At 46.1% G+C, this 141,453-nt stretch overlaps 2 protein-coding genes across 5 annotated transcripts; one reads left to right on the top strand and one right to left on the bottom strand.

The window, feature by feature from the left end:
* Nucleotides 1–1,721: 1,721 nt before the first annotated feature.
* Mrpl19 (mitochondrial ribosomal protein L19) lies at nt 1,722–6,041 on the bottom strand. The gene is made up of 5 exons (XM_021165175.2): nt 5,802–6,041; nt 4,306–4,424; nt 3,997–4,131; nt 2,373–2,554; nt 1,722–2,242 (listed from the first exon to the last, which is right to left on the bottom strand). Exons 1-5 carry the CDS (start codon nt 6,020–6,022, stop codon nt 2,021–2,023), a joined length of 879 nt encoding a protein of 292 aa, XP_021020834.1. The 5' UTR covers nt 6,023–6,041; the 3' UTR covers nt 1,722–2,020.
* A 62,087-nt stretch (nt 6,042–68,128) lies between these two features.
* Nucleotides 68,129–120,600, top strand: Eva1a (eva-1 homolog A, regulator of programmed cell death). 4 transcript variants are annotated; one of them, XM_021164917.3, is made up of 3 exons: nt 68,129–68,383; nt 97,031–97,194; nt 119,300–120,600. In XM_021164917.3, exons 2-3 carry the CDS (start codon nt 97,095–97,097, stop codon nt 119,668–119,670), a joined length of 471 nt encoding a protein of 156 aa, XP_021020576.1. In that variant the 5' UTR covers nt 68,129–68,383; nt 97,031–97,094; the 3' UTR covers nt 119,671–120,600. The 4 variants fall into 4 exon arrangements, with proteins under 4 accessions (XP_021020576.1, XP_021020577.1, XP_029334337.1 ...); XM_021164918.3 differs by lacking the exon at nt 68,129–68,383 and adding an exon at nt 78,473–78,756; XM_029478477.2 differs by lacking the exon at nt 68,129–68,383 and adding an exon at nt 78,750–78,823.
* Nucleotides 120,601–141,453: the final 20,853 nt, after the last annotated feature.

The following is a 141,453-nucleotide window of genomic DNA, read 5'->3' as shown; positions in this document are numbered from 1 at the left end:
TAGGGCCCTTTGTACCCACCCACACAGACAGGTCTAACGGGAGACCTGTGTGTGTCTCAGAGGCAGAGACTGGAGAGACTCAGTGGCATTCGTTTCCCAGGACCCACACCAGGTGGCTCACAACCACCTGTAACTCCAGCTCCAGGGGGTCTGATGCAGTCACACAAGCATACACTTAAATAGAAAAGAGGTACTCAGTATCTAAACTCCAAATAATGGTTCCAGGAAGACAGAAGCAAAGGAGAGAAACTCAGCAACAAGAGCCAAGTCTCCCAGAACTCGAGTCAGAGCACTGAGAGGCTTACCCACAGCCCTAACCTAGGTAGATAAATGTACCTGCACATGCACCAAGCACAGCACAGATTCTCTGCTGTCCAATCATGCCCAAGGAGCAGAAACCAGATGACGCTGGGTTTCTCAACGCAGCATGGAAACTTCAGAGAAGAGAGACAGTACAGGCCAGATAGTACAGTCTCTCTCAAGAGTAAAACGTGGCCAACGTGACTGAAAGGACTCCTGAGCCTGACCATGAGGTATATGTATGCCCATGGAGGTCCACACACATGCACATCTCTGGAAGCTAGAATAATTAAGGAGTTAGCAGCCAGGAAAATGAAGACACGGAATGCAGAGCAGCTCACCGGAAAAATAGTCCTGAGATCCAGGCTGGCACTGTGATGTTACAAATGGGTTAGCCTTTACTCTGTGAGGCATCCCAGCTTCCCATCCCATGTTCAGCTGCACTCTGCCCCACTAGAGGGAGTGTTGACCCCCAAGAGCTGAAGCTTGACTCAGGGAAGATAACACTCTCTGACCACCTCCCTGCTGGACATTCATCACCCAGTCCACACAGGCCCTGCCAGGTACCCTGAGGTGTCTTCTGTTTAGCAGACTTCACTTGGAATTTTACCCATGGAATTCCTCACAAGTGGCTTTTGTAAATTTGGGGGAAATGAAGCCAGATGGATAACAACTCAGATTCCCACATTCTTCTTAAAACTGCCATGTAGCAAAACAGGACCCTTTTCTACCAGCTATGAGCCTGTCAAAACTAGACGTTTAACACTGGAGAGATTGTCAGGTGGGTGTGTTAGCTGGGGTTCCATTGCTGTGAAGAGACGCCACGACTAAGGCAAGTCTCATAAGGGACAACATTGAATTAGGGCTGGCTTACAGGTTCAGGGCTTCAGTCCATTAACATCATGGAAGTGTCCAGGCAGACACAGCTGAGAGTTCTGCATCTTGATCCAACTACAGCTAGCAGAGTCTGACCACACTTGAACATGAGACCTCAAAGCCCGCCCCACAGTGACATACTTCATCCAATACGGCCACACTTCCTAACAGCACCACTCCATATGGGCCAAGTATATTCAAACGACCGCCTGTGTCATAAGCAGCTGTAACTCCAGTTCCAGGCAGTCTGATACTCTCTGGTCTCTGGAACCATGTGCACACATACAGGCCTGGGTGCTAGGAACTAAACGCAGGGCCTCTGCAAGAGTAGCAAGTGCTCTGCACTACTGAGCCACCTCTCCAGCTCCTAGCCTTACATTTTACCTTGCACTGTCGTGTGTTTATGGTTTTTTCCCTACTCCTCTTGCTCAGATCCCAGGTCCTCTTATTCTGGTGACGCTAACTTCCCTGGCTACAGAAAGGGATGAGTGCCAGGTGCTTTCTCCTTTTAGAGGAATAAACTGACATGCAGACTTTATGCTAGGTACCGAAAGGTGAGGAATGCTCGTTTAATCACTATGTTCTTACAAAGCAAACGTAATGGCTTTCAAACCAAATCCTGAGAGCTAATACGTTAGCCAAAGGCATTCTCAGAACAAGGGCTTAAAAGAAAGGTACTTTTAAGTGTGTGTGTAATTGCGGACCACATACGCAAGTAAAAGTGCCAATGGGCAACTTTTAGGAGGTGGTGCTCGCCTTCCGCCTGGGATCCAGAGTCAAGTTCAGGACATCAGGCCTGAGCAACAGGCGCGTTTACCTGCTGAGCCATTCACTAGTCCCAGGATCAAGACTTCTTCGATGCTTCTATTTCTTCCCACAATGCAGCTTCAATTTTTGAAGTGTCATATTCTCTCATCATATCAAACTCAATCCATGGCTTGTTCCACTTCTGGGCTTCTTTCATTTGCTCTTCAGTTAAAGCAAGATCAAATCTGATTCCTTTAATGTTGAACTTTGGACGTTCCCAGCGTTTGGACCACGGCTTTGGCTTCATTTTAACTTTCAGCTTAGCAAAACAAAAACAGGAATTGTGGGTTGGTGAGGTGCACACAAAAGTCTTCCCCCCCACCCCCACCCCCAGGTCTTCTGCAGGCTTTTCTCTCTTACTTGCCCCTGAACAAATGCACAGCATCTACCTTGTTAACAGGCACTTCCTGGCAGGCCTCCTGTGGGACCGGCTTCATATTCACGTCAAAGGTGCTGTACTCGGGAAGGGCGTCCCGTAAGTACAGCAGGTTGTCATCCAGCCGCTTCTCTAACTTCACCACCTGGATCTCCTGGATTCGAGGATTATACAGTTCAAAGCAAATCTCCACACCTAAAAAGGGAACAGGCTGCTTCAAGCCATGGACTCACCACATTAAGTCCAGACTCCTGCAGTACTTTACCGTACAGTGTAAAGAAGCCAGCAAGTGGGGACTGAGCAAACACATGCCATTTTTAAAGATCAAGATTATCAAAGCAAAACAAACTAAATCCCATTTGAATTGAAAAATAAGAAATTGAATGACGTGCTGTAAGACGTCTATAAATACATCACCCCATCACCCCCACCTCTTCAACATACATTACCCTGGGAAGAGAAAGCCTCAGCTGGAGAACTGTGTAGACCAGACTGGCCTGTGGGTATGTCTGTAGGGCCAATTGATATAAAGGGCCCAGTCCCTTGTGGGAGGTACCATCCCTGGGCAGGTGGTCCGAGGCTGGATGAGGAGTTGGCTGACAAAGAGCCCACGAGTGAACCAGCAAGCGGCACTCTGCCACGGTTTCTGTCTCTCTTAAGACTGACCTGAAGATGTGTAAGCTGAAATAAACTCTAACTGCATTGGCTACAGAAAGGGAATGAGTGTCAGGTGACTTCTCTTTTTAGAGCAATAAACTGACATGCAGACTCTCACCCTCGAAGTTGCTTTTGGACATAGTGTTTCATCACAACAACAAAGATTGCACTAGTGTGCCAGGGAGAGGCCCTCCTGGCACAAACAGTAGCGTGGTAAGCAAGGTGCCTTTATGAATGTGAACCTCCAAGGTTCACCTTCAAGACCTGCTCTCATGGTAGCTCACTGGTGAGTACCCCAAAGTGCACCCGGAAGAATAAACACTCTTACTTGCTGTTTCAATTCTCCTTTCTAGAACTTTACCATTTGTTCTGCTGGGTCAGTCACGGCATGTGAGACTGCTTCTGACACCATAACCTGTCATGACAGGTTATAACATAACTATGTCACAACATAAAGCAAAGTAGGGACCTTCATTTTAGGAGTCCCAGTGGACTTCGGGGTGTCTGCTCAGAAAGGGGTGAACCTGCTAAATGTGACAGCTCACATCTCTAATCCTCTAATCCCTGTCCTCAGGAGGCAGAGATTTGAGGATACTTCAAGTTTGAGGTCAGTCAGCTCTATATAGCAAGTTCCTGGCCACCCATGGCCTATATGGACCATCCCGTTTTAAACACACTGCTAGCAAAAACAAAAGGAATCTCTCTTCACTGCTTTATACAATGTCTCCATACTTGAAAATAACCATGTTTGTTTAGGCAAGGTCTCACTAGGTAGTTTCTGCCTCAGCACATCCCTGTGCTAGGATGGCAGACATGTCACCATGCCCAGCCCAGTCTAGTCCTAATGGGTGTTGCCCTATAATAAAAGCCCTCAAAAGAAACTAAACAGTGCACGTTAAACAGTGAATGCAAGGCAAAGCACACATTATCTCTTGGGGAAATCCCAGTTTCACTCTCTGGATGCTCAAGAAGAAACATACCTTGTCCTTCAATCGTGTTCCTGAGGGTGAAAGTAGCCCCGAGCCCATTCCCTGATCGCTTGATGCAAATCCCCAGGAACTGGCTGGTTTTTCCACTGGCATAGGGGTCAGCTGTGGTGACACGAAGTATGCTTCCTACAGAGTCAGAAGAGAAGCAAGCTCTGACACAGATGCAGGAATGAACAAATAAGGCTTATATCTTAGTATGTCAGAAATAAATAACAGCAAAACCCAGACATCTGAAGAATAATCTGAAGGCAATGAAAACTCGCGCCCAACACCTGCTGCCAGACGCCTGCCGTTACTCACCAACATAGAACTCTGGAATGGGAAGCACCTTTCTCCTGTCTAGCATATCTTTTCTTTCTATCTTAAATTTCAGAGGGCTTGTTCTCCCCCTTGGAGGGATGAATTCAGGACTCAGGAACCTATAAAAAAAAATTAAAAATGAAAGGTGATTTAGGCCAGCATAAGAAAAATCAAGGGTATAATGTAGATGTATTTAATTCTTTCAATTTGGATTGCAATGTTATTTCTAAAACCATGGTTTCCAAAACCATTGTTAATGCTCACTCCTGAGAACGCACCAGGCATTGTGTTTAAATGGTTATCATACATCAAGTAGCCCTCAAGGTCTGGCATTTGTGCTAAGGGTTTGTTTAGCTGTCATCCTGAGCAGCTACTGGGGCTTAGGAAGCTTTAAAGAGTTTCAGCCCGGTACAGGAAACATGTCACTGGGCATCTACCCTTGAAGGCAAGGCAGAGACCCTGGCCCCTTTCTGTTTCTCCTTTTGCTTTTACCTAGCTAATGCTTCCTGTCGTGCTGTACTGTGTCACTGCAGGGCCCAAGTGACAGGGCCAGGACCAAGCAGAATTAACTACAACTGTCCAAACCCTGAGCCAAACGAATTTGTTCCCTTTAGGCTGGCTGTCTCTGGTGTTTGTCACCACACAGGCAAGCTGACCCATAGTAGCATAAGTTAATCCTGAGACCAGTTAGATGTTTTATTGTCATCTTACTTAAAAAAACACAAAGCACAACTGGAGCTTAAAGGTGATGAACCGCTGACATAATTACTATTTGTTACAATTTTGTCAACAGTTAATACGCTGCATTTCTCTCAGTCTGCAAAGCTGATAAGCACAAGTCTCCCCCTGAGCTATAAATATGGAGAAAATATATACAAATCACCAGCTGCAAACTGACTTTAGAAGAAATCTTCCATCGAGCATAGGGATACCCACCTTTGATCCTAACATTTAGGAGGCAAAAGCAGACAGATCTCTTTTGAGTTCAAGGCCAGCCTGATACACACCCACAAATTATTGTGTATTGTGGTTGGAGCGCCCAGCATAACATCTACGTAGGGATTTGAAGGCAAACTTTGGAGTACGGTCTCGCTTTCCTCTATGGGTTCTAGGCATGGATTTGGGTGGACAGGTTTGCACAAGAGACAACTTTCACAACCGAACTACCCTGCTGGTCCATACTGTTAAGCTTTTGAACATGCATTTATGTAGGTACGACGGAAAAGAGTGTGCTGGATCCACGTGCCTGAGCCGATCTGACCTCCCCAAACCCTTCCTCCTGGATAGAATCTGTTGGCCAAGGCTCACCGTGGTGGATTTTAGGACAAACTGAGGGAAGGGAGTTCAAGCCTGCGTCTTTCGGGATCTAGAGAGGGGCAGACCCGGAACCCGATTTCGTGCAGCCCGGCTACAAAGCGGGTATCAAAGTGTGCGCACGCCCACGCAGCAAGAGCTGCTGGCACCCGCGCACTCCCACGCGGCCTCGGCCGCCTCACCTTCTCTCGTCTTCCGGGACTCGGCGCCGGTCCACGATGACAGGTTTCGGCGGTGGCTTGAACCCACCGGGCTCGGAAGGCCCGGTGCTCTGAAATCGGCTTGGGTCCGTGCGGACACGGCAGGCATCAGATGCGAAGGCAGCAAGCCGTGGTCTGGCCATTCGGACGCTCCGAGCCAGGTACAGGGACGCCCTACAACTTTCTGCCATGGAGGCCGCCATGTTTACACCCGCAATGAAGGGCCACAACTCCCAGAAGTCAGTGCGACTAGGTGTGGCCGGACGGTGGCTCCTATAGGACTAAACTTGCTTCCCGGTGTACCACCGCTTGTTTGAGAGAGTTATACCTGTAAATGTATATAATTTTCCTCTTCTCCATAATTTGCAAAGTTACACTTCTCTACAGGGTTAGCAAGTTTGTACATTTCACTAAGTACTGTGATCTCATTTGCATTTAATGAGTGACTATGAAGTGCATGGAGTGTGAGTGTGTGTGTGTGTGTGAGTGATTGCAGGTGCCCATGGAGGACATATGATCCCCTGGAGCTGGAATTACAGGCAGTGGCAAGGGACCCTATGTGGATGCTGGAAATTGCACATGGGTCCTCTGAAAAATTACGTGTTCCTAACTGCAGAGCCACCCTCTCCAGCCTCCTCGGTTCCACCTTTTATTTGCTTGTGCCTACATGAAAAACACAACTGTCACCTAAAGGGCAAAAGAGATAGTTTATTCTAGAGTCAAGAATTAATGAGGGGCTCAGAACACAAGATTTGGGTCACCACAAATCCATGTTCCAATAGAGTAACAATTCCATGGCATTTTCATAGTATCAGAGCCAAGAAAGCCATTCCTTAAACGCATTGGCAGGTACACCAATTTAGGAATGCTATATCAAAGTGGAGACGTCTCTGCTGTCTGCCTCAGTTGTGCTGATGGCCTTCTTAGCCTTCAGGTTGATGGAAGTGAGGAGGTTGCTGAATGAATTCCCTTAATAATAACAAGGCTGTTGGTTCACAAGCGAGTTGGTAATAAATTACCAATTGAGGGACTAATGGGCCAAGAGAGTTGGGCTCTGGATCTGCAGCACCACAATGCTTCAAGTCACTCACGTTTTAATTAGTTAATCAGCCTTGTAGAACGTTGCTTCTTTTAGGAAATTTTCGTTTGCCTCTTGTTTGATTATTGGTATTTAGTTCCTTGTTATGAATTCCGTGGGGAGCAATGAGTATCTTCTTTTGCTTAACTTCTGTCTTACTACCCAGCACTACCTGGCTCTCACAGGCTCCAAACAGAATAATAAATGCTAGCTGTTTTGTCAACCTGACAAAAGTTAGAGTCATCAAAGAGGAGAGTACCCCCAACTGAGAAAATGCCTCCATAAGATAGGTCTGTAGGTGGCCTGTAGGACTTTTTTTAAGTTAGTGCTTGATGGGGGAGGGCCCAGCCCATTGTGGGTGGTGCCATCCCTGGACTGGTGATTCTGGATTCTATAAGAAAGCAGGCTGAGCAAGCAATGAGGAGCAAGCCAGTAAGCAGCATTTCTCCACAGCCTCTGCATCAGCTCCTACCTCCATGTTCCTTCCTTGCTTGAGCTTCTGTTCTGACTTCCATCAGTGATGTCCACTGTTATGAAAGTGTAAACCAAATGCAAACTTTCTTCCTCACCTTGCTTTGGCCATGATATCTCATTTCATCAATAGAAACCTTAGCTAGGACAAAGCATAAAGAGAAAACCACCACTCTTAACAAATAGCCCCCATGGAGTCCTTGAGCTCACTGAGAACATTCCCTTTTCCAGAACTAAAACTGAGTTTGCCTCAGGCAGTTGGGAGGCATACAAGCTAAAAGGGATCCATTTCAAATCTTCTTGAATTGAGAGAGGCTTGGGAGACAGCTCCATGTAAGAACACTTACAGCTCTTGTAACAGTTCCCAGCACCCACACCAGGCGGCTCCCAGCTGTTTGTAGTTCGAGGTCCAGGGAAGCTAATGTACACTGGGTGTCCTTGGGCAACAGGACATATGTCCTGCACATAGACTCCTACAAGCACAGACACACACACACAGAGAGAGAGAGAGAGACAGAGAGAGTCAGAGAGAGACAGAGAGAGACAGAGAGAGAGAAAAATTGTTTGAAAAAAATTAAATAATTTGAGATTTGAGGGCAGCTATTGCTGGAGGTGAGGCTTAGTGGTACAGCACATGTCTGACATGTACAAAGATTGTGGATTTGAGTACATCATCACCAATACCAAAAAGAAAAGGAAGGAAGGAAAGGAGGGAGGGAGGCAGGCAGGCTGGCTGGCTCATACTCTCAGAGACGGTGAGTTGCTAGAACTATTTAATGCATGTGCGGTGTGATCATCAGTCTGGATTAACGCGCCACGGCTACCTCAGAGTCAGCATGAACATACAGAACTCATCCATCTTAGGCACCTCCAGCTTCTCCAGCGTGGGCTGTTCCAGGGACCTCCGTGGCCATCCCCGTAGCTCCAGCCCAACTCTCAGTGCCAGGACTGTTTCCTCCCGGCCTCTGGGTAAAGTGTTCTTAAAGCTAACCTAGAGCTGTCCAACAGCACACGAATCCTTGTGCTTCATCCTCTTCCTCTCTGACTCTGCTCCAGGCCTCCCTCCTCTTCTCTAGATCACTGCAGTTTATGACACCGGCTTGGCATTGGTCATGCTGTATTTAGTTACCTCCAGCTCTCCTCACTGCAAACACCAGCAGAAGAGAGAATTCAAAACTACTTACCTCAGGAACCAGCGAGACCGCTAAATGATTAAGAACACTGACTGTTCTTGCAGAGGACATAGGTTCAGTTCCCAGAACTGAATGTGGTGGCCTAACAGAGGGTCTGACATCCTCTTCTGGCTTCCTCCAACACATACACATAAATACGTTTTAAAAGACCTTTATTTCATTCTATTCAACTACTTCCCAAATTTCTGCCAACCAAATGCTGCCAGGCCACTTTACCCTCATTTTCGTATTAAAAGTTAGTTGTCGTTTTAATTATTGCACTAAACAACTTCATGGAGGAAAAATCAAAGAACACTTCTCACCCTGCCCCCTACCCTAAACCTCTGCAGCCCAGCAACTGGGATTCCATTCATGCAGCCGCTGGACCCTACCTTAGCCACTGCTTCTCTCCTGGCTCCTGGCTGGCTCTGCTCCTGGGCCTCTTTTGGTCCACTCGTCCACATCTCTTCTCTCTTGATCCCCGACCCCTCCTCTCAGGGCCTGGTTCAGTCTGCTGACCTTGTTCAGCCTGGACTCTTCCAGATGCCTCTGGCTGCGCTCTCCCTCACGTCTACAGTAAACCTCAGCCACACCTAGGAGCGTCATGTCCTCATTTTCCATTGCTTCTCATGTCCTGTTAGTGTGGCCCCACGAGTTCTGTCTGCTTGTGAGATTACATCTTCCACATTCACGATGGTATCAGGAAGCTTGGTAAAATGTCCAGATAGAGTTGAGGTGAGACATTAGTTAATGTGTGGGTCAGAGTTGATTCTTTGCCTCTAGCTTGTGGAGGTGAGGTGGAAAAATACAAAGTTTATATATTTGTTTAAAGGCTACAATGAAGTCGCAGCACATACCTTTAATCCAAGTGTTTGTGAGCCAGAAGCAGGCATATCTCTGAGAGTTCCAGGCCTGCTGGGACTACATAGTGAGACCTTGTCTCACAAAACCTAGGGGTAGAGGAGTCCAAGCGGAGAAAGGGCTCAGAGAATAAGAGGATTACTGCTCTTGCAGAGGACTTAGTTTCAGTTCCCATAAACTCTGTCGAGTGGCTTACAACAGCCTGTAACTACTGCTCCAGGGGATCTACCGCCTTCTTTTGGCCTCTGTGGGCATCTGCACACATGGGCTTATACATATACAGAGCCATATAAATAAAAATAAAATAAATCTATAGAAAGAAGTTATGAGCCTATTTGTGATGGTCACCTTTGATTGTTGATTGTCTCAGTCAGGGTTTCTATTCCTGCACAAACATCACGACCAAGAAGCAGTTGAGAAGGAAAGGGTTTATTCAGTTTACCCTTCCACATTGCCATTCATCACCAAAGGAAGTCAGGACTGGAACTCAAGCAGGTCAGGAAGCAGGAGCTGATGCAGAGGCCATGGAGGGATGTTACTTACCAGCTTGCTTCCCCTGGCTTGCTCAGCTTGCTCTCTTATAGAACCCAAGACTACCAGTCCAGGAATGGCATCATCCACAAGGGGCCCTTCCCCCTTGATCACTAATTGAGAAAATGCCCCACAGCTAGATCTCATGGAGGTAGTCCCCCAACTGAAGCTCCTTTCTCTGTGCTTACTCCAGCTTGTGTCAAGTTGACACACAAAACCAGCCATTGCATTGATTTAACTAAAACTTCAACTGAGAGACACACTACTGGGTGGACCTGTAGTTCCAGGAAGAATTAACTTCAAGGAGAAGCCCCTCTCTGAGAGTAGGGAGTGCTTTCATGTGTGTGTGTGTGTGTGTGAATTATGGATATAGATATGTGTGTATTATATATACATTTATACACATTCTATCAGTTCTCTTCTTCTAAAGAACCCTGACTAATACATGAGCCAGGGCTTAACCCATTGACGAAGCCATGACTCCCATACCCCAAACTCTCCCCCCAGACCCTCAGCCAGCAACCAAGCCCTCAACACATAGCTTTGGGAATATTTTTAAGGTTTATATATTTCATATGTGTGAATGTTTCACCTGCATGTATATCTGTATACCCTGTGCATGCCTGGTGACCTTGGGAGCCACAAGTCAGCACTGGATCAACTGGAACAGGAGTTACTATGGTAATGTACAGCTCAACTTTACAAGTCCCCAGTGTCATTTAAAAATCTAACACTTGGGTCTAGAGAAATGACTCCACGGTTAAGAGTATGTAAGAGGACCTCAGTTTGGATCCTAGCACACGTATTAGTTTACTACTGTCTGTAACTCCATCCCCAGGGGATATCCAACACTCCCTTCTAGACTCTATAGGCAACCACCCACACATACACACTCACAGACACATGTACATCACTGAAAATAAAATAGGACCCCCGACCCCAACAGTTTAAACGTCCAAAGTTTCTTCACTGTGAGCTCATATAAATGGTCTTCTGAGGCCGGGGTTCTCTCTCAACCCCCACATATGTACAAATGTGCCTACACCCAAACACATGTTCAAAGACAAAAAATTAAAAATACATAAAACTCATCTCTCACCAAGAGGTCACATGGTGCCTTTGTTGAGTGTTTCAACAGTCCAGCAGATAAATACCACGTGCCTACTCTGGTCACTGAGGAGGACTTTCAAAAAGTGACCTATTCTGACGAAGTCATTGTGGTACGGAAGGACCGTGGGCTGGGAAGGGCATGTGGGAATGCATTATCCCCAACAGGCACCACCAAGAAAGCTTCCAAAAGAAAGGAGACCTGAGGTGGACCTCAAAGATCTGCCTAGCGAGGCTAGTCTGAAGCAATTAGGCTTAACCAGACGAGAGCAGACAGTGCTAATCTCCTGTCTCGGTTAAGCTTGATTGTCAGCTTGATGGGAGCTGAAATCACCAAAGAGACAAGCCTGTGGGCATGTCTGCGAGGGATTATCTCAATTAGATTAATTGCGGTGGTGTATTAGGATTCTATAAAAGAAAGCAAGCGATGGAATGAGTATGTATATAAGTGTCGATTATATATACACATATGTATTATATATACATATATACACAGTGTCTATGTGTTTACACGTACTAAAAGGGGATTTATTAGGCTGGGGTACATGTAGTACGACAATGGTTGTCTCAAAATTGAAAGGCTGATAACATGGTCGTTGTTCACCCTATGAGACTAGATGTCTCAGCATTCCCAATTTGGTGCTGGGGTCCCAGGGGGTTCTTGGGGGAGCTGCCCTTCTTTAGCTTCCTTGGAATCCTGAAGAAGCTGACTTAATATAGGCCGCTGCAGCAGCCTAGGCAACACATGCCAGTGAGACGAAGGGGAAGCAGGCAAAAAGTAAAGCCTCCTTCTTCCATGGCGTTCTCTGTCTTGGCATCACCAAATTTAAAGTGGGTCTTCCTGCTTCAAACAATTCCATTAAGAAAATTCCTCACAGGAGTTCCCAACAGCTTGGGTTTTAGTTGATTGCATGGCGTCGAGTCCACAACAGATGGGAAGACGCACCCTGAATGTAAGCAGTGCCTCCCGTGGGCTGGGGTCCCACACCAAGCCATAGGAGGGAGATTAAGCTGAGCATTAGCAGTCACCTCTTTGCTGCTCCACTGTGGCTGTAATGTGACAATCCGCTTCAAGCATCTGCTGTCATGATGGAGTATATCCCCGAACGGCGAACCATCATGAAGCCTTCCTTCAAGTTGCCTTTGTCAAGTATTTTGTTGGAGAGATAAGAAAGGTAATTAATTAATTTACTCCCCAAACCTAACCCAGGAGATCATGCTTGCAAGCCAGAAATTACACCAAGCCTTTGTCAACTCCGGACTCCTTATTATACTAGGACTTACGGCTTACTGCTTGGAGCAGTATATTTAAAAACAGCAACAAATACTTGAAAATGCGTTCCAGAAAGACTTGACCCCCAGTAGATCCTCCTGCTCTGTCCTGGGTGGTTCTCAGTCTCAGAACTAGCACAGCCCCCAAGACCACCTCCCTCCTGGTGTCTCCAGTCATTCCCTCTTTTTCTGGAAGCTCCCAGGGTGAGTGATGGTATCCGGGGCATGCAGGATCTTTTTATTATCCTCGTCTTCTTTACTGTGTCCTGTATCCTGAAACCAGGCGCTGGCTTCTCCATTTATAGTCTCCCATAACAGAAAGTGAATGGGAGGACGGCTAGTGTCATGGAGCACTGTCCTCAGTGCATCGCACAGCCAACAGCCCATTGAACTCTCAGTAGCTGTGACGGCCCACAGGAAACCTGCACAGAATCAGGCCCATTAACTTTCAGTCATGGCTGGGTACATGGGACCCTCATATGGCCCTGCCTCTCCCTAAGGATTTAGATAGTTAACAGTTGCTGGGAGAGAGATTTTTCTTCAGCAGTGTAGCCGTAGGTTGTTGTGATAAATCTCTCCAACCCAGATATGCCCCGGCAATGAAAACACAACACAGTTAATATGATTACATGCTGTGTGCTTAGATTGGGCAGATCTACCGCTACACTTCCATCTTCCACAGCTTATGAGACCCCTTAGAACTTGTGGTTTCTCCAGGCCATGTGCTTCTGCTCTGTTTTTCTTCTTCCTCCTCCTCTGCAACCTCTCCCTCTTTCATTTTCTCCTTCTTCTCACCACCCCCCCTCCACCTTCCCTTTTATCTGCCCAATCATCAGCTCTCCTTTATTTTACAAATTAAGGTGGGAAGCAGGTTTACAGGAACCCACCTGAGTGCTGACTCATTCCTCTTTGAGGTCAATCCCCCACAGGAGAACTGATTTAACATCAAATATAATTAGCCCCAGGACTATCCACAATATTGTCCATGTTTCTCAAGGAACCTGCCACCCATGTTCTTATGAGAAACTCCAATTATGCTCACTGGCTGGCCAAGCTGCACTTGGCTAGAAATCCAAGAAGAAGTTGACTTAGGTTGTGTTCTGTGCCTGTCATTTGTCCAAAGTCTACAGGGAATAGTTAATCAGGAGACAGCCCAGCAGGTGTGTTCGATGTTAAAGAGAGGGATGGTGGGAAAGATGGATGTGGAAGAATAATCTTTTAAATGGCAGGAAACTAAAGAGCAAACTAAACTCAGGTATCGTGAGGTTGCATTAAGTATGGCCAGGTGTTAATATTCGTTACCAACGACTTCGTGATGCGGCCCTCAAATCTCAAGCGCTTCAGAATCACTTGATTCTGTCCAGTGTTGGCTCAACCTGGACAGTCCTAAGGGGTCAGACCCAATGACTCTGGAGTGAAGAGCATGGATTTGCGGTTTTAACTCCGTGCCCAGGAACACCGGTGGCTGAGGAAGAAACAGAGAACAGGCATGCTGAAAAGTAAAAGCAGCAGGCAGCGGCCTAGCATAACTCGTTCCTCATAAATGTAGTCCCCAAGTTTAAAAACCTTTCCTGGTGGATCCAGCTGAGTTGTTTGTCTCAAATTGTGGATCTCTTCTTTGTTTTGAGGTTCAAGAGAGTCGTTCCTGCCAGGGGCAGGAGATGAGACCCAGGACTCCATGCCAGACTTTATACAGGTGGCTTTCATGGAGGGGACTCCAGGGAAGCAAAGAGAACATGACTTAACACCAGCAGAGAGGAACCTGGAATCAGAAGCAGTGAGCAGAAACCTGAAGAAACAGGCAGAGGGTCAGCCCTCCAGAGTGACAAGGAGGCTCTCAGGACCCATGGTTACCATGGGTAACATTGTCAATTCAACAGGGTCTGGAATCATAAAGGAGACAGGACTCTGAACCCATCTCTGAGGAAGTTTCTAGACTGTCTTAATTAAGGAAGAAGGCACATCTTAAATGTGGGTGGCATCATTCCATGGGCTAGGGGCCCAAACTGAACATAGAGGAGAAAGTGAAAAAAAAAAATCAAATGGAGGCATCAAAGTGCAGTGTGACCAGCAACCGTCCCCACCAGGAGGGACGTCATCCTTGGACTTTGAGCTAAAACAAGATGACCCCTCGGATGTACGCTGCTGGTTGTCGGGCAGTTTTGTCACAGTGGTGAAGAAAGTAACTCATAACCAGATGTAGGGTGACTTTTATCTATAAGATGGAGCCTGGCTTCCAGCCTGTCACAGGATTTCTGTGCTCCTGCCCAGGGTCCTCTGTCCCTTTCATCTGAAGGCAAGGTTCTGACCATACTCTGTTACACTCACTGACAATGCACCTGAAAAGTGGCAGGGACCCTCGGCCTAGAGGGTGGGACGAATGAGCTTCTGATCTTTGAAGTGAGAGACTGGGGTTCAGCAATCCACAGGAAAGGGGACCCCAACTGGGCTTTGCATGCCATTGATGCAAAATGTAGCCCACATCCATTCTAATCCTGCAATGGGGATAAAAGAGCAGCTCCTGAGGACTGGGTAACCTGCTACAGAACTATGCAGCTCCACATCAGGGGAGGGCTACAGGGAGCCTGAGAGATGCCCACAGGGTCTCAAGGTCAGCCCCATACCCTGTGCACTGTGTACCCTCAAGATCTCCGGCAGGCTTCATAGGGGAGCTGTAGTTGGTTTAAGATGACCAATGATCTATATGGGTTTCCAGGATGTCTCCCTTTTGTGCTGCTAAGCTTCATGGTCATGGAGTGCTCCCTACCTGGCTGTTCTCAGCCTGTTGTCCTCCATGCCTGTTTCCTGCATGACAATGATTCCCGTCTTGCTGCACAGCCCCACAATATCCCACAGGGTCCCCCAGCTCTCTGTGTCCTAAACTGAGTTACTGGAGTAACCTCAGCTACACAGACCTCGCTCTGTACTTCTCTATTTTACCATCTAGGGGTCTGGGCTGGTTCATTATAGCTGTCATTTAAGGAATTAAAATCTCTAGGGAAAGGGGTGAAGAGATGGCTCAGAGGTTAAGAGCACTGACTGCTCTTCCAGAGGTCCTGAGTTCAATTCCCAGCAATCACATGGTGGCTCACACCCATCTGTAATGGGATCTGATGCCCTCTTCTGGTGTGTCTGAAGACAGCTACAGTGTATTCATTTACATAAAAGAAGTATTTTTTTAAAAAAATCTCCAGGGAAACAGGAAGCTGCAGGAAAAATTCTCAGGATAAGAGCAGAGTCAACCAGTGACATTTTTACCTAAGGTCTGTGTATCCCTGTAAGTTTTCACACACAGACACTGTCTAACACACAGTCACACGCATATGTGCAAATACATACACACTCACACATACATATATATACACAACACACTCACTCATGCACACACACAGACTCACAGAGGCACACACACACACACACACACTCTCACACAGAGTCACACTCACACACTCTCACACACTCATACACAGTCACACAAATACACACACGAAGTCACCCACATTCTCACATACACTCACACATACACAGAGTTTCATACACATACACATACTCACACACACTCCTTCATACACACAGAGACACACATACTAACTCTCTCATACACAGTCACACACAAACTTACACACACATACCCACACCTCAGAGACAGTCAAAGAAGCCAAGAGCGGTCAACTTTGGATAAACTTGTCCTGGTCCAGCCTTGAGCTTGCCTGACTGTCTGCTGGCAGGGGGCCCTAACTGGTGGGACAAAATCTCAGAAAGGACTTTGTCTCACGTCAGCATGGTGAGGAAGAAGCCAGAAGTTTGCCATCCTCATTATCTACCTTCGAGCTCTCCCTGCCTGTCTGTCTGGGATTTGCCTAATTGCTAGTCCCTTGCTCAACTTTTGATAGGTAGAAAGAACCTTCCAGTTGCCTAACCCACAACATTGACTTCTCCCTCTTCCTCATCCTGGACGATCTGCTGGAAGCTGACCCTGCTGGAGCATCTCTTCTGCCCAGCCTTCTTGGTGGGGCTTTTTCTATTGCTTTAGTTCAATCTTGATCACTCCCCCAAGAGATTTGCTATAGCTTCCTGCTGGCTTCTCCAGTTCCTTATTCTTCCTTTTAAAAGATTTAGTTTAATTTTAAGTGTGTGTGTGTGTGTGTGTGTGTGTGTGTGTGTGTGTGTGTGTGGTGAAGGTGCCCTTGGAAGCCAGAAGCTTTGGATCTCCTGAAGCTGCAGTTACAGGTGGGTTTGAGCTGGCCACAAATGCTAGGAGTGGAGGCAGGAGGGTAGCTGTGTGGAGCCAGTTCTCCGAGACCTTTACACAGGTTTGGGGGATGGAGTTTAGGTCCTCAGGCTCGCATAGCAAGTGATTTTACCTTCTGAAACATCTATCCAGTCCTTTCCCACAGTTTTTTACAAGAGCCTGGGGATGGGGGATAGTTTAGTCAGTGATGGGCTTGCAATTATGAGGGCCCAGAGGACAATCCCCAGAAACCACATTCACAACAAAACAAAACAAAACAAAACAAAACAAAACAAAACAAAACAAACAAAAAGAACATTACAGACAAAACAATGCCAGGCATGGTGGTGCATATTTGTAATCCCAGAGCGCAGGGGCAGAGAGGGGAAGATTGTTAAAGCTTGTTAGAGAGCTAGTATAGTCTATCTGGATAGTTCCCTGCCAGTGACAGACTTTCCCAAACTTTTAAAAAGAAAGAGACAGACCGTCCCTGAAGAACATTCAACGATGCCCTCTGAACACCACACATCCATGTTCATACACACACACACACACACACACAATGTTATTGGCATGTTGAGAAAAAATGACAATTGTACATTTTCACTAAATAGTTCTGAATTCTCTTCCTGAGGCAGTGGGTCGGGTTGAGGCAGAGTGCTATAATCTCAGCCCTTGAGAGGCCAAAGCAAGAGGATCATGGGTTCAAAGTCAGCTACACAGTAAGACTATATCTTGACAGAACAAAGGGGAAAAACAAAAAATGTGGTGGTTGAAGAAATTAATATAAGAATTATGAAGAAAGGCCTTATCTCAAAGAATCAACCAAGCAGCGGAAAAAGAGTAATCACCAACAGTTTTCAGAGATGACCAGCAGGTGGCACCACCTACCCACAGGGATTTCTGCAGCTCCCGGAGCGCCCTTGCTCACCTCCTCACCAAGTGAAGCTTTAAACGAAGCACCCTGCCTCTGCTAGAACTAAGGATTCTATTTCTGTTTTCCGGATGGAGAGCTACTTCTTGTTTCCATGCCTACTACCACTAAGGATAAAGTTTTGTCATAACTATACCTCACAAACTTAACAAAATGTTATCGTTTAAGAAAGTGTATCAACAATGTCCTAAGCCTACTGCCATCAGAAGCCGCAGCTGCGCCCTGGTAAGTGGCAAGTCCGTCAGAGGCCCTCGCTCTGCAGCTGAGCCCTTAGACCAGCATCCTCATTGGTAGGAAGTCTTCTCTGAGATACTGGAAAGCTTCAGGATGTGGAGTCTTTCAACGCAGCCCTGGGGATAGTAATACATTTTAAACTTAGCATGCAAAATCATGAGTTTTGTTATGGTATTTTGTAATGCATTTGTAATATATGTCGTTATACTCTATTTTTATTCATCCTCTCTCTCACGGGGATCATCCCCACTCTATCTTGCTCCTTCCTTCCTTCCTTCCTTCCTTCCTTCCTTCCTCCCTCTCACTCCCCTCCTCCCCTCTTCTGGCTTTATGCCACACACCTTTCCATTACCTTCAGTCTGCTGGTTAGTTCTTGTCACCTTAACACAGATGACATTTATGTGGGAGGAGGGAAGCTCAGTTGAGAAAATGCCCGCAGCAGACTGACCATGTCATTTTCTTGATTGTTGTTTGATGTGGAAAGTGTCCAGCCCATTGTGGGATGCCATCCCCGGGCGGGGGGTCCTGGGTAGTGTAAGAAAGGCAGATGAATGTGAGTCTGGAGTAAGACAGCGAGAATCTTTTCTCTGTGGTTCCTGCTTCTGCCCCGCTTGAGTACATGCCTTGACTTCCCAACGTTATTGTCTTAGGCAGGGCTGGCTTACAGTTTCAGAGGTTTACTCCATTATCATCATGGTGGGGAACATGCAGCATGCAGGCAGACATGGTGCTGGAGAAAGAGCTGAGAGTTCTACATCCTGATCTGTAGGGAGAGAGAGAGAGAGAGAGAGAGAGACAGAGACAGAGACAGAGACAGAGACAGAGACAGAGAGACAGAGGCACAGACACAGACACAGACTCAGACATGACTCTGGATTTCGAGTGTGCTTTTGAAACCATAAGGCGCATCCCCAGTGACACACTTCCTCCAACAAGGCACACCTCCTATTCCTTTCAGATAGTTCCACTCCCTGCTGACAAAGCATTCAAATCTATGAGCTTATGGGGGCGGGCCGTTCTCATTCAAACCATCACAGTGAAGGACTATAAATATCGAAGCCAAATAAATCTTCTCCTCTCTCAGTTGTGTTAAGTCATGATGTTTACCAGAGCAATAAAAAAGCACACTAAAATATTTTTGTACCCAGGTAAGGTCTATTCATTCTCTCTTATGGATCCCCCTCTAGTTTCATGACCTACACATGTACACACACACACACACATCCTTACACACACTACTAATACATACACATGCAAATTTAAACTGATTCCATCTGTAAGCAGAACCACTCCTGCGTGCTCTCCAGCTCTATCCATTTTCCTGTAAATTGTCATGTTTTCATTTTTCTTTATGGCTGAATAAAGCCCCATTGTGTTTACGAACCATATTTCTCCACTCAGTCATCTGTTGGTGTCTGTCTAGGCTACTTCCATTTCTCAGTGACTGTGAATATGGTAAGCATGGGCACACAGGTTCCTGGGCACTTTGCCGACTCGGAGTCGTTTGGGTACACACTCAAGACTAAGACCCTTTCTTTTTTCTTTTCTTTTTCCTTTTACTGAAAATGTTTTTTTTTTTTTTTTTTTTTTTTGTCATATAATATGTCGCAATGGCTTCCCCTCCCTCTCCTCCTCCCAGTTCTTCCTACCTCCACTCTCATTAGGGTCCACTCCCTTTCATGTCTCTTACTAGAATAACAAGCAGGCCTTGGAATAATACTATTATGGTATGATGTGATATGATATGGTATGATATGATATAACAGATACTAATACATCTGAATAAGACAAAACAAACAGAAAGAATGGACCTTCCCCCACCCCACCCCCTGCAAAGACCCATGAAACAGAAATAAATAAGTACAGTTACCCACTTGTTTGCACAGTCAGAAATCCTATTAAAACATTACCCTGGAATCCATAATATATATGTAAAGGACCTGTAAGGTTAAAAGGGAGAGAAAAGTATACATATGATTTTTTTAAGTCCTGGCACTATGTTATGAGACAAAGGACTTCAACTGATGCCAGTGAGTTCATTTTCTGTTGGCCATCTACTTCCTAGCACACAGCCTGCCCTTAAGAGTAGTGAAATAAACTACTTGGAGAAAACTAAATTTTTATTTGCAAGTGATTACCAGTTGGAGATAGCTTGTGAGTTACAGATGGGAGCACATGTCCACTTCTTTCAACTCTGGGACCCTCCCTGTCTTAGTTAGGGTTTCATTGCTGTGAAGAGACACCATGACCAAGGCAACTCTTATAAAGAAAAACATTTCATTGGGGCTGGCTAACTGTTTCAGAGGTTTAGTCCAGCTGCATCATGACAGAGAGCATGGCAGCAGTCAGGCAGCTATGGTGCTGGAGGAGCCAAGAGGAGCCAAGAGTTCTACATCTTGATCCTTAGGCAGCAGCAGGAGACTGCATACCACACTGGGTGTAGCTTGAGCAAATATGACTTCAAAGCCCACCTCCACAGTGGCACACTTCCTCCAACAAGGTCATACCTACTCCAACAAGGCCACACCTCCTAAAAGTCCCCCTCTCTATGGCGTGAGTCTATGAGGGGCGTGCCTATTCAAACCACCACCGATTCTATCTAGTGCAGACCCTTGCAGGCCCTGTGCATGCTGCCTCAGTCTCTGTGAGCTCACATGTGCATCAATCCTGATTTTGAGGGCCTGGTTTTCTTGGTGTCCTCTATCCACTCAGGCTCTAGCACTCTTTTTGCCTCCCCTTCATTAGGGTCTTTTGAACACTGAGGGATGGGATTTGGTGGGACATCCTATTTAGAACCAAGTGTTCCAAGGCCTCTCATTCTCTGCATAATGTCTGGCTGTGGATCTCTGTATGTGTTGCCATCTGCTGCAGGAGGAATCTTCCCTGGTGATGGCTGAGCAAGGCACTGATCTGTGAGTTTAGCAGAATGTTATTAGGAGTTATTTTATCGCTACCTTTTTTTTTTTTACTTGTTTGTTTTTGTTTTGTTTAGAAAAGTAGTATTTGGTTTTCCTGGGCTATCTAGTCTCAGGTTCTTGGTCACCCAAGCAGTGTCACAAGATGGGTTCCATCTTGTGGAGAGGGCCTTCAGTCAAGTCAGATACTGGTTGGTCACTCCCATGAGATTTGTGCCACTATTGCCCTAGCACCACCCGCAGGCAGGACACCACTGTAGAGCAAAGGGTTTGTGGCTGGATTGGTGCTTACTTTTCTCCTTTGGTAGCGTGCCGAGTTCCTGCCTGTACTAAAAATGCTAGCATGTAAAAATGTTGGTTCTGTGTATGCACCAGCTTTACTTCTTCATGTTCAGTGACTTGTATAGGTGTTGTCTTCAATGATGGGGGTCTTGCTGTCAGTGTGTGGAGAGCAACCTGTAGTCTTAGGAAAAGCCTGAGTATTTTTTGGAGGTGGATTTCCATGGGACTCCTATGGCCAACGATTCAATCAGAGGTAACCCAATCCCTGTTGGAAGCTTTGTTTAGTGACAAGAGATGGCAGGCGGGGCTCTGTCTGCCCTGTTATTTGGTGATTTCATTTAGAGCCCCTTTCATATGTGTTTATATTTTATAAAGCTTTTACTGTATTCTGTCTTTATACTACCCCTCAAATAGCCCTTAATTTTGTCTGTCTCTCCCCATACCCTGCCTCCCCTGTGTCTTTCTCCTTCTCCCCTTGATCTTCCCGTTCAAGTCTCCTCCCTGTCCATCCATAACTCTTCTATTTTCCTTTCCCACATAGGTGTATCTCCCTCCCCCTCCAAGCCCCTTACTTTGTACATGCCAAATCTCTGTAGTTCTATGGGTTATAGCTTGGTTATCACTGACTTAACAGCTAATATCCACACATAAATTAATACATACCACATTTGTCTTTCTGGGTACTAAGACCCTCTCTAATCCTATAGAGACTGGACCTCAGTGTTAACTGAGATTTTAACGTTCGAGATAGCAAATAGTTATGTCTTACCATCGTGCTTTCTGGATACCCAATTGAAGATGGTAAATTGTTATGAGTTTGGGGTGCAATGGAATGATCTGGGTTTAGAAAGGTAGGGTATTCTTTTGAGCTAATAAAAATCACTATTAGAATATCACTTTTAGATAATAATTCATGGTTTTCTCTTCTTTTACGTTTTCTCATGTTTTTCTTATTTACACACACACACACACACACACACACACACATACCCTTCAATTCAATGTGAGCCAGCAGAACTTAATTGCCTCAGACACTTCTGCTGCTGTCAGGCTAAAGCCCTCACTCACTGGGGCGATGTTAGATATAAACATTACATCAGAGGGAGTGCCTTCGCCACCGTCATCATAAGTTGGAGTTCCCACGGCTGGAGAAGAGTGGGAGAAAGTGTTAGAAACAGTCTGAAATGTTTGGAAGATTCCAGAAAAACATAGCCACACCCTGCAGAGGCTCCAAAGCCCCAGAACATGAAGGGTAGGACCATGCATACATTTTCTGTGCAGAGTTCTGGGAAGAGTAGGGGTGATCAGAGCTCAATGGGACTCAATATTGATGTCAGGAGACCTGGGACCTGTGACAGGTAGCAAAGGAATTGATAAATTCTCAACAGAGTCCCGTAGGTGGCTGAAAGCTACCACCTCCAGGAGAAGACTCAGGTGGCCTCTGGGAGTGGGTTGGCGGGGATTACATTTCTATGGATCCCTGGATGGTTGGTGGTGGTGACTGTGGGGCTTTGTGCTGAGTGGTTTTGATTGTCACTTGACACTACCTGGAATCACCTGGGAGAAGTCTAGCTGGGGAACTGCCTGGCTCTGGGTGCTCTGAGGGCATGCCTGGGAAGATTGTCTTGATGGTTGGTTGATGTGGGAAGATCCAGCTCATTGTGAGTGGCATCCTTCTTTAGACAGAGGCCCCTCAGTTGTGTAAGAGGAGAGAAAGCAAGCAGGAATGTAAGGCTGCATTTATTGCATTTATTCTCTCTCTCTCTGCTGTGGATGTTATGTTAATAGTTGAACTATAAACTAGAATTATAAGCCAAACCAACCTTTCCTTCCTTAGGGGTTTGTTTGTTTGTTTATTTGTTTGTTTGTTTGATATATGTGTTTTGGGGGTGGGGGTGGGGAATCAGGATATTTTATCACAGCAACAGAAATGAAACCATAGCAAACAAGGTAGAGACTGAGTTGAACCTAATGAGCCTAAATTTCTTTTCCACACATCTGATGGTTGAAATAGACTTCTGGATCATGACACAGTTCGGCACTTTAGGGATAGGCTTAAGGAAGAACACTAGATCTAGAGATCCTGACACTTTGGGACCATAAGCAACACTGCACCCCACACAGAGAGAAGCAGGCTTTAAGGGCGATTCTTTCCACCTTTGGCTCATTTATGATGTTTATTTTTAATTATGTATATGTTTATGTGTGTCTGTGTGTTGGTATATGCACATGGGTGCGGGTACCTGGGGAGACCAGAAGAGGGTGTCTGGTCACTTGTGGCTGGAGTTACAGGCAGTTTTGAGCCATCTAACCTGCTTTCTGAACTCTAGAGCTCTACAAGAGCAGTAAGTGCCCTTAGCTGCTGAGCCATCTCTCCAGTTCCTCGTCTTGTGTATTTTATTTATTCTGCTCCTGTAGTCACCAGAACATAAATATCTCTTAACCCATTCTCTCTTTATCTTCCCTGGGAAAACTTAGAGGCAGAACAGAACACGAAATTCTCACAGTAGTTAGTGTCAACGCGATTATATCTTCCCAAGCCCTCTAGACAAGGACTGCTGTGATTTCTGTGTTCTCATCATTTTCCCTAAGCCTAATTAAAGTTTTTGGAGCTTCTAATCGGATTACACCATAGCAAGTTCCCCGAGGGCGAGGATGGTGTCTTCTTTCCCTTGCCACTCTCTTGTACAAATCCTTTCATTACAGTTAGAAGGAAACCCCTAGTCCTGTCTGTGGCCTTGTACCTCCCTGGAGAGGGTGCTCACCCCTGCTGTGTCCAATGCTTCTCTTAGTCCACATTCCCATTCTCAATAGCCAAGTTGGTTAGACTTTTCATTAGCCATTTCTTCTGTGCACATAAACAGCAGCACCCCAACCCCACACCCACCTCCCCACTTTGTCTCATTCCTCATCCTCGAGGTCTTAACATTCGTTGTCTTACTTGGTTCCCCTGTAAATGTTTCCACAGCGACCTGTGCTCTTCCTTCAGGGTGCCGCCCATACCTTGTCTCTCCGATGCCATTGGCTTCTTTGGTTTTGTTTTGTTTTCTTGTCTTCTGGTTGCTTCTTATATGGCATAGGCTCACCCTGAGTTTGCTATACAGCTGAGGATCTCTTGATCCTCCTATCTCTGGGTGAAGTAGGCATGTGCCACCATGCCTAGCTTATCATCTTTAGAAGTACTTAGTTAGACTAGACTACATAACATTGAGTTCACAGAATCACAGAAAAGGAAAAAAAGCTGTGTTTGCCCTCATATGCAGAGCATAGTGTATAGTGTGTGTGTGTGTGTGTGTATACAAACATGCACATGTGGGTATGGCATAGCAAGTAAGAAGGAAAACAAGAAAGGCAGAATATTAGGGCACGAGGCAGGGCTAAGTACAGGTGAGGGGCACTTGAATCATGAAAGAAAACTGTTTCTCTAGCTCTGACCCTACCTTGGATTTTTCAGGGGTTGGTGGTCGATACGGGCATACAAATATATGCAACATTGGAAGTGCAAAACCTGGTATGAAGCTCTCTAGTTCTGGAATGGCCTCTCTGGGTAGAGGTTCAGTGAGCTGTATAGACTTTGGGCCTGGTTGATACCAGGGCATGATGGGTTTTTATTTCAAATTTCTTCATAATCACATTTTGATTTAAAAATGTTTATTTATTAGTATTGTATAAATTGGGGAGTGAGGGGCACATGTGTACCATGGTGCACATGTGGAGTTCAGAGGACAGTTTGCAAAAGTTGATTCTACCTTGTGGGGATCCAGGGCTCAAATAATACCAAATATTTTGGTTTCTATATTTCTGGTCTCCTTTTCTCTGTATTAACATAACACATGTTTATCAATGTAAAATAAGATGTCAGAGGCACTCTCCCGTGTCAGTGAGCATGTACCTTTAACATCTGTGGCTATGCTTGCCAGGGGTTAGCTGATGTGGTTGCTCATGCTTCATTTGGTTTTGAGGCCTTGGGGAGGGAGGTGAAAGGGGGTGGAAATGGGGTAGACAAGAGAGGATCAAGGTGACATTTAGGCCATTGAGGAACAACTCTGCCACTGTGCCAAGGTAAACAGAAGAATGTGGTCCCAGGCATCTGGGGGACAAATCTTGTAGCTGCCCGTTAGCAAGCCCTTCCCACTCTTCTTTGTAGTACATTTAGCTGCAACCTGGAGAGCTAATCTGAGCATTCATGAGAAAAACAAACAAGCAGAAGAACCTTCTGGAGCTATGCAAGATAGAAGCAGATTGTGTCCTGCAGCTGTGACAGCGGCTCCTGGGATAGAAGCAGATTGTGTCCCGCAGCTGTGACAGCAGCTCCTGGGAGCCCACTGAGGCTGGAGAAGGTAAGAATCGCCATCCTCCTCATGACAGGGTCTTCAAGGGGGTGGATTCTAAAAGGGAAAGTGGCCTCACAGAAAGTACAAAGGTTGCTTTCAGAGTGATCCCATTTATAGGGTGAGCCTACAAAGTTCTCTCAGTTCTGGTGAAACCAGGGGTGTATGAAAGAGTCCCAGTGGAGACCTGACACCATATTGTGGCTGGTCTTTTCCTTGCTACAGTCTTCCAAGTTTGGGCCTCATTTATCACGGGGTGGTCTTGAACTCACTATGGACTTGAAGATGATCTCCTTCCTTCCTTTTTTTTTTTTTAATTTCTTTTGAGTTGGGATTTTACTATACAGCCCCGACTAGCTTGGACCTTGATCTGTAGACTAGACTGGCTTTGAACTCACAGAGAACCACCTGCCTCTGCTGTCAGAATGCTGGGGTTAATGGTATGTACCACCGATGCCTGACCTTTAAAACTGTTCATGCATGTGTATGTGCGCAGCCACACATGCTTCACATTTTGTGTGTGGACATAAAGGACAGCTTGTGGGAGTTGGTTTCTCTTCTTCCACAACATGGGTTTAGCAGATTGAACTCTGGTCTTCAGACTTGGTAGCCAGTGCCTTTACCTACTGAGCAATCTCATCTGTCCAAACCTTGGATTTCTGATCCTCCTCCTTCTACCTCTCCGGAGCTGGGACCACAGGCTGGTATTGCTGCTGTTTCTAGCTTATCGAGCTCTTGGGATTGAATTAAGGGGTTAGTACACACTAAACAAGCAAGCCACAAATGGAATCACACTTCTGCCTCCCTCCTGGGTGTTTTGAGTGCCTGGTTTGCATCAGGCATTTTGGAGGCACTCGGGGGACAGCTCTGGCAGATGCAGATGGTACCCATGATGCTCTAACTCACGGCGTTGCCAATTAGAGAACAAATGCAAGAAGGCAAGCATAAGAGCGAAGTGAGTAGATCTAGGAGGAAGTCAGAGAGGTTTGTCGTCTATCCAGTGGAGCTGGAGATGTTTGCAGATCAGCTAGTGTCAAACCTAAATCTTGCCAATTATGACACACAGAGAGATTTGGTTTAGGCAAAAGCTCTGTCTTAGAGGGTTCTATGGCTATGAACAGATACCATGACCAAGGTGACTCTTATAAGGACATTTAATTGGGGCTGGCTTACAGGTTCAGAGGTTCAGTCCATTATCATCAAGGCGGGAACATGGCAGCATCCAGGCAGGCATGGTGCAGGAGCTGAGAGTTCTGCATCTTCATCTGAAGGCTGTTAGCAGCATACTGGCTCTCAGGCAGTTAGGACAAGGGTATTAAAGCTCACACCCAGAAGGCCACACCTCCCAACAGTGTACTCCATAGGCCAAGCATATACAAACCATCACAAGCACCAAAGGGGAGACTGTGTGCTCTATAGGCATACGGAGGGGTCAGGGTGCTAGGTGCATGGAGTCTCAGGCATGCTAGAGGTTAAGCTGAGGCCAACGGAGGAGAGCAGAATCTCATATTCCTGCAAGGAGCTAAGGGTGCCTCCATTAAGCAAGAAGGAAACACCGAAGGGTGTGATGAATTACGTGATGAATAATTATGTGATTGTGGTCATTGTCTCCAGGTTCTTTGTCTTCCAGCCCAGTCTCCTGTCAGCCAGCCGATCCTCCCAGTCTTCCCAACCCTACCTTCCCTTTTATGCACTTACCCCTGACTCATCCTTCAAGTTCCAGCTTCAGTGTCACCTCCTCTTTTATAATGTCTTCACTTACCACTCCCCAGCAGGCAGGTGCGGATGCTCTCCCCAGCATCCTGCTAGACCATCCGGCTCTCTGGAGTCCTCAACATACTGGACTATCACAATTGGCATGGCTCAAGCGTAGGGTGCCCATGTGTGATGTTGCGATTCGATCTTCCCACCCTGGTTCCTAGCACTGAGTGCTGCTGGCAGGATTCATGTTCGCCTTCTAAGCCCCACGGCTTCTCTCCTTTGCAAACTACATTTCCAAAGAGCATTTGCCAACTGACTTCCTCTTTTTTGACCGAGGCAGGAAAAGTATCTTCTAACAGGGCTATCAAGGTGAGAAATGAGAACAAGAAGCAAGAGGCCTGGTGAGATGGCTCAGTGATTAACTGAAGAGTTGGATGCCAAGACCCAGGTGACAGAAAGAGAGAACTGACTCCTGAAAGTGCCCTCTGACCACCACGTGCCACACGCAGGTCATTCACCCACCCGCAGAACACCTTCAAGCTTGTCACAACTTTATTCTAATTGGATTGTGTTTATATCATTGCTTTTTAAGGGGAAGCAACTGGTTGGAGCTGGATGGAGTAAGGATTGGTTTTTTTCCCCCACTGGAAATGCAAAGGAGGGCACAGCCCTTTGTTTTTGTCAATTACAATAACAAAGAGCCTTCACACACACACACACACACACACACACACACACACACACACACACACACACACACACACACACACACACCTCTGCTTCTTGAGTCAGCCCTTCCTGAGAGCCAAAAGAGGCGCTCTTCCTCAAGCCACCGCACGATGGCGCCTCCTCACAGTCCCGGGGCCTTTCACAAAGCGGCTTTTGTCCCTGCAGGCAAGCAAGCACAGCCACTGTTCCCTGAGCAGAAACCTCGTCCAGGAGTGACCCCACTTGAGCTCACGAGGTTGCCGTTCAGCTGAATCACAACCATCACCCAGGTGCCAGCTGGTCCCAGGAGCCCTGTGCTGCCCAGCAAGTCTTTGTTTCCAGCTCAGAACAAAAAGGATCCTGGTATCACCTCCCTTGGTAGCACATGAACTTTTGATCAAGTTTCTGGGGACTCCCTGGAGGGACTTCCAATGGCCTTGTCTCTTCCCTCCTCCACCCCCCTCCACTGCAGACCTGGCTGACGCCTATTCTACAAGGCCTAAGATCACCTCACATTTCTCCCGAGACAAGGGGACTACAAATTTTAAATCTTTCGTGTGCACCCTTCCTGTAAATCACCCTGGCTTGGTGAGAGTTTAAGAGGGAAATGTAACTAGTATGCCTAACATCCAGAACAGTCTGTAGCCTTGACCTTGAAAGCAGACCTGAAACTGATGTAGCCATCTGACCCCCATAAAGTAAGTGACTTTGGATTCCAAAGGCTTGTTGGAGCATGACAATTAGTTATAAAGCATTGCGAAGATGAGGGTAAGCTCCCTGGAGATGCCAAGCAGGGAACCCAGTGTTTTTGTGGCCTAAATGGAAGTCACAGAAAGTCCTGGCTGTCATGCCAAGAACCAGGCCACAACCCGCCCCATGGAGGAGGAGCCAGTAACCAAAGGCAGCAGAGGTGGCACACAGCTCCAATTTAGGATAGTGTCAGCTGCCATCTGAACAGTGGCTGAGGGTATTTGGGGCAGGCTCTTTCTAATCCCAATGACTGCTTTATTTGATAGACAGTATTAAAGCTACTTTATAGACAAGGAAGGAGAAGGTTACTCGGACAGGTTAAGTCAAGCGCCACACAGCTCGTTAGTGGAGTTGGGGCTCAGGACCTCAAGGCTCAGACAATTTCTGTTCCCTTGATTACATGACTCTCCTTGAGTTTGGTGTGCACATTAGAAGTAGGGGGTGAAGAGACGTAGTTGGGCTAGATCTTGCTGGAATACAGGATTCTCTGTGACGTGTCAAGTTTAGACAAAGGATAGCTTTGCCCAAGAGTCAGCCAGGAGCATCATTGTGTCACAGAGTCCCCATGGGGACTCGGTGGATGGAACAAAGCCAGCAGGAACCCCATAGCTTTTTTGGCATGGCAGTGGGTGCGTTTCCTGTTTGTCATCCTCTTGTCTTTGCTCCATGAACCTCTGCCAGGGTTGCAAGCGCACATATGCACACAGGCGAAGTCACACACGCATGTGTCTACACACTCACACATGCACAGGGCTATACATATGTACATGAACACACACCCACAACCTACTCACACGCTCACAAATACCCAGCCTTCACCCCCAGCCCCTCTGCCTGTGGGAGCCTGCCTCTCGGAACGGGTTCTGGTTCTGGAGGCCGAGGTTGAAGACAGGTACCCTCTCCGCTGGTCTCCACTTACTTACTGAGGCCTGTCACTGGACCCAGAGCTCACAGATTTGAGCTGGGCTGATTAGCCAGTCTTTCCCAGGGGACCCACTCTCTCCTTGTCTCTCCTTCTGGAAGCATCAGTTTTTTATGTTGGATTTGGGGAACCAGTCCTCATGCCCATGTGACAAGCACATATCTACTGGACCATTTCCCTAGTCTTCTTGTTGTTTATATTTTTGAAAGGGGGCCTTATGTATTCTTTGATATACAGTTACAATGACCTTGAATATCCTGCTTTGCCCTTCACAGTGCTAGGATTATCAGCTTGAACCACTATACTCCATTTAGGGCTCTGAGCACTTGAGGTAAGCACTCTCCTGAGCTCTGTCCCCAGCCCATAGACAGTGCTTTCATTCCCAGAAACACACAGCAGGTGGGCACCTCCACCCTACCCCTCCTCTGTCCTCCCTTGTGCTATTCCTGAACCTTGCAGTGGGTGATCTCCTAGGCAGGGAAGGAACTGGAGACAGGGGAAAGGGGATGGGGTGGGCTGCGGAGAGCAGAGGACAGAGGTGTGTGTCTATGAACGTGTCACCGTGGAACTCACTCCATCATAAGCTTAATGATAAGGAGCTGGGGAGGTGGCTCAGTGGGTAAAGTGTTTGCTGAGTTTGAATCCCTAGCCTCCATGGAAAAGACAGAATTTTCCACTTGTTTCTGCAGCCCCAGCACTTGAGTGCAGAAGGAAGGAGAATGGGGAGAGAAGATGAGAGTTGTCCAATGGCCTGTCAGTCATGCCACAAGCTCTAGGTTCAGTGAGAGACTAGATTCATTGAAAGCAATGTAGGAAGACAACATTAATCTCTAGGCTCTATGTGAGTATGCACATACACATACATACATACATACATACATACATACATACATACATGCATACATACATACAGGTATCTCTCTCTCTCTCTCTCTCTCTCTCTCTCTCTCTCTCTCTCTCTCTCAGAAAAAAAACAAACAAACAAACAAACAGTAAAACCCACAAAGAACAAAGAAGGCCAAAGGGAGTCTGCAGAATTCCTCCAATCTAAAGTGGGAGCCAGGGACCTACAGGCTGGGCAGAGCTGCAAGAGTAAGTTTGTTCCCTCCCCCACGCCCCCCACCCCACTGCCCCACCCCCACCCCCGTGTCAGCTCCCTCCCCCCAGTGCCTAGCATAAGACCAGCTCAATGATAGTAAGCAGGGGTTAATGGGTAGGGCAGGAAAGATGCAGGAGAATGAACAGCTCTTATTAAACCAAACCCAAGGCTCCAGTTGTCACAGTTAGTTAGTTACCAACAGTCTGGCTGAAGTCAAAATTCTCTCTGGAGTTCCTCATTCTCCCGGGATTGATTCCCCACTGTAATTTCTCAACTGATTGCTCTGAGTTTGCGCAGGAGACCACTAGACCTGGTCAACCACAGCAACCATTCTGGCTGGCTGCAGGTAGCTGCAGGGTCCTAGCCTGCCTGGTTGCAGCTGAGGGTGGGTGAGCCTCACAGGGTGGCGCAGATGAGGCAGCTTCATTGAACAGGGCAGTCTCTGCTCCGGGGCGCGGGTCTGATGGGCCCAGCACCCCCTTGTTTTTCTAAGCGGGCATTTCCTTGTTTAAGCCTCCAGGTCTTCCCTTCTTCCGCGTTTAATGAGCTCATTTATTTTTCCTTTTTACTCCGTGGATTTTAGGGCCAATTAATGAGTGCTGGGGTTCTTTTTTAAGAGCCAAGTTGGGCCCGAGTTCCACATTCCCAGCTCTCAGAATCCCCACTATGACTCCACGTTTCTCCCCCACTGCTTGCCCCAGTGCAGTTTCCATATTTAGAAGTTTCTGGAACTTACTGAGGTCCCTTTACAGGCCTTCTCCGGGACAATCGTTATGAGATGAATTTCTGGTTTGGTTTTTGTTTTGTTTCGTTTTGGTTTTCTACGGAAGAAGCTTCGCGTGTAAACACAAGGAACGAGAGCCCGCTCTCTCAGTGTGGGCTTTGTCCTCTGAGTTTGGTCTACCGCTCTTTTGGGGGTTGAGGAGGCTGGCTCTGAGTTCCAGGGAGACTTCAGAGCTGCTAAGCCTCCTTTGTGTGGTGTGTCTGAGGGAGCTGCCAGGAGGGAGTGGTGGAGGAACGAATTTTGGATGCCTTACTGCAGTAGTTAGCTCAGGAGACCCTGACCCCTGAAGGGCTGGATGGACACAGGGTCCACACAGTAAGAACAAGGGTTCTCTCTTGTAAGAACCAGGGACTCCCTGCGTGTCTACCCTTCCTCCAGTCAATAAACAGGATGGAGTGCCGACACCGGAGTCAGGACAGGAGGACAGATGGACAGATGGATGTCCATGAGGCATTTCCTCATGTTGCAGAGACATTTGGATGGCTGTGTGGTACGGGAAGACGGACGGGAGGTGGGGGTGGAGTGGGGGCGGAATCATTTGAGAATAAACCATGGGCACTTCACTGCCTTAAGTAAGCTTCGAGAGTTTTCAAGGCAGGACTGGGGTATTGCCGAGGCTTTAGAGTGTTCACGTAACATGCTCAAAGCCCTGATCACATAAGCCTAGGTATGGTGGCACAAGCCAGTAACCCCAGCTCTTAGGAAGTGGAAGGAGGAGGAGGAGGACTTCATGGTCATTCATCGATACCTACGAATTAAATTAGGACCAACCTGGGCTACAGGAGACCATGTGTCAAAAATAAATAACTGCCTAAGTAACTAAATACACGTTGTTTGCAGAGTGACTGCTGAGTGGCTTGAGCTTGGGCACAAAGCCACCCACAGGGAAGGCAGAGCCCCCAGGCTGAGGGCTGCAACAGGGGGTCCCAAGTTGTTCTGCTACATCCCACACTGAGAGCCATTTCTCTGATACATCAACACTTCTGCAGCCAAGTGCACGTTGTGAGGCTCTTCTTGCTGGCTTCCTAATGGCCCCATCAGTGGCCTGAAGAGAGAAGGGCTTACTCACATTGGACGGATTTCTGCCTTCATTCCTGTCCAGCTGTTGTGTATGCTGACCTTCTGTATGTAACCAAGTACCTCAGCCGGGATGGACCCACGTACAGCATCTTATCATCTCCCAGGTTGGGAGGCTGGGCAAAGCCAAGGTGAGGGCACCAATAGGCTGGTTGCTGGCAGTCTGTGGGATTCCTTGACCTTTAAGAGCTGCTGGATAATCTCTGTCTTCATCTTTATTTTTTTTTAGATTCTTGTGTAGTCCAGACTGGCCTTGAACTCCTTATCTAGTCAGTGCAAGATTTATTTAATTAATAAACATAATTACAGTTGGGTGGTATAACAGGGCTTTAACTGACATCTCTGAAGAGGAAAACTGGGGGCATCTGCCTTTAAAAATATTAAAATTTAAGGCAGAGTGATTGTTTGTCAGACACACATATGACCAAATGGTCCCCTGGAATTTAGGAATGGGCACAATATGTTTGTTTGTTTGTTTGTTTGTAGTTTTTGAGTCAAAGTCTTATTCTCAAGCTTCAGACATTGAACTTGTAATTTTCTGCCTTAGTCTCCATCGAACTGGGGCTCCAGGCATTTACCACAACACCTGGCCAGTATACATACGTAATACCTGTTGGAAATATTCTTTTCAGCTTATTGGGAAAGTTATAATTCATTTAGAAGATGGTTGATGTAAAAATAGGGTAGACCTAAAGAACAAGTAAATGCTCATATAATATATTCAACTGAAACCTAATGAAAAATTTGTATGACTTTGAAAGAGAGGGGATTTTTAAAAAAAAAGTTTTAATTATACTTATCAATTCATCTAGAGGGAGCAGGGCATATGTGTCACTGTGCACACATGGAGATCAAAGAGAAACTATTGCTGTCAGCTCTTTTGTTCTACCATGAGGGCTCTGAGACTCAAACTCAGGTCTTCATACTTTGACGCAAGAGACTTTACCCACTGAAGCATCTTGCTTGCCTGGAATAGAGGGAATGTCATTAAATCCTTGAAACTCTAAGTGGAGGAGGAAAGACATAGTCCCATAAGCTTTAGATATAGGTAGAGGGGAGAGAGAGAGAGAGAGAGAGGGAGAGGGAGAGGGAGAGGGAAAGGGAGAGGGAGAGGGAGAGGGAGAGGGAGAGGGAGAGGGAGAGGGAGAGGGAGAGGGAGAGGGAGAGGGAGAGGGAGAGGGAGAGGGAGAGGGAGAGGGAGAGGGAGAGGGAGAGGGAGAGGGAGAGGGAGGGAGAGAGAGAGAGAGAGAGAGAGAGAGAGAGAGAGAGAGAGAGAGAGAGAGATTTCCTGAGTTTTATTTACTAAACCCAAGACCTTACATATACTAAGAAAGTGCTCTACCTCGGATCCACGCCATCAATCCCTTTTTAACCATTTTGGGACAGAGTCTCACCTTTGGCCAGCTGCCCTTGAATTTGAATTTGGAATCCTCCTGCCTTAGCTTCTTCAGTAGGCACAGTCATGTACTATCGTGTCTGACTCCATGTTTTACTTTTAGGATTTTTTTTTTTAGTGTGTCTCTCTGTCTGTCTGTCTGTCTGTCTGTCTATCTGTCTGTCTAGGGTATGTGCATGTTAGTACAGGTTTTTTAGAGGCAAGAAGAGCCCAGTCACAGGCAGTGTGAGCTACTTGTCAGTGGGTGCTGGAAATCAAACTCTGGTTCATGGCCAGAACAAGAAGCCTTAACCACCAAGCCAAATCTCTGGCCCTTACAATTTTTCTTTTTAATTGTAAGAACAAACAAACAAACAAACAAAAAACCCGAAACAAACAAAAAGAAAACACCTTAACTATAAACAAAAGACAAACTAAATCTCTGCAACACACTTGCAAGGGTTTTGCTCTTAACGTGCCCAAAGTCCGTCTAAATAGGTGAAATATAACAGGGATAGAGAGAGAGAAAGGCAGTTCACGGGGGAGGAAATGAAGGTTTAAATGGAGTAGAGGTGGATTAGCCAGAGAGAGGGAAGCCGAGCTCCTTACTCCTTGGGTTGACAATGACAAGAAGAGCAGTAACACGTTAGAATGAGAGCACATTGGCAGTGTACACCACACTGGTAGTATGAGCTGCTAAAGACTATGGAAGCGTAATCTATCAAGGTCTGTTAAGGGTCAAAACACACACTCACTGCCACAACGACTCTCTTTTGAAGAGCAGTTGTTTCAACAAATATGAAAGCTTCGTGCTTAAGACTATATTTAAAATAGTGTCTGCAGTTTGTGGGGGAAAAAAATCAGACAAGTAAGATTACCCATCACTGAGCGGATGGCTGAAGGTACTATAAAGCTGGGTGGGGGCTTCTAGCATGCAGCTAACACACAAACAAAGTTTGCTCTCACCAGCAACATAAACAGGTGGAGAAGTGCTAATAGATTATATACAACAAGCAAATTGTCTGTGTGTGTGTGCCTGTGAGTGTGTGTGTGTGTGTTCAGGAGGTGTCACAGAATGCTCCCATTTTTTGTAAAGATCTAGAAGAAAATGTGTCTGCTTAGCATCTGGGTTTATTTATACCAGTGATGAGAAGCGATTTTATACTGCATCAACACCCTCAGGGCCAGAAAGGAGAAGAAATCACTTAACTCCTTGCTTCAATGTCTTAGCTGTTTCACTTATTATGGGGATCTTCTTTCAAAAATTCAAAACAAATAGACAGAGGCGATTGTAAGGAGGGAAAAGGGAGAGAGTAATTAAAATACCTCTGACTTGGCCTGAGGAGATAGTTCATGATTTCTGTACAAGCACGAGGACCCAAGTTCAAATCCCAGAACCCACATTAAAAAGCCAGGGGTTGCCATGCCTGCCTGAAACCCCAGCACAGAGGGTTCATGGGTCAGAGGCTGGGGAATTGATGGAGTTTGCTGCCCACTAGCCTAGCTTCAGGTTCAGTGAGAGACCCTGACTCAAGGCACTAATGCTGAGAGTGGCAGAGAAGCACAGTTGGTGGACCCCCTCGCTTCAGTGTGTAAACACCCATACACAATGTGCACAATGTACCCCCTACACACCACTTATGATTCACTAGGTCCTGGGGATAACGTTCATTCTCTTCGGCTGACAATCAAGACCCCTGGTGTCTGTTTCCACAGCCAGCACCCGCCTTTCTGTGCTGACTCTCTATTCTGTTCTCCAGCTTTTCGGGACCAGAGGCATTCTTGATTCCTAGCTGCCTTCCTGACTCACCATCACCTCCCGTCTTATGGAAATCTCTGAGGTTAAGTAGAGGACTTCCAACTATTCCTGTAATATCTCATATCTTCCCCAGCAGCTGCTTGAGCCTCCCCATGATTGACTATGTGCCCTGGCTTTAAGATGGACAGTGGTGTGCCACAACATGTCGCCAGAACCTTACTGAGCTCACTGTAGGTGATAAATACAACATGCAGTCGTTGAATGAATAAGCAGCAGAAGAATCAGAAACTCATGCGCAAAGCTAAACATTACAGATACAAAGGAAGCGCAGCCCATGTCCTCAGGATGCTGCTGCAGAGGGGCAGGCGCATGAAAAGCCAGCTATAATATGAGAAGGTAATCATTGCCGTGGGACAGAAGAACCTTAACAGAAACTGCCTGGGGAAAGTCTGGATGGCTTCTCAAGTGAGGAACCATTTAATCAAAATCTTGAAGGATGAGCAGATGTTTACGAGGAAATAAAGAGTATGGAGTGATGTTGCTGACGGAAGGACCAGCTGCAAGAATACAGCCTCAGGAAGACATCTGAAAATCCCCAAAGAGTTCATTTTCCTTGAGTAGAAAAATCAAGGTTAGGGTAGTGGGGGCTAGGGAAGAGGTCAGTTCATTGTTGTGCAAGCATGGGAACTGGACTTCAATCCCCAGAATGCACTTCTTTAAAAAGCCAGGCATTTGATTGCTTAGATGGCTCAGCAGGTAAAGATGCTTTCTGTGTAGGCACAACCACCTGAGTTTGGTTCCCAGAACCACATACATGTGGAAAGAGAAAATCGACTCCACAAAATTTATCTCCATATACTTGCCATGTATGACATGTTCCTGTATACACACACACACACACACACACACACACACACACACACCTCTTCATTACAGAGATGGGTGAGTCCCAAGGGCATCTCATGAAGGACTCAGCAGGGCTATTACAGGATGTTAAGATGTTATGCTAGCCCTGGCTGCCTCCTGGAACTCAGCACCACAAAACCACATAGACGAGGCACACAAAGCCAGATTGTTTGTATTTTTTTCCTTCAGAAATAAGCTGGCAGTTTTATAATAACACCAAGAAAATTGCACTTTAGGGATCACCAAAATATTCCTGAAAGACTTTACAAACAATGCCTGTGGTGTCCCCCGGAGCCTGCAGTATTGCCTTCTGTATCTCATCCCACCCCAAGAGGCTACCAAAGCCAACTTCAGATATTGGATAAAGCTGCAGATTTGAGAGTGTGAGACAGAGGGAAAGGTGGACCAGAATGGGCCAGTCAGGGGTCTCTCTAACCTAGCCTCTGAAAGTTGTGCCTTCCAGAGAGACTCTGCCATGGGCCTTGCATAATGAGGATCCGGTGGTTTGAGGTCAGTCTCTAAGTGGCCACTGCTGAAGCCCTTCATAATCTTTGAATGGACCTTGTTAGCATGGCTTGCCCACTTGTGACATGTTTAGCATATGAATTATCACCCATCATTTCACCCAAATGATGGGGTAAGAATGCTGTAGTTCCTTAGGGAAGCCTCAGGCCAGTGGCTGGCAGGCTCCAGGAATGGACTTTGGCTCTGCAGAGAACAGGGTGCACAGGGAAATGCCTAGCAGCCTAGAGGACCCAGGTCATTGCTGTGTCTCTGGCTGGCTAAATTCTGCAGCTGTTATTTGCAGCCACAAAAATAAAAAGAAAAGAAATAATTAAAAGAGAGAGAGAGAAAAAAAAAAGTAATCATGGCCACACAGTCTCGGTTTTGTTGGTCAGCAAATCGTGGTGGTTTGTATCTATAATCCTAGCTGTTCTGAAGGCTGAGACAAGAAGGGTAAGGGTAGGGTTGAGGAGGTAGGGCGTGGAGGATGGTGTGCTGCCTAAGACACTTCCATAGAAAACAAAGCACAGGGCATTCCTTACAGGTCTTGTTATGGTGATGCAATACCTGCCAGGAGCAACTTCAGGGAGGAGAGTTTTGTTTATCTTACAGTTCGAGGAGGTCCAGTCCATCCCCAATGGGGAAGGTATAGCAGCAGGAAGAAGGAGATGGCTGGTCAGTCGCCTCACATCCACAGTTAGGAAACAAAGAGGCCGGTGCTCAGCTCTCTTCCCCTTTTTTTTACCAGTGTAAGACTCCAAGCTCACAGACGCTCATAGAACGGTGCCAGACCTCAAGCTAATCCAGGAAATGTCTCACAGACATTCCCTGATGCTCATTTCCATGGTGATTCTGAATTCTATCAAGCTGACAATAAAGACTGACTGTCACAATAAGGGTATAATAATATGAAGGTAGAAGTCGTGGGTTACCTGTCTAACATGCGAGGCTAGATGTTCCATACTCAGTCACAAAAGAAGAAGAAAAAAACAACAAATAAACGAATAAATAAAAACACAGAAACATGCATTGGAACCAGTAACCAGCTCTGAGGGATTAGCAAGAACTTCAGAGACAGTCCAGTTGCAATCAAGTTTCCAGTTTGGGTTTTACTGGTGGAAAAAATGTAAATATATTTTTATTAATTCTTTGAAAAGTTCATACATGTATACAATATATTTTGATTGTATTCACCTCCCCACTCCTTCACCTAATTCTTCAAATCCGTCACTCCCACTCTTCTGCACTTAGTCCTCTTTTTTGTTCTGTTCTGCATTATAACACAGAGTCCAAGCAGTGCCGGTCCTAATACATTCATGGGTCTAGAGCATGGTTAACTTATCAGGGGACGGACCCTTTAAAAGACCCTGACTCTCTTTTCCCAGAAGCCATCAACTGTCCGCAGCTCCTCGATCAGTGGGTAGGGCTCATGATTAGAGTCTTGAAGGCACTTGCTGAAGTTTCCTGTCTCTTCAACCCAAGTACAAAAAGTTCCTCAAGGGTCATGTCTATTAACATAAACAGTATATTAAGAAAGGGCAAGCAAGTGGGAGGTGGTGCTGCAGGCCTTTAATCCCAGCACTTGGGAAGCAGAGGGAAGTAGATTTCTAAGTTCGAGGCCAGCCTGGCCTACAGAGCGACTTCAAAGCCAGCCAGAGCTACACAGATAAGAAAGAAGGGAAAGCAGTTGCAAGAATAGGATTGAGCTAATGAGCTGGTAAAAATCATCCTGCATGATTTTACATCTCGGGCTCATCTTAAACATGCTCTGATTGTTATGTTAGCCTAGGAGAAGGGTTTCCAGGCCTTTGCTACTTGACTTCTGTCTTGTGTTAGTTTTGACACAGCTCTGTTCAAATCCCTACTCCCCTGCCTGAACAATGGATCCCCTGGTTCCTCTAACCCTCTTTCACATCCCCCACCAAACCACTGGCATTGGAAACAAAAACAAGTCTTGCTCCAAATGCAGATTTATGAACAGATGAAATGGTTGATGCTGTTGGGACAGTGAACTTGGGAGTGATCTGCTCTACAGTTATAGAACACCAGAGCAAGAACCAGTTATTTGTCTTTTGGGTCATCGCTGACTCCCTTTGAGTCACCCAATAGCTCAGCAGTCCCTATGGTCTGTGTATTGGAAGTCTGGTGCATTTATAACCTAATGTTTGTAAGTATTTTTCAGAGGTGTGTCAATTGCTGCTTGAGGGTCTCCTCTTCCTCCTCTCCCTCTTTCTCCTTCCTCAGCTCCTCCTTCTTCTCCTCCCCCTTTCCTCTTTGAAACAGAGTCTCGCTATTCAATCAATGAGACCAGCTTCTGTTTTCATACCACAAGGGACTCTAATAATGGTGAATACTTTAGCATCAAGTAATAAACAAATGAACCACAAAGGAACCTTTTCCTGAGTAGTGCTTGGACTATTTTGTTGACTATTCCCTAAAGTACTGGCAGGCAACATGTGACTTGGGGGTCACACACCATGAAATGGTAGTTCAATGGCAGACATGTGGACAGCATGCACCACTGTGGTCCTATGTGATTATGACAGAGACAAGAAATTACCATCACCTTGAGATGCTGCGGTCATGATGACCTACATTTATGCACAGTGTGTGCTGTCTGATGACAGGAAGGAGCTGCTATGCTCCTGTTAGTGTCTATGGACTATGCTCTTTCGAGGAAAACAAAGAAACATTCTTTTGCACATGTTGTAGTTATGCGGACACCAGAGTGCACAGTTGGATCTCTCTGCATGTGTGTCCTGGAGACTGAACTCAGTTCCTCAGGCCTGATGGCAAGTGCCTCTATTCACTGCTATTGATGATCCTGACCTAAAGTAAGTCTAGATTACTAGTACATTTGCATAATGGCTAATATTGATTATCAATTTGACAGGATCTGGACTCACTCAGGAGCCAAACTTCTGGGCATGTCTACAAGAAGGTTCTAGATCAGGTTAACTGAACCAGGAAAAACCCTTCTAAATGTGGATGGCATCATTCCGAGGGCTGAGGTCCTAGACTGAAGAAAAAGGAGACAAATAAGCAGAGCACTGGTCTCTCTCTCTCTCTCTCTCTCTCTCTCTCTCTCTCTCTCTCTCTCTCTTAGCTATCTCTGTCTCTCTGTCTTCCCCCACCTCATCTCTGCTTGCTGACCTCAGATGCAATGTGACCAAGTGCCTCTCATTCCTGCTGCTGTAACTTCCCATGACAGGCAGGCAGGCAGGCAGGCAGGCAGGCAGGCAGGCAGGCAGACAGACAGACAGACAGACAGACACACACACACACACAGAGAGAGAGAGAGAGAGAGAGACGCACAAAGTTGAGGGCCGTAAAGAAGAACACTCGTTGCTCTTCTGGAGGACACGAGTTCCCCACACTCACATCAAGCACCCCACTTATATAATCACATAATAACAGCTTCAGGGCGTATGATGCTCTCATTTATCATTCTATGTAACCCTGGCCTAGACCTCACAACATGGAACGGGTTTTCCTCAAACTCACAGAGAACTGCCTGCCTCTGCCTCTAGAGTGCTCTGTTTAAAGAAGCTGGAGTTACAGGTGGCTAAGAACCATCTAGTGTGGGTTCTGGGATCCAAACTTGGCTCTACTGGAAGAACAGTGAGTGCCTTTAACTGCTCTGCCACCTCTCCAGCCTCCACCATCTTATTTTAAGAAACTTTTATCTCTATTAGACATGGTGGCACATGCCTTTAATCTTAGTGTTCAGGAGGCAGAGACAGATAGATCTCTGTGAGTTCGAGACCAGCCTGAATTCCAGGCCAACCATGATGATTCAGTTCAAGCCTATTTAAAAAAAAGAAAATAAGAAGAGAATAGAAAGGAAACGTTCATCTCGAAGGCAAAGATGCTTCTGTTTGGTTTATGTTTGTCTACTTAGCAGGCAGGTGAGGATGTTTTTATGTTGCCTCCTTATCTCCTCTTCTCATTCCCCATTTCCCTTTAATTATTCGTCTCCTTTGTTTTAGCAGACATTTATTCTTAGCCACTTATGGAGGGTGGGAAGTTCAAGATCAGGGTTCCTGCATGGCTAGGCTCTGGCGAGGCTCTCTTCCTGCCTTCTCAGGCCGTGGGAAGCTTTCTCTTCTGGGTGTATTGGAGTTCTTTATATATTCTGCATTGCTACTCCTTTGTCACGTTCAGTACACGTTTTCTCTGAGTCTGCTTCTTTTAGCTTCGTTCCATAGGTGTTCCCTGGTGCATGCCTATCTTTCCTTTCCCCTAGATCACTCTAGTTCTTGAGTTTGAGTGGCTCTTTTAAAAATAGCATAGCTGGGGCTGGTGAGATGGCTCAGTGGGTAAGAGCACCCGACTGCTCTTCTGAAGGTCCAGAGTTCAAATCCCAGCAACCACATGGTGGCTCACAACCATCTGTAACAAGATCTGGCGCCCTCTTCTGGAGTGTCTGAAGACATCTACAGTGTACTTACATATAATAAATAAATAAATCTTAAAAAAAAAATAGCATAGCTATCCTCTCAAGCTTAATGATTCGTGAATGTGTCTTTTTATTTGTCCTTCCCCCATTAACAGGCATGCATGCGTCACTCACTTCCAACCGCACACAAGGCATCCCACGAAGACGTGACCACTGCAGAGTGTGGGTAGTGAGAGAAGGGAGGTCCAAGAGTGACCAGCTAAGTCACTAAGACAGTTGGAATCTTGCGCATGAGAACTACTCACACTGCCCGTACGTCGTGAGTGGCCCAACGAAACACGCTGTTCTCTACAAATGCACGTCCTCATTACTCAGCTTCGAGTGCACGCAGCTGTGTTGCTTGCTGCCCCATCAAAGGGATTTGAGTAGAAGGGAGGGTAGAGACATGAGGAGGTGAAGAGCATGGGAATCCCTGTGTCTGGTGGGTCTGCCAGTGGAGCTTTAAACTGTAGCCTTGCTATCATTCAATTCTAGGTTTCTGTCTTAGAGGTGACTGCCCTCCTGGATGGCTGTGCACTTTTGTTTGCCTATTGCAGATCCTTCTTCTTCAGTACATATTGTTCATGGTTTAGTTCTTGTCTTAGTCAGGGTTTCTATTCCTGCACAAACATCATGACCAAGAAGCAGTTGGGGAGGAAAGGGTTTATTCGGCTTACATTTCCACATTGCTGTTCATCACTGAAAGAAGTCAGGACTGGAACTCAAGCAGGTCAGAAAGCAGGAGCTGATGCAGAGGCCATGGAGGGATGTTCTTTACTGGCTTGCTTCCCCTGGCTTGCTCAGCCTGCTCTCTTATAGAACCAAGACTACCAGCCCAGAGATGTCACCACCCCACAAGGAGACCTCCCCTCCTTGATCACTAATTGAGAAAATGCCTTGCAGCTGGATCTTGTGGAGGCATTTCCCCAACTGAAGCTCCTTTCTCTGTGATAACTCCAGCCTGGGTCAAGTTGACACAAAACTAGCCAGTACAACCCCCATTTTCTTTGTGATTTCTCCTGGTGTTGCAGTTTGAATGAGAAACGTCCTCACAGGCTCGAATCTTCGAACCCTGGGTCCCAGATAGTGGCGCTGTTGGGGAAGGTTATGAAACCTTTGGGAGGTGCAGTTTTGTTGGAGGAAGTGTACCGATGGGGGTGGACTTTGAGGTTGTCTAGCCCGGTTCCACTTCCGGTTCTCTCTTTCTACTTCCTGTGTTTAGATGAAATGTCGTTGTTCAGCTTTCTGGCCTCCAGGCTGGCCTCATGCTCCTGTTGTCATTCCTTCTCTGCCATGACGAATTGTATCCCATTGGGAACTGTAAGCCCAAATAAACCTTTGCTTCCCTAAGTTGATTTTGCAAGGGTGTTCTGTCTCAGCAACAGACAAGTAACTGATATACCTGATTTCTGGCTCACTGTCTTGTTTCTAAAGGAAGTTATCCTTTTTAGGGATTTGGATAAAGGGAGAGATTGTCCCGTGTGATCTGTCAGCTATCTCTTCTTTTCTCCCCAGTGGTGAAGACCGAACTGAGGGACTAGTCCATTCTAGTCAATCTGCTTGCCACCGAGCTCCGCCACAGCCCTCTCTCCCAGTCACCCTGCATCAGTTCAAGAGTCATCTGACCTGATTTCCTTTGCACTTCCCCCTGGCATTTCTGAGACCTTAAATGGTTCTCTTGAGCAAGAGAGAACAGGGGATTAGAAGGGTTGCCTCATTAAGGTGATAATCTCATTTAGGCATAGCTGTGCTGGACCAATTATTTACTTAGACTAAAAAAAGGATAAATAAAAGAATCCAGACAAGATAAAAGATCTATCTTCAAATTTATCTCCGACAATAGTGTCTACTGGAATTTCCCCACAGGCCTCATCCTGACTTATGAGCTGTGTGCATCAATTGTGTTTGACTAGAATTTGCATATTCATATCCAAGTTGACTTGCAAGTTACAATGTTTATGCAGCCACTACTCACTAATGAATCCCAGGGAACAGAATCATCCTTTAACAGACCTGGCTTTCTTAAGTGGAAACAAAGGCTATAAATCACCCAGAGCTTTGACTTGTGGCTTGTAGCTCAGGGGCAATACTTTTCTAAGTTACTCATGCCCATGACAAATGTACGCCCATACAGCCTCTTGACTAGGACTTGCTAACATGGGCTGGGGAATTCTTCTCGTGGGCTGGGACCTGGATGAATAACTCTCTCTTCTCTCTTAGTCACTGTAGGGAGTCCAGGCTCCATATCTTCTGATTCTGCCTGTGAGAATAGGAAAGCATTGGAAAGATCAACGCCATAGCTGGCAAGTTTCTTTTAATTTGGTCTTTGATCCTGGGGTAACATGTAATAGACATGGTGTCCCACATCAGTAACATACATGGCACTTTGGAAAAATCTGGTTTATCCACTACAAATAAGCAACCACAGTGTACTGAAGTGACATCCACTTTTTTTGTCAACAGGGGAGGCAGGTGACCCCCAACTTCTATTAATCTTTCATTTGAAAGCTTTCCCCTGTGAAGGTGTGTGGCTATTTCCGTGCGTAGTTCAACAGAGAAAATGAGCAAGGCTAGATGTTTTTTTTCCCCATTGCTGGCTGAAGCCATGCTATCTTAACTCTAGTAGAAATTAGGGCTTATTTTATTTCATGCAGTAAAAGATTTTTTAAAATACTAGTTAGCTTTAAACTCACTGCAGACTGGCTTGTCCTTCAATGCCTCGGTCTCTTAAGTGCTAACATAACAAGTGGACTTCCCCATTCTGAGCAGAAGAAGGTGAGCTATGTTTTGTTTTGTTTTGACTTTTCTGTTGAGGTAAATTCTCATGTAGCACAGCCTGGAACTTGCTAGATAGCCGAGGCTAGAAGCTGGTATTGAACTTGCGACCCTCCTACCTTCTGCCTGTGGCTGGGTTCACATGTGCATATTGCCACATTCAGCTCCAGTGAGCGATGTGAATGCTGCTCACAGATCAAGAGCTTTTGGAAATGGTTCTACCCTTAATTGCTGGGACATGTTCGATAGCCCAGAGACATGTAGACTCAAGCCTTGCATAGTTTACTTTATCCAACTGCCCTGGATTCATTGGGAATCCATATTTGTGAAAAATAAAAATTCAAAAACAATTATTGCATTTATTTTGTGTGTGTGCATACACACATATGTGCGCAAACAGTGTATGCACACATGTGTATGCTACATGTGCATGTGTGAGTGTGTGTGCACCATCATACACATGTGTAGGTCAGAGGACAACTTGTGGAAATTGATTCCTTCCTTCCACCATGTGAGTTCTGGAGATTGACTTTGGGTGGTCATGCTTAGCAGCAAGCTCCTTTATCCTGAGCCATTTTGCTGTCCCAAAATTGTAGCTTTTGGTGTAAATGATGTCATAGTATCAGAAGACATTTCTAGATGTGTGAGTGCTTATTTGTTTTAAGACAGTGTCTCACTATGTACACCTAGCTGGACCAGAACTTGCTTTGTAGACCAGGCTGGCCAAGAACTCACAGAGATCCTCCTGCCTCTGGCTTCTGAGTACTGGGATTAAAGATATGTATAACACTATGGCCCGGATTTGTGTTTTTAAAGCATGTGAAACATTTGTTGGAGCTTTGGTCGCCCTTAGAATAGAAACTTCAGGACACTCCAAAACTTCTGACTCTAGCACTGTGGATGGTTGGGTTGCAAGTGTTCTGTGTCTATCAGGAAAAAGACTGAATGATGACAAGGTCTGTATATACTAGATTAAGCTTGAAACATACACCACTGTTTTGATAACATATCATTTAGATAGTTGATCTGAAACAATCAGGGCCCATTCTGAATTAATAGCAGGCCTGTGTGTGTGTGTGTGTGTGTGTGTATACACTTGTACAGGCACACATAAACACGCATGTGCCAGGGTGTCCTTATGGAGATCAGAGAATAACTTTCAGGAGTCAGTTCTCTTCTTCCACCATGTGGATCCCAGGGAACAAACTCCATTCTTCAGATTTGGCAGTGAGCACCTTTACCCACTGAGCCATCTCGATGACCCATAAAATGCATTTTGATTTGCTTTGGTATTGGAGCTGAAAAATTCCCTATATCTTGCTAAACAAACAGTAAATCTTGTATACACTCCACACACATATGTGACCCATTGCTAGAAAAATAAAATGGGCTCCTGAATAGGGCAGCTTTGAAAGTTTCTGACTCATAGGTGGCCTTTACCATATCATTTGGATATGGTAAGGAACCAACACTGCCTTGCAAGATGGGTGTGGGCAAACCATCTCTGGCTGCCCTGTCTTCCCCTGCATTAAATGGGTGGTGCTCTGCTTCAGCCTGAGAAAGTATACAGTGCTGTTTTCCTGAGCATTCTGTGTGGAGCCCTCCTGGTTAGAAAGCTGCTGGTCTACCTGGGCAAGAGTCCTGTGATCCTGTGCTAGCTGGGCTGTGTTTTACCTGGAGCACCACAGGTATTTAGATTTAGATTTTTTTTTCCATATTTGGTGGTGGCATGAAACATTTTTTTTTCTTTTTTCTTTTCTTTCTTTTCTTTTTCTTTTGTAACAGGACCTAAATGCTTGCACTGGATGGATACCCTCTTCATGCTGATGGCTGCCACAGTTGTTTTATGAACGTGTGTCTGAGGTGCAATGTGACTTTGGTTAACTGTCTACGGTGTGACAGAGCAAAGTCCCTCCCTTTCTGGTTTTGTGTTCTTGCTTGCACACCCTCCATCCACCTCCACTTGATCTGTCTCTGACAAACTCTTGTCTCTTCCTAGCCTGCGTGCCTCAAAGCCACTGACAAGAAGCAATACGGATTTAACCATAGACCATGTTCTTAAACCCCTGTCTGTTAACAACCTATAGCCAGTAAAAGCCTGGGGAATGGAGGAGAGAATCTGATCTCTAAACTGTTATTGTAATGAAGCCAGACACAACTTTTCATGTGTTTTTTTCCCCTTAGAAAAGTAGAAAATAGAGAAGGAAACTCATAAAAACATATGTTCTTCGTTTTGAGCATTTTAAAACAGATTTCGTTTCAGTTGTGTGTGTGTGTGTGTGTGTGTGTGTGTGTGTGTGGGCGTGTATTTGCATGTGAGTATGAGCACATGAGTGCAGTGCTGGTAGAGACCTGAAGGGGGCATCAGTTTTTCTGGAGCTGAAGTTACAGGTGTTTGTGGGCTGCCCCTGGTGGGTGCTAAAAAACAAACTCCATCATTTGTAAGAGCAGCAAGCACTCTTAACCATTGAGCCATCTCTCCAGATCCAAGCTTCTTTTTTTTTTTCCTAACCCTGTTTTCTTCTTAATGAGTATAGCAGATAAGGTTAGTCCTTGGATTTATACCCCACTTTAAATTTCACATTATAAACATTTGCTTTTATTGATATAAACTTCATAAACATTGGTAATATCTTTGTGACCATAAGATGTGTACCATAACTTAACAGCTCTTAAATTGTTAGAGGCTTTGTTTTCTGTTTATATTTGGGGTACATAGTGCTGTATATACCATATATGTATACATGTATGCATTATATATATACATACACATATGTATATATATGTGTGTATATATGTGTATATGTATATGATTCACACACACACACACACATATATATATATATATATATATATATATATATAAAATCTTTGTATTTATGAAATTTAAATTGCTTTTTCTACATTGGTGCTTTGCTGACTAAGAAGACCAGGAATGTAAGCAATACAAAGTTCAGATATTTGAAGAGAAGTGAATCTGAGTCAGCACCTTATATAAGCACGGCTTTTATCACAACTAAGATGTTGGCATTGGCACACTATGTCAATTAAAGTACAGACGGTTCAGATTTCCCAAGTTTTGATCATGCTTTTCTTTTAAAGATAGACCTTCACTTTGTAGCCCAGGTTAGATTCAAACCTCCACTTCTCCCACCCCAGTAGAGTTCTGAGATTTCGAGTGCATGCTGCAGAGGCTGCAGAGCATTGGATGCTCTTGCAGAAGTCTGAAGTTTAGTTCCCATGCTAGGCAGCTCACAGAGGCCTTTACAGCTTCAGGAGATCCAACGTTCTCTTTTGGCCTCTGTGGCACTGTATACAAGTGAGCACACACACACACACACACACACACACCATGCCCAGGTGAATCTTTTTCTGGTTGGTTGGTTGGTTTGGGTTTGTTTGTTTGTTTGTTTTTTGGTTCTTGGTTAGCTGGAAATGTGTCTGTAACCGTAACCTTCACTCAGGAATGACAGCTTAATATAGGTCAATTCTGCATTCACTATTTACTCCCGGCCTGTGTCTCCAAAAATATTTTAGCATGATCATCATATTTCTTATATATTCCTTTCCCTTTAGCTTAATCATCCTGAGTCACCTGAGGTCTTATTCTGGGATCCAGTTCCTTGTACAACCACTTCCTGTGTGATGTCTGGTCACTTTTCACAATTTTGAGGAGGAACCTCACTGGTGGTGACATGGACACTGTGTCTAAAGTCTTGAACATGGAACACATTAAAATTCCCACTACCTAGTACCAGCTTTTGACATAGCTCACTACTGTTATACATCCCCTTTGACAGACACTGTGCCTCCCTGTTCCTCCACATGAGTGTGTCTTTGCGGGTGTGGCAGCTCCTGAGGAGTGCTGCCCTGTGTCCTCTGCTTTACTTCCTATTGCTGTGATAGACGCTGTGACTGAAAGCAAGTTGGCAAGGAAATGGCTTACTTCACTTCAGAGGATACAGTCCATCATGGTGGGAAGTCACTCACGGCAGGACCCAGGGGCAGGAACTGAAGCAGAAACCACAAAGGAACACTGCTTATGGCTTGTTCCTCATGGCTTGCTCGGCTACTGTTCTTATACAACCCAGGACCATCTGCCCAAGGATGGCATTACCCACCGTGGCCTGAGCCCTCCCACACCAATCATTAATCAAAAACAAAATGCCCCACAGACAGGCGCACAGTCTAGTCTGATGGAGGCATTTTCTCAGTTAAGGTTTCCTCTTCACAGTTTGTGTCAAAGTCACAAAAAATTAACCAGCATAGTATGTGTTCACATGTGTGCTCTGGTGCATGCGTGTGCTCACGTGTGCATGTGTGTGTGTGCTAGCCAGAGGTCAATGTCTGGTGTCCTTTATCCTTCGTCACTTATTATTTGAAACAGTTCTCCCACTGAACCTGGAGGCCATTGCCTAGCTAGGCTGCTGGCCAGTGTAGTCCGAGGATTCATCTGTTTCTTCTGTCTCTGTCCTCTGCAGTGCTAGGCTTTTACTATCAGTGTTGTTGGTCTGAGCTCAGTTCCTCGTGCTTCTGCAGCGAACACTTAATGACTAAGCCATGCCCTCCAGTCCTGAATATGTGTTTAAATAATAGCCCATGACTTCTCCGGGCCTTACCTGGGAGGGAGTAGGGAAGACAATATTAGGCATTTTAATGGCTTGTGGCTCCCCCACAGTGAGCTCAAGCCACCAAAATCTTATTCCTTGAGAGAAATTAAATACTCTAGTTTTTAATTAAATAGTTGAATTTCTCCCAGAGAAATAAAATCTAATTACAATTTTCTCTTCAGGGGAGGCGATAATGAAAGTTAAGCAGTTATTAAATAACATTATCTTCAACAAACTATAGATTGCTCTGATATAGCAAAATAAGGGCAGTTCCATGGAGGATTAAAAGTGTATGTATCATTATTATGAATTGACCCACACAATGAAAAGGTAATAAACATATTAAACAAGGAGGTGCACCCTGAAGTTTGGCAGTTAGAGTCTTGAAATGACTCTTCACAGACTTGAGTATTCCTTCTCAGAGCACTGTAACAATTTAAGCAGACAAGTATGGCATAATAAAAGATTCCAGGAGCCAGGAGGGAAAGGCTCGTGCCTTTAATCCAGCACCCAGGAAGCAGAGGCAGGCAGGCAGGTCTCGGAGTTCGAGGCCAGCTTGGCCTACAGAGTGAGTTTTAGGACAGCCAAAGCTGTTTAGAAAAAGCCTATCTGGAAAAATAAAGAAAAGATTACGAGGTAGAGACGTAGCTCAGGGCTAAGAGTACTTGCTGCTCCTCCAGATGACAAGAGTTTGGGTCTCAGCACCACACTGAGCTTACAATAGCCTAAAATTCCAGCTCCCAGGTACCCAGTGCCCTCTCTGGCTTCCATGGGCATTATGGTACCCGTGCATGCACACGCACACAGATGAATACAAATTAAATATATCTGTAAAAAAACCCCAAAAGAATGCTTCAGTAAGATGAAGACATATTAGGGATAACAATATTTGTTCCACTAATAAAGTTACTTGATTTCATAATTAAATGAAATAATAAAATTATTCAGGAATAACTACTAACATATTGGATTATCTGTCAATGCTTATAAAGTGCCATCATCTTTATTGAACAACTGGTGTGCCCAGGTTCAATAACAAATGCTTGGCATTTATTACTGCTTCTAACCCTCACAACATTCTCTATGAAGTATGATAGTTGATGGTCCATCAGCTTGACTGGATTTATAATTAGTTATGAGCACTTGTGGGTGTGCCTGGGAGAGTCTTTTCAGAGACATTAACTGAGGAGGGAAGGTCCATCTTGAATGTGAGTGGCAACATCCCATCCAATGATGCTCAGCACCTGGTACCACAGTAACACACACACACACACACACATGCACATATGCACACAATTCTGGCCAAGGTTATAGGTCAACAATAGCGTTCGCCTAGTATCACTGAAGTCCTGAACTCCAACCCCAGAACTATGACAGCAAACACAAAAGGCACACAGTATTTAAACTCTAGACTGAAGGCTTTCTTGAGATAACTTGTGACTTGGCCTTCGCTGTAACATGGGAGGTGCTCTAAGAAACTTTAGGTATCAGACAAATGGGGTGAAAAATAGGCCTCCCAGGGAAGAGCCACCAAATTGATTAGCTAATACCAAGTTCAGCCATAGACTCATATACATACAAGTATTATTACATGGAACGAACGAGTTGTATTTGTGCATTTAGGAGAGAGAGGGAGAGAGAGGGAAGGGAGGCCATGAATTTGAAAGAGAGCAGGGTATGCATAGGAAGAGTTTGAAGGAAGAAAAGGAAGAAAAATTAATGTCTAGAGATCAGATAAAGCATTCCTTCTAGAAGCATCCATGAGGGTGCGTCCAGACAGCTCATGTGAGTTGGTGGGCTGAACAGGAAACTAGCTTTTCTACCAATTTGAATGGGTGCCATCCATCAGATGGAGCCTAGATAGAACAAAGAGGCCGAGAGGGAAAGTGAATTCGGTTTCTTTTTCCCTCGGAGCCCGTACAGTTTTACTCTGTCCTTGAACATCATAAGCTGGGGCTTTCCAGGCCCCGGACTTCAGGATTGCACCAACGCCTTCTAGTTGTTGGGCTCTAGGACGAACTGAACCATGCGCTGGCATGCCCAGGCCTTCCTTGTAGACAGCTTAAAATGGGAACTTCTGGGCTCTGTAATCCTGCAAGACAATTTTAATGAATCTTGTCTCATCTGATTGTCTGCTCTTGGGTCTGTCTCTCTAGAAAACCTGCACTGATACAAGAGATTAGAGACCTGTCTGTTCTGGTCCTTTGGCCACAGGGAGTCAAACTTGAGGTTCAGTGCACTCAAGTTCCTGGGATTCTCCCTAGTCTGACAGTTGGTCTGTGGCCTATAGGGAGGCTTTCTTCTCTAGACCTTTCAGATTCTTCTTAGATTTGATGTTTAGTATATAAAGTGGGAAAAAGTATATATATATACTATATTCCCAGAAATAGGATATTCCAGGGAAAAATGTCTCTTTTGTTTATTTGACTGTTCCCTTATTCTGCTCTAGTGGAATTTAACAAAAGGCCCCAAATAAATCCATTCTATTTAGGAATAAGTAAGAGACTTCAAGAACTCAATCTTATTGTAGCAGTTCGGTGTGCATAGGAAAGAAATGTTCATATCAAAAGTACAGAAATGTGAACATCTGTCTTTCTTCGTATGAATAAAGTTTCTTTAAATTAGATTTTTAAAATCCCCAAGAGATTGGAGATTTTTTTAAAAGCTTCCTTTTATTTTTATTTATGTGTGTGTATATTTGTGTATCTCTCTCTATGTGTGCACACACTTGTGAGTGCAGATGCATGCATGGAGCCAAAGGCTATCAGATTCCCTGGAGCTGGAGTAACGGGCACCTGTGAGCTGCCCGCATGGGTGTTGGGAACAGAACTCCAGTCTTCCGCTAGAGCAGAACACACTCTGAACTGTTGAGCCATCTCTCCAGCCCCACAGCTTAGAGATTTAAAACATTGCAAATGAGAAGGCGTGAAAGTCGAGGGAAAAGTCACCAAGGTCCAAAACTCCAGAGATGACAAGAGGGAAAAGTAGCCAAAGCAACCTTCACAGAAAGTCACAGCAGAAGCGAGTGTCACGTGTGCTGAGCGCAGAAGCTGAGTGTTGTCATCTGTGCTGAGCACTCTCAGGTTCCCAATAGGGATGCTGCCTGAAGCTGGCATGGCAGAGCTGCAGGGCTTGAAGTCTAAGAGGAAGTTCTTAAAGTTTAACTGAGGGGAGAGATCAATTAGACTGACAGAAGACTACTAACAATAAACAATGCCTGAAGACAACATGTGACCTTCAAAATTATGACAGCGTATCACTGTCAACCTGGAATCCCAAACCCAAACAGACATAGACACACACAGAGGTACACACATAGACAGACACACATAGACATAGACACACAGAGGCACACAGACAGACAGACAGACAGACACAGGCACATATATAAACAGACATACACATAGAAACAGACATAAACATAGACATAGACACACACACACACAGGCCAGGCACACATACATACAGACACACAGTCTTATAGGCACAGGTACACAATGAGACTCATATAAGATGCTAAATTTGTGCGAAGGTGTTGATAAATATAACTCATTTCTCTTTTTCAGCCTGGGAATGGGCAGCGATCACTTAGAGTAGGTGATAAGGACACAGTCGAAGAGGCCCAGCCCTAGACAGCAGTGGTAAGATTTTAGAAATGGCTTTCAAGGAGGGAATACATCTTTTATGACCCCTGAGATCCCCATAGGAGTGGGGCTCCTACCTCATCTGCCCATTCCAACATCTGTAGCTTCATGGCTTCAGCCTCTCATTCACGGAAACATTTATTTTGCTTGAGTGTGCTGAACGTTACATCATTTCCCACTACAGTTTACTACTCTATTTGGATCAGAAAAGAGAATTTCAAGCCAAAAAGCACAACGCCATGTATGTTCACTGGAAGGCTTTTTCATGGAGAACTTCCTCAAGTTTGGACTAGATTAGCCAGGCTCGTCCCGTCCCATCTGCTTCCGTGAGCTCGCCACAAATGACATTTCCCAGAGTCCCTTTTGCTCGGTGACTGCTGATTAGGATCATTACGTCAGAGTCATTTGCCTTGCCTGCGAGTGGAAGGTCAGAGGACCCTGAGAGCACATCCTCCTTTGGAAGCATGCAGAGATAGTGTCAGAGGGCACGTAGAACTCGCACAGGCAGGTAGACAGGCAGAGGGCAGGTAGAAGTTCTCAGCACTTCAGGGAACTCTCCTATGAGAAATGTTCTTTATTACTGCAGGCACCTGATCCAGCCAGGGTAGCTGGTCAAGAATGTCTCATTTCAGTCGGTAGAGACACTCGCCACTAAAGCCTAATGACCTGAGTTTTATTCCTAGGACCCACATGCTGGGTGGAGAGAGCCAACTTTTGCAAGCTTTTCTCTGATCTCCATAGGCACCTCGTGGCATGCACATGTGTGTAAGGTGTAGAACAGACTAATTTTTTTTTTCAAAGAAGTGAATCTGTTTTGAGAGCTGTTTGCTAAGATATAATGACATATGGGACAACTTTTGGGTGCTCCAGTACATTCTGGGTTAGAGAGGCAGGCTAGGAGAAACACAGCCAGCCTTTGTACCTCAGCCCCACACATAGACACATGGGATCCTTGAGTGTTGTTTCACACCTCAGGGTTCCTATAAAATGCATAGGTGCCTCCAACATGACTCCCCAGGGCTGTTTCCTACTGGTATTTATGACTTTGTGGACCCCCCCCCCCAAAACCCATGAATGGTGCTACCATGTAACCCATGCAGTAAGATGGAAGGGGTGGCACTTGCCAGTAAGGCTACATCATTAAAGGCACTGTAACTTCTGCCATTGTGTTTTGTTTTGTTGTTGTAAGGTATGCTGTCAGGAAAAGCAGTTGTCAATTAAAGACACTGGTACCTCCCTCCTGAAAACAACTGACGCCAACCTGCCATGTGGTGAGTGTGCTGGTTGCTTTTTGCCATCTTGAGACAAAGCGTGCCTCTTTAGACAGCTTGCGCCTCAACCAACATCTGACTACGATCTGCTGGGACTCTGGACTTAGGAGGCTCCAGCACTGATGCTGGAAAGAAGTTAATGCTTAGGAGCCATTGAGATGGAATTCATCTCACCCATGAGAAGGATATGAATTTGAATGGCATGCAGTACACACTGCTGTGATTAGAACATGGCTCCCCATTTTGTGTTAGGAACAATATACACTAGAATCCTGTAGAAGTAGACTCCAATTCAAATTCAAATTCTTAAACTAGAGAGATCAAAGTGGGTGAACTTTGGAAAGAGATAGGGTCCTGAGAGTTCGTCCCTGGTGAACAAATTAACTTACTCATGGATCAATAGATTAGTGTTTCACTGTGATGGTTGGTATGGTCAAGTGGATAGGATCTGGAATCACATAGGAGGCAAACATCTGGACATATCTACAAGACACTTTCTGGATTAAGTTAACTGAGGTGGAAAGATGTACACTGTGACAACTGTTCTTGATCGCCAACTTGACTACTTCTAGAATTGACTACAACCAAAATCGGGCTGGACACAACTGTGAGTGATTTTTGCTTAATCATTTGAAGTGGAAAACTACACTTCTAGTCTGCATCTTTGATCTGGAAAGACACCCTTTAATGCAGATCTTTTGAGGTGGGAAGATACACCTCTAATCTAGGCCATACCTGCTGGCAGCCCATATAAAGGACATGGAAGAAGGAAATTGCCCTCTTTGCTTGTTTGCTCTAACCTTTGATAGCAAGTCCATTCCTTCACTGGCATCGGATTCTACTTCTTCAGAATTCTAGTGTATACTGGAGACACAGCTGAGACATTCAGCCTTGTGGACCAAACAATTATTGGATTCTCAGACTTTCATTGGCAGGCAGCCTGTAAAAATATTGCATATATCACAGCCTGTAAAAAAATTACATATATATTAATTATATATAATATATTTTATTTTATCATGTAATATCATTAATTAATGTAATTTATATAAAATATTTAATAATAATATATATTATGTATAGTATATAGTGTATTAGATAGATAGATAGATAGATAGATAGATAGATAGATAGATAAATAGATAGATTTATTCATTCTATCAGTTCTGTTACTTTAGAGAACCCTGACTAATACACACCCTAACTGTGAATGGTATCAGTTCATGGGCTCAGATCCTGGACTGAGTAAAAAGGAGAAGGCTGATCACTAATGGCCACCCTTCCCTGTGTCCCCTCCTTCTGTTCCCTCCCTGCTCACTCCCCCATCCATGGATGTGGATGTAATGTGACCAGCTGCTCATTCTTCAGTAATCACTGTGCCTTTTCCTCTATGATGAACTGTACCCTGGAACTGTGAGTCCAGATAAACCTTTCCTTCCTTAAGCCATGTTTGTCAAGTGTGTGAGATTCACAGTAACAGGAAAGTAAGAAATACATGAGGTCACCAGGAGAGTGGCCTTTACACAACCCAGCTCATGTGCTCCTTCTTCAGCTCCCTCCCCCTTCCAGCACTCATCTTTGTAAGATTTGTGGGACTCAGTTATAGCACCAGGAAGCAGAGCAAGATGCCACTTAGGGTCCTGTGACACAGAGAGCTACACACCTGCCTCTCAGGGAGGCCACCGCTGATGTCCACCCCAGATTTCAGTTTCCCTTCCAGGCATCTACCAATAGTCAGGTTTCCCTCAGATTCCTTTGTTAGCTTTCCCAGTAGTCCCAGCTCCGGCCAGGGAGGGCTCTCTTAGTCACCTGACCCTCTACGAGCCCTACAACTGAGGGTGGGATACAGATAAGTATCTGGTGGACGGTTTTATAACATCATGCCCCCATCATTGGTGCTTTCTGAGACTGACTCTTCACTTTGAATGTCATTTTTTCCATTGAGTGAAGTTTATACTCGATTTTCTGTCTGAACCTAGCATGAATCGTTGCACTGTTATAATCTGTATAATTATATTGATAAATCTTTGCTTATTATATTCTCATATGGCTGATATCCTGTGAGAGTCAGTGAATGAAGGAGAATTGACAGTTATTGAACAGCTAGGACAGCATGAGACTACATCTGTCATCTCACATGCTAGTCTAGAACTTACTGTGAGGTAAAGTGTTAGGGTTCAGAGTTGACAGATGAGGAAGCCGGAAGCTGAGGGTGGTGTTTGTTTGTTTGTTGTTTTGGTTTTTTGGTGTTTTTGTTTTCGAGGCAGGGTCTCACTATGGAGTCTTTGCTGGCTAGCAAATAACTATATAGACCAGGTTGGCCTTGAACTTGTAGAGATCAGCCAGTTTTTGCCTCTGACTTTGCCTCCTTGGTGCTAGGATTCAAGGCACTGTGCCTGGCTTATTTGTTTATTTACTTATTTATGCCCTCCCCCCTTTTTTTTGAGACAAAGTTTTCCTGTGTAGTCCTGGAAATTAGATCTGTAGATCAGGCTAATCTTGAACTCAAAGATCTTCCTTCCTCCCCTGCCCCTGCCCCTGCCCCTGCCCCTGCCCCTGCCCCTGCCCCTGCCCCTGCCCCTGCCCCTGCCCCTGCCCCTGCCCCTGCCCCTGCCCCTGCCCCTGCCCCTGCCCCTGCCCCTGCCCCTGCCCCTGCCCCTGCCCCTGCCCCTGCCCGATTAAAGGCAATTACCACTGTGCCTTGCCTAATTTTTAAAACCTTTTTATTTGTATGGGTGTTTTGCTTGCTTATGTGTCTGTGACTATATGTCAGGGTCTGTAGAACTGGAGTTGGAGGCAGTTGGGAGCCATGTATATGGACACTGGGAGCCATGTATATGGACGGTGGGAGCCATACTCTCCTAAAAGATCAGCCAGTGTTCTTAACCATTGAACCATCTCTCCAGGCCAGAACCTAGTGCCTTGGTTAGACCTACGAGTAAGAGGGCGAATCAGCACTGAATGGGAGGCTTGACGCTAAGGTCCTCACAGCTTTCTTTGTCTCTGCCCTGCCTCTAACTCCCTTGAAACCAAGCTCCCTGGGAACAGAAAGGGCAGCTGTGTGAATAGCTGGGGACTGTGGTTTCTAAAGCCCTTGAACCGTGAACTGCCCTGGCCGAGGCCTCGCTTGTCAGCCTGGCTGTGTGCAGGCATCTGCTTCACCTGGGACCCAGAGTTAAATATTATCCCGCTTGAGCGTTTGCCTTCAGTTTCTCATTTTCCAACTCCCATGACTCCCTGTGACTTTGGTCAAATAGACTCTGGCCGTTATTACTCTCTTTAAAACGGCTTCTGGGCATCGTGACAACGTGTTTGGAAACACTGTGGCATATTTGTGGTGATTAAACTTACGGAAACATCTGGATTCCAGGCTTCCACAAGCCTGGGTGGCTCCAGTGCAGGCCCCACTTAGGCTCTGGTTGAAGGAAATCTCAAGCGAGCCCTTGTGGCTTCTACTCCCCTAGCCTCTGAGGGCAGGAAAATCGCTGGCCAGACATTTCCAACAGGGGCTCCAGGGGATCAAAGAGAGAAAAGCAAACACGGAGGCAAAATGCGCTATTTATTCTTGGAACAAAGTTGCATTGGCCGCCTGCTCCCCTTTAGTAATACTTGCTTTCCTAAAAGGATTACACTCGCCCTGGCTTCCTCTCGCTGGATTTAGCTGCCACTCAACTCATGACCCGTGGCTTCCATCTCGATCTCCCGCCCTCTCCCAACCATGGCTTTCGTTTTTCTCATTGGGTGGGCAAGAATAGATAAGATTAGAATTATCCATGAGAGAGAGAGCGTGGGTTAATATGCCTTCTGAGAACGCCCTGCATCAGCAGCTCAAGTCAACTGCTCACATAAGCTCGCCCGGGGCACGCCAGTCCTGTTCCTGGGTTACAGAGGGCTCTGAGCACTTTAGGTCTGTCTTCTCCAGGAAGGAGGAGGAAGGTGAGACTGAGGAGGCCTGAGACACACTGCTATCCTCCTGCCTCAGCATTCTAGAGTGCTGGGATACACCATCAAACCTGGCTTCAAATGTTTGTTCTGCGGCGGGGAGAGATGGATGGCTCAGCATTTATGATCACTTACTGCTCTTCCGGAGGACCAGAGTTTCCCTGCCCCCACATGAGGCAGCTCACTCTGCTTAGCTGCTTGCAACTCTAGCTTCAGGGCTACAAAGTCCGTCTTCCAGTCTCTATGGACAACTGCACACATGCAACACACACACACACACACACACACACACACACACACACACATCCAAATGCTTATTCTTTGTGGGGGGAAAACATTTAAAATTTACTCTCAGCAATTTTGAAATGGGCCATAGTTGCCAATTAATCTCTCCTCTTATAACCCCATGATGGTGGCAGATCAAGTTCTACCTCAATATTCTGGGTTCCCAAATGAAAGATACCCACACACAGCCTTATATTTTAATTTTCCTTAAACAACTCAATGGCAGGGCCAGTCCCAAACCTCCACGTGGCTAACTCCTCCCCTTTGATACTCCTGATACTAAAATCTACATTACATCTTTGCAGCCCTAAACCTGGTAGGGGACTGGGTTCGCTCTTCCCCAGCTCTTACACGATTGGTTTGTTCTTTCTTCTCCAGCTCTCAGGCCTGGACCTGACTCTTTTCCCAGCATGGTGGTTCTAAATCCTCCTTCCTCTCTCAGCCCCCACAAATCCTAAAATCCTGCCCCTGTCTCTCTGCCCAGACATTGACCAATCAGAAGCAACTAGAGGAAGGGACCCTCAGTATCTCAAATGCATATCCTCATGCAAGTTTGGGAACCCAATAAACATACTGCAAGCGTTAGACCAAATCCATAGCAGAAATGTGTAATACCACTGCTAACCATATTCACCATGCTGTACAATAAAGTTAGAAAAAGTCCCATATTCCTCCCATCTACCTGATATTTTATAATCTTGATCCATCATCCCTTCCCCCACTTCCCTCATCTCCCAAACCCATAACCAATATTCACTATTTGCCACTAAGCTTGGCCACTTTCAATTCCACACATACATGGAAGCATATAGAATTTGTCTTTCTGTGCTTGGCTTATTTCACTTAGCACAATGCCCTCTAATTCCATCCACATCACTAATGGCATGATTTCTTTCTTTTTAAATGACGAATAGCGTCCCCATGGGCATACACCCACGTTTTGAACTATCTGCTATAGACACAAGTGGATTCCGTTGCCTGGCTATCCTACACTGTATAACAATGAGCGTGAAGTGCAGACATCTTTTAGCAAACTGAATTAAAATCTTCTGGGTAAACACCCTGAAGGAAGACTGGTGGGTCATATCAGGATTCTATTTTTAGTTCTTAGAGGAAGTTCGGTGTGATGGTCCTTGGTGGCTATAACACATTTTAAATGGTGGGGGAAGTTAGGGCATGTTCAAAGCAGAGGAGAAGGAGACAGTAGAATGATTAAAGAGGAGAGAGGAAGTGAATTGGAGAGGAGAGGTTTGGCAAGTAGGGGCTTGAAGTTCAGAGAACACCCCCACTGCCACCACCACACACACACCCAAATTCCCTGTGCCTAAGGGTTAGAGCCAGCTTTTCACATCTCATTACAAGCAAAGCCTATGGCTCCAGGAAGCCTGGCAAGCCACTCAAATGAGGCAAATGGCTCAGTGTAGAATACAGTGTAAGTGTAACCAACCGCGTTTGCTAGCTTAAAGAAAGCCTAGTGCAGAAACCCAGCTGAGACAAATGAACTTGGCTTTTTGCTGTTGTTATATATTTAGGTTCAGATGTTGGATACCTTGCTCACATCTGCAGCTGATCTCAAACTTGGTCTGATGTGCTCATGCAGGAGGCTGATTCAGTGCTGGTTGCATAGAGCTATTTAGGAATGGGGCAGATTCTAAGACACTAGAGTCATAAATACATTGCTATCCATTAAATTGACCTGGTCTAATTTATCTGTGTACAAGGACATTTTATAAAACCATAAAATGTCCTGGGATTTAATTATAAAAGAAAAAAATTAAAAAATTTTAAAAAGTGCGCGTGTGTGTGCGTGTGTGTGTGTGTGTGTGTGTGTGTGTGTGTGTGTGTTGCAGTGCCCACAAAGGTCAGCTGTGGATCAGTTGAATCTCCTGGAGCTGGAATTACAGGTAGTTATGAACTGCCAGTAGGAGATACTGGGAACCGAACTGGGGTCCTCTGTGAGAGTAGCAAGTTAGGCCCGCAAGACTCTTCTAACCTCAAGAGACTGGTAAACTTTTTCCTCTGTATCATTTGCCCACTTATCTTTCCTCTAAACCCCTCTATTGAGTGCACACCTCCCATAGAACTATAGAAACCAGCTTTTCCATAACAGGTGCGGCTGGCAGTCACAAAATGGAATTCTGACCAGGATGGCTATGCCGATTTTGGGTTCACATTTACTTGTTATTACACACCTTTCTTGCTTTTTATTCTAACCATGCATTTTCTTCCTAGGAGAGATGCTTTGGGGTCTGGGGATACATCTCCTTGGTAGTGAGCTTGCCTGGAGGGTGGAAGGCCCATCTTAGTTTTTCTGTTGCTTTGAAAAAAGAAACACAAGGAGGAAGGGTTTGCTTTATCTGTCCCACGGTTCCAGGAACAGCCCATTCCCGGTGGAGCTAACTCCAGCCAGGGGACACGTTGGGTCTGTAGTGAGAAAGCAGAGAGGGAAGAATGCTCCCTTCTGCCTACTTCCCTTTTTCCAGTTACAGATCCGGGATCCCCACCCAGAGAATGGTCCCGACAGCCTTTAATGCAATCAGTCATTTTACATCAGTGAATGCATTCCAGATAACACCCATGGGCTGCCCAGAGGCTAACTCAACCTAGATAAGTCGGCACAAAGGTGTGTTCACCTATCTCTATCCTAGATTCTGGCAAGTTGACAATTAACACTAACACAAGACTCTAGGTTCAATGCTACTCACTCAGACAACAAAACAAAACAAAAGTGGTTTTTAAAAAAAAAAAAAGAAAGAAAATCAAGAGGATGGGGGGAAAGTTTTGAACGGTCTGCTCTCCGGTTGTTTTGAATTTAATAGTGTGTGTCAGAAGCTAAGAGGACAGTCTCTAGTGTCATCTCTCATCTTCCGCCTTTTTTTCTTAGATTCCCCACCTCCTGTTGCCTGTCAGGTCAGCTGATCCTGGAGCCTCTGGGGATTCTCTTCTCTACGGCTCCCATCTCAGGCTGGGCATGCTGGGATTACAGGCATAGCTACTACTGCATCCAACTTTGTAGGATGTCTGGGGATCTGAACTCTGGTCCTCATGCCTGAACAGCCAACTCTTTAGGGACTGACCATTCATCATGATACTGCGCTGCTCCCCTCCCCCCGTTTTGTTTTGTTTTTTTTTTTCTGTTTGTTTTGTTTTGTTTGGATTTTTCGAGACAGGGTTTCTCTGTATAGCCCTGGTTGTCCTGGAACTCAGGACCAGGCTGGCCTCGAACTCAGAAATCCGCCTGCCTCTGCCTCCCAAGTGCTGGGATTAAAGGTGTGAGCCACCACACCTGGCTTCGAGTACTGTGGCCCTTTAATACAGTCCCTCATATTGTGGTGACCTCCAACCACAAAATTATTTCATTGCTACTTCATAACTGTAATTTTGCTACAAATCATAATGTGAATATCTAATATGCAAGATTTCTGATAGGAGACCTCCCAAGGGTTCTTGACCCACAGGTCTAGACAGACTTTTAGACAAGTGAATCTTGTCTTCTGCCTCTTTTATTTCCCCAGGAGCTTCACTTCTCGGGAGAGAAGAAGACAATTTTCATATTTCTGGAAGGTAGACACTCAGAATATTTATCTGACAATGATCAATTGTCTGGCAATAAGACAGAGGTACTCATTAGACTTGGAGATTGGTACCTGTTGGGGGTGATGGCTCAGTAGAGCAAGGTGCCTGCTGCCAACCCTGACAACCTGGGTTCTATCCACAGAACCTATGGGGAGGAAGAGAGAACTAACTCCCACAAGTTGTCCTCTGCTTTCTAGGGCCCATGTGTGCCCTACACATACACACACAACATGAATAAATCCATGGGGTTTTTGTTTGTTTCCTCTTCTTCCTCCTCCTCTTCCTCCTCCCCCTCTTCTTCTTCCCCTTCCTCCTTCTCCTCTTCTTCCTCCTCCTCCTCCTCCTTTTCATTGGTGAAATTTGGAGCTACCAATAAACGGTAAGACATTCTTGGTGACTAGAAGGTGTTAGTAGCTGTAATGGCTATTCCTGGTTGCCAACTTGACTACATTTGGAATGCACTATAATCCAGAGTTGGAGGGCTCACCTGTGATCCAGATCTTAAGGTTGGAAGACACAAGTTTCTGACCTGGATCTTAGCATGGAGATCTTGAGGCACAGTGGCTATGAAAAGTTTAGGCCCAGGCAAGGTAGTACAGGCCTTTAATCCCAGGAAACTGAGGCAAGGAGATCTCTGAGTTCAAGGTCAGTCTGGGAGAGAACAAGTCCCAGATCCAGGCGTGGTGGTACACACCTTTCATCGGGGCCACACCTTTTGCTGGAGACCTACACAAGGACGTTAAAAGAAGGAAGATTCACTCTTCTCACCTGCTTGCATTTACTTGCCAGCACATCTGTTGTGGAATCTACTTCTACAGAAGACCAGCTAAAACACCCAGCTTCGTGGGACTGAGCAACCATTCACAGTTGACCATTGTTGGGGAGTTGGACTACAGACTGTAAGTCATCACAACAAATTCCTTTACTATAGAGAGACTACCCATAAGTTCTGTGACTCTAGAGAACCCTGGCTAATACAGTAGCTTACACTGCTATATGAGTAGCTGTACTTTAAAAGGCTGCCAAAAGTTGGATGAATTTAAATGTCACCTGGTTAATGATGGCCCATGGGACTTAACAGAAATCCCTTTGCTATGGAATGTAGTGGCAAAAATGAGTCACTACGTTGACAAGAAAAATGAAAAGGAAGCTAAAGAGAGCGAAAGAAGAGGGAGGAGAGTTGGGTAACTTGCCTTTCCCAAACTAACATTTTGTATTGGGCTTTTTGTTTGTCTGTTTGTTTATTTTGAGGTAGGGTGTTGTCCAGCCTTGGCTGGCTTCAGAGTCACTACATAGTAGAATATGAACCTGAAGTCACCATCTTCCTGCTTCTACCTCCCAGGTGTCTCGTTATAGGTATGCCCCATCACACGCAAACAAACTAACATTTGTTTTGTTTTTATTAGATATTTTCTTTATATACATTTCAAATGCTATCCTGAAAGTTCCCTATACCCTCCCCCCGCCCTGCTCCCCTACCCACCCACTCCCACTTCTTGGCCCTGGCATTCCCCTGTACTGGGGCATATAAAGTTTGCTAGACCAAGGGGCCTCTCTTCCCAATGATGGCCTACTAGACCATCTTCGGCTACATATGCAGTTAGAGACACGAGCTCTGGGGGTACTGGTTAGTTCATATTGTTGTTCCACCTAAAGGGTTGCAAACTCCTTCAGCTCCTTGGGTACTTTCTCTAGCTTCTCCATTAGGGGTCCTGTGTTCCATCTTATAGATGACTGTGAGCATCTACTTCTGTATTTGCCAGGCACTGGCATAGCCTCATACGAGACAGCTATACCAGGGTCCCTTCAGCAAAATCTTGCTGGCATATGCAATAGTGTTTGGGTTTGGTGGCTGATTATGGGATGGATCCCTCGGTAGGATAGTCTCTGGATAGTCCATCCTTTCGTCTTAGCTCCAAACTTTGTCTCTGTAACTCCTTTCATGGGTATTTTGTTCCCTATTCTAAGGAGGAATGAAGTATCTACCCGTTGGTCTTCCCTCTTCTTGATTTTCTTGTCAAACTAACATTTTGTTTAATGGTTCATTTGGTTGGTGATTAAAATCAGCAAACAAACAAAAACCAAAAAGCATGGTTTCATGTAGCCCAAGATAGCTTCAGTCTCTCTACGTAGCTTAGGATAACCTTGAGTTTAAGGTTCTCCTACCTTCACCTTCCTCAGGGCTGAGGTTACAGATGTGTGCCACCATACCCAGTTCTCTGTAGTACTTGGGACTGAAGTCAGGACTTTCCACACCCTAGGCAACTGAGCACCCCCATCCTAACATCATAAGAGACTATACATTTTCTTTTCAAGCTCACTTTTGCCAAGATGAATAGATACAGGATGACTGTAGGGCAGAACATTCAAAGAAATGTTTCAGCCTCCTGATTTTCCTCCAGTGACATCATTGCGGGACATCAGTGTCTCTGTCTGCCCATGCATTAGCATCTTGTTGGGCCATGAGGCAATTTCCTTTGTCTCCTGGTATTTGGTGTACAACGCCTGTCCCGCTCCAGCTCTCCTGGAGATCATTTACTGCTTCTGGAATTAATAAGAGCTGCGAGTTTGCAGCTTCTTGTAAAAGCATCGCCACAGGACAGGGGACAGACTCTGGTTTCAATCACTCGTACTTTCTCACGAGGGAACCAGATTTCTTCCCCTCAACCATAAGGGCTGACTTCGCCAGTCAAGAGACAGGGCAAGTCCAGGGATTACTATCCATTTGTTTTTCCTTTTGCTGTTATTTGAAGGCAGGGTCTGTTTCTGAGGTAGGCATGTAATCCCTGATTCACTGGGAGCTCCTGTTTTAGCCTATTGAGTACTGGGATTGTGGGCGCAGTAGACATTGTTATTTGGTTGGTTGGTTGATGCTCTGCAGGATCACAAAGGTGAAAGACCTATGGGAATGCCTGTAGGGGATTAATCTCTGCGGGAAGACACATCCTGACTGTGCAGTGACATATTTCCTGGCAGGAGACTTTGTACTTGATAACATGGAACAGAGCCTGAGTATGCCTTTCTCGTTGTTCCCTTTCCTTACCTTTTTTGGGTGTCTGAGACAGGGTTTCTCTGAGTGGCCTAGTCTGTCCTCAAACTCAGACATCTGCCTGCCTCTGCCTCCCAGTGCTGGGGTTAAAGGTGAGCACCACCACCACCCAGCTGGTCCCCTTTCTCGACTGCAGATGTGTTGTTACTGGCTCCTATAAGCTGGGAGGCTCCTGCTGTGATGGATTGTAATCTGGAACTATGAACCATCACAAATCCCTTTCTCAAACTGCTTTTGTCAGGGTATTTTACCATAGCCATAGGAAAAGACACTGAGAGTCTCATATTCCAGACTCGGCTTTTGTTGTTTTCATTGACTTATTTGTTTCATATTGTATTTTATTATTTTTTTTTTAGGGCAGAGGTCTCACTGTTTTTGAAGCTAGGTTGAAATTCACTCTGTAGCCCAGCTGTCCTGGAGCTAAGGGAAATCTTTCTGCTTCAGCCTCCAGAGTAGGGAGTGTGGGTGAAAGGGTGTTACAAGCATGTACCATCATGCCCAGCGTGGCGTTGTTAACATGCCCCGGGCAGGGTCCAGACTTGACCCTTTTATTATTGTGGTCCTCATTGTCTTAGACTCTCCTGGTCTTTGAGGCCCTTGGGTCTTTCTCTACATCCCTACACACAGGATTGTAGACCCTGACTCCACACTTTTCCCCATGATGTGTTCGTTTAAAAAGCTTTCTGGTCTGGATCCTGCCCTGTGATTGGAGGCCAGTTCACAGGAGAGTGTTGAGTATAACGTGCATCGAGGTTGCCTAGGGTGACCAGGACCATTGCCTGTGATGGACAGGCAGTGTCCAGGAAGTGACAGGGAAGTTGAGTTGCATTGGTAAGTACATGCACATCCTGGTGCCAGAAAAATCAGGGTGAGGATCTTTCTTAACACATCTCACGTAGTCCCCACAGCAGTGTACAGTCTTGGAGCACACTAGAGTGATCTATCGGCTCCCCTTGGCTTCAGCTTGGAGCTGTTTCTTCAGTCCTCCCTGTCTAGATTTGTGTCATACTCTGTTCATTAGTAAATGAAAAAACCTCCAGGTTGGTGGGTTTTCATTGTTGTTTGGCTTTATTTTTCATTTTGCTGTCTTTTCTTGTGTGTGTGTGTGTGTGACATGGAGGTTAGGACATCTTGTGGGATTCAGTTCGATGATCCCGAGACTTGGCAGCAAGCATCATTACCCAGTGAGCCATATTTTGGGCTCAAAGGATTTGGTTTGTTTCAGAAAGTATCTCACATTGGTGCTTACTGCCTTGTCTAAACTCATGACAATCCTCCTGCCTCAGACTCCCATGTTCTGGAATTGGTCTTGAGCCACCGTACCTAGCTGAGGCTGCATTTTTTTTTTTTTGAGGCAATAGCCAGTATGCGTTTGCCACATGAACTTCTGTAATATTACCAAATTGTTGTCACATGTGAGCACACACAGAGCTTTTGACGTCGCAGCAGTGGGGGTGGCACAAAGGGCAGGCAGGGCCACAGCTACTCTCCAGTCAGATTTTGTTATCGTTACAGTATTTGTGCTCAAAGGGAATGCCATGGAAAGATCTAAATAACCATATCTCCTTTGCTAACTGGAGAAACTCCAGGGCTCTAGATCTTTCTCCATCTATTTGACTGGGCTGTTGTCAGGGCAGGTGATGCCCATCTGCTCACTGGAATCTAGAGAGCCCTGTGAATGGTGCAGGGAGGCCCAGTGTAGGGGCATCCTCTGTCCGTATCAGTGAGGCCGCACATCAAGAAACGGAACTATGTAGATAGTAGCTTTCTTCCCCAACACTGCTGAGAGGCAGTTCAGTGTTGTCTGCTTCATTATCAGGGAGCAAGGCTTCATTTCAGTAGGATGAAGCTTGTTCTAAGAACTCAGCATATATTAGCATCTCTTAGTAGCAATAATAAACATATCCAAAGCCAAATGGGGTCAGAGTATTCCAATGTCTTTTCTTCAGCCTAGGGGATAAATGAATAGGGTCTGGACTGGATCCAAAAGTTCTCCTTAAACCAGTCTAAGGCCAAATGGTCCTGGAGAAGGTCTTGGCCACCTACCGGAAGGAAGCTGTGGTTGGTCCATCCCTTTATCCCACATACTGAGCATCAGCTCTGTGTGTGGTCCAGATCCAACCTGTGATCTCAAGCATGCCCAGGTGACTGCAAACACAGCATGACGTCACGAATCCTTTGTGTTGCCTCTCCATCTGCCTGCTGATACAGCTGCCCAGTTATGGGGAGTGTGCCGAGGGCCTGGGTATGGAATTTGGAGTTGGTTAAGTGTGTGTATCTTTTACAGATAAGAAAAACTGAAGTCTGGAGAGGAGGCCTTATTCAAGTTCAGGGAGTAGTTTAGTGGCCGTCCAAAAGCTAGAACTGGTTGCTCGAGACACCGAGGAAGCAAGGCCCTTTCTGCCAGACCAGTAGCTTCCATAAGAGAAGACAACTGGTCTGTGTTTACATCAGGACCCTGCGATTGCTTTCTTTGAGGTAAAGCACTGCATTTCAAGGTTAAATAAAGCAAGCACCATTTGAACAAGTGTAGACTATGGCTCTCAGCTCTGGCTCTGTCTGATCAACTTTCAGAAACACACTTGGGAGCCCCTCTTCAGACAAATTCAGTGATCGTATGAGTGGACCTGGGTTTCTTCTCATTTTTTAAACCTAATAGCTTAAAGTCCAGCCAGGGCTCTGTGGTCTGATATATTCAGTCCACCATGCCACCAATGGTCTTGAAAGCAACACTTCCAAATAGCATCTGAATCAGGGCATTCGGTCAGAATGTAGAATCTCAGTGAGTCAGGTCCAGAGGGGCAGGAGAGCAGCAGCTGTTTCTAGATTATGCTTCTGATAGCAGTTCCTGAGGGCACCTGGAATTCTGATGACCCCTTTGGTCCCTGGTTATTCCATCCAATTTCTCTACCATCTGAGCCCTTGGTTTTCAGTTGCCCTGGTTCCCAGCAACACCCTTTCTTGGGCTGGCAGGGCGGTCTCTTCTGTTCCCCTCCTTCTTCTTGTCTTTCACTGCCTGCCTGTCTGTCTAGACTGTCCTCACAAAAACGGAAAGCTCTACCATTAAGACTGGTCCACTCCTATCTTTGCCCCAGTTACCTGTGCTAACTGCCGAGGAACAGGATGTCCTTTGGGGTCATTCTAGCCTGTTCTGCACCAAGCTCCTTGTGGCCGCTGCATAAATACTCCTGTAGATTAACAAAACTTCAAACCCAGGCAAGCAAGGCCAAAAAGTGGTAATGGCTGTCTTCTGATACAAACGAACATTCCTTGGAGATTATGCATCAGGCTTTAAACTCTCCACTCAGAAAAAAAGAGTCGATCAAATTTAACAAAGTAAGTGGTTATTTCCTGTCTGGACTTGGGGTTTTAAAGCTGGCTCAATGAGTGCAGTCCACCAGGCAGGAATAAGCCGATGAGGGTTGGGGGTAGGGTTGGATGTCTGCTTGCAGATCTGGGCTCCTTGTAGTAAAGAGGGAAATGTTGGAAGTTCAGGACAAGGTGGGGACCGCGGATGGGGAGATCATGTAACCCAGGGGACGGTGGGAAGCGCGGGGAGGCAGGCAAGAGTTGCCAAAGTTGAACTAAGTTGGAGCAGCCGTTCAGGTTTCGCGTCTCGCGGCGCCCACGTGGGGAAGGGGGCGGGGAGCGGGATGGAGGGCAGGTCCGGAGCCGAGGGGCGGGGGTGGGGTAGCGGGGGGGGGGAGACCGAAGGAAATGAGACAACCTTTTCCTCCCACGGACTCAAGCTCCTCTAGAGTGTGCAGGGCTGGAGGAGTCCGGAGACTGGGTGTGCGCGTTCCGTGCTCAGCCCTGATTGGGGAGGGCCGCCCCAAATTGCTCTCCGGCGCGCGGGTGCCCCAGCCACAGGGCGCAGCAGCACACTGCTGTGCCCTTCCCTAGGTGATCTGATCCACTCCAGGCCCCCCTGCTCGGTCCCCGGAAGTACGCGCCAGCCGTCCTAGAGAAGGTAAGCTGCTTCCCCCGAAGGGCGCTCAGGGCGCGGGGACACTCTAATTCTGCTGAGCGGGAATTCTTTAGTGCTCTTCGGATCCCAGACTACCGCTTTGTTCCCAAACCCCTGTCCAGGTGTTAGCACCGGTCCTGCCTTCTTCTTTTGCTTCCTTTTCCTCCTGGCGTCCCCAGCCTCTTGATCCTGTTTGGCTTGGTCAGACCACTCTTACCCTCTGCCTTGGGCTTTGGAGAACTCGTGAATTCCAAATCAGGGCGCTTCTCTTAGCTGCTCCAATCCCTGGAGCTTGGCTGAGCGGGCCAGCCGGCGGCGGCGAATTTAGGCTTTGCTGGGGATTAACCCACCTGAAGCCGGCCTAGCGAAGTACTTAGCTAACTCTTCTCGGAGCCACTGAACTATTGACACTTATTTGGCGATCCCCCCCCCCGCCCCCGCGCGCCCCCAGATCCCCGAGATCGGAGTGGACCGTGGCGTTCTAAGGCTGTTGGCGCCCCCTAAAGCTTTAAATGTGACGCTCTGTTGCTGTAGAGGGACTCCTCAGGTCTGGGGGTGAGGGGTCCCGACGACTGGGGATTGAGGAAAGTGATCCTTGCAGGGCATGAAGACAAACCAGTACGGTTCTGAAGCCGGGTAGTTTCATTTTTGCTACTTAGTTAAACTCCTTTTCCAACCTTAGGCCTGTGGCCGGAACTTCTAGGAATCCTGGCTTTAAAAATGGACAAAAGGAAAGGAGGGAGTAAGCGGCCTTGAGCCTCGCAGTTTGCAAAGGGTCTAGTGTGAATTTGGATCCCAACAGGTCTGTGCCCCACACCCCAAGTCCAGCCCTAAAGATGGTTCACCAGTCCAGTCTGAGCAAGAAATCTGCTACCTCCTGCCTGCTTACACTCAGGGAAGACCAAGCCTTTACCTTTTATAGCAAATACATCGCGATTCCGTTCAAATCCAAAGCGTTTATTTAGAGCCGGCTGCCGTCCTAGCTCAGTGAAGAGCGTACTGCCCGGCTGCCGCGCTCTCTCAGCCCCTCCCTCCCCTCCAGGCAGTGTAATTGTTATTCTGCCACTGCGGGCCCGGCTTGAGGTCAAGTCCGGTGTCAAGGAAGCCAGGGTCAGACCACCAGTCTTGGTTATGCCTTCTTGTGGCTGTTTTCTCTTCGGAAAAATAAATAGTGGGGCCAAGAGTGTTGTAGCACACAGGGGTGGAGGTTGGAGGGGTTGGGGTGGGGTGGGGGTGGGGGCGGCTAGCACTTGGGAAGTGGAAGCCGGAGGATCAGAAGCTCAAGGTCATCTGTGGCCACAAAATGAGTTTGAGTCCAACCTCGTTCCACAGGATTCTGTCTCAAAATACCAAAGTCAAAAAGACCCGATGTCAACCAAGTAATAAAGATGGTGGAGCTTAATTTTAATTTTAGAGATATTTTATTTTGTATTTTGTGTGTGTGTGTGTGTGTGCCACATGTGCTTTAATTGTGGCCCTTAAGGGAAGTCTGGTAATAGCTGGAGATACTTTCGGCCCTCACCCTGTGGGTGAGGGAGGATGCTGTTCACTTGGTGGACTGCTCATGAGAGCCCTCTCCCCACAATACCTCTGGCCCATTACCACTTGTGCTTTCATTGGGTCACCCTGACTTAACGAACTGGCTCACAGAGAGCCAGTATTCCAACTCCCCTCCTTTCCAGATTACCCCAGCCCCTGTTCTCATATCCCCACCCCCACCTGCAGCCCCAGAGTCAGAATTCCACTGCTGGGTTCCCACCAGGCTGCTGGCCTGCCCCACACCTTTCTTGCTTCTCCGTTGCTTACAGAAAGGACCTGGGTCTACAGGTGTCTGTCAGTCATTAACAGCAGCCCTGAGCCGGTCTCTTGAGGGGTGAAGTCTAATCTGTGACCTTGCACACCAGCTCCTGGCTTCCCTGCCCACCCTCAACCTCTAGCCCTTCTGCCATGCTTCCAACACATCCCAGTTCACTGATCCTCTGCTGTTTTGACCTCTTGACCCCACCTTCCCCACCCTAGTGGCTTGGCAGACTGCTCATCTTTCTTTGGTCTAGAACTCAGTCTCTTCTGGATGGGAGCTTTTCTCCATTTCTTAGGACAGTGTCCTTGTTCCCTGCTGCCCTACCCAGTTGCCTTTATTTCTTCAGTATCTCATTTGCAGAATTTACAGTAGGGGACCCCGTGGTGCTCACCTTTCCACTGATACCCACATACTGAGTCTGGTATGGGGCTGTGCTCACAATACCTGCTGAGCTCAAAGGCTTTGGATGTTGTCTGTATTCTAATCCCAGCTTTGTCACCTGTAAACTGTGTGACTTTGGGAAAGTGGGCTCAGACCCTCTGGGAGTCTTACAGGGAGAGCAAGCTGCATTCTCTGCAGGCCAGTGTGACGAACTAATAGGATAATTGTCCATTTTAAGACAAAGTGCCTGCCCCGTGCCATGCTCACTCCATGAATTTTGACTCGCTCGATATTGTATCATCACTACGAAGTTCATTGCAGAAGCACAGAGAGGCTGCAACATTTGCCTCATGTCACACAGCTCATTAGTGGTGGGGCCAACATTCACATAAACATTTGGATTTCAGAACACACACTCTTCTTTTTTTTTTTTTTTTTTTTTTTTTTTTGGTTTTTCGAGACAGGGTTTCTCTGTGTAGCCCTGGCTGTCCTGGAACTCACTTTGTAGACCAGGCTGGCCTCGAACTCAGAAATCCGCCTGCCTCTGCCTCCTGAGTGCTGGGATTAAAGGCATGCACCACCACGCCCAGCTCACACACTCTTCTTGCTACAAAGGTAAGCAAGGGATTGTATGAGACTCAGCTAATGTTCAGTGAATGTGATCTGAGATTTGTCGACTAGATTAGTGGGGACCTAAACACATGTCTGTTCTTTTTTAACCAGAGCCATGCTTAGGATCCAAGACTGTCCTATCAGCAACCCTGGGGTTCCTTCTCCTTTTTGCTTTGCTTGCAGTTACCAAAGGGTCAGACGCTGGCCCCTTTGTCATGCTGACCTTGCTGCTAAATGGAGTTTAAGTGTGTCAGGCTGGGACATCAGCACTCAGTCCTTGGGAAGATAGCAGAGGGAAATGCAGTTAACACTCCTACTTGGGAGAGAGGTTCAGATATGAAGAAGGGATTTTGGTGAGGGATGTGAATACACAGGGGACTATGTCTTCTCTCTAAGAGTTTCCAAAGGCATATTTATCTATTAAAGGTAAACTTTGTTGAGGGACTTTAATGCTTCTCATAATGGAGTATTGGAGAGCCAGGTTTGCAGCCCCATTGCTGAGCTCTGTCACTGGATACTAGATTACACAGCTGGTCACTTTACCAGCTTAGAATCCTGTTTCCCTCAAAGCAACCTTGGCTTTGAAAGCCAAATCCGATCCTTGCTGGTCCTGGGGTGGGGGGCGGGGGGGGTGGGGCTTGCTCTGGTGGGCCGTGTTCGACTCCTTTGCCCAGATCCCTGCACATTTGTGTACTCTGCCTTCACGATCAGTTGTTCCACACAGAGTCTGCTCATTGCAGCAGGCTGCTCCCTAAACTTGAAAGGAGTGAGTTCCCCTTGTGTGGTGCGGGGACTCTGTTGTGTTAGGGGGTTCGGGAAGCGCTCTGGCGAGGGGTGATCCATAGCGTGTGTATCGGAGTGAGTACTTCCTGCTTATTAGTCCATAAGAGAACTTGGTGGTCCCTGCAGAAAAGGGACCCCCTTCCCACCCTAACCTTCCTGTCACTTGGGTCCTAGGTCACCAGTTGCTGATGCCAGAGACAGATTCCCCTAAGTTATTAGAGATAGGAAGAAAAGCCAGATCCAAGACCTGGGCATCTCTTCTATTTGAGGTTTGGATAGTCTGACCCAGAAAATAACCTGCTTAGAGTGGTGGGGTGGGGTGTCAGTCTCAGGACCAACTGGGGTCTCTGATGCCACACCCTGTTGGCTCTCCCATGAATGATTCACCATAGTCTCTGTGAGATGTACCTGGCTGTTAGACTTGCTGCACATCCTGTTGGCTTAGGAGGACATGTTTGGGTCCTTTATTAGGATCTCTGCCTGACTCGGTCAGGTGTCACCTAGAACTTGGAATGTGGATGCAATGTACAGCTTAGTGCTGGGTGCTGGAGACACATGGTCATAGGAGATGTGCATGCTGGGCTTGGTGTGCGTGTGCGTGTGCGTGTGCGTGTGCATGTGCATGGTGGGGCTGAGTGATCAAAAAGCATGAGTATCAGGAAACTCAGGTACAAAGCAGATGATTAAGAAAGGGCTGGGCAGATAGAGGTTTGGTGGGGAATGGAGACCCAGAGATAGGCCTGGGAAGGTGTGGTTTGTCCACAGTCCGGCTGTCTGTCCCTGTACTGCTGGAAACAATGGAATGGACATTCCTAGTTTAGGTGTGCAGACTGCTTTGAATGGTGATTCTACCCTCTATCTCTGTTGGCCTTGTTTCCTCCTGGGGCCAGGGGACCAGAGGCTGGGAGTGGAGGAGGGATACTGTCTCCAGTAAGCAAAGAAACCGTAGTCAATAGAAAGCTGAGCTCAGTAGCTGTGCATGGCTGTTTTGTTTTCTTTTCAAAGCCCTGGCTGATAAACTATGTGGATGGCCCCTGTAGACAGAGCCCTGGCTTTGAGACAGTTCCCTTTATAGCATCTCGACGTCCGTGTAGATGACTAAGTAATGGATGAGTTTTCTCAGACTTAGGGAGAGAGAGGCAGAGGCAGAGACTGAGGGAAAGAAATTGAGACAGAGATTCATGGAGAACTAGAAGATATTTTGATATTTGGGCCTATTCTAATCCAGCAGGTCTGTGCCTATCAGGGCTGACACAATTCCCTGAACCTAAAGCCTTTCATGTGCACTTACTGACTGGTTAATTGATGGAGGTACCTCTGCAGTCATCCCTAAACTTGACTCTGTCTACCATTCAACACCCACCACCCACCCCTAGGGCAGAGGCAGGCACTTGTGGAGAGATAAGTGAACAAAAGCCCCAGCCCAGGAGTCCCCAACGCCTCACCTTCAGGATGTGCCCAGCCGAGTGGAGAGATAGGGAGACGGCTGTGTAGCTACACAGCACAAGAGCAATGGAGAACAAGATGAAGAAGATAATGGGGCAATCCAAAAACTGAATGTCCCCTGGAATCTTGTGATGGGAGAAGGAAAAGGCTGGGACACTGTCACCAGCCAGAGCAGGAGCTTGTGTCCCACAGAGAGACTTTGTACAGTTCAGAAACTTGTCAGACTACCTGGGCCAAAAACCAGGGATGGAGGACCCAGGACCACATCGTGACCCGTACTGCTTAGATTTAACCTAAATTTCACATCAGGACCCAGGGTGGAGAATGTCACTAGAATTCTTTGTTTCTGTTCCTAATGCCTGATTAGATCTCTTTTATCTAGTTTTTACTGGAGTCTGTTTAACTGGCTTTGTGATGTGTGGATAGCTGAGACTGGCTCATTAGAGCCACTAGGGCCCAGGCTCTGACGCTTAACAACTGTGGTAACAGGAACGGGGGAAAATCCTTCCATCTAAAGCTTGGAGGATGGAGGCAGGTGAGGGTGTCCTCTTCTGAAGACCATCTAACCAACCCTGGAGAAGAGGACTCCAAAAGGGAACTTCTGGTTAGTACAGGAGTCGCTGAGGTGGGTGTTAGGCCCCAGCCCCAGGGATGAAGCTTTAGTTAGGTAGACTGATCCTAAGGACAAGAAAGGGAAAAAAAAGGATAGGGGGATGTAGCTCAGTTGGTAGAGTGCTGCCCAGCTTGCACCAAACCCTGGGTTCAATTCCCAGGACTGCACAAACTGGGTTTGGTGGAACATGCTGTAATCCCAGCACTTGGGAGGGGGGAGGAAGGAGGATCAGAAGTCAAGGTCGTTGTCAGCGACATACTAAGTTCTTATGATCAAGGCCAGCAGAGAGACAGAGACAGAGACACTTCCTCCTGCTTTTCCTCCTCGCTGACTGGCTTACAACTTTGGAGCTCCTTCACTTTCTTCCTCCTCCCGCTGCCCCAGATTTGATCCCAGAGGCAGCCTGCACTTTGTCCTCCACTGTGAGAGGAGGCGGAAGTACAGCTCAGCAGAGGGGCCACTTCAGAGGAAAACAGCTTTTCCCAGAACACTCAAACTGAGTGAACCCTCTCCCTTTGCCCTGTGCTGATCTGTCACTCAGACAGATCTGCCCGAGGGAGCATACTTCAGGGGATCTTGTTCCTGTTCAGGGCGGGAGAGTCACAAGGGCTGACGAAGGCTGGCTTTCTAGGCTTCTATACAAACACAGCCTGCTGTCCTCTTGCTTGTTCATCGGGTTAGGACAAGACATATCACAGCAGCCATCAAGGAAGGGGCAGGTGGCACCTCTGTCTGAAGAAGACAGAGTGTATTACTTTCTCAAGGTTCTCTGTCCAGTGTGCCTCTTAGCCGAGCAACCTCTAACAGCCTCTCACTTGTGATGCCACCCTGAGGTGCAATAGGGAGTGGATGGGGATGTGAGTTCTACAGGCGTGGACCTGAGTCCTGAGGGCACAAGCTGATATATCCAGGTTGTTAGGTCCCACCGCAAAGAACTGGACCAAGGACACATGACTCTAGAAATAGAAATGAACAGTTTGTTAGCAAAGGACAGGGACTCACTCACAAGACTTGGGAGTGGGCTGGTGAACGGAGAGAAAGCTTAGGCCCTGAGTGGGCTGACCCTTCCCTGAGCGCTGGCTCTCTGTTTTATGTTTCTCTTTTCTTCTTGCCTCTGTTCAATGAAGCCCAGACAGGGAAGGGGATCCTCTTTCTCTACCAAGGATGAATTTTCTATGCTAATCTTGATGCAACTTTCTCTGATCTCCTGTTGCTTGGCTACTTGGTCTACCTCAAGGACTTGGTCCCTTCACCACGGGGCAGAAATGATTAGCTGGGGCATTCTCCAGGGTTACACCCTGAGAATCTCATGCGAATTCTAACGGTAATACCTTGGACATTGTTCTAGGAAGGACACCATGTGAAGGTGAGGCATCCTCTGGTCTCATTTCGATGACTTGGTAGCCGTGATGTGTGTGCCTGCTCACCTCAGCCTGTCGCCATTTCCTGATACCTCTCCTACCAGCCAGGCTTTGCTCTAGGCCCTGGAGACATAGATGAGCAAGGGACTCTGTTTACCCAAGAACTCAGAGACCCAGTGTAGAGACAGATGGAGTCAGAGGTAGGGATGTGGCATCGCAGTGCAAATCCTTTGTACTGAAATAAATTCCCTGGAGGCAGGGGAGCACCCTGACTTCTCCCAGATTACTAGGGCCAATTGTGAACATGAATTCTCACTTATTCCAAGGACTCAACAAATAAATGTCTCCCTAAATTTGTTTTCTGTGGCTGTAACTGCATACCCCAGGCTGGACATTTTATTATTTTTTAAGGGGTCTTGTTTTAGTACATAGCTCTGTAAACCCAGTTTAGCACGCAGTGAAGGCCTCTCTGCAGGTTCATGATATGGTAGAGAGCATCCCTGGCCCAGGCAGAGCAAGCAGCCTAGCTCAGGTCTTGCCCCTTCCTCTCATGTCGGCAGGCATTGGAGAGGGCCTAATCCGTGACCTTATCTTTTCCTAATTGACTCTGAAAGGCAACCTGCAAATGTCATTTACATGTAACTTGGGGTTTTTAATAAGGGAGTTCTAGGTAACACGTTAAAGCCATTGCAGTTGAGATGTTCCAAGATGTAGAGAATGGCAAAGTACTGTGAGCTCCCAGAGGAGGAACCCTTCAGCTGGGTCTGGACCACAGGCAGGGAGGTTCAGGGGGAGTGCGGAAGGGAGACTGGATATGTGGGTAGAGGGGCTGATGAGGGAGGAGTGGATGGCAAGACGGGAGGTGAGTCTGCAGGACAGCAAAGGCACTCCATCGGGAAGGGTCGAACTTGACATGGAAGGCACTGGAGAAACTCCTGCAGGGTTTCACAGAGCAGGGATCAGGTCCAGGCATCACTGTGATGGCAGAACTTCCTGGCTGTGGAGAAGGCACTAGAAAAGCATGAGGCAGGTGTCAGATGAGCCACCAGAATTGTCTCTGTAGTATGGGGCGTGTAAAAGCCTGGTGTCTAGAGTCAGCTGTTTGCCTCACTGCCTCCAGCAACCTGCGTTACTCAGGCTGGATGGTGAATGGGATTCTGTCTTCTCTGATTCCTCATTCCTGGGTAATAGAGCCAGTGTCAGGATTCTGTAGTGACATGGTGTGCTCTGATCATATTACAGGTGTAATGGGCATGTGATTGTTTTAAATATCGTTACTATCATCCAGGCAAGAGCTAGTAAGTTTCTGAGACACCGGTAACAGGGGTAGAGAATCCAGGGCCAAGAAACACTTGGCACTGAAGTCAGCGTTTTCTGGCGCCCGAGTGGATGAAGGAGCACTGAAGGGCAGGAGTCCATGATGACTGGGGCATTTTGGCCTGAGCACCCAGGAGGAGGATAGTAGAGCCATTCATTGGCAGAGGGGGGTGGAGGAGGCGGGGCAGGGGAGGGGGAGGGTGCTGCATGGCAGGAGAAGGCAGTGAGCTCAGCTTCGGACTGGCCAACTCAACCTCCAGTGCAGGTGGGGAAAGGTGTCAGTGGGCTTCGAGAGTCTGGCATTCAAGAGAGGCCTGAAAGCAAATTCATGAGCCAGCTTCTAGCAGGAGTCAGTGAAGTCATGTTATGGCTCATTGGATCGGGGGAGTTACGGAGTGTGGGAAGAGAGCTATGAGTGCTTACTTTCCAGGACTTATTTATAGTTTCTTTTGAGACAAGCTCTTATGTAGCACAGGCTAGCCTCAGACTTTCCACATAACTGAGGGTGACCTTGAACTTGGGATCCATGTGCCTCGTGCTTGGTAAGCACTCTACCCACTGAGCCACATCACTAGATCCAGATGGTGCTTTTCAAGTGTGCTTTGTATTCTAAACCCTTGTATTGATCCTAATTAGGAGCAATGGAACACCATTGGGAAGGAAGGGGATTGGTGAAGGTTCTGAACGGCAGAGTACCACCAGCACCCAGGATGCCTATAAATGTACCCATTTCATAGCTGAGTAAACGGAGGTACAGAGATATCCACATAGCTCTCAATGACAGACCTAGGATTTTCACCCAGCTTGTCAGAATCCATCTCTGTGCCAGTCTGCTCTGAGAGCAGGGGTTTCTGGGATGTCACATGGAGCTCCAGGCAAAGGGAAAAGAGCATTGGGAGGGGAAGTGTAGAGAGCTGGACAGGGAGTCTGGAATGCAGACAGAAGCATTTCCTGGAGGGAGGGATCAACAGCCCAGGATTGGGTCAAGTGCACCTGGAGGACCTTTGCCTGGGGGATCAGGAGGCCACTGAGTGATGAGCAGTGAGGTGGTAGGTGAGAAGACTGGGTTCATGAACAAGTAGGAGGTGAGGACATGTAGCTATCTGTGCTGCATAGGCCATTATTGTCAGAGCTTGTGGGGAGGTCGGCAAAGAGGAGGCAGGTACAGAACACAGGGAGGGATGAGTTCAAGGAGGGCGAGAGGAGGAGCCCCCAGCACATAGGGGAGAATCCCTGTGAATGCAGTGAGCATGGGAAAGCCTCAGATACAGCTCAGCTCTCACTCACTATCAGAAGATTCCCACTGGAGAGAGCATAATGGGTGTGAGCAAAAATTCTCTTGAAGTCTCTGCCGAATTAAAACAACAGAGAGTCCACGTGAGAGAGCCATAACCTCCCCCCACACACACACACACAACCGTATACCATCTCCCTGCACGAGTGTCTCCTCGCTCACTTCCCTTTCCACAGAGACCTTTGTTTGTCCTGTGTTCTGGGCAGCAGCCTCATACACAGTGAAATGATAATTAATGATAATTAAGGAAGTCCTGGAGGGGCCTGCTGCCCAAGACCCGAGTCTGATAATCCAGAATCTATGTGTAAAATAATGTCATGGTGCTGTGTGCTTGGGATCCCAGCAGTGGGGAGGTGGAGACAGGGGAGATGGGTTCCTGGGACTCTCCAGCCAGGCCACCTAGCATACTTGGTGAATTCCAGGCCAGTGAGAGACCCTGTCTCAAAACAAAACAAAAAAGATAATCAGAAAAAGTGGATGGCACTGGAGGTGAGATTGACCTCTGGCCTCCACACACACGCATGCATGCATACTTCCACACACGTGTGCACTTGTTCACACACACACACACACACACACACACACAAAGGCCCCCGATGGGTGTTTCAAACACTGCACCGTTCATAGGTGGAGCACAGAAACTTTCTTTCACAATACCCAGCCATGAGTCATCATCACTCGTAGAATCCGGACAGGTAAAGTTCAGGGACAGCATATCGCCCGTCCTCCCTCCAGCTCTCGGGCTCTGCCTTCAGAAGAGCCTTCAAGGTACCTTAACCTGCTGAGGTGCCTTATGCTCTGTGGGTACAGGTGCCTGCTCTGTAGTGTCAGGGAGGTAAGAGCTACAGCTGGCATAAGGCCTTGAGAAGTGTGGGGCCGGAGTCACCAGCTCCTGCCTAGATACAAGAGTCCTGGTTCTGGGAGCAGCAGAGGGTGGTGGGGATGAAGGCAGTGTGGGAGAGGGAGGAACAAGGTTGCTTTTTCTTCTAGGAACAGAAAGCTGTGTGGCCTTCAATGCATCTGCTTCAAATGACTCTGGGTGACTTGGCTTCTGTCATTTAAGTTTGTCATAATGAGAAAAACAAGTTCCCTTCTGATGCTTTGCTGCCAGGCACAAGGAACACAGGCCCAACAGACCTTCTGAGGGGACTTTTTATCTTGGGGCAAAGACATTTTCTGAGCTGTGGGGACTTAGAATTCTTTCACTCAGACAGGGACCGTGAAGGGTTAAGTCTTGACTCAAGCAAGCAATGCTGCTTTGCCTTGCCTGGCCTCCTGGCTAATATCCCCGAGGCACAGGGCTAGACCTGAGATCTGGCTTGTAAATACTCTGCGGTTGAAATGGCATTTTTGCTCTTGGAAGTCCTTCAGTGAAATGTGCAAACCTTCACAGAGGGCCTCAGACAGGCTTTCCCAGAGAGGTGCTGCCCTGAATCCAAAAAGCCACAGGAAAGGGCCTTGGGTGTGTGGGGGAGTGTATGTGTGTGTGTCTGCGTGTGTGTGTTTGTGGGTGTGTGCAGGTGTGCTTTCATGTATGTGTCTATGTGTGTCCATTTGTAGCTGTGTATATGTATCTCTGTGCATGCGTGTGTCCCTGTGTCTATCATATGTATGTATGTATGTAGGTAGGTATGTATGTATGTGTCAGGGTATATATATGTGTGTCTTTGTGTCTCCACACCTACAACAACTCAGCTGAATTAATTTGCTTCATTTTCTTCCTCTGGGTGTCAGAAAACACAATGCTGGCACAAAATAATCTTATTTCAAACTTGGAGGGTTCATGGGTCTCTGGAAAGGTACTCCAGGAACCAAGGAGGAATGGGACATCATGCTAAGGCCTTTGGTTGAGTGGTGGTATACACAAACAAGACACCAAAGCAGCAGAGGGAGGAGCCACAGGCACCTTTCCCCACCCCTCTTTGGTAGCTCATGAAGAGCAGGCATTTTTCCCCAGGAGGGTGTGCCCATAGCTCAGCACAGGTGTGGGCTTTGGGAAGACACACAGCCCTTTATGTGGCTTGCATCCAATCTTATGGGTCTGAATGTTCTGTCAAGGAAAAAGGCTGGGCGTGTAGAGTGGATGCAGAGAACTGTGTGTGTTATATGATAATTAAGTGTTTGTCTTCTATACTTTATTGTTGAGAACACTGAAGTGTCATGGTTCACACAGAAGCTTGGAATAGAGGTCTGAGTTGACAGTTACAGCTTCAGTGTCCTCACCATCAAATTGCACCCCTCTGCAGTTTTGGGAAGATTGTGACAATAAGTTATTGGGAATGACAGTGCTTTAGATAGGATGTCTTGTAGAATCAGACTATTCTGGTAAAAAAAAAAAAAAAAAAGGTCTTGATCCAAGTATGGTGGCCCACACTCTTACTCCAGCACCCAGGAGGCAGAGACAGGTGGATATCTGCGTGTTTGAGGTCAGCTTGGTCTACATAGTGAGTGTCTCAAGCACGGGGGTGGGGTGGGGTGGGGGGGGGTTGTTGGTAGGTTTATGCTCTGGCATCACTGTTCATCATTGAAGGAAGTCAGGACAGGAGCTCACACAGGGCAGGATCCTAGAGGCAGGAGCTATGCAGAGGCTATGGAGGGGTGCTGCTTACTGGCTTACTCCCCATTGCTTGCTCGGCCTGTTTCTTATAGAACCCAGGACCACCAGCCCAGGGACGATACAGTTCACAAAGGGCTGGGCCCTCCCCGATCAATCACTAATTAAGAAAATGCCCTATAGACTTGCCTACAGCCTAGTTTCATGGAGGAATTTTCTCAACTGTGACTCTCTCCTCTCCAGTGACTCTAGCTTGAGTCAAGCTGATATAAACTAGCTAGCACAGGAATATAGGAAAGATTGGTTTTAATCCTGGCATTCTAATACCATGTAACAATTGTTGGGTCCTAGAATTTTAACAACTTAAACTAACTGAAAGGGCTCAGATATTCCAGGCTAGCCTCTGACTTAATTTATGTAGCAGAGGGTGACCTTGAACCTCTCTGAACCTCCTGCCTCTACCTCCCAAGTCCTAGGATTACATCTTCTGCCAATTTATGTTTTACTTTGGCAGCAAATAATTTCATATGGTCACGGGATGCTAATTTTATTACTACTTTCCCGCCTCCGTCCCCAAGGAACTTCTATTTCTCTTTAGCTCTCTTTTAAAAACCCTTACTCAGAGACACATGTGATTTTGGCACCTTGAGTCCAACACTTGTCAGTATTACCCTTGACACCTGATCAGTCACAGGTGGACACTGAGCAGAGTGGCGCCCCCATGTGGCTGAATTGGCGTTGCTCTGGATTTTTTTTTTAATATTATTAAAATGTTATTTTATTTTACATACATAGATGCTTTGCCTGAATGTATGTCTGTGCGCCTACATGTGTGCAGTGCCTTAAGAAGCCTAGCGTCACAGATAGTTTCGAACCACCATGTGGTTGCTGGGAATGGAACCTGGGTCCTCTTGGAAAAACAGCTGGTGCTCTTAAGCGCTGAGCCATCTCTCCAGCCCCTTGCCCAACGGATTAGAGCAAGCACTGAAACAACCAATCCCACTTAAAAATATGGCAGCCCTTATGTGGTCGCCTGTGGCTGCATAATATGTAGTTATGTGTATTTCCTCCTTTTGTTTTTCTTGATCTTTTTTTGTTTGTTTATTTTTTATGACATGGTCTTACTAAGTAGTTGAGGCTGGCACTTGGTTTGCAGCTCAGGATGTCCTCCTGTCCACTGTCGTCTAACCTCACCCTTCGGAGTGCCTGGATGGCAGAGATGAGCTCCATGCTGTGCACAGTTGCATTTTTGTGAGAGAATGCACTGCAGCATTCTCTGATGGCTCTGAATCTCTGATGGAGTCGCTGAGCCAGCCTGGTGTTTTAATTGAACACAACACTGGCGATCTGGAGTGGTGGAAGCATGCTTGTGTGTACAGCCTTGCAGCATGAAGAGACTTGTATGGATCTGAATTGTTAAGTGATCTTTTTGCAACTCCAGATTTGCTAATCTATGACACATGCGCACGTGTGCTGGTGTGGTCATCATTTTGGCAGGAGACCTTTCATTCTTGGGTGGGCACTAAGAGCCAGCTGGGCTTGTAAACCCACGGGCCTGAAGATGTTTACAGTTGACACAGACCACTGTTTACAGGTTTTACAAATAATTAAAAAAATTTTTTATTGTTATTTTATATGCATGTTTTGCCTGCATGTATGTCTGTGCACCACTTGGCAGAGACAAGAAATATGGTTGGACCCCCTGGTACTAGATTTCCAGATGGTTGTCAAGTCTTCCTAGGAATCGAACCCAGGTCCTCTAGAAGAACGTTCCGTGCGTTAAAAAAATGTGATTTTTAGAGTTTTCAATTTTATTTTTTTCTATAAGAGTGTTTTACTTGTATTTATGTTTGGGCACCAGGCATGCACAAGCCTGGTGCCCAAGGAAGTCAGAAGAGGGCATTGGATTCCCTGGAACCAGAGTTTGGACAACCCTGAGCCACCATGTAAGTGCTGGGAACTGAATCTGGGTCCTCCATAAAAAACAAGTATTATTAACTAATGAGTCATCTGTCTAGTCTAAATCTTTTTAAAGAGATGTATTTTGCTTTTAAGTATGTTTATGTATTCTTTTGTAGGTATGTGCATATGAGTAGGTGTCCACAGAGACCAGAGGTGACAGGTCCTCTGGAGCTGGAACTGCCTGACGTGGGTGCTGGGAACTGAACTGGGGTCCTCTGGAGGAGCAGTGTGATGACTCTTAACCACTGAGTCATCTCTCCAGCCTCTCTGTTCACACTTTTAAAAACTTCTTTTAGTATGATTTGAATCAAACATCTGGAGAGCCCTGGATGCAGATGGGCTGAGTTCCGTTGTGTTGGGGAGAAAGGTGTGAGCCGTGGTAGTCTTGGCTGGAATGTTGAGCGAGGCTGCCTGGGAAGGACCTGGGTGTTGTATCAAGGGTGTGTAGCTCTGGTCAGTGCTGGCTTGCTCAGGTGCTCTGCAGTTTGTTTTGTGCTGCTTGGAGCTGAATCTGCACAGAGAAGGCTGTGTGTGGCTGCCAGTCTGGCTCTCCGTTTCGAGGAATGATCCAGAACGTGCGTGTGGAATATGATTTCGCCCCATCCAAGCTCAGCCTAGGACTTAGCTCTAGATTCCTCTTGACCCCTGCCTGTCCTTCATGAGCTGCCAGGGTCTCTGTGGTTCTGGTTCTTCAGTTTCTATTTAGATTTCTCAGACTCCTTCTATGTATCCTCTGGTTTTCTTATAAAGTATATATCCTGATTTATTCTTTGGCAATTTCATGCATGTATATATTTGATCATATATACAATCCTTTGCCTTCCTGTCCCCAGGGATCACCCTCTCCTCCCCAAAATGCTCTCCCTCCTACTGTGTCTTTTGTTTCTTGAGATTCTGAGTTTAGTTAGGGCTGCTTGCATGAGTGTGGATGGAGCCTTATTTCCTGAAGTTACCAGTGACTTCCCCCACCCCCCAAAAAATGGATCCAATCTATGGGGCAGCCATTAACTGCCAACAGTATATTGGGCCAGAGTGGGGACAGGTTGGGGTGGGGTCACAAGCCCCTCCCGATCCTCATTAGGTTCTGTCTTCAGCCTAGATGTTTTTACAAGTCACTTCTGAACCTGTGAGGTCAGTGGAGCAGGGAAAGTGATGAGCAGGAGAGCTGCCTTTCCCCCCACACCCCCCTCAGCTTTTTCTTGTCATCTGCAGATGGTCTCAGACCCATCTCACTCAGGAGGCCTGCGGTAGAAGGTGAAGGTTTTGTGGATGAAGCCTGGAGAGATCCAGTGGCTAGTGGATCCCGTGTTCTAACAGATGTCCTGCATTAAGGTGCCAGGGTCTGCCAGTATTTCCTTCCTACGCAGCTTGCAATACTAGAAAGGTTGGGTGGGCTTTGGTCTGTTTTTTTTCTGGCGCACGGTGGTGAGGCTGGAATTCTTTCCGTGCCCAGTGTGGTATGGATTTTGTGGCTGTCTTCAATTCCATGCCTCCTGCCAGTCTGTGTATGTGTATATGTGTGTGTGTGTGTGTGTGTGTGTGTGTGTGTGTGTGTGTGTGGTGGTGGTGGGGGGAGAACAGAAATTAGTATTAAGTGGCTTGCTCAACCATTCTTGCCTTCTTTTTATAGACAGAGACTCTTACTGAATCTGGAATTTACTGGTTTCAGCTAGACTGGCTGGCTTGTGAGCCTCAGGATCTTTCTGTCACCCATGCTGGGATTGCAGGTGCACACTGCCATGCCAACTTAAACAAAAAGATTTATCCTTATTTTATGTGTATTAGCATTTGCCTGTATTAGTGTGGACACACTATGTGCATGCAGTTCTCACAGAAGCCAGAGTGTCAGATCCTTTGGAACTGGAGCACCTCCCAAATTCCTGGATGTTCAAGGCAGTCTGGATTCTCTGCCTAGTTCTTCTAGACCAGACAGTCCCCTTTGTTGTCAAGGATTTTCTGATCTGAGGTGGAGGACTGCAGTGCAGTGGGCACAGAGATTTGGATCTCAGTTTTTGCCAAGAACACTGTCTTTTTCCTTTTCTTCCAAATGAGCAAACTATGATCATGAACTTTTAATCCTCTTGTCTCTTTCTTCAAAGTGAATGACTGAGTGTACCACCTTGCCCAGTTTATACGGTGCTGGGGATTGAACCCAGGGAGGGATTTGTGCATGCCAGGCAATCACTCTGCCAACTGAGTTAAACCCCAGCAGGTCCTTCATAACGTGAACATCTTGGTACCTGTTGCCGACATGCAAATAAACTCTTCTTCACAGAACCAGCTGCGATTGTCTTTGAAAGCTCTTACTCCATTTCTGATGCATTTCCATTTCATATAGGTTCTAGTAGGTCAGAAACCCTGCCCTCAGCCTCCTTCCAGGAACCTTATATCCACAGACAGAGCCCAAAGGAGGTGGAAATATTGTCTTTAGAGTCCATCTGGCTTTCCACCTGTTTCTCAGACAGCATGTCGCTTCCTGTAGACATTATGCCTGGTTCTTCCCTCTAGTCCCATGCTCCCAGAAGTAAGACTGAGAATTAACATATATTTACAAATGCCTTGGCCATATAGTTAGGCTCTTTGACTAGATCACAACTTAAAATAACCTATTTATTCCAATCTACATTCTGCCACATGGCTGGTTACCTGTGCTCAGGTACCATGCGGCCAACTCGGGGGAATCTCTAGCTCCTTGTTCTATCCCAGAATCCTTTCTGCCTCCCGGATGTCTCACCTCCTCCTTTCTTCTTCTTCTTCTTTTTTTTTTTTTGTTTTTCGAGACAGGGTTTCTCTGTATAGCCCTGGCTGTCCTGGAACTCACTTTGTAGACCAGGCTGGCCTCGAACTCAGAAATACGCCTGTCTCTGCCTCCCGAGTGCTGGGATTAAAGGCGTGAGCCACCACGCCCGGCCTCCTCCTTTCTTCTTAAGCCATAGGCCATCAGGTTTATTATTGACCATACAGACACAGGGTGTTCTCTCTACCACTTCTGGTCTTCAGTTTGTTTTGGTGGAAGGGGCCAGGTTGCAAGTAGCCCACGTTGGCCTTAACTTGCTATGTAGCCAGGGATGATTGAACTGCAGCTCCTCCTGCCTCTACCTCCTGAAGGCTGGGACTGTAGCTGTGCACCACTGCACTTAGGCTGTTTGCTAGGGATGGAACCCGGAGCTCTGTGTCTTCAAGGCACGCACTCTACTCACGAGTCTACATCTCCAGACCCCCATCATTTTTTTAAAGTCCCACACAGCCAGCCCGACTCTTCTGCCTGTAAGGGTCAGAGTCCAGTGCCATATCAGTCTTGGGGATGGGCCTTAGTGCTAGCCTTTCAAGTTCAAAGGACGCCCTGCCACCCTGTCCTTGCATTCACTTGGGACCAGGGATGAAAGCATCTTGTAGGGCCCTATGACTACATGTCTGATCTCAACACTTCGATGGAGGTCTTTGGGTCGCTGGTTCCAGTGTCTCCTTCTCAGCTCTTTCTGCTGACAGAAGCCTCTTGGGTGTGGCAGTGTCATGTGAACTGCCTGTGTTTGATGCTTTGGGGACTGCAGAAATAAACTGAAACCAGAGAGAGTCTGGGAGCATCCAGCGCCTCCACCACGAGTTATGTCAAATGTCTTCAGTCACTTTCTTTCCATTCTGGAGACGTCACATAATTACAACCATTCCCAGACAAACACTAAATAAAATTTACACATAACGCTTGAATTACTGTGCTGTCTTATCCCAGGGTGGCTTTCTCAGAGATTAATATTTCACTGAAATGGTTCCTCTGAGTAAGCTGAAGCCAGAAACTGTGGAAACTCAACATTTGCTTTATACAATAACACTTTAGGGCAGGGCCAATTTCTGAATTTTTTTTTTAATAGTATGCTCACTTTGAAAAAAAAAAAGAAAAAAGAAGCCCCCTTAGCAGAGCCCATGTGGCACGATTCCCAGATTGTGTTTCTATCTCTTCAGACATAAAACTGAGAGGATGTGACTCTAGTTGCTATCGTCTGACATAGGCACGTAACAATGATAATTGTTGCTTATTGAGCAGTGCCGTGGTCTGGATGTGGCATCTTTAGTTCCCTGAAGGCTAATGTGTTCTCATCTTTAGAATAAGCCCCACACTATTATGTCATAAAAGGAAAAAAAATAAACCCTGAATCCTGTTTGCAGATACCGTGTTAAGGATTTTTATGTCTGTCTGACCTAGGATTTGGTTTTGGTTTCTTTCCTCCCAATCTGGGATGAGGGTCAGGATCATGGTAGTTTGGTGTAGTGCACCAGGTAGTAGACTCTTCTCTCATAGACTATATTTTAATTCTTCTGGAAACAGTTGATAGAATTTTCCAGAGAAACAACCTGAGTCTGAAGACCTAAGGGTGGGGCTGGGGTTGGCTAAATTAGCAATTCATTTTTTTCCTTTTTTCCCCTTCATGTGTGTATGTGTTGGTGTGTTGTTGTTGTGGTTGTGGTTGTGGTGGTGGTGTGTGTATGTGTGTGTTTCTGTGATTTGAACCTAGGACCCCACACATGATAGGAAAATACATACCATAGAGCTGTATCTTTATCTTTGTTTTTGTTTTTTGTTTCTTTTTTTGTTTTGTTTTTTGTTTGTTTGTTTTTTCTACTTTTTCCTTTGAGATGGGTCTCACTAAACTGCCCAGAATGACTGGATTCATCCTGCAGCCTAGGCAGGCCTTGAACCCCCCCATGCTCCTGCCCTCAGCCTCTTGAGTAGCTGGGAATATGGGCTCACCTTGGAGTTCAGTTTCTTCACAGTTGACAGCACTACTTGGACATCTCTGTCTCACTGGATGGGCCGAGGTGGGAGTCTGTGCTTTACTCTCGGGAGGATGGTTCAGAAGCTCAGAGCCCTGGGGTTGACCTGCAGCCTCTGTTACTTTCTGACTGGGCATCATGGAAGAACTTCCTCTGTGCTTCTATTTTTCCCACCTGAGAAATAGCAACAGCCATACCTGCATCATGGACAGAAGCATTCAGCCAACTCTAGGGGAGGCCTCAGCAATGAGTTCTGAGAATATAATTAGTAATTGATACCCAGAGCATTGCCTCTAAAGGAGCCTTCATGGCTTTTCCCTATTGCTACCCCATTGCTGGAATTAATTACTCTTTCCCCATTGCCCTGTAACACTCAATTTACATTGCTTTTATGCTCCCTTGTTTGTTGTGTCTTACGTAGCCAGACTGCACATCTCTCCCACTGGCATTCATGCTCATTCATTTCTACATTCCTCTCTCTCTATTGAAGTAACACAGGCAGGCTGTGTACCTTGAGATAGGAAGGTAGTCTGCCTTCAGGCTGAAAGACATTTGGTTAAGATTAGAAACTTCAATGAGCTATTCCTGCTGGTGGTCCTCATCTAGTCCTAGGTGAAGGCACCAGGCTGTTAGTCCCCTGACAGAGCAGCAATAGGAAAATTCAGAGTTTGGGGACTGTCATTTGAGTTAGGCCTGAGCCACACCAGGTCACGCCGGATTCTGTAACTCAGGGAGAGCTTTGGCTAATGAAGATGCAGTCCTTGTCAGGAGTTACAGAAATACTACTGATGGTGTAGACAGTGACTGCTCTGCTTTAAAGCCTGGAAATCTTACCCCACCCCCGACCCCCTTTTGATTCCGGCCATGCATTGGGCTTTGTTTTGAAGTGGTCATGTGCCAGGCACTGTGCTGACCACCACTGTTGGAAACGAGGGGGCACGAGACCCTGACAGCCACTCTTCTTCTGGAATAGTCTTTGGTAATGCAGACTCGATGGTGTCATCAGCGCTGACTGGCTAAGGATAATGCAAGGCGCAGTCGTCGTAAAGGTGACTTTTATAGGCTGAAAATCGAGGGAGGAAAGCAATGGAAAGTGTACATGCCTGTGAGTGTATGATGGTTTGCATTGATGGTCATCGAAGCAGACTCGAGAGTCACCTAAGAGGTAAGCTTTTAGATGCACAGATTAGGTTCGCCTCTGGGTATGCCTGGGTGGAACCATCTTGATCAGATTAAATAAAGCAGAGATGCCCTTCCTATGTATGTGGCACCATTCCTGGTGGGCTGGAGTCCTAGAACTGAAAAGGAGAAAATGAGCTAAGCAAGGTATTTGTCGCTGCTTTTTGCATCATGACTGCATGCTGGTGACTGGCTGCCCCAGGCTCCTGCTGCTGTGAGCTCCCATGGTGATGGGCTGTACCCACAAACCGTGGTGAGCTAGAACAAACCCTTCCACCTTAAGTTGCATACAACCTTAAGGTGTCAGGGTCTTTGTTGTTGTTGTTGTTGTTGTTGTTGTTACTGTTGGGGTTTTTGTTTTTGTTTTGTTTTGTTTTGTTTTTCACAGCAACATGAGGAAAAGTGACTAAGGTAGAAAGGAAGAGGAGTGAGTGCCAAGGACCTGTAGGGGAGGTGGACCAGTGACAGGCTCAGTTAAGTGTGGAGGCAGAGAGGGAGGGCCGGGGTATGGCTGTGTGTGTGGGAGCTCAAGTGTGTGGGAGTGGGGGGTTTGTCTCTGCTTTCTCAGGGAAGCTGGGAGCCTGATAAAAACTGCAATTTGTTTGTTTCATTTGTCCGTGCTGAGTGTTGGGCAGAACCAGGTTTGTGGGGTCAGAGTGGTTAACAGTTAGGCTTGGGGGAGAGACTGGATGTCAGAAAGGTCCTGGTGGGGACTGTGGGGTTCTGGGAGTAACCAGGCTATGTGGAGAGAATTGCTGAGCCTAAGATGATGTGCCAGGGAACACAGGGAAGCAGGGGGTGGGATCAGGGCTCCCAGCGGGGTTGGTGAGCACAGGGACTCCATCATGGGGAAGCAGAACCTGCTCCGGGAGTGTGATTCCCCAGGGAAGCTCTCAGCCAGCAGCCGCTTGGCACCAGCTCTGCTCAGCCGTGGGAACTCTGGGAACAAACAGAAGGACTAAGACACTTTCCTGCTCACGAGTGGCTCGCAGCACAGAGCTGAAGATGGGACAGATGGGGTCCAGAAGTGTCACTGGGAATGACTTGCTGCAGGAGGGACGGTGGTATGCAGCATGTGGTATGATTCATGGGGCACCGTGAGTGCTCATAGAGAGAATTTAGATTTCAGTCTGCCTGATTGTTTCTCTGGGACTATGAACATCCTCTCCACAGGCAAGGTGTGGGAACTGTACCCTAGCTCCAGTGACATCTCTCTCTCTCTCTCTCTGTGTGTGTGTGTGTGTGTGTGTGTGTGACACACACAATTTACTTTGGCTCACAGTTTCACAAGGCTTAATCCATGCTTTGTTGATCTCTTACATCTGGCAGATGAGGATTCTACCACCGTACCACCAGTGCAGGTGACTCCATGCACTGGGGTAGTCATCATGGTGGCGGGAGTGTGTGGCAGAGGCTAGTCTCCTCTTGGTGGGCAGGAATCAAAGAAAGTAACATAGGGAAGGCCAGGGCTCCAAGGATATGGCCTCCAGAACCTGCTGCCTCCAACCATCCTCACCTCCTGCCGTTCCCCCAAACCCAGTAGTTATTTGAATCCATCAGGATTAATCCATATATTAGTTAGAGTTCTCCATAGGAGCAGAATGAAAGGGGTGGATGCATATGGTATGTGTATGTGTGCGTATGATTTATTAAGTCTGTCTGTGTTAAAAAGTAGCAGAGTGGTGCCTGAGAGCTGGGAACCTAGGGGTTACTTGGTCCTTGAGCTTGCTGTCTCAGCAGTGGGAGTAGCCCCTTGTGTGACTGTCACATGCTGGAGAGGCCATCAACCAGCTAGTTGCTCAGTTCACAAGACTGGGTGTCTCAGCAACCCCAGTCTGTAGATGAAAACCTGAGAGGTTCCAGAGAGCTGCTGGTCCTTAGACTATGATGAAAACACTGGTCCTGGTATAGCAGCAGCAATAACAGGGTGAATCAACTCAGCAGCAGGAGGGAGCCCAAGGGAGCCAAAGGGGAGATACCCTCCTTCTGCTGTCCCCTCAGTCAGCACCAGGAGGTACTACCTACAATAGACTGGGTCTTCCCAAGTCAACTGGGGCAATCAGCTAATCAATTCTTCAGTAGAGGCTCCATACCCAGGTGATTCTTGAGTTGACATCCAAACCAACTACAATAATCCATTCATGAAGACAGGACTCCCACTATCAAACCATTTCCCAAGAGCCATGGGCTGGCAACCACACTGCTTTATATGAGTCCCTGGGATCTTTCATATTCAAACCACAAAGGTCAGTCCCTGAGTATTTTTATGAATGTGGCTCAATGTGCCTTGGAGACCTGCTTTTGCATGTAGGTACAGGAGCCAGGAAAGACTTAGAGATCTGTTGCACACAGCTGGCAGGAATGTGAACCAGTCCAGCCACTGAGGAAATCAGTGTAGAACTTGCTCAAAAACCAGACAGATCTTCATATCATCTGTACCATTTGGATCTTCATATCATCTATACCATTCTTGATGGTTTATATGAAAGACTCCAAGTCCACATAGCACAGGGGGACTTGCACACCAGCCCTTCTTACAGCAACAGCCACACAGTTAAAATTACAGATCCATCCTAGAAGTCCAGCAACAGAGGGATGGATAAGACATATATGGTGTACACACACACACACACACACATAGAGTTTTCTTCAGCCACAAACAAGAGTAAAGTTTTATCATGTTGAGGAAATGGAAACAACTGGAAAGAATCATAAAAGGTGAATTAAACCAGATGCAGAAACAAAAATATCACATATGTTTTCTCTTATTTATAGCATCTAGATTTTACACATATATGTAAACAATGTATGTGTATATGGCATGCAAGTGGAAATAAGACTATCTACAGGGTAAGGGGGGAGATAGTTGGGATGGGGAAGCTTGAGAAAGTGGAAGGACCTCAGTTCACCTTCTGTTACTCTGACAAAATCGTAACCCAGCCAACCTGCAGGAGAATTTACACTTTCCCTCAGGGCCTGCCGCTGAGGGAAGCCAGAGGTAGGAAGTTAGAGACAGAAACTGAAGCAGAGGTCATGGAGAAACAACACTTTCTGTGTTCTTTCATAACCCAGATCCATCTGCACACCACCCACAGTAGACTGTACCCTCCTCACATCAATCATTAATGAAGAGAATGTCCCACAGACTTGCCCGCAGTCCATTTGTCCTCCTGGGAGGTTTCTGCATTCTAGAGGACTCTAGTTTATATGAGTTTGAAGTAAATAAATAAGACAAAAATGCCAACTAGCATAGAAGGAAAGGGAAGGGGGTGGGTATGCTCATTATACACTATGTAGGTACAAAAACGTTTTTTGAAATTAAGAAAACAAAACAGGATGACAACAAAAAGATTGCAGATGTAAGGTGGCTGCATCCCTGTGAGCCTAGAGTTCAGGAGGCTGAGGTAGGAAGACCCAGAGTTAGAGGCTAGCCTTGGCTAAAGACAGACCATGTGTCAAACCAAACCAAGCCAGACAAAACAAAAGAACTAAAGATCTTCAGCTTTAAGTTTCCTTCCCTCCCTCTCCCTCTCCCTCTCCCTCTCCCTCTCCCTCTCCCTCTCCCTCTCCCTCTCCCTCTCCCTCTCCCTCTCCCTCTCCCTCTCCCTCTCCCTCTCCCTCTCCCTCTCCCTCTCCCTCTCCCTCTCCCTCTCCCTCTCCCTCTCCCTCTCCCTCTCCCTCTCCCTCTCTCCCTCTCTCTTGAGACAGGGTTTCTCTGTGTAGCCCTGGCTGTCGTGGAGCTTGCTCTTGAAGACCAGGCTGGCCTCGAACTCACAGAGATTCACCTGACTCTTCCTCCTCCTGAGTGTTGGGACTAAAGGCATGCACCACCACACCCAGCTCCCCACCCTACTTTTTAAGTTTTTTTTTTTTTTAATATTTTTAAAAAGTGTATGTGTATGAATGTTTTGCCTTCATGCACACCTTGTGCCCACAGAGGTCAGAAGAGGGAGTTACAGATAGTTGTGATGCACCATGTAGGTGCGGAGAATCAAACCTCATTCCTCTTGGAAGAGTAGCCAGTACTCCTACCCAACTATCGGCCTCTCCAGCTTGAGCGGCCTCTTTCTCACTTCCCTGGAAAGAGCGATGGACAGAGGAGGGTGCCCAAGCATCCTTTGTGAGGAGAAGCCTTGACATAAAGCCTGTAGACATAGCATGTAGGAGGCCACAGGTCCTGTGTTTTCTTTCCACACACTCATAATGCATAGCTCTGTCCAGGGCTGAAGAGAGAGGCTTCCGGAGCAGCAGGAACAGGCTGTGGAAACAGAAAGGTCAGAATTTACTGGGCTTTAATGTCCACACAGAGCAGTGTGGGACTTTTTATTCCATAGTGCATCTGGGCATTGCTATCTGGGACGTGAATTCCCTTCCTTCCTGTTCCAGGGAAGCGGCCTGCGAGTTTCACTGATGTCGGGCCAGGCTGACTGGTCCCTCACTCCCTAGGTTGTGGGTTTTGGCTGAAGAGAAGGAAGCGGAAGCGGATGTCTCTGATCGTCTGTTTCTTGCTTCCTTTCTGTTATGAACAGAAGAGGCTGGATTCTCCAACTGGCTAGTCCAAATTCCCGATAAAATTCCAATCAACAGGGACTGGAGAGATGGCCCTGCACTTACAAGCATTGACTGCTCCGGCAGGTGACTCGGGCTTGTTTCTCAGCATGCTCATGGTTTACAACTATCTGCAGTTCTAGGGCACCCGATGCCCTCTTCTGGCCTTTGCAAGCATATGCGTGAGGTGCACACATATACCTGCAGACAAGCAGTCATTCACATAAAATAAAAATGTGTAAGTCTTTTTAAAAAATCCTTACCCATGGGCTTTTTCCTTTGAGAGAATGTTACCCAACTCTTCAAGGACCTAGACACCCAACCCCCAAAAGACCTCTTTGTTGGACTTATGATGGAACCAAGTCTAAGGGGTATAAGGTGATCTCCCAGATGTGCGTGCACACACACAGATGTCCCTTTTCTCCTTTCAGCATCTGAGAAGTCAGCTGGGACCAAGCAGGTTTAGAACTGATCGGCTGCCACCATCCTCATCAAGGATGGCCAGTTATTACTTCTGTGTTCCCAGTAGCCCACCTCTCCCCAGGTAGCTATCACCCCCCAAGAGTTACCTGCATGCGGGTAACCTTACCCCCCAGCTTACCTCCTACTGCTTCTGAGTATAAGGTGCAGTGGGCTATCACTGGGAACATTTCATTTCTGCAATTGCACTCTGTGCATGGGCTCAGGGCTGCTGAGAATGTAAATGTGTAACTGTGGGAATGAGCTTGCCTGTAATGTGGAAGCTGATGATGAACACGGTGCGCCATGTGACCAATTAACCGTTCAATCTGAGTTCTCACAAGACAGGGCATGTCATTGTCTTCATCAGTTCAGCAGTCTGTGGTCAGGAAGCCAAGACACTGGGGCAGATGTAGTAGAAGGAGATGGTTTCTTTCCATTCTTTTGTAGTTTGTTGGTAATTAGGTGAAGAAGCTGTGGAGCAGTATATGAAAGAAAACTCCTATAGAGTAAGGGGCCTGGGAAGATAGCTCAGTGGGTAAGAGCACTTCGTGCACAAACATGAGGGCCTGAGTTCGAATCCACAGAACCCACTTGGAAAGCCTATAATCACAGTGCTGTGTGTACCAGAGACAGAAAGGCTGCTAGCTGCTAGCCTAGCTCCAGATTCAGTGAGACTCAAGAAGGTAAGTGGAGACATGGCAGGACATCTGTCACCCTCTTCTGGTGATCGGGTGTGCTCACAGTGCATGCAGCTGCACACTCCCTCTCACATTCACACAAGAACTGGTAGATACTGCATTGCTAGGTGAGCGTTGACAGAGCGTTTGTTCTTTAAAAATGACTTTTCTCTGGAAGGATGTGGAATTAACCCAGTGGGCTATCACTCGGAGAAAGCTATGGCTTTGAAAATATGCAACTCTCTTGTAATTCTCCCTTTCCCAGGACAATCCTGATCATTCCTTGCATCAGTGTGTCTGAAGGGCTGAATCCTAGTCTTGGCATAGACCTCAGACCCCATGAACCAAGGGACTATTTCTATGAAGGATGGGCCATTCTGAGCCAGGGGATCTCTGCTTATAGATTAATAGCCATTGTTCACTTGTGGTATCTTCTTTCGAGAACTTTGCTGGTCATCAAGACACTGCATTGTTGAAACAGTGTTTGGTGCAATGCTCCTATGGGCAGGCATTGGCAACTTCTCGCTGACTCCTTCCTGTCTGGGACAGGCGCATGGGATTCCTAAACTTGAGGATGACTTAGGCTGGACTCTGAAGTAGTGGTGCCTGCTCACTCAAGAACTCTGCGAACACTTTCGGACCAGATTGCTCTTTGTGGCTGAAGGCTGTCCTGTGTATTATGGGATATTGAGTAGCATCTCTGACCCTAACCCTGGATGCCAGTGTCACCTTGTCTTGTAGCTGTGACAACCAGAAATGATGCTCAATGCTGTCAAATGTGTGCTGAGAGGCAAGACAGCCTGGGCTGAGAACTGACCTTCTTGGAGCTGGGAAGGGACGGAGAGCTTCCTAGGGGAACATGGCATAACCCTGTGCATATGAATGACTGAGTGTCTCTGTCCTGTGCTGGTGCGTAGGTTCACAGTGCACTGGCTGCACAAACCCACAAGGGTCATATAGTACAACACTTCTCAAACTCGACTGAGTGTGTCAGAAACTTAGATTTGGATTTACTGGGTTCAGGGTGGGACCTAGGATTATGCAGACCTGACGAGCTGCTAATTAATGTTGCTGCTGCTTATACTTAGATGACACTCAATGAGAATGAAGGCCGGCCATCTACACATTATGGTCCCTGGGGCCAACTTGAGATCACTGTGGGTTTTTTAAAGTTTTTATTTTTTTAAATTTAAAATTATAAGTATGTATGTGTAGCTATTTGTATATTAATACAGGCACCTGAGGAAGCCAGATGAGGGTGTTGGGTTTCTTGAAGCCAGAGTAGTAGGTGGCTGTGAGTTGCCCAATGTGAGTGCTCAGAAACAAATGCAAGTCCTCTATAAGAGCAGTAGGTGCCAAATGAAGTCCACAGTCAAATGTGTGGAAAGATGAAGGAGCTTGGTGCCCTTGGGGAATTAAAAACAATCTGGCATTGTTGGAGTATTCAATGAGTTTATATCTGTGTCTGTAGGTGTGGGGCTGGGGAGGAGTCTCCTCGGGAACTAAGGTTAGAGTCATACAGGTTTTATGTTGAAAAGGTGAATGTCTGTAGGCTTAGACTGTGGCTGTGTAATCATACCTATACTGAAGAAAGCTACCCCTGCTGGTGAGTTAGGAAGAAGAGTCATCAAAATGAGCATGTGGGACACTTAGAAGCGAGAGGTGTGGCCTGCACCAGGGAGCATTGGTGAGGGAAGGTGGAAGGAGGTGGACCTGAACTTCAGATTCTAGCACCTTCTCTTCCTGAATCCTGGGGTCCTTGAATCTGTGGAGCCCAGAGCTGTGGTGAGGAGCTGGCCAGTGGCCTGGACTCCCACTATTTACCTGGACCCTTCAGCACTTACCCTTCGGGAATGCTAATGGATACTGAAGGACCTGTTCTGCTGTGGCTGGGAGGAGGAGAGCCAACCCCCCCAACCCCCCAGCCCCATGTTTCCCACCTCACAGCGGCCAGCCACCTTTCTGAGTCCTTTTAGCTCCCCCTTTCATTCTGACACTGAGTGGAATAAAGTAATAAAAAGGATTGGATATCTTTTCAGGGGGTTTACCTACTACCATGCCTGATGTGCCTCCAACTCCAATATAACCAAATATCCCTAATGGCTCTGATAATCAGCTAGCCCATTTCAGACTGGTTTCTCTCCTGCTGTCTCAGGTTATGTAGCCTTTGCTTTAAGGAGGGATGGGTGGTTACTTTTTCTACCTCCACAGCAGTCAGACTGTTCCCTTCACAGTAAGGGAATCTCCTGCTTGCTACCCTGTTTTACCTTTTTTTAAAAAAACAAACAAACAAACAAACAAGCAAAACAGAACCCTGCCTCCCTTCTGAACTCTGAGATCCCTGTCCTTGTTTTAAGCCCCAGCACATTATTGTCAGGGTCATGGAGCCTGGGATCCAGGGGCAGGTTCTTGGCATTTTAGAACTGGACACACAGTGCAGCTGTGGGATGGGCATGGCTGGCCAATCACCAAGGGTGACATGTTTTGACCTGAGGGACAAGGCACCTGATCAGAGTACATGCGTGTCCTGTGCCAAGTACCGTGTGCCATTGGTGCAGGCTTCCAGAAAAGAGCAGCAGAGCTGTCCCTGGGGTGATGACATGGCTGTAATGGATGAACCAGGAAGAATACAATTAAGCATCCGAGGACTGGCCTGAGGGAGGACTGTAGTGGGACAGAGAAAGGGGAAACACGTAGTATGTTACTTACGGCCTCCTGAAAACCAGGCATCTCACTGGATTAAGACAAAACCCAGATCTTTGTGGCTCTCTGAGTGGGAAAGATGGCTTCCTTTGGGAACCTGGCTCTTTATTACTGAGCACAGAGCGCTGGATTACCAACCCCAGGAAAGCAGACGGTGCTTCATATCTCACTTTATGTCTCCAAACAGGAGAGAGAGAGGGGCTACGCTGAGCCTGAAGAAAGACGTATCCTGGAGCTCTTCTCCATGCCACATGAAGCTGCCCCTCAGCCCCAGCACGGAACCAGTGGCCACGGAGCCCTTGGGAATGGCTCTGCTCAGCAGCATCCTGGCAGCCTGGTCTTATATCTCAGGTGGGTGCTGATGTCTGCTGGCCAGGGCTGTGACCTGGGCTGCTTCTTACTGCCTGGGTCTGAGCTTAGACTAGGAGAGAAGTGAGTAGGCACCACGGGGAGGCTCTGCTCCACTGGGTTGGAGATGTAAGTTTTTTGGGTAATTATTTAAGCGAGATATTCTCTAATTTGACAGGTGAATACTCCTAACAGGGTGTCTGTCTGGAGAACTGCTTAGTTATCTTTCAGCCGTGGATCACTGCTGGTTTCTTTTCTCAGCACACCAACCAATAAGGAAGGAGGAGTCCTCCAGCCTGAGAATTTCTGTAGGTTCTCAAACTCACACAGCGCTCTCTCTCTCTCTCTCTCTCTCTCTCTCTCTCTCTCTCTGTGTGTGTGTGTGTGTGTGTGTGTGTGTGTGTGTGTTTGTGTTTCAGGGCCCATCTGAAGTATTTAAGAACTTTCTGGAAGAGAGGGAGCCAGGAGGTGTGTGAGTCTGGAGACACTGGTGCTTGTTAGCCTCTTCTTGATTCAAACTTGTGCTCTTCAGCAAGATGTCTGACTTGCTCCTCAAGATTTTATTTTTCTGCCGAGCAGACACCGTTTGTATAAAAGATGCTATTTGCTAACACATGGAAATGCTCTATCATTTAGATGCTCAAACTTCTATCTTGCTGGAGTGGGTGTTGTAATCTTTAACGTTTGGATAACTTGCTTCTGTTTTGTTTTGCCCGGAGTTGTATAGATATTATATGAAGAAGGATGCCAAGGATCTGATTTGACTCCCTCTAAGGGAAGGGTTTTATTTTCTAATTTTCTAGCCAGGGTTTATATTGGCAACTTAAGAATTCAAATGTAAAACCCAATGCTTCTATTTACAATGGCTCGCTCCTTGTAGGGAAACTTGTAAGGACCAACCCAACTGGCTCATTTGTAGTTGGCAAGATGGAGCATGTCTGAGTTACTTTCCTGTTGCATTGATAAAATTCCCTGAGAAAAGCAATGTAAGAGAGAAAGGGTCTGCTTTAGCTCATAGTTTAGGGGCACAGTCCATCATGGTGGGACAGTCAAGGTAGCAGAAACCTGAAATGGTCAGCTGTGTTGTCTCATAACCAGGAACCGAGAGCAGCGAGTGTAGGTGTGCCACTAATAGGGTCTACAAAGCCAAAATCCTCTGTCCTGGAGATGGCTCCACCTTTTCCATCTGAGATTGATTTTTTTCACATTAATTAACATAATAAATACAACCCCCTAAAGGACATGAAGTTGGGTGGGTTAAGGGTGAGTGTAGTGGAGCTGGGGGAGAAGAGTAGGTGACTATGATCAAAATACATTGTATGCAAGTAGGAAATTCTCAAAGGGTAAATGAAAATATTTTTTAAGAAAGGTCATCTCTCACAGACATTCTCAGAGGAGAGCCGGAACCTGGATAGTCCCTCACACGTAAACCTAAAGTCTGTCACATTGATCATCAGCATTAGCCTTCACAGGGTGTCTAGTCCCTGTGTGCCACATATCCTGGTTCTTCTCTCATGACTTAGAGAATCCAACTCTCATCCCCTTTGAGGAAGGCCTCCTTCCTGGGCATCCACACATTAGTGGGAGTTCACTGTTATTTTTTTATGGATGGAGCTTCTCACAGGCTATCTTCAAATGCCCCATGTGCTTGTCCCACCACTGTGGTTTATGCTGGAGACTGCATCCAGGGCTTCATGCAGGCTAAGCTAGTGTGCTACACACTGAGCTACCTTTCTAGACCCTTTGCTGTCTCTTTGAGCTGTGTGGGGATAAAGAAGACTGAAACTAGAGTAGGGACATTTGGGGCAGTGACAACATGTTTGCACAATGACTGGAGGAGGGTCCACCTACTCTGTCCTGAAGACTTTCCCAAAGCGAAGCAGATGGCAGCGGGAGGGTCTGGGATTCCCACAGGCTCAAGGATACCTGCAAACCAGCTACTGGATGAAAGGGCTTCTGGAGAGAGCAAACAGAGCACTGGACTTTGGCACTCTGCTCAGTACAGGAGGCACCTGGCAAGCTTCCATTTTGACCAGCCTGACCCTGAGTTGTGACCAATGAATGTGGTAATTCATTGAATTGGCTGCAGTTTGCAGGGAGTCTTGTGACCTTGTTGAGTATGAAAAGGCTCATGGCCCTGTTTTTCTGTCTCCTCCAACCTTCCTTCTCCCTATGCCATTACACTGGAATCAAGTGTTATGTGGGACACTGTGAAACTTTTTTAAAAAGATTTATTTATTTATTATATATAAGTACACTGTAGCTATCTTCAGACACACCAGAAGAGGGCATCAGATCTCATTACAAATGGTTGTGAGCCACCATGTGGTTGCTGGAATTTGAACTCAGGATGGACGAACCAGGAAGAATACAGAAGAAAAACAGTCAGTGCTCTTAACCACTGAGCCATCTCTCCAGCCCCCCCCCCCCCCACTGTAAAACTTTTGCTTCTTTTAAGCAGGCATGTGGAAAGGGGATTCTGAGGAGATGGCTCAGCAGATGAGAGCACATGCTACCAAGCTTGACCTGAATTCGTATTCCAGGATCCACATGGCAGAAAGGGAGAACCAAGTCCACTAATTGACCTCTGACCCCCACATGCATGCCTTGGCACCAGTTCCCCACCCCCTGCCAATTAAGACATGTGAACATTTTTACAAATTAAATAAGCATGGACTAAAATTTAAAGTGAATGTAAGAAAGTGGGGGTTTGGATCTCTAAAATACATGTAATAAGACAGTGAGGGGCTAGAGAGATGGCTCAGTGGTTAAAAGCACTGTCTGCCCTTTAGAAAGACCCAAGTTAAATTCCCAGCACCCATATGGCAGCTCACAACTATGTAACTCCAGTTCCAAGGGATCTCCCAGCCTCACACAATGCACATAAGATAAAATAGAAAATAAATGAATAAAACAGATTAGAAATGGATTCTGACTAAACAGATGGCTCAACAGTTAAGAGTGAATACTACTCTTGTAGAGAACCCCAAGTTTAGTCCACCCCACCCACACATGACATCTCACTACCCCAGTAACTTCAGTACTAGAAGATCCTACGCCCTCTTCTGGCCCTCAAAGTCACCTGTGTACAGGTGCAAATACTCACACATAAAATATACACAAACATTTTTTTAATGATGCTGAAATCAGGAACACTCATCAATTATAAAGACAATGAATAATTTTTAAAACACAAAGATGAATAAAATAGGTAAAATTGTTACTGTCCATAAGGATAAATTAGGACCAAATATAAAAAATATGGCAGGAGAGACTTGTTGTTGCTTTGCTTTCTCCCATGCCTCTTCTCCTCTATCTGGCTGTTAGTTTCAGTAGGACCCGATTTCTCTAGCTTACTCTCCGTTCCAGTTGTATGCTGGTTCATCTTCAGTGTCAACCTTAATGGACTGAAAGGTGCCTAGAGTTTGGGGCACATTCCAGGTTTGTCTAATAGGTTTTTCAGAGATTGGCACATGGAACGTGAACCAAGTGGGGAAAACTCATCGTGAGTATAGATGTCTCTATTCATAGGCTGTGGGTCCAAGTAGAACAAAAAGGAAGAATGGGGAAATATGTGCACAGGTGGTATCTTCGTGCTATTTTCTGTGGCTTTGATCAAAACCCTGAGTAAAACAACCTATGTGAGAGAGAAAGGGTTCATGTTAGCTCCCAATTCCAGGTTAGAGTCCAAAAACAACAGAAAACTTGAAATGGCTAGTCATATTCACAGTCAAGAGCAGAGAGAGAGTGAATGCATGCATGCTTGCAGAATAGGATCCTCTGCATAGGGAATGGTGTCACCCAGAGTGGGCTGGGTCTTTTCAACTCAATTAACTCAATCAAGACAATCCCTCATAGACATGGAAACAGGCCAACTTGATCTAGACAACTATCATTGAGATTCCCTCTTCATAAGAGTCAAGATTGTGTTAAGCTGGCAATTATGGTGCTATTCTTTCTGAATGGGATGTTTCTTGCTAGTAGCATTGATCACTGACATCAGATTACAGGTCAGTCCATCTTTCAGTGAGGACTTCCACCAGCATTCTCCAGGAGACTTCCAGCCCTTCAACCTGTATTACTTGTCCCTCTTATTCTGGGGGCTTCCAGCTGCTCCAACAACTGAGCAGGGATTGGCTTCCTCAGCTTTCCAGCCTACAGACAGGAACTCTATAACCTCTGATCATTACTCTCATGTTTTCTGCCTCCTTATTCATTCTATTCCTCAGAAAAATTTTAGCCAATGCAAATTACTTCTTGTCCAACCCATGAGGTCCATTTCTTTAGCAACACATTTGCTACTTGCTATTGCACACAACTGTCTTGGTCCTTTGTCTGACGAATGTGAGTGTGTGTGTGTGTGTGTGTTTTAGCAGTCATATGAGGTGTTTGAATATTCCAGGAGAGAGGGAGATAGAAGATTGTGTAAATCTGGGAGCCCCCTGTTTGCCTCTTTCTTAGCCTAGAGTTGTGCTTTTCTGAAAGATGCCTCACTAGTTGAGGGTGTCTACGTAGACCAGACAGTGTTATACAGGATCAGCTCTTCCTTTGATTACATGTGCAAACCCTCCCACTCGAGTAAGTTTTTCATCTTTTGGTAGCTGGCTTTTGTTTTGTATCTGTTAGCTGGCATTCTGGATGTTGTTTGAAGAAGAAGGGACTGAGATTCTGATTAAATTTCCTTTGGGGAAGGGCTGGCTTTACTTTGTGATTCTATGATAGATAGGGTTGGTGTGTGTGCATATAGAAGCCAGCAGATGCACATGGCCTCTGCTCCTGGATAAGCCTGTCACATAGTTCTGTGGTCTTTCTATTTGCTTTTAGATATAACTTGTCCAATGTCTGTGTGACATGAATCTTATACCGTGACTATAGCAGAATGTGCCAATCTTTCACAACAGCTACCCCAACATTAACTGTCTCAATAACTAATGATATCAGTTCAACAAGACACTACCTGAAAAAAATATTAAGCTGTATAACCCAAGCTGGCTCCTAACTCATGGTAATGCTCCTGCCTCTGCCTCACAAGTGCTGGCATTACAGTTATAATCACCATACTAGACTGACTCTTTCTTAAGGGGAAAATAAAAGTTACTAATGATAAGATGTTGAAATTTCTAACATATAAAAATTCACAAATTTAATTAAAGAGTCTCGAGGAAAGAGTCCCAGGAGAAAAGTTGACAAAGGACAAGAATTGGCAGTTTGCATAAGGAAAAATGCAAATGGCTGCTAAAACTGCACAGTTTAAAATTCTGGCGAATCCATGAACAATGAGGGCAGGATGGAAGTGCAGGGAGACAAGTGTGTGCCCACTTAAGCTGATGGACTCACAGGTGGATGGGTGCTCTCTGGGGAGTAGTTCAGCAATATCTGCCCAAAACCTTATGCATACATTACCATATTCAGGAATGCCTCTGCCAGGAATTTCTTCTAAGGGAATAATTAGAGATATAGGCAGACACATTACTATGAGGACAAGAGCTCTTGGAATCATTTTGATGGAAAAGATGAGAAAATTTTGCTGACTAGGAAACGAAATAGAAATTTGTAAATGCTGTGCTACTGAGGGGATAAGGACATGCGTGTATAATGTGTAGTACATGTACCTCTGCTAATCTATCTGTTTTAAATGGGACTGTGTTCTGCTATAATTTGTATGTGAGTGCTAGGATCGAGTAGATGTCTGGGTACTTTTTATATTATTTTAATTAGCTATACTTTTTGTATGTTGTTTGTGTGTGGTACTGTGTGTATATGTGCATACATGTCCAGAGGACAGCTTCAGCTGTCATTCACAGGTAATGTGTGATTTTTTGGGGGTGTACAGGGTTTCTTTCTGGTCTGGAAAGACCGAGTAGGGCCAAGCTGACTGTCCAGTAAGCCTCAGGAATCAGCCTGCCTCCACCTTCTAGGTCCTGGGATTACAAGCACCCATACCCATCCTTGAACTTTTTTTTTTAATGTGGGTTCTAGGAATCACACTCAGGTCCTTGTGCTTGCAAGGCAAGTGATTTACAGACTGAGCCCCATCCCCAACCTGCTTAGCTGTATTCTGTAAGAATAGTATTGGATTGGAATATATACGTTAGATAATTCCCATTTTTCTGTCTTCTTGAGCTCCACAGCCTTCTGAGCTCAGCCTAGACTAGACTCCTATGTACATAACTCAGAAATAAGATTTTTACCTGTAGACATGTCTTCTTCACAGACATCTGTCTGTTTATGCCTTCTACTCTTTTATTGTGTTCCCCCTCAAGCCCTATGTCCCCCATCACTGACGTGGTTTGAACTCCATCTTCTATTTGCTGAAATTACCATAATGGTATTGTTCACCATCTTCCTGCCTCTGATTCTACTGGATCTGTATTTCTGTAGTAAAATGATCTGTCTCTAGTGCTGGCATGAACATGCAGTTGGATTTATTTTGATGCTGTCTTGAGATCTCTATGCAGGGGTGAGGATTGGAGTTCAGATCCTATCACCCACATAAGTACCAGTGAGTGTGGTAGCCTGCCTGGAATTCCAGCACATGGGAGGTAGAGACAGAGGACTCTGAGCTGGCTGGAGTGCTAGACCAGCCAAATGAGCGAGTTCTGAGCTCAAGGGACAGACACTGACTTGATAATGCTAGGTGGGGCCATCAAGGAAGACACCACTAGATGTTAACCTCTGACTTCCCTCTACATGAATGTGTGCACATGTATGTGAGCAGGCATACACACAGGCACATGTCACTTGCACATACACATACCAAAATAATCCAAATGCTTTGTATGCTTTAACTATTACTGCTATTTTAAAGCTATAGGTGGTGTAAAATCTTGGCCATCTAGCGAGGCTGTGGAGTTCTCTAACTCATTCATGTGTTATGGTTTTTATATGCTTGGCGCAGGTAGTGACACAATTAAGAGGTGTGGCCCTGTTGGAGTAGGTGTGGCCTTGTTGGAGTAGGTGTTTCACTCTGGGTGTGGGCTTTAAGACCCTCATCTTAGCTGCCTGGAAGCCAGTATTCTGCTAGCAGCTTTCAGATGAAGATGTAGAACTCTCAGCTCCTCCTGCACCATGCCTGCCTGGATGCTGCCATGTTCCTGCCTTGATGATAATGGATGGAACCTATGAACCTGTAAGCCAGCCCCAATTAAATGTTGTCATTATAAGAGTTGCCTTGGTCATGGTGTCTGTTCACAGCAGTAAAACCCTAAGACACTGTGATTCCTTGACTCGTGTTTTATTCCTTCTGTCTCAGTACTTGTATTGAGGGAATTAACATTTCCTATCTTAACCATTTGCAAGCAACTCATTAACCAGAATACAATGCTTTATAAATAGGGTAATACCATTAATAATAATAGCCTCATTAATAATTCCTAATAGGGTCATTAGAAAGAATAAATGGAATAATTACTCATTTTTAACTTAATTATTGGGTTATTTAGTGCATGTGCCTGGCTCAGGCAGGCCTCCTTCCTTCCAGGGTTTTCCTTTAAAGTTACCTTTTCAGTGAGTTTCCTGCTGGTCACTGTCTATCTGCTTTCATCAGCACAGCACACATTGGGCCCGTCTTGTCCTCTCTCATATTTCTCCTTAGCACCCTGTGAAAAGTCATAGAAAGAAGTCTAATATCAAAGCTGTCCACTCCATCCAGGCTTTGGTATGTCCTGGCTGGTAGTGAATCAAATACACTGTCTGCCCTGAGCTTTTCCCGCTAAGCATTATGACCCAGAGACACTGCAGGTCAGTGTGGAGAACCTTCCTTGTTCTGTTAGGCAATTGCTAACGTCTCCATAGCCCTGCCCTTTGCCAATAGCTAGTGGGAATGCTCAGATCTTTCTCAGAGCAGTGGTGAGTAACCGCGGCATACCCAATCCAGTGCATTTCCAGAATTGGTTTCCCAAAGTACATGGCTGGATCATGTCCCATCCACATTCCAAGGACAAATGTCACCAAGTTGCCACCTAGAGGGCTTTTCTAATTCACCCATTTATAAAGAGATATATGCAAAGCCCCAGAACAGCGTTTTCTATTGTTTTTGGAGTTTTGACAATCTGATAGATGAAAGGGCTGGAGAGATGGCTCAGTGGTTAAGTGCTCTTCCAGCGGTCCTGAGTTCAATTGCCAGCAACCACATGGTGGCTCACAACCACCTGTAATGGGGATCCGATACCCTCTTCTGGTGTGTCTGAAGACAGCTACAGTGTACTCATATATATATATATTATATATATATATATATATATATATCATAAGAAAAGAAGAGAAGAGAAGAGAAGAGAAGAGAAGAGAAGAGAAGAGAAGAGAAAAAGGCTTTCTAAATATAATTTAATTTCTGTAGGCCAGAGGCCAGCAAACTCTGTTTTTCTATAAACTGCCAGAGAGTGTTTTCAGCTTTGTGGTCCAGCCTAGGTTCTACCAGTTTAACTCCACTGTAAACCAAAAGCAGACAAAGGCTTTATATCTGGACAGACACGCCTGCCTTTCAGTGAAACTTTGTGTATAAATGCAGGAGTCCTGCCAACTGTAGCTTGTAGCCCACAGTGTTCCAGTTCCTGTTAGGGGGACATTTTTTGTAGGTCAAAGAACCATGCCTATTGCTTTTTCTGTGCTCGGATCCTTTCCAAAGTTTCTCTGTTAGTTGATTTTTTTCTTAATATTTGTTTTTTATTTGTGTGTTTGGATGTTTTGCTTGCCTGTATGTATGTATACCACCCTTGAGGAGATTGGGGCAGGGCATGAGATACCCTGGAACTGGACCTACAGATGATTGTGAGCTGTTTGGTGGGTGCTGGGAATTGAACTCTGATCCTCTGGAAGAGCAGCTGGTGTCTTAACTGTTGCACTCCCTCTGCAGCACTGCTGCTTATTTTCTTAATGCTTTTCTTTATATATTGATCCCGCTTTTCTGATCATATAACAAATACTCTTTTCTAATTTGTCATTTGCTTTTACATATAGTAGTATTTTAGTAAAGAGGTTTTGGTGGATCATTAAAGGTAGGTGTGTGTGTGTGTGTGTGATACTTTGGTTTTCTTTTTAAAACAGGGTCTCATGTAGCAGTGCCTGAACCTCTCAATTCCTAAGATTGTAGGCAAGCTCCACTACACCTGTCTTATATTTTTTTCTATTAAACATGTGTGTGGTGCAAGTACATGTATGTATTAGTGTGAGCATGTATGTATGAGTGTCTGTACATGTTCATGCTATGCATGTGTGGAGGCCAGAAGTAAATGTCTTGTGTCTTTCACTATTGCCCTTTACCTGATGTTTTGAAACAGGGCCTCTCATTGGATCTAGAACTGTCCAGTTTGCTTGGAAGAACTCCAAATATCTGCCTACCTCCATCACTACAGGACTGAGAGAATAGGCATTTATCACCATGCCCCGCTACTTACTGTTACATGGATGCTGGAGATTGAATTCAGGTCCCCATGCTTATACCGCAGACATTTTATTAACTGAGCCAATCCTCTAGCCCACCCACCTTACAGTTTTTATTTAACCACTAGCCTGCAGATCCAGCTATGTTGACTGTGCAGTAGTTGGCCAGAATCTTCATGGAGTTTCTCACGAGCTTCCTGTGGAGGAGGTGGTCTTTCATTAGTAGAGGGCCTTAGACTTCCACAGCTCAACTGAGCCAGTCACAAATTTAAATATGGGAGAACATGTTCTGGTTTCTGGTTTCTGTTACTACTGTCAGAAAGGAGGACTTCCTGCCCTTAGCTGCTGAGAGATTCCAAAGCACTGTTGGCTCGTTAAGACTGTAGAATAAAGCAAGTCTCCTTTAAGTGAATGGTATATTTATAAGATTTTCCAAAAGATTTTATTCTTTATTTTTAAACTTAAAAAAGACTTATTATATTTAAGTGTGTGTGTGTGTGTGTGTGTGTGTGTGTGTGTGAGCATGTGTATGCATGCCTGAGGAGCCCATATGAGGGCCTTGGATCCACAGTTGGAGTCTCCCTTCTAGGAGCAATTTGATGACAGAGGGTTTGCTTTCATGTGCGGCCAAGGGCCAACTTTGAGAGTCCACTTGGCAGTACACACGAGGTAGCATGATGTTCAGCCTGCTTGACACAATTTCCTAAGAATCCTTGAAGGCAGTAGACAACAAATGAGCAAACAAGGACGCAGCACTACATGCAGAGACAGTCTTACCGTCATTATTGTATTTTCTGTGTGTACGGGCATTTTACCTGCATGCATCACGTATATGCATCATGTGCATGCCTGGTGCCCAAGGAGGCCAGAAGAGGCTGTCAGATCCCTGGAACCAAAGATACAGATGGTTGTGAGCTGCCATGAGGATACTGGGAATTGAATAATTGAATCTGGATCCCCTGGAAGAGAGAGTGGCCAGTGCTCTTAAAAACTGAGAAATCGCTTCAGTACTTATTATTGCTATTTTTTTTCTTAAATAATTTTTTCAACCAACTAAATATCTGAAGACAAGAAGCCCTTTTTGTAAATGGTGGTACATCACTTCCACTAGCTGAGCTACTACTGTAGCTGTGGTTAACTGAGGCTTAAATAAGAATGTGGAGGGGGAGTGGGTGTGGGAGGGTGTGGGGGACTTTTGGGATCGCATTGAAAATGTAAATGAAATAAATACCCAATAATAATAATAATAATAATAATAATAATAATAATAATAAAACAAAAAAAAAGAAAAAAGAAGGATGTGGAACTAAGAGTAATGTATACGGTGTACGAAATGTACTCAGAAAAATATATACATCATTTGTGTACCCTGACTAGAGCCAAGTAAACACAAATAAATATGTACATGTGTTTATCAGTAAAAAGGCAATAGTCCCCTTCCCTGTCTATTGTATAGCTTTGTTCATGTTGTTAGGTTGATGTTAGTTTCTTTAACATATTTTTTTCAGTTACTGCTTTTTTTAAAAAGTCATCTTTATGTACTTATTTGTATGTATATGTATGGATTTGTGGCTGTGTGTGCATGCACAGGCCATGGTGTGCATGTGGCTATCAGAGCGTAGCCTGTAGGAGTTGGTTCTTCTTCACTGTGTTGGTCCTGAGGATCAAATTCAGGTTGCCAGGCTTGGCAGCCAGCTTCGGCACCCACTGAGATATCTTGCTGGCCTCATTTCCTATTCTTCTAATGTTATTCCATCATATATACATTCATATATACAAATACTTGCATGATATAACACACACTGTTTGGATATAAAGTACCTCTCAAAAGGCTATGTGTAATGGGCTCACTGAATGGGGGTGGTGGTTTTGGCAGTTTCTGGACCATTTAGGAAGTGGAGCCTAGTTAGTAGAGTAAGGGGTTCTTATAGATCTTATAGATCCCTTTTCCCTAGCCTCTTCTTGTCTTCCTGACTACTTCCTGTCTGCCACTGCCATGATATCAATCCAAGTGCGGGAGCTAAGTGACCATGGATCCAATCCTATGTGTCTCTGATTCATTTCTGTTGCTGTGATAAAATCCCTGACTAAAGCAACTTTAAAAAAGAAAGAAAAGTTTTGCTTAGCTTACAGTTGCAGATTATAGCCAATCATTTCAGGAAGTCAAGGCAGTAACTTGAAGCAGTTAGCACATATCATATCCAATGTCAAGAGCAGAGATAAATGAATACACGAATACCTAGTGCTCTGCTCACTCTTCCTTCTATTAATCAGTCTAGGACCCAAGCCCAGGGAATGGTGCTACCCACAGTGGGCTTGAGCTTCTACCATCTATTAAGACCAGCAAGACAATCCTCTACAGGACGACCTGATCTCTAGATGGTCTCTCTTTGTGATTCTCTCCTCAGATAATTCCAGATTGTGTCAAGATGTCAACCTTGGTTCTGAAACTCTGAGCCAAATAAATGGTTAAATTGTCTGGCTTAGATATTTTGGTGACTGAGACAAAAAGCTAACTAATAATATACATATATAGACACATTCACACACTCATACATATAATAAACTTATGGACATATAATGAATGTATTAATTGAACTTTTAGCGTTTATAGTCATGATTTAATTTAAATATCATTCACGATTTAACTTATTCATCATATTTATGATAAACACATGAACTAGGTTCTGAGACCCCAAAGTGACTCATGAATTTTGCCCTCAAATTTCTCACCGTCATATGGAGAAGGTAATGGCTGTGTAGCTGGTTATAGTAGGAATACATAAAGTGCTGTCTTAGTCTTAGCAGGGGTAAAGCACCAGTGTCTTCACCCTTCCTCTCTTGGGCCCCTGGGTAGTTAGTTTTCTTTCTGTTGCTGTGATAAAAAGCCATGCCCAAAAGCACCTAGGAGGAGCAAAGAGTTTATTTCATCTTATAGGCTACAGCCCATCTTTGAGGGAATCCAGAGGCAGAACCTGGAGACCATGGAGGAGTGCTGCTTACCGGCTTGCCTCCCCTGTCCTGCTCAGCTTCCTTTCTTATTTAGCCCAGGCCCACCTGATCAGGGGTGGCATCTCCCTTGGTGGGCTGAACCCTCCGGAATCAAATAGCAATTGATAAAATGCCTCACAGATACGGCCAGAGGCCAGACTGATCTGGGCAATTCTTCAGTTTAACTTCTGTCTTGCCAGGAGATTCTGGTCTGCATCGGGTTACTAAGAGCAAAGGAGTACACCGAGAAGAGAGAAAAGTGCGCTGCAGACTGGATAAGCGCTGGGGAGGTGGAAGCTTCCTTGTGGTGTGTGCTTACTGCCTAGGGGATGCTGGGAGAAGGCGAAAGGGGCCAAAGGAGCAGAAGGCAGACTGGCCCAGCAGGGACAGATTCTACAGTATCCCTTGTTCCCAAGCAGGACAAGGCAGGAATGGGAGAGGCTGAGGGAAACCTTCCCCCAGCATTGCAGAGAGGCCTGGAGTGTTGCTGGAAGGCTGTCCTTTCCTATGGTGTGGGACAAAAATCCCACAAAGAGCCATTGGTATGGTGATGCTCAGGGACGAGATTCTGCTTAGTTCTTCTTCCTTCATTCACACGACCCTGCTGATCTTTTTAAAGAGAGCCCATTTCATAAGCACATTTCCTTCACCTTTAAAGATTGAATACTTCAAGGCGTGCAAGAAACCTCAGGCAGAGTGAACATGGTGCGATGGCTCGGAGACCAGCTGACCAGGCCGGGTCTGGTGTGGCTGTGCCTTCCTACAGGTTTCTGGGCATACTCTGACTTCCCACCATGCAAATGAAATCAGCCTCGGGACCTCCCCAAAGGGCCTCTTCCTGCCCATGGAAACAATGACCCTGCAGGAAACAAGATAGAGTAATACATTTATTTTTATTTATTAAAGGAAAACAATGACAAAAGCCCTCTTCACCCTGCTTCCTGGGTAATTAACAGATGTCTGACTGTGGTCAAGCCCAGAGAGGGTCATTGGCCAAGGGGGAAGTGACCTGAAGCAGGAAGTGTTAGAGGAGCATAAAAACAAACAGTCTAGAACTCCAGTGATGTAGGCAAAAAGGTGAGTTAGCATGACTCAAATTACAGTAGCTCGGGAAGTCTGCCTTGAAGCATCCTCTTGCTACCCAGTGAGTCCTTTGCTCCGTCTGCTTGCTTTTTTGCTGAACTTCTCTTGGAGTCTGGATCTGGGATGCTGCACGTAAAAGAAAGTGTTTTCTTATGTCTGAGAAAAACTAGTTAGGCTAAAATGAGAATAGCAGTTTCCAAAATGAAGCCCATGTTGGTCTATGGCTATAATCTCAGCACCCAGGAACCGGATGCAGAAGGAGCAAGATTTTAGGTCCAGTCTGGGATACATGGCAAAATGCTATCTCATAAACAGACAAACCAAATACAATAAAAGTTAGGGCTGTGTAGCAAGTCGGTAAAGGCAGGGCATGCAAGTCAGAATGAGTGTTTTCCTATCCTTCATCTCAAGTATGACTTTCTGTCTCAACACACATGAGGACGTGGATCACCCCAGTCTTGATGGTTTAATCATGGGTACTAGTACTTACCCACTGTCCTAACGTGTGCTAAAGTTTAAAGGGAGAAGATGAACACAAAGACATTTTTCCCGATCCTGGCAAAGATTCAGTAAATGGGAGCTCTGTCTGTCTGTCTGTCTGTCTGCCTGCCTGTCTATCTATCCACCTGTTTTCTTGTCTATCTTCTATCTCCTATCCACCACCCATCTATCTTTCTTCCAACTTATCTACTTATTACCTGTCATCTCTCTATCACCTATCAACCTCCCTCTTTGACTCTCCCCTTTCCTTCCTGTTTTCATCCCTCCCTCTATCTCTCCCTTCTTTCCTCCCTCCCATCCCTGAGAGTGTATGTGCCTGATTGTGCAATATGTGTTTTTGTCTATGCCTGTGAACATTGTTTGAGTCCAGTGTTGGGAAAAGGTTATCTTAGTTTCTTTTCTTCGGCTGTGAGCAAATGCCTGGTAAGAAGCAACGTGAGAGAGGAAAGATTTGTTTTGGCTCAGATTCAAGGGGTTAAGTTTATCATGTTACAGAATTCATGGTGATGAGAATCTGTAGCTGACTCGCCACATCGTGAACGATCAGAGAACAGAGAGCACAGGATATGGGGCAGGGCTATCCATCTGCAGTCCCACCCATCCTGTGACACACTTCCTTCAGCTGGATTCCACCTCTTAAAAGTTTCCTAACTCCTCCAAAGAGCAACACCAGCTGGGAACTAACTGTTCAGAAATGAGCCTGGAGGATAATTTCACATTAAGACTACAAGGGGGTCCAAAGTGATTCCACTTGTGTTGGGATTGGAAAGTGAAGGACTTCTCTAAGTTCTCACACTGTGTCTGCTCAGTGTTGGAGCATATTGCCAATGTGAGTGTGTCAAAACTCATGGTCTGAGACCATGGACTTGTAGTGTGTAAAAACAAAAAACAAAAACATTTTTCCTCCCAGCCTCTGCTCCCAGAATGACAAATCTGAGACTAATTATTTATTAATAAGTACCTAGGTCACACACTTAAGCTTGTTCTCTGACCTGCTCTTAACTTATTATCCCCTTTATTCTAATCTGGATTCAGTTACAGGGCTGCCTTCCTCTCATCTTCTTATGTCTGTCTCCTCAGAGTTCCTGGAGTGAATCTCTCCTTCATTTTATCCTGAGTCCAGCTACCTTCTGGTTTATCTCCATCTCCTCAGAGTTACAGCTCTAATCTCTCCTGCCTCTGACTATTTCCCAGAATTCTCTCTCCCTGCCCAATGTTCCACCTCCTACTTTCTTCCTCAGCTCATTGACCATAAGCTTTTTTCTTGGCAGGTGTTGTTTATAAGAGATTCTCTCTACAATAGTGAGTGGAAGTAAGTCTCCCAAGACATGAGGAGAATTAGATTCAGTTGACTGCATTAGTGACCTGAACTCTCCAGAGGTCTTTAAAGTTAATCTATTCTGTAAAAGTAACTTTTATTTGCCTGATATAATTGTCTTCTCAGCGGCTTATGGCTGAGTAAACTCACCCTTTGTAGCTCTTTCTGAACTCTGCTGGCTGGTTCAACTCATACTCTGGCTAAAATTCCTCTCCAAGCTGACTGATTCAGTCTGGCTTCTCTTGGCTTCTCACTGAATTGTTCTTGTCCCCTAACTCTGGGAGTTTGTTTTAACCTTTTGGCCCTTTCTTATTCTCTGGCTTCTACTGTTTCTGCTGCCCTGCACTGAACTCATCTGACTGAACAGAATTGACTGACTAGAACTCAGAGTTCTGCACGTCTCTGTCTCCTGAGTGCTGGGATTAAAGGTGTGTACCACCACACCTGGGCTCAAGCTTTTCTTTACCTGGAGTTTGCTCTATACCAGGCTGGCCAGAGCAGCCATGTAGATTCCCCTACACTACTCCAAGCGTATTTCTAGCCTCTCAGTGTGGACTCTTTGAATCAGAGTTTTGTATTTAGGTACCCTGCACCCTTTTCAATGGCATGTGGATGTGGCAGCCTGTAATTCCAGTGCTGGGAAGGTGGAGACCGGATATGCCAGGAGCAAGCTTGCTAGCTAGATTAGCCATAAAGGCAAGTCTGAGTTGAGAGGCCTTGCCTCAAAAATAAGGTAGACAGCAACTGAGGAAGACTGGATGTCAACTGTGGACCTCCAGTTGCACATGTATGTATGTATGTATGTATGTGTAGGTTCATCTCACAGAAGCATGCAGGAAACTAAGCACTTGAAATGACTTGAGAGGATGTGTTAGTCCCAAGGAGCTCTTGCCTCCCAACTGTCAGCATCTTATTTTACACCCTGGCCATTTCTGCACTTGATGATAGCTCATTGTGATACTTACAGTTCAGGTGTGGAAGGGGAAAGGACACCTTCAGTGAGAAGCTTCGGGCCGTGGTGGGGCTAGGGCAGGTGAACACAATGTCAACCACAGGTGACTTCTCTATTAAGTACAGCATGGGGAGAACCAAGAAAATGTCTGTCAAAGGCATTGAAATTGGTTGTTATAGCCATCTATGAGGCTGGCGTGCTGCATGCCTATGACCTCAGTTCTTAGGAATTGGAGGTAAGAGGATCAGAATTTCAAAACCAGCCTGGCCTACTCAAGACACAAGACCCTATCTAAACACACACACACACACACACACACACACTCACACACACATTTTATGTAAAACGGCAGTATATGTATATATTTAAAGAACCATCTGTAATGTACACTTTCCTACTGTAAAGATGGTTTACCCTAGAGCAACGCTCACAGCCAGAGCCAGGCTCTCTTAGACTCATAGCAATACAGGCAGGCTCAGTGGCCTAAGGGGCCCTGGTGGTTGTATGGGAAGAGGAAGGACTCTGGGCTTCCTGACAAGCTGTCACCTCAGGTATAATGACCTTATTTCAGTCCTGTGCAGACAGTGGCAGAAAAATCAATGCTGGTAGCCCCTGGGGGCGGGTGTTTGGAGCTGAGTCAAGCCTGCTTTAGAAGAAGGGACGGCTGGATCTCTCTGCACAGAGAGCAGCAGCCAAGCCAGGACATGGCCCCTGGGGAGGTTTGATTCTGGTAAAGAACAGAACCCATTTTCCAGCAAATAGATTTTCATTTTGTTTTTTGTTTTTTTTCCCAGCGATACACTTTTGAATTATCACTGGAATGAGGTCTGTTAAGGTCACCTGATTTGAGCCTCTCTTGCCTTTCAGAGATTCTTCCCCTGAGCCCAGACTCAAGGCACTGCAGGTCTGTCTCTACATCTGCTCCTGCATGCTGCCCATGTGGCCCATTTGCTCCATTCCCGTTCTCTGTCTCTCTGTCTCTGTCTCTGTCTCTCTCTGTCTCTCTGTCTCTGTCTCTCTCTCTCCCTCTCTCTCTCTTCTTCTCTCTTCCTGTTGCACATGTGAAGGCCAGAGGTTGAAATCTTCCTCTATAAGTGTCTCCCTCTTATTTTTTGAGACTGGGTCTCCTGTTGAACTCACTGATTTGGTTCGGCTGTCTGTAAAGTGAGTCCCTGGGACCTGCCTGTCAGGGCCTCTCCAGGTCTGGGGTTACAGTCATGTGCCCACACTTCAACTGTTACAGGTGACAGGAACACAAACTCAGATCCTTAGGCTTGTATAGCAGTGAACACTTTACCTATTGAGTCTCTCCATCTGTATTTTATCATATGCAGCGGGACTCGAGGTTCCAGGCTGAGGTGACTAATTGAGGGGAGCGCCTTCCTCCTGCTACACAATGGAAAGACGAATCATGGGGTTTAACCTCATGGCAGGTTCTTATGTCCCAAGTCATATACCATATATCAGAGAGCTTAATGATTTTCTGCCTTTACTCGGGCCCACTATCAGTGAGTCTCAGAGTCAGGCTTGTCTCGAGCTGACACTAGATAACCAATTGTCATTAGGTGAAAATGAACTCATCATAGATGTGCTTGCTGGTTTTGTCAGTTTGACATTATCCTAGACATATCTGATGGAGGAACTACCTCCATCAGATTGACCTGTAGGCAAGTCTGTGTAGCATTTTCTTGACTGTGGGAGCTAGCCCCCCTGTGGCTGGTGCCTCCCCTGGGCAGGTGGTCTTGGGTTGGATAAGAAAGCAAGCTTGGCAGTCTGGAGGCAGGGGCATGTGTGCAAAGCCAGAAAGTAGCACTCCTCCACAGCCTTGGCTTATGCTCCTGACCTCAGGCTCCTGCCCCATTGAGTTCTCGCCCTGACTTCTTTCAACTTTCCCTCTCTAAGTTGCCCTTGTCCATTTGTTTTGTTTTGTTTATCACAGAAGTAAAAAAAAAAAAAAAACAGGATTTGCAAAATCTAGAGATTGGGTAGCTTAGTGCTTCTCTGCAAGGTCGACATCTCATGGTCTCCCACACAGCTATGCATCGTGCCCATCTGGACACCTCTAGAACACTTTTTCTGATCTCCACATGGCTAACAACTCACCACAGCCATCAACCCTTGCCTCAGAAATTATGTTTTTCTCATACCCAGTGATATAATTTTTCATTGTTGTGACCAATAGAAGGAACAATGTCAAGGCTGGAGGATTTCTTTTGGTTTATCATTTCCAAGGTTTTGGTCAGCCACAGTGGGAAGCCGTGGTAGAACATGGCTGTTCACCTTACAGAGTCCATGAAGGAGAGTGAAGGAGAGAACATCGTGCTCCAGGGGCCTGTTGTCTGTTTTCTTACTTTATGTGCATTCTAAGGATTCCGTTTTCCAGGATTGCTCAGCAAGTGCCATTACCTGCTGAGACAGCTTGCCAGCCCTATCTTTAAATCACTGACATGTAAAAATATGAGAAACAGTTTAAAGGCAAACAATAAACAACTTAATGAACTTTATGGGTCTGTTCTACAGAGCATGTTATTCCCATGAACACACAGATCTGAATATCTCACGAAGAAATACACCCCCTCACCCAGATCGGGTCCCATGTCCCATGTCCCATGTCGCTCAAGCTGGCCTAGAACTCAGTAGCTGGGAATGATGAACTTACTCCTGATCCTCCTGCCTCTACTCCCAGAGTGCTGAAATACAAATCTATGACACCTGTACTGGCTAATTTTGTGTCAACTTGACACAGCTGGAGTTATCACAGAGAAAGGAGCTTCAGTTGAGGAAATGCCTCCATGAGATCCAACTGTAAGGCATTTTCTCAATTAGTGATCAAGGGGGAAAGGCCCCTTGTGGGTGGGACTATCCCTGGGCTGGTAGTCTTGGGTTCTATAAGAGAGTAGGCTGAGCAAGCCAGGGGAGGCAAGCCAGTAAAGAACATCCCTCCATGGCCTCTGCATCAGCTCCTGCTTTCTGACCTGTTTGAGTTCCAGTCCTGACTTCCTTTGGTGATGAACAGCAGCATGGAAGTGTAAGCCAAATAAACCCTTTCCTCCCCAACTTGCTTCTTGGTCATGATGTTTATGCAGGAATAGAAACCCTGACTAAGACAACACCATTCTGAGCTTTAAATTTACAAAGCTAACTATCCCATGTCATCTGTGATCCCACTTCTACTATTTGATGCCCCAAGATAACATGTTGATTCACGTTCCAAGTGCTTATAGACTATGGAAAATGGGTTTGCTGATGTGTATGTAGGTTGTCTCAGTTTGACCAATGCCTATGACCTTGGCCAGACATGTCTTCACAAAAAGGACAACTGCTCTGTTTTCCCAACGATTCTCACTCGGTTGAGTGCATACCACTAGGGTCACTGAGGGCCTCACCGAGCACACACCTCATCAATAGAACAACGATATCCTTCTCTAGCCAAGCACCTCAGGCCTGCCTCCTCTTGCAGTGAACTTAATGAGGTTATTCCTTAATGCATTGAGATGTGCTATGGATTGTGTGAGTTACCTATGGCTGTATACTAATTATCCCACATTGAGGGTCCCGAAACAGCACAGATGGCTAGAGAGATGTCTAATGAGGTTATTCCTTAATGCATTGAGATGTGCTATGGATTGTGTGAGTTACCTATGGCTGTATACTAATTATCCCACATTGAGGGTCCCGAAACAGCACAGATGGCTAGAGAGATGTCCTAGCAATTAAGAGCAGGTACTGCTTTGGTGGAGGACCTGAGTTCAGTTCTCAGCATCCACAGCAGGTGTTCCTGTCCACCTGTAACTGCAGCTCTAGGGACCCAATGGCCTGTGGCCTCTGGCCTCCTAGGGTACATGCACTCACATACATATGACCCCAAACACATAAATGTACATATGAATAAATCCTAAAAAATTGCTCACATACCCAGTTTCAGTGGTTCATAAAGCCACGTGTAGCTTAACTGAGCTGGTTAATTCAGGGATAAACAATGTAGCTCTTTAGTTTAGTTTAGCTTAGTTTAGTTAGTTTAGTTCAGAAAGCTGCTGGAAAGCCAAGCTTGCATCACCTCACCTCAAGCTCCATCCTGCCGTCGATTCTTCCAAACTCACCCACATGGCTGTTGGCAACTTCAGTCCTTTGAAGGCTGTGCGCTGGAGGCCATGGTTGGCCCTGTGATACCTGGACTCTATAGGAACAACTTACCCACAGCAGCTGACTCCATCTTAGTGAGCGGTCGGGGTGGGGAGAATATCGGAGGGATGGGTATTGAAGCTGTATGTAACTTCACCTTAGAATCATCTATTCCTTTTGCCATATTTTGTAGAAACAAGTTACTAGGGCCTGGAAGACAACTTAGTCAGTAAAGTACTTGCCTTAGAAGCACAAGGGTGTGAATCTGATCCCCCCAACACTGACATAGTGGTATGAACTTGTAATCCCAGCATGATGAGGCAGAGTGTCCAAGTCACCTGGCCTACTCTTCTTTACGTGTTCTAGGCCAACAAGAAAGAGCAGGAGAGCAGACAATGCCTGAAGGACACTCTGGACTTGATATGCGCGAACACACACACACACACACACACACACACACACACACACACTGACACACTCACTCACACAGACACACACACACACGCACACTGACACACTCACACAGACACACACACGCACACTGACACACTCACTCACACAGACACACACACGCACACACTCACTCACACACACACACACGCACACACACACACACTGACACACTCACTCACACAGACACACACACACATACACTGACACACTCACTCACACAGACACACACACACATACACTGACACACTCACTCACACAGACACACACACACGCACACACACACATACACTGACACACACAGACACACACACACGCACACACACACATACACTGACACACTCACTCACACAGACACACACACACACTGACACACTCACTCACACAGACACACACACACACATACACTGACACACTCACACAGACACACACACACACATACACTGACACACTCACTCACACAGACACACACACACGCACACACACACTGACACACTCACACAGACACACACACGCACACACACACATACACTGACACACTCACTCACACAGACACACACACACACACACACACTGACACACTCACACAGACACACACACACGCACACACACAAATAAATGTGATAAAATGAAAAAGAAGGGAAAGAGACTGACTGACTGACTGAATGAATGAATGAATGAATGAATGAATTGGTATTAACAACTGGCTAACAACTCATCTGTTAGGGACAAGGGTATATGAAATTATCGCTCTTGTTTCAACTTTAACTTTGAAATTATTTCCAAATGAAAAATTGCCATATGTAGCCTTTGGGTCTGGTTAATTTCAGTGTGTGTGTGTGTGTGTACAACTTTTTAATTCTAAAGTTTAGAATAATTTTTGTGTTTTCTGGTACACTGTGCAACGGCATGTGTGCAGAGGTCAGAGGACAATAGGAGGGAGTCCACCCACTCTCCCCACCACGTGTCTTCCAGCAATAGAATTCAGGGCCTGAGTCTTGGAGACAAGAATCTGCATTCACTGAGCCATTTGCCATTCTCTTTTGTCTCTTTTTGAGACAGTCTCACTCTGGCCTGCATGTCCCAGCAATCCTCCTGTTTCAGTCTCTCAAATGCTAGGATTGTTTATAGGCACAAGTCACGATAGCTGGCCTAATAATGCTGTTTGGAAACGTTATGAAATTTGTGCCTGGGAAGGCTGGTCTTGGTTGCCTTTAAGTTCGGGTCCTGGTGAGAGTATGGGTTTGTGTCCCTGACCTTACATGGAGACATGACTCCTGTCTGATGCCTTCTTCTTCCTCTTCCTGCAGAAAACCCTGAGCGAGCCGCTCTGTACTTTGTCTCTGGCGTGTGCATTGGCCTGTTCCTGACCTTGGCCGCCTTGGTGATGAGGATCTCCTGCCACACGGACTGCAGGCGAGGTCCCCGGAGGAGGTGCTTGCAGGACCGCGAGTGCAGCGACAGCAGCGACAGCGAGGATGGTAGCGAGGACACAGCCTCTGACCTCTCGGTGCGCAGACACCGCCGCTTCGAGAGGACTTTGAATAAGAACGTGTTCACCTCTGCAGAGGAGCTGGAGCGCGCACAGCGCTTGGAGGAGCGCGAACGAATCATCAGGGAGATCTGGATGAACGGGCAGCCTGAGGTGCCGGGCACCAGGAGCCTGAACCGCTACTACTAGGGCTCAGTGTGCACCCCAGAACCTCTGCAGATCGCCGGGAAGAGAGTGGGTTCTGCAGGCAAGGACGATGTGCAAAAGCTGAAACCAGCTCTGTTAACATGGCTGGAGAGTGCATAGCGCCAGCCTGCTTTCCCAGGAGAAAGGGGATTTGCTTTAGATCCTTGCCTCTGGAGAAATAGACAACCCAGGCAGTGGCATCTACTCTTTCAGGTCTTGACAGCCACCTGGGCACACCAGCCCAATGCTTTCAGGTCTTGGAAAGGTGCTGAGGAATGACTCTCCAACCACGTGACAGCGACTGGACAAGCTGAAAGTCCTTCCGAAGCGCTCAGAAGTTTGGGCAGACTTATCCTGTGCTATTATTCCTTTATAAAAGGAAAAAAAAAATTTCTCATAGCTGGAGAGCTGGGGCATCAGGGTGACCGTAACCCAGAAAATGTAATTTTCTAAAGGACTCCGTGAAGAGGAAATGGTTTTGATTGAGATAGCATGATCCATGCTAATTATTTAAAGCTAATTTTTAAAACGAAAAAAAAAATCTCGGCAACCTCTGCATTTTAACTGACACCTCAGGGATTAAAATCCTATCTTTTAGTCTAGGTCCCACCTCATTCATGAAGATGAATAGAACTTACTGTATTATGAGATGTATTGGAGACTTAGGATACATCAATAACCTCAGAGGATAAAGGGTTTTATTTTTTAGTAGTCTATAAACTATATATTGACATGTGTATTTGAAAATGCTGCATAAAAATAGAAACCGTGTGTCCTTTCCTTTTGGAGAGAAAAGTCTCATGACTTCAGAGACTCATGATATTTAAATAATATTTTGTTTAAAAAAATAGTTTGGATTTCCAAGAATGGAAGCCAGAGGTGAGAATTAAATCCGAAATTAGAATGGTATCGAAAATAAACATTCCATGAAAATCTTTTGCTTCCTGTCTGTGTGGTCACAACTAAGCCTCTATGGTTAACAACCTTAGTTACAGGCAAGTATGGCCTCTGCAGGACTCCAGAAGGATTAAGGATTTAAAAAGGTCCCTGGAGTCAAGGGTTCCGGTTGTAGGTGATAGGTTGTAGTTGAGTAATTGTTAAGCTGATGGAGGAACTGGAGGCAAGAGATCAGCTAGAGACCCCACCCCTCTGTGGAGAGGAGAAACGTGCCCAAAGGAAAGATGGGAGAAAGACTGCCATATTGAACTTGGGTGATAGCATGAGAGAGCACCCTCCAGGGCAGCAGTTCCTAACAGCAGCAAAGGTACAGTTATGAAGTAGCAATGAAAGAATTTTACGGTTGGGGCGCACAACATGAAGAACGGTATTAGAGGTTTGCAGCATCAGGAAGGCTGAGAACCATCTGCTCTAAAGCGCGAACAGGAAACGAGGTTTGTTAGGGATTCCCCTCTCTTGCCAGTGGACTAGGACCCTTCCTGAGTCTGATGGCACAACCCCGAGCCTTCTTACTGGGAGGGGCTTCTCCTCTGCCCATTGTCTCGCAACCATGTGTAAGAGATGGGCAGGGAACTCTACCGTGGAGTGTATAGCATTTTTTTTTTTTGAAGTTCATTCTCAGTCACAGGGGCTAAGAACTAATTGCACACTCATAATCTCCAGGTGCCCAGGAACAACACAGTTTACTTGAAACCGTCTGTGGCCGGTCTGATTATCCTATTAAGATTAGCCTCCTCTTCGTTAATAATGCCAAAGATGGTAGGAAATTAGCATATCTGCATCAGCATATACGTCCCTGTGATTTGTGGACCTTGGGGCCAATCACAGGAATCATCCTATTTCCTGGGCTGTAGATTGATGTTTGGGGTCCTGGTCTCCATCCTTTAGGAAAATTGGAGCAGTCAGTATCTACCTTCATCTCCAGGAGGTAGCCCAAGCTGATCATAGAGAGAGGTTACAACCCTCACTAGACGGAGGCTGCATAAGTGGATGTGCCTGGCAGGGACATGACTATCCCCGGGGTCACTGAATCTTCATATCTCTTCACCAAGTCCATAAAATTTCCACTTTTGTGGTGGTGGGGACACTATCTAAGGGACACAATAGTTTAACTGGTGACTTGCCTTTCAAATAACAAGAATTCCACTTTTTAAAAAAACCTGTCCAGTTTCATATTTTAGGTTTAAATTTTTAACACCATTTCTAGTTCTTGTTTCTGTACAGCATACTTGTGTTTGTAATAGAGAGCTATCCAACTTAAGAGGATTTATTGATTTATAAAACTCACAAAGGGCAGAGACAGATCTAGCTTCAGGGATGGCTGGGTTCAGAGACTCCGCACCAAGAGTTTGGCTTTTCCTAGGTCTGCTACATCTCATTGATGTCGTTATTGTTGTTGGTAGTGCTTTGTTGTTTGTTTGTTACTGCTACAGATGCAGCTGTACCACACTTGTCTTGAATGCTAAGCTCTAACACAGCACAGAGGGGATGTGTTTGTGGTGTGTGTGTGTGAGAGAGAGAGAGACAGAGAGAGACAGAGAGACAGAGAGAGAGACAGAGAGAGAGCGCGCATGTGTGGGGGGTAGGTAGGAAAGGAGAGAGGAGAGGAATAGAAGGGTTGTATTGAGTGTGTGGTTTCTATGCTGAGAAATGCCAGCTAACCAAATCTTAGGGAAACTCTTGGGAAATGTAAGGTGTCTCGAGTGCCTAAGGAAACTTCTCTAAGGCAGCTTGCACCCACTTCCCATAGGAGTCTCTTCCTGAGCTGGCCAGCACAGATGGCTATTGTCAAACTGTGCTGTGGGCACTTCAGGATGTACATTGTTTCAGTGTAGGACACAGGAAAGTAATGCCTCACTGAATGGTAGGCAAGAATGATGGAGCCTCGTTGTATGGTGTGCCAGCCAGTGAGATTCCATAGGATTCATGAGCTTAAAAGTAGTGTTTTTTCTGTCATTAAGTTCTGAGCGATTTTATTACACAACAGACAACTGTATAATCAACCCTGTTCTACAGCTCACTGTTCCTTCTAAAGTCAAACTGAGATTTAATTGCCATGGAAACAATGCTGAGAGGTGGGTCCATATGAGGAATTAGCTCATGAGGGTCCTCTCCAGGCAGTGAATTCCTGATAAAAGTCTATGAGGTGGGCCTGATGGTCTTCTTTTGTGAGTACTAACCCTTCTGTGCTGAGGAAGCCCTTGATAGAGACTTGGGACATAGCTCAGGGGATGTTCCCTCACTCTTGGACTTCCAACTCTCTTCGAGTGACCAAAAGTATCCATATCACACTCCCCTTCCCCCAGAGAATGCCCTACCCATACTTTAGCAAGTGACAAGGTTAACCAAAGTCAGGGACCTTAAAGCTCTTCTCTTTCCTTGAGCCTCCCATGCAACTAATTAGCCAACCTTCCTTATCACAGATATTGTGGTAAATCTTGGCCATCAACTTGCCAAGATAGAAAACCTGAGCTATTGGTGAAGTAAGTTGCTTGGTATCTCTGAGGAGGACTTTTGGAGAGGATTGGCAGGTGGGTCAGTGGCTTGAGTGGGGAAGACCCCGCTTGAATGTAGGAAAGCTATCTACTACATTTCAACCCCAAATGGAACAAACTTTGCCAGTTCTAACATATACACTTGCTCAGCTCTTTCTGATTGGCTCCTGATTCACTCCTATCACATCATACAGAGAGCCTTCAGTGTGGACCAAAAGCAGTGGCTCTCCAGTGGTCATCCAGACCTTCCACTTTACAATGGAGCCTTATTGTTCCGAGGCGTCTAGGTTCTTATAATGAAGGCTATTTAGAATTTATATATATATATATATATATGTTTTTCCAAGACAGGGTTTCTCTGTATAGCCCTGGCTGTCCTGGAACTCTCTTTGTAGACCAGGCTGGCCTCGAACTCAGAAATCAGCCCGCCTCTGCCTTCCAAGTGTTGAGATTAAAGGTGTGCGCCACCACACCCGGCGGCTATTTAGAATTTTAAGCTGTTGTGCTTCTATTGAAGCTACCTAACGGTCTTAAGAGATTTTTTTTCAATAAGAACTCTCATTAAATTCAAAGTCAATTTGTTTTGGCAGTCATCTCTCTGTGAATAGTCTTTTCTGATTTATTTATGTATTTCTTACAAGGTCACTCTATCTCTGCATTCTATCATTTATTTGCATGTGTACATAGTTTGAACTCAATTGTGCCGTAATAATAGGTGCTTCACCCAGTATGCGCTCATCAGAGTGGCAGTTCTGAGCATCTCCACTTGCTTTGCTTAGTCTGCCTTGGGCAGAGCAGAACTAACCTTGTTTTTTATGTGTTTCTGCATCTTCTCAGTCCATGCTGTGATCACACAACTGGGAAATGAACAGGTCTGAAAAATGCAACAGCTCCATCTTACAATTGACCCACTGACTTCAGCCTTTCTGGATCTGACTGCATCACTGTCTGCTCTGAACATTGGGTCTAATATTTTAAGTGGCCATATCAATCCTATGAGTCTTTATGGGCTACATGGTCTTTCCAGGTTCTCTTGCAAATTTGCATCATAATGTTACACTATTACTCATTGTAACTTTGAAAGTTGACAAGTGTAAGCTTAAAAGTATAAATTGTTTTTCTTTTTAAACTCTTGTATGAAGATACTTTCCTTCCTTCCTCCAGACAAAGTCAAATGCTCTCATTGTCTCCCCATGGTTTCTGGAATCACACACTCTGGCTATGTGTGATTTTTATGATCTTGTCTTAATACTCCGTACTTTGTGCTCCTGACAATGAACCATATTGCACTGTTGATGCAAAACCACAGCTCTCAATGCAAAGAGGATAACACTGTTTATTCTGGAACAAAATTTGAGTAACCACAGCCTGGAAACAGAAACTTTGGTTGGCCCAATGTGGAATTAGTTTCATGATGTTTTAGAGTAGCAGGGAAAAAATGGAAGTCATAAATCAAGGTGTGTTCCTGGTTTCTGTGTCACCCTGACACAAACTAGAGTCATCTGGAAAAAAGGAACCTCAACGGAGAACACATCCACCAGATTGACCCCTGGGTAAGCCTGTGGTACATTTTCTAGATTGATGCCTAATGGGAAGACCAAGTTCATCATGGGTATGGTGTCTCCCCCCCCCCATCCTGGTTTCTTTAAGAAAGCAGGCTGAGGAAGCTCTGAGGAGAAAGCCAGTAAGCAGCATCCCACCATGGTCCCTGCATCAGTTCTAGGTCCCAGGTTCCTACATGCTTGAGTTCCTGCCCTGACTTCCCTTAGTGATAAGTAGTGAATGGAACTGAGAGCTGAAATAAACCCTTCCCTCCTCAAGCTGTTTATGGTCACCGTGTTTCATCATAGAAACTCTAAGACAAAGACAATTTAAATACATTGGTAGAAACATTAAGTGGCCTTTACAGCACAGCTGAGAATCCCAGCTGAAGGTTTCAGGTGCTATCTGATGACTTAGCATTTTGGTGGATGGAAAATTTGGGTCAAGTTGACACATTTCAAGTTTATTTATTTATTTATTTTTCTGTAGTTAGAATGCTAGGTCATGCTTGCTAGGAGAAAGATGTTAGGTGACACAGAGATGAGACAAGGAATAGCTATTTAGTGGCTAAAGATTGCCCAAGATACATTGTAATTAGGCTCTGGTTCCACAACATTCCAATCTTTCCACAGTTATTGAGGTTTTAATCAGTCAGCCTTTGCAGACAAGTCCTTTTCTGTATTTCTCAGTCACGGTACTCGTCTCTGCATTCTCCATGTTCACATTGGACTCATCTTAGAGTAAGACCTCCTTCAATACCTTCAATACCGATATTCTCTCGCGTGCTCGCTCTCTTTCTCCCTCTCCTCCTCCCCCTCCCCCTCCCTCTCCCCCTCCCTCCCTCTGTCTGTGTGTAGACACCATCTCTCTGTGATGCTCAGCTTGGCTCCACACTCCCAAGTGGCTGGAAACACAGGTGCACAGCACTAAACCTAACTAGATAGTTTTGAACTGCTAACGGGCCGGGCCAAGCAAGGTCTCAGAGTACTTGAGCTACAGTCTCTCTCTGGTGGCCTGTGGTTCCATAGATTACCCAGCGCTACCTGTGACAGGGACTGTTTCCTGAGATCATGGACATTTGTTTTATCCATCCGTATGTATCCTTTCCGTCACAACTAGCAATTCCTTATGTTGTCCAGCTTCTGACATTCCTTGTCTTCCTCCACATGAACTGAGATGTCCATGTAGTGGGGCTGTCAGCTAGAAGGATCCTCTCATTTCAGTTCCGTCTGGAGAGTGTCTAAAAATTCTTCAGAGTTTAATTAATAACCCACTAAGTCTAATTAGTGCTGACCACATGTTAATGGTTATGAGACACTCTGGGGCACAGGCAGCCCATCAACAGCCACAGCCCAAAGAAAACTGACTCTCCCTTTCCACAGTAGCCATCAACCAACAATAGTTCCTCAGCTAAGGGTGTGGCTCCAGGAGCCAGTCCCCATCTGCACTGAAGTTTTGACTGGTTTGATCTTGTCCAGATAATCACAGCTGCTGTGAGCTCAAGAATACAATTGTCCTATCATGTCCAGAAGACAGCAATTCCCAGCAATCTTCTTACCCCTGGGCTCTTTCCTTCTTCCTACTCCCTTCTCTGATGCTTCTCTGTGTGCCTTGGGTAGGATTTAGAATAAGAAGGGAGAAGGCCTCCTTTAACTACAATGGAGTGTGTGTGTGTGTAAACTCACTGATGACCAGTATTTAAGTCCTTTAACATGGAACACATAAAGGGAAACTTCAAAGACTACATCTGGCAGCTGCCTCGTGAGTCTGCCTAATTGTCCTCTCTACCTGCATTAACCCGATGCTCCTGTTTTCCGGACCATCTGCTTTGCCTCTCTAGTCTGAGACATTTGACCCCCGACATATTCACTAAAATTTTAACAAGAAACAAACATTGTTCTTTCCCCAGAGGAAACCATGGGACTGAAGTCTGTTTTTTCACCACTCACTCATTTCCTCTTTGTTTTCTTGTATTAAGTAATAGACAGACACGTGGGCCCCCGACGGAGTGGAAAAATGAAACACAGGAAATATTTCCAGTTCTCATTAAACAAATCAAATTAATAGGAGCCTCCAGGGGTCTAAGAAGAAAGATTTCTCTGCTTTGGAGGTCAGTTCAGACTCACAATCATAAGACCTTCTATAGTGAAACAAAACAAAACAAAAACTGGGTGACAGCTTTATTGTCTTAAAACTGTGTGCTTGCTACCAGTCTTTTTATGAATAGCATCTGATGCAATATACCTTGTTATGACATCAAACCAGACATATGGTTTTAAAGTGGTTGGTTGACCACTGGCTCTACCACCCTGAGTATTTGGGCAACACACATTGAACTCCATGGCTTATTGTGTTTAAAAAAAGAAGACACAAATTCGGAGGTATGGTGGATTTTGGAATAGTGGAGGTGGATATGATGACATACATTGTTCAAAATTCTCAAAGAATTAGTGAAAATTTAATATTAAAGTTAACAGGAACTGATTTCATTAAGGACAAAAACAAACACAATAATCTATGGAGGTCAGGAACCACAGAGGGCAGGAACCACTTGACATGGGTAGGATCTATGGGTAGGATCCTTAGTGAGTGTCTAGAATAGAAATGGTGAATTTGTGGATGAGGGACTGTGCTAGTTTGAAAGAAGCATGACCCACGTAAGGTCCAGCCTTTGAACACTTGCTCTGCAGTTGCTGGTGCTGTGTGGGAAGGCTTAGGAGGCATGGCCTTGCCTGAGGTCATCCCTGGGGTGGGCTTTGAGAGTTCTGCAATTCCTCTTCACTTGTTCACTCTTCCTGCTTCTTTATCTCTGAGCTTCTTGCTCTTGCCCCCATGCCTACTTCCACGCCTCCCCACCTTGATGGACTCACCCCTCTGGAACCATAAGTGGCAATAAAGTATTTCTCCCTTAAGTCATTTTTGGTTGTGGTGTTTATTATGGCAACAAAAAAATAATGAGTGTAGGACCTTTGGTAGGAAAGGGAATTATGGACACAAACATTTGCTCTTCATGATGCTACCTTCGCTTTGTGAGAGTAAACTTTTACTTACTACCCAGCAATTGACAAATGGAGGCCCCAGGAGGCTGTTCCCACCTTCTTGATAATTTCTCTTTAACGTGATCCAGAAAGTAAAACAGAGCATCCACAAGTGACAGAGGCAGGATGACCAAGACACTTCGCTGAGCCACATGCTCCTTTAAAGTAGTATTTTACAGAAGTTCGAGGAGTGGAACTTAGCAATTGTCATCTGTTGGAGTGGCTTGCAAGCTCAGAAGGGTGTTTACATGTTCAAATAGTTACATTTCAGATGGTTGTATAGGGAGCCAGATTTTGTAGGTACATTCTATAGGCACATACAGGAGAGGCCTGGGGCCTGGAAGATGGCTCAGCAGGTAAAGGTGCTTACTTACAACACAAGCCCGATGCCAGGAGGCCAACTCTCCAAATCCTTGTAAAGGTAGAAGAGGAGAACTGACCCTACAAAGTTGTCCTTTGAACTCCATATGCACACTGTGGCAAGTGTGTTCTCCCCCACTGTCTTAGTCAGGATTTCTCTTCCTGCACAAACATCATGACCAAGAAGCAAGTTGGGGAGGAAAGGGTTTATTCGGCTTACACTTCCATATTGCTGTTCATCACCAAAGGAAGTCAGGACTGGAACTTGAGCAGGTCAGAAAGCAGGAGCTGATGCAGAAGGCCATGGAGGGATGTTCTTTACTGGCTTGCCTCCTCTGGCTTGCTCAGCCTACTCTCTTACAGAACCCAAGACTACCAGCCCAGAGATGGTCCCACCCACAAGGGGCCTTTCCCCCTTGATTACTAATTGAGAAAATGCCTTACAGTTGGATCTCATGGAGGCATTTCCTCAACTGAAGCTCCTTTCTCTGTGATAACTCCAGCTGTGTCAAGTTGACACAAAAATAGCCAGTACACCCACCATGCACGCATGCGGGCACGCGTGCGCGCGCGCGCACACACACACACACAAACACACACACACACACTAACTATGCATTTTTACATTTCTGGAAAAAATTAATGTTCACTGTAGAGTAAATGGCCCAGAGACATGCATAGGAAATACGACCAAAAAAAAAAAAAAAAAAGAACTCTGTACCTCCCTGCACACAACTGCAGTGGGCTGAGAAATGTCCGTCCATACTTTCACAGGAGAGTCTTCGGAATCTGCTGGCCATTTAAGTCATGTGGTTTCCTTTCCAGCCAGACTCCTCTTGTGTTAAGACAAGTTTCCCTCTAGCCAATCAAGAACTCATCTGCTCGTTAGCTTTTCGCAATTTGAGTACAGTGGTATCCCTAGCAGAAGGGACCTTTGGAGATGTATGAAACTCAGAAATTTGAAATGCAGAAATGATCCTAGGTTACCTGGGTAGCTTCAGTATAATCCCAAGAATATTTATAAGAAAAATCAGGATCAGCCAGGTGGGAGTGGAGCAGATCTTTAATCCCAGCACTCGGAAGTCAGAGGCAGGTGGATTTCTGATTCGAGCCCAGCCTGGTCTACAGAGTTCCAGGACAGCCAGGGCTACACAGAGAAACCCTGTCTCATATCAAAACAAAGCAACAACAAAAATGGAAGAGGAGGAGGAGGAGGAGGAGGAGGAGAAGAAGGAACAAGGATCAGAGTCAGAGGTCAGGTGTAACTATAAGCAAAGTTTGGAATGATATATAGTCCAGAGTCTAGGATTGCAGGCAGCTGTAGAAGAAGCTGCAGGGAAAGGAATCCTTCTTTCGTGGCTCCAGAGATAATAGAACCATGGATATCCCTTTCTTAAGTTTCTAAGACTCACTGAAGACCTTGATTTTTAGGAACTGTAAGTAACAATTTGCATTAAGCCTTAACTGTATGGTAATCTGCTACAGCAACAATATAAAGCTAACACTTTCACCACCAGAGCTATACTTCTAGGATTGGAGGTGAACTGGAAAATGTATCTCTCCTTTCACAAAGCATCGTGAGTACCAACAGACATGTTCGGTAAGAGGCTGAGGGAAACTGCACATGGAAGCTCAAAGTGTGGCCACAGAATGGTGGCTTAGAAAGCAACTTGGAAAAGCTACCCAAAGGGGAGGTATGTAGTTCAGTCGGTAGCCATGAGTTCAATCCCCTGCAGCAGCATATGAATCAGGAAGTAGAGGAGGAAGGAGGATCAGAAGTTCAAAGCCTTCCTTCCTTCCTTCCTTCCTTCCTTCCTTCCTTCCTTCCTTCCTCCCTCCCTCCCTCCCTCCCTCTCTCCCTCTCTCCCTCCCTCCCTCCTTCCTTCCTTCTTTCCTTTTTTTACCACATGGTGAGTTTAAGGCTAGTGTGACTTACATGAGACCCTATCAGAGACCGTGAGGTGGGGTGGGGATGGGGTAGAAAGTATACAATTGTCTTAGTTACTCTCTAGTACTGTGAAGAGACACCATGATGAGCAAGGCAATTTCTTTTTTTTTTTTTTGATTTTTAATATTTTTATTACATATTTTCCTCAATTACATTTCCAATGCTATCCCAAAAGTCCCCCATAGCGCCCCCACTTCCCTACCCACCCATTCCCATTCTTTTGGCCCTGGCATTCCCCTATATTGGGGCATATAAAGTTTGCAAGTCCAATGGGCCTCTCTTTCCATTGATGGCCGACTAGGCCATCTTTCGATACATATGCAGCTAGAGACAAGAGCTCCGGGGTTCTGGTTAGTACATCATGTTGTTCCAACAATAGGGTTGCAGATCCCTTTAGCTCCTTGGGTACTTTCTCTAGCTTCTCCATTGGGAGCCCTGTGATACATCCAATAGCTGACTGTGAACATCCACTCCTGTGTTTGCTAGGCCCCGGCATCGTCTCACAAGAGACAGCTATATCTGGGTCCTTTCAGCAAAATCTTGCTAGTGTATGCAATGGTGTCAGCGTTTAGAAGCTGATTATGGGATGGATCCCTGGATACGGCAGTCTCTAAATGGTCCATCCTTTCATCACAGCTACGAACTTTGTCTCTGTAACTCCTTCCCTGGGTGTTTTGTTCCCAATTCTAAGAAGGTGCACAGTGTCCACACTTTGGTCTTCATTCTTCTTGAGTTTCATGCGTTTAGCATGATATTTTATATTATTTGTGACTATTGAGAAGGGTGTTGTTTCCCTAATTTCTTTCTCAGCCTGTTTATTCTTTGTGTAGAGAAAGGCCATTGATTTGTTTGAGTTAATTTTATATCCAGCTACTTCACCGAAGCTGTTTATCAGGCTTAGGAGTTCTCTGGTGGAATTTTTTGGGTCACTTATATATACTATCATATCATCTGCAAAAAGTGATATTTTGACTTCATCTTTTCCAATTTGTATCCCTTTGATCTCCTTTTGTTGTCGAATTGCTCTGGCTAGGACTTCAAGTACAATGTTGAATAGGTATGGAGAAAGTGGACAGCCTTGTCTAGTCCCTGATTTTAGAGGGATTGCTTCAAGCTTCTGACCATTTACTTTGATGTTGGCTACTGGTTTGCTGTAGATTGCTTTTATCATGTTTAGGTATGGGCCTTGAATTCCTGATCTTTCCAAGACTTTTATCATGAATGGGTGTTGGATCTTGTCAAATGCTTTTTCCGCATCTAAGGAGATGACCATGTGGTTTTTGTCTTTGAGTTTGTTTATATACTGGATTACGTTGATGGATTTCCGTATATTGAACCATCCCTGCATCCCTGGGATGAAACCTACTTGGTCAGGATGGATGATTGTTTTGATGTGTTCTTGGATTCGGTTAGCAAGAACTTTATTGAGGATTTTTGCATCAATATTCATAAGGGATATTGGTCTGAAGTTTTCTATCTTTGTTGGGTCTTTTTGTGGTTTAGGTATCAGAGTAATTGTGGCTTCATAGAATGAGTTGGGTAGAGTACCTTCTGTTTCTATTTTGTGGAATAGTTTGTGAAGAACTGGGATTAGATCTTCTTTGAAGGTCTGATAGAACTCTGCACTAAACCCATCTGGTCCTGGGCTTTTTTTAGTTGGGAGACTATTAATGACTGCTTCTATTTCTTTGGGGGATATAGGGCTGTTTAGATCATTAACCTGATCTTGATTCAACTTTGGTACCTGGTATCTGTCTAGGAACTTCTCCATTTCATCCAGGTTCTCCAGTTTTGTTGAGTATAGCCTTTGGTAGAAGGATCTGATGGTGTTTTGGATGTCTTCAGGATCTGTTGTTATGTCTCCTTTTTCATTTCTGATTTTGTTAATTAGGATGCTTTCCCTGTGCCCTCTAGTGAGTCTGGCTAAGGGTTTATCTATCTTGTTGATTTTCTCAAAGAACCAGCTCCTTGATTGGTTGATTCTTTGAATAGTTTTTCTTGTTTCCACTTGGTTGATTTCACCCCTGAGTTTGATTATTTCCTGCCGTCTACTCCTCTTGGGTGAATTTGCTTCCTTTTGTTCTAGTGCTTTTAGGTGTGTTGTCAAGCTGCTAATGTGTGCTCTCTCTAGTTTCCTTTTGGAGGCACTCAGAGCTATGAGTTTTCCTCTTAGAAATGCTTTCATTGCGTCCCATAAGTTTGGGTATGTTGTGGCTTCATTTTCATTGAACTCTAAAAAGTCCTTAATTTCTTTCTTTATTCCTTCCTTGACCAAGGTATCATTGAGAAGAGTGTTGTTCAGTTTCCACGTGAAGGTTGGCTTTCTATTATTTATTTTGTTATTGAAGATCAGCCTTAGTCCATGGTGATCTGATAGGATGCATGGGACTATTTCAATATTTTTATATCTGTTGAGGCCTGTTTTGTGACCAATTATGTGGTCAATTTTGGAGAAGGTACCATGAGGTGCTGAGAAGAAGGTATATCCTTTTGTTTTAGGATAGAATGTTCTGTAGATATCTGCCAGATCCATTTGATTCATAATTTCTCTTAGTTTCACTGTGTCCCTGTTTAGTTTCTGTTTCCATGATCTGTCCATTGGTGAAAGTGGTGTGTTGAAGTCTCCCACTATTATTGTATGAGGTGCAATGTGTGCTTTGAGATTTACTAAAGTTTCTTTAATGAATGTGGCTGCCTTTGTATTTGGAGCATAGATATTCAGGATTGATAGTTCCTCTTGGAGGATTTTACCTTTGATGAGTATGAAGTGTCCCTCCCTGTCTTTTTTAATGACTTTGGGTTGGAAGTCAATCTTATCAGATATTAGAATGGCTACTCCAGCTTGTTTCTTCATGCCATTTGCTTGGAGAATTGTTTTCCAGCCTTTCATTCTGAGGTAGTGTCTATCCTTTTCTCTGAGATGAGTTTCCTGTAAGCAGCAAAATGTTGGGTCTTGTTTGTGTAGCCAGTTTGTTATTCTATGTCTTTTTATCGGGGAGTTGAGTCCATTGATATTAAGAGATATTAAGGAAAAGAAATTGGTGTTTCCTGTTATTTTTGATGTTAAAGTTGGCATTTTGTTCTTGTGGCTGTCTTCTTTTAGGTTTGTTGAGGGATTACCTTCTTGTTGTTTCTAGGGCGTGGTTCCTGTCCTTGTATTGGTTTTTTTCTGTTATTATCCTTTGAAGGGCTGGATTCGTGGAGAGATAATGTGTGAATTTGGTTTTGTCGTGGAATACTTTGGTTTCTCCATCTATGTTAATTGAGAGTTTGGCTGGGTATAGTAGCCTGGGCTGGAATTTGTGTTCTTTTAGTGTCTGTATAACATCTGTCCAGGATCTTCTGGCTTTCATAGTCTCTGGTGAAAAGTCTGGTGTAATTCTGATAGGCTTGCCTTTATATGTTACTTGGCCTTTTTCTTTTACTGCTTTTAGTATTCTATCTTTATTTAGAGCATTTGTTGTTCTGATTATTATGTGTCGGGAGGTATTTCTTTTCTGATCCAGTCTATTTGGAGTTCTGTAGGCTTCTTGTATGTTCATGGGCATCTCTTTCTTTAGATTTGGGAAGTTTTCTTCTATAATTTTGTTGAAGATGTTTGCTGGTCCTTTGAGTTGAAAATCTTCATTCTCATCCACTCCTATTATCCGTAGGTTTGGTCTTCTCATTATGTCCTGTATTTCTTGGATGTTTTGAGTTAGGATCTTTTTGCATTTTCCATTTTCCTTGATTGTTGTGCCCATGTTCTCTATGGAATCTTCTGCACCTGAGATTCTCTCTTCCATCTCTTGTATTCTGTTGCTGATGCTCGTATCTATGGTTCCAGATTTCTTTCCTAGGGTTTCTATCTCCAGTGTTGCCTCATTTTGGGTTTTCTTTATTGTGTCTACTTCCCTTTTTAGGTCTAGTATGGTTTTGTTCATTTCCATCATCTGTTTGGATGTGTTTTCCTGTTTTTCTGTAAGGACTTCTACCTGTTTGATTATGTTATCATGTTTTTCTTTAAGGATTTGTAACTCTTTAGCAGTGTTCTCCTGCAATTCTTTAAGGGATTTTTGTGCTTCCTCTTTATTGTCTTCTTCCTTTTTAGCAGTGTTCTCCTGCATTTCTTTAAGTGTGTTATTAACGTCCTTCTTGAAGTCCTCTATCATCATCAGGAGATATGCTTTTAAATCCGTGTCTAGCTTTTCCGGTGTGTTGGGGTGCCCTGGACTGGGTGAAGTGGGGGTGCTGGGTTCTGATGATGGTGAGTGGTCTTGGTTTCTGTTAGTAAGATTATTACGTTTACCTTTCGCCATCTGGTAATCTCTGGGGTTAGTTGTTATCGTTGTCACTATTTAAAGATTGGAGCAGAAGCTGTGTTCCACTCACCAGCAGTCTCTAAATCCTGCGGCGGGGGTCGTGGGTAGCTGACGGTACCCCGGTGCTGGTCCAGCCGGAAGAGGCCTGTGGTCCTACTCAGGCTGTGGAGCGCCGCTATCTCGTAAACATCCTGTGCTGAGTCATTTCCTCAGTGCTATCTCGTAAACATCCTGTGCTGAGTCATTTCCTCAGTACTATCTCGTAAACATCCTGTGCTGAGTCATTTCCTCAATAACAACTCGTAAACATCCTGTGCTGGAAATCCCCGCCCCGGGCAGCTCCGCCTCAGGGATGGGGCAATCAGTGTTGAGCCAATCATGGCTTGCCACGTCCGAGGCAGGGAGAATTTCTTATAAAAGGGAGGGGCTCGGATTGCCTGGGGTCTCCGGTTGTGAAGCTTATGCTCTCCCTCTCAAGACGCATAAAGCTTGCTGCAGAAGAACCCTATTGTGTGTGGTGTCCTTATTCGCGGGCGAATTAGAGAACACTCACATCTGGTGCCGAAAACCCGGGAAAACAAAGAACATCGTGAGCACCGTCGGAGATCCCTCGGTGACGGGGAGGGTCCAGAACTGCAGGAACTACGTCTCGGAAAGGTATGCCTGAATTTTACCTGACCCTTTCGCACTCCCTTCAACTAACTGGGCCATGGGAGGGATTGCCCGAGGCTTTAATTATCGTCTTCGTGGCTTTGGTTGTATGGTTCCTAGCCCGAAAGAAAGGGCAAAAGGTTTTAGAAGCTATGCAGGAAGGTATGTCAGAATCCGAGCGTAGTGAGAGGATGGGTGTGCGCACAAAAACCGTAAAAAAGGCAAAAAAGGGAAGTGAAAAAGGACCTCCCGGGAGAAATAGAAAGGGAGAGAAGGGGAGCAGCAGGCCCGGGTTATATCCGACCCGAGAACTGGCTGCCCTCCACCTAAGAGATACCTCGGATTCTTCTGAAACCGAGGATAGTAAGCTGACCTCGGAGGAAGAGGGCGAGTTAGAAGAAGAAGCAGTTAGATATAAAGGAGAAAGGTATCACCCAGATGAAGGCGGGCGACCTGAGTCAAGTAAGCCCGCGTCCGGTGTCTTCTCTAAGGATAGGAGATTGTTGGCTGCCGCCATTCCCTCCGCTCCCCCACCTTATGAGGCCCGGTCATCCACAACTTCCTTTTTTCCCCAAAGGATCCTCCGCAAGCTACACTTAGCGTTTCCTGTTTATGAACAGGAAGGGGGGAGAATCTACGCTCCTGTAGACTATAGTCAGATAAAAGATCTTGCAGAATCAGTAAGAAAATATGGTCCCAATGCTAATTTTACTATTATGATTCTTGAAAGAATGGCACAAACTGCCATGACACCTAGTGATTGGCAAATGGTGGTTAAGGCCGCCTTGCCTACCATGGGACAATACATAGAATGGAAAGCCTTGTGGCATGAGGCAGCCCAGTCCCAGGCCAGGGCCAACGCAATAGCCCTTACGCAAGAGCAGCGGGATTGGACATTTGACCTTTTAACAGGCCAAGGCCCGTGGGCCGCAGATCAAATTAATTACCATTGGGGGGCGTACGCCCAGATTTCCAGCACAGCCATACGGGCCTGGAAGTCACTTAATCACAAGGGAGAAACCACCAATCAGCTTACAAAAATTGTTCAAGGGCCCCAGGAGCCCTTTGCCGACTTCGTCGCACGCATGGTGGAGGCGGCAGGAAAAATCTTTGGGGACCCAGAGGGGATAGGACCCTTTATTGAGCAACTGATTTTTGAACAAGCCACCCAGGAATGCAGGAATGCCATTGCTCCTAGAAAATCAAAAGGGTTGCAAGAATGGCTAAGAGTGTGTAGAGAGCTTGGAGGTCCACTTAGCAATACTGGCCTCGCGGCCGCCATCATGTTAGCACAAAAGCATCCTCCACAAAAGAAGACCGGTGAACGGACCTGTTTTAATTGTGGTAAGCCTGGACATTTCAAAAGAGATTGCAAAGCCCCAGACAAGAAAGGGGGGGTCTTGACCCTCTGCACGAGGTGTGGTAAAGGGTACCACAGAGCAGATCAATGTCGCTCAGTGCGAGATATACAGGGAAGGCTTTTGCCTCCATTAAATGTTCCTGCTCCCAATGTGTCAAAAAACGGGTCACTGGGCCCACGGTCCCAGGGCCCTCAAAGATATGGGAACCGGTTTGTCAGAACATCCGGGATGGCGGAAGAAGCGACCCAGGAAGACCCACAAGGGTGGACCTGCGTGCCGCCTCCGACCTCCTACTAATGCCCCAAATGAGTATCCAACCAGTACCTATAGAGCCAATGTCACCTTTGCCCCCTGGGACCATGGGCCTTATCCTCGGATGAGGATCACTCACCTTACGGGGCCTAGTGGTCCATCCTGGGGTTGTTGACCATCTACACTCCCCCGAAATACAGGTCTTATGTTCCAGCCCCAGGGGCGTGTTTTCCATCAGTGCAGGAGATAGGATAGCTCAATTGCTGCTCCTCCCCGACACCCTCTGGGAGGGCTCCCCAGGCCCCAGTCCCAAAACGATGGGGTCGTCAGGAACTGATTCAGCCTACCTTGTTGTATCCCTGAATGAAAGGCCCAAACTCTGCCTCGAAGTAAATGGAAAAAGGTTTGAAGGTATTCTTGATACCGGGGCAGACAAAAGCATTATATCCACGCACTGGTGGCCAAAAGCTTGGCCCACTACAAAATCGTCCCACTCTCTACAAGGTCTGGGATATCATTCATGCCCTGCCATAAGCTCAATGAGTTTGACCTGGAAGGCTCCTGAGGGACAAAAGGGTAAATTCGAACCTTATGTGCTCCCGCTCCCAGTAAACCTTTGGGGGAGAGACATTATGCAACATTTGGGCCTAACCCTGTCCAATGAAAAAATCGTGTCGGAGGAAGGGTTGAACAAGGCAAAAAACATGATGCTATAATTTCACATATGCCGCTAATCTTTCTAAGAGTTTGTCCCAACAGCTGCTATATAATTGGACGTCTGATTTTGATCAAACCCTCCAGAAACTTAGATTGGCCATCGTCTAAATCAATTCCACCAGACTTGACCTCTCCTTGACCGAAGGCTTTTCGTCATGGATTTCTTCTGCTGTTTCTTATTTTAAGGAATGGGTGGGGGTGGGTTTGTTTGGAATTCTCCTTTGCTTCGGATCGGTATCTAGCTTATGGTTAATTTGCAAATTATATAAGAAAAATAATAGAGACAAAATCATGATATCCCAGGCGCTTGCTGCCTTGGATCAGGGGCAATCTGCACAGGTATGGTTGGCGGCGCTTAAACAAAATCGATTTGCACCACTGGTCGCTGGCTGCCCGCGCTTTAGCGGGTGAGCTTCAGCAGCCCTAGAGGATTGTAGAGCAATGCATCGCACAGGTGGTCCCCCCGTCCCACCTGGGGAATATGCCGTCTAGTGGGGGTTTCCTGCCCTAGTCTTCCCCTCCTCAAAAAAATGGCAGAGGGACAGGTCGGAGCAACTTCGGGTCCCACTCAAGCCTAGTTGTTGCTTGCGGACATAGTTCTTACATCTCTGAGTAAGAGGATTCGGCCAATGTTCCCGTCCTCTCATACTGGGTGTCCAGTTGGTTTTATTAGACAAAAAAGGGGGAGATGTGGAGCGCCGCTATCTCGTAAACATCCTGTGCTGAGTCATTTCCTCAGTGCTATCTCGTAAACATCCTGTGCTGAGTCATTTCCTCAGTACTATCTCGTAAACATCCTGTGCTGAGTCATTTCCTCAATAACAACTCGTAAACATCCTGTGCTGGAAATCCCCGCCCCGGGCAGCTCCGCCTCAGGGATGGGGCAATCAGTGTTGAGCCAATCATGGCTTGCCACGTCCGAGGCAGGGAGAATTTCTTATAAAAGGGAGGGGCTCGGATTGCCTGGGGTCTCCGGTTGTGAAGCTTATGCTCTCCCTCTCAAGACGCATAAAGCTTGCTGCAGAAGAACCCTATTGTGTGTGGTGTCCTTATTCGCGGGCGAATTAGAGAACACTCACATCAGGCCGTTTTTCTGCTTCCCTAACTAATACAGTCTCTGGTCCCGCGTGCAATTGGATTGGAGCAGAAGCTGTGTTCCACTCTCCAGAAGTCTTAAGATCCTGTGGTGGGTGTTGTGGGTAGCTGGTGAGTGTCAGCCAACCCTGCGCCCCAGCTGCCCCGGTGCTTTTCTGACCGGAAGAGGGTTGTGGCCCTATGTAGGCCGGATTTCTCTCTCCCCAACCAGAGCAATCTCAGGTCCCGCGTGATTGGACTGGAGCAGAAGCTGTGTTCCACTCACCAGCAGTCCCAAAATCCTGCGGCGGGGGTCGTGGGTAGCTGGCGGGTGTCAGGCAACCCTGCGCTCCCGCTACCCTGGCGCTGATCCGGCCGGGTGAGGCCTGTGGCCCTACTCAGGCCAGTTTCTGCTTCCCTAACTAATGCAATCTCAGGTCCCGCGCAATTGGATTGGAGCAGAAGCTGTGTTCCACTCACCAGCAGTCCCAAAATCCTGCGGCGGGGGTCGTGGGTAGCTGGCGGGTGTCAGGCAACCCTGCGCTCCCGCTACCCCGGCGCTGATCCAGCCGGATGAGGCCTGTGGTCCTACTCAGGCCGGTTTCTGCTTCCCTAACTAATGCAGTCTCAGGTCCCGCGCAATTGGATTGGAGCAGAAGCTGTGCTCCACTCACCAGAAGTCTTAAGATCCTGTGGCGGGTGTTGTGGGCAGTTGGCGAGTGTCAGCAGACCCTGCGCCCCAGCTGCTCAGGTGCTTTTCTGACCGGAAGAGGGTTGTGGCCCTATGTAGGCCGGATTTCTCTCTCCCCAACCAGAGCAGTCTCAGGTCCCGCGTGATTGGACTGGAGCAGAAGCCTTGTTCCACTCACCAGCAGTCCCAAAATCCTGCGGCGGGGGTCGTGGGTAGCTGGCGGGTGTCAGGCAACCCTGCGCTTCCGCTACCCTGGCGCTGATCCGGCCGGGTGAGGCCTGTGGCCCTACTCAGGCCAGTTTCTGCTTCCCTAACTAATGCAGTCTCAGGTCCCGCGCAATTGGATTGGAGCAGAAGCTGTGCTCCACTCACCAGAAGTCTTAAGATCCTGTGGCGGGTGTTGTGGGCAGTTGGCGAGTGTCAGCAGACCCTGCGCCCCAGCTGCTCAGGTGCTTTTCTGACCGGAAGCTCCTGCAATTCTTTAAGGGATTTTTGTGCTTCCTCTTTATTGTCTTCTGCCTGTTTAGCAGTGTTCTCCTGCATTTCTTTAAGTGTGTTATTAAAGTCCTTCTTGAAGTCCTCTATCATCATCAGGAGATATGCTTTTAAATCTGTGTCTAGCTTTTCCGGTGTGTTGGGGTGCCCTGGACTGGGCGAAGTGAGGGTGCTGGGTTCTGATGATGGTGAGTGGTCTTGGTTTCTGTTAGTAAGATTATTACGTTTACCTTTCGCCATCTGGTAATCTCTGGGGTTAGTTGTTATCGTTGTCACTGTTTAAAGATTGGAGCAGAAGCTGTGTTCCACTCACCAGCAGTCTCAAAATCCTGCAGCGGGGGTCGTGGGTAGCTGACGGTACCCCGGTGCTGGTCCAGCCGGAAGAGGCCTGTGGTCCTACTCAGGCCGGTTTTCTGCTTCCCTAACTAATGCAGTCTCTGGTCCCACGTGCAATTGGATTGGAGCAGAAGCTGTGTTCCACTCACCAGAAGTCTTAAGATCTTGTGGTGGGTGTTGTGGGTAGCTGGCGAGTGTCAGCTGACCCTGCGCCCCAGTTGCCCAGGTGCTTTTCTGACTGGAAGAGGCTTGTGGCCCTATGTAGGCCGGATTTCTCTCTCCCCAACCAGAGTAGTCTCAGGTCCCGCGTGATTGGACTGGAGCAGAAGCTGTGTTCCACTCACCAGCAGTCCCAAAATCCTGCGGTGGGGGTCGTGGATAGCTGGCGGGTGTCAGGCAACCCTGCGCTCCAGCTACCCCAGCGCTGATCCGGCCGGATGAGGCCTGTGGCCCTACTCAGGCCAGTTTCTGCTTCCCTAACTAATGCAGTCTCAGGTCCCGCGCGCAATTGGATTGGAGCAGAAGCTGTGCTCCACTCACCAGAAGTCTTAAGATCCTGTGGCGGGTGTTGTGGGTAGCTGGCGAGTGTCAGTCGACCCTGCGCCCCAGCTGCCCCGGTGCTTTTCTGACCGGAAGAGGCTTGTGGCCCTATGTAGGCCGGATTTCCGCAAGGCAATTTCTAAGGAAAGTGCCTAACTGGGTGTTTGCTTACAGTTTCAGAGCACGGAGTCTATGACTACAATGATGGGGAGCACGGCCAGAGGCAGGCAGACATGGCACTGGAGAAACATCGATAGTTTCTCTCATCCACAAAGTGGAGGCCTAGAAAGTTAATTGGAAATGAAGTGGGCTTTTGAAACTTCAAAGCTCACCGTCAGTGACACACCTCCTCCTCCAACAAGGTCACACTTTTTAATATTTCCCAAGACTTGGGGGGGGGTGAGAGGCATTCTCATTCAAAGTACTGCAACACAAAAGAGATGATGTGAGAATTCAGAAACACAGAGAAGAATGCATCTGTTAGGGCTGGAGAGATGGCTCAGCAGTTAAGAGCACTGGCTGTTCTTGTGGAGGACCTGAGTTCAGTCCCCAGCACCCATCTCAGGCAACTCAAGCCCAGGAGATCCAACACCTTCTCCTGGCTTCCACAGACAGCCCAGACACCCTCTCCTCACTCATACACATAATTTAAAAACAAATACATTTTTTTAAAAAAAAAGTGTGGCTGAAAGCCAAGGGCAGGTAGATGACAGAAACATTTGGGAGTCACAATTGCATTCGCACACCTCTTGTCCCCAAAGGCTTCTTCCCCGATATCCAGCTGAAACTTAATAGCATCTTCACTGGCAGACGAACGGAAGCAGAAGGTACTTACAGTTGTACGTATGTGCTTGTAAGTTAGCCATATAAACTATGTGACTTGCTCTGTAGTCAGAGCTCTTACCTTCTCCTGCCTCTTAAGTTCAGGTGATTTTTCCTCCCTCCAACCAAGAATCCATCTGCTCATTAAATTTCCTGAAACTTTCACATGAAGGTATCCTTGGCAACCAGTGATTTGCCACAAACAC

Source organism: Mus caroli, unplaced genomic scaffold, assembly GCF_978045245.1.
Source record: "Mus caroli unplaced genomic scaffold, Mus_caroli_1 scaffold_7, whole genome shotgun sequence".
Classification (NCBI taxonomy): domain Eukaryota; kingdom Metazoa; phylum Chordata; class Mammalia; order Rodentia; family Muridae; genus Mus; species Mus caroli.
Note: the sequence above shows the minus strand (reverse complement) of the source record. Positions and strands in the feature narration are given on the sequence as shown.

Bases quoted from the DNA above. Each gene is read 5' to 3' on its own strand.
- Mrpl19 (XM_021165175.2), bottom strand. From the start codon at position 6,022: ATGGCGGCCTCCATGGCAGAAAGTTGTAGGGCGTCCCTGTACCTGGCT. The intron at 4,132-4,305 runs GTGAGTAACGGC...CTGACTCTGTAG, and splicing joins CATTCCAGAGTTCTATGTTG to GAAGCATACTTCGTGTCACC. The intron at 2,243-2,372 runs GTAGATGCTGTG...TGTTTTGCTAAG, and splicing joins AGGAAGTGCCTGTTAACAAG to CTGAAAGTTAAAATGAAGCC.
- Eva1a (XM_021164917.3), top strand. From the start codon at position 97,095: ATGAAGCTGCCCCTCAGCCCCAGCACGGAACCAGTGGCCACGGAGCCC. The intron at 97,195-119,299 runs GTGGGTGCTGAT...CTCTTCCTGCAG, and splicing joins AGCCTGGTCTTATATCTCAG to AAAACCCTGAGCGAGCCGCT.